This window comes from Jaculus jaculus, chromosome 8 (assembly GCF_020740685.1).
Source record: "Jaculus jaculus isolate mJacJac1 chromosome 8, mJacJac1.mat.Y.cur, whole genome shotgun sequence".
Lineage (NCBI taxonomy): Eukaryota > Metazoa > Chordata > Mammalia > Rodentia > Dipodidae > Jaculus > Jaculus jaculus.
The window spans coordinates 61791566-61913461 of record NC_059109.1 but is presented as its reverse complement, the minus strand read 5'-3'; the positions used below and the strand labels follow the sequence as shown (position 1 = coordinate 61913461).

At 42.1% G+C, this 121896-nt stretch overlaps 3 protein-coding genes and 1 pseudogene across 6 annotated transcripts in view; 3 read left to right on the top strand and 1 right to left on the bottom strand.

The window, feature by feature from the left end:
- Nucleotides 1-551: 551 nt before the first annotated feature.
- On the top strand, nt 552-27288 carry Arhgap11a (Rho GTPase activating protein 11A). The gene is made up of 12 exons (XM_004669722.2): nt 552-815; nt 5372-5442; nt 7748-7844; nt 9024-9277; nt 10308-10471; nt 10634-10780; nt 17671-17745; nt 18801-18968; nt 21664-21793; nt 22249-22357; nt 23427-23565; nt 24699-27288. Exons 1-12 carry the CDS (start codon nt 687-689, stop codon nt 26267-26269), a joined length of 3054 nt encoding a protein of 1017 aa, XP_004669779.2. The 5' UTR covers nt 552-686; the 3' UTR covers nt 26270-27288.
- Nucleotides 27289-30791: 3503 nt separating this feature from the next.
- On the top strand, nt 30792-98309 carry Scg5 (secretogranin V). Of its 4 annotated transcripts, none has more exons than XM_004669721.2 (6): nt 30792-30926; nt 32196-32428; nt 82427-82576; nt 84224-84333; nt 93919-93972; nt 97692-98309. In XM_004669721.2, the coding sequence occupies exons 2-6, from the start codon at nt 32203-32205 to the stop codon at nt 97785-97787; spliced, it is 636 nt and encodes a 211-aa protein (XP_004669778.1). In that variant the 5' UTR covers nt 30792-30926; nt 32196-32202; the 3' UTR covers nt 97788-98309. The 4 variants fall into 4 exon arrangements, with proteins under 4 accessions (XP_004669778.1, XP_045012162.1, XP_004669777.1 ...); XM_045156227.1 differs by having other exon boundaries at nt 84224-84351; XM_004669720.2 differs by having other exon boundaries at nt 84221-84333.
- Nucleotides 59308-59431, bottom strand: LOC123463232 (annotated as a pseudogene).
- Nucleotides 98310-118675: 20366 nt separating the features above from the next.
- The window catches only part of Grem1 (gremlin 1, DAN family BMP antagonist), a 13389-nt gene continuing 10168 nt past the window's right edge, over nt 118676-121896 (top strand). The window contains exon 1 of the mRNA XM_004669717.2: nt 118676-118825. The gene's annotated coding sequence lies outside the window, so the exon portion shown is untranslated. The remainder of the gene's footprint in view (nt 118826-121896) is intronic.

The following is a 121896-nucleotide window of genomic DNA, read 5'->3' as shown; positions in this document are numbered from 1 at the left end:
GGCCGCGGTCCGCACAGGCGGCTCCCGGGCAGCCCGCGGGGTCCTGATTTTGAAAACAGCGCTCGGCCAATCACGGGCGGCGGCGCTGCATTCGAGCCTCGCGGGGCCGCGGAGCTGTGGGCGGCCGCGGTCGGGCAGCGGGCCGGGCATGGGGCCTGCCGCTGGGCCGTAGCGGACGAGACGCGCCGGCGTGCGGGCCGGGCCCGCGGGCAGGCCGATGGCCTACGGGAGCAGCGTGTGACCCGGGGTGGCGGCGCGCGCCAGCCCGGGCGGGGACCGGGACTGGAAGCGGCCCGCGCTGCCGGCTGGCCCGGCGGCCTGCGGGGTCCGGAGGGAGGGGCGAGGGCAGGTCGTCGGACGTCCCCGAGTGGAGCGGGTCGTCGGGGGGCGGGCAGCCGGGGCAGGCGCGGATGCCGGAGGTCGCGAGAGTCGCGGAAGGGCGCAGGGCGGGCTGAGCGGGCGGCGGGGCTGGGTGGCCTGAAGGAAGGGCGGAAGTGAGGCGCGGGCGGAGGGAGGCTGGAGCGGCGCGGAGCGGGTCGAGGGAAAGCTGTGCGAGTGGCGGGTGGGCTCAACGAGGGCCGGCGGCTGGAAGGCGGAGCGGGGGAGCGCGAACTGAGAGGTTCTGGAACTTGCGGTGGAAGGTGAGGGCCCGGGGCCTGCCTGGGAGAGAGGGCGACGCCTCCGGGATGTGCGATCCGAGGCTGGTCCGACTGGCCCTGCTGCAGCAGCTGCGGGCTGCCTATGGCATCAAGGTCAAGGGTGGCCGTGGACCAGGCGATCGCAGGAGACCTGGTACGACAGCCACAGAAACAGGGGTAAGTTGTGCGAAAACAGACTTAAGAATGTCAAAGGGAGGCTGGAAGGGTGGCTTGGCGGTTGGTTAAGGCGCTTGACTGCGAAAGCCTAAGGACCCAGGTTCGACTCCCCAGTACCCACAAACCGGATGCAAAAGGTGGTGCTTGTGTCTGGAGTTCCTTCGCAGTGGCTAGAGGCCCTGGTGCGTCCATTCGTTTTCTCTCTCCCACCCTTTCGCCCTCTCCGTCTTTCTCAAATAAATTTTAAAATGTCAGAGGTAGTGATACGCCTAGGACCACCTGGTTCATTCTCTGGATCAAAGAGAGATGATAGGTATGCCTGATTCGATCCAATCCATGGGGATGTTAAAAGAGTAATCTTGGTTTTTTTTTGTCCCCTAAGAAATTTTTGGTTATTGTACATTGTAGGGGTTTCCAACCTTAACAGTATTGGAGTTTTGAATTATTGGGGGATAGTGGAGATGTCCTGTGAATTGGAGGATGTTTAACAGCGTCTCTGGCTTCTGCCCACTAGATGTCAGTAATATATCTCTCAATTGCAATTAAGTGTTAATTAATTAATATTCCTCAATGGCAATCACGTGTTTCCAGATATTGCCAGTTTATTAGTTTTTCAGTACCAGGCATATGAAACTATATTTACACCTGCCAATTTTATTGCATTTAAAAATGAGTAGTTTTTGGAGGCATAGAGGAGTCAGTGCATTTCTGAATGTATGGAGTGAGAAAGTGTGACCAATCATTAGAAATAGGCTTCATATACTTCTGTGTTTACTGATTTGAGAAAGCAAGCCTGTTGCTTGGCAGTATTTTCTTTTTTTTTCTTTTCACAATTTTTATTAGCATTTTCCATGATTGTAAAAAATATCCATGGTAATACCCTCCCTCCCCCCGCCTCACACTTTACCCTTTGAAATTCCATTCTCCATCATAAATATTTTACTTCTTAGGCCTCCAGCCCCCCACCCCTGTTTTTTTCCATCCTTGTTAGTCAAATACTGTACAATGAGCATCAGCACCTTCATTGAATAATCAGGAATTTCATTGTGAAAAATAGATTGATTATAAATCACCTTATTTTAAGTTTATGTACATAATTTACTGGGACTTTCTACTACTTGGAGACAAAAACTAACAAAATTAATTTTCATACTTTTTGTTGTTTGAGACAGAATCTCATGTAGTCCAGGATTATCTCACACTCACTCAGTGGAAACTTCCTTAAACTCTAGTTTTTTCAAGGTAGGGTTTCACTTTAGCCCAGGTTGACCTGGAACTCACTCTAATTCAAGCCTCTGCCTCGAGTGCTGGGATTAAAGGCGTTCACCACCACTACCACCCTACTTTCCTTAAGCTCTGGATCTCTTCTGCCTTTAACCTCCAAGGTGCTCGGATTACAGAGATGTGCTACCACTCCCTCCTAACATGTTTATTTATATTTAAACATTACAATAATTACTTCTGATTGTAAAACTGGCTTTCCAATATTTCATATATATCATTTTTTACTTTAACTCCTTACAACAACAGAAACACCTGATGCCTTTGGAGTGAGACAAACCTAAATTTTATCCCTGCTTTATAGTTAACTTATGTTTATTTCCACCAAGCTTCACCTTCCTACTGTCTAAGTGGTAATTATGGAATCTCTTTTTGAATTGTATAGGGGTCTGGGGGCAGGAATAACAGTAAAGACTGTAGGTAGGCCTAGCATAGTGCCTGTCACTTCACATCTGTTACACTGACGACAAGGTAATTGTTAGGACAGTTATCTGTAGCCTAGTCAATAGTCATGTTATAGAAATTCATGTGGATATGACGGTAAAATATTCAAATAAAGAAATACAAAGATCATTCTGTTACACACGGGTGACATAACAAGACAGGTAATTAATTTTTTTTTCTTTTTAGCGCTGATATTTGTTAGTTAATAGTCCTTCTTTAGCTTTAGAGAAAACTGGAAAATATTTTTTAAAACATACTGTGATATTCTAATACTTAATGATATGCTATTTTTTAAGATTAAATACAAGTTATTTGTGGAGCTAATTATTAAGTGATGCAAAGAGCCTGGCATGGTGGTGATTGCCTTTAATCCCAGCACTTGGGAGGCAGAGGTAGAAGAATCACTGTGAGTTCAAGGCCATCCTGAGACTACATAGTTCCAGGTCAGCCTGAACTAGAGTCAAACCCTACCTCAAAGAAAAAAAAAAGTGATGTAAGTTAACTATTCTAAGTGTATGTTATATGTTAGTCACAGACTAACATTGACTTTAGCATCTGATTTATTTTAGCATTTTTTGTACAATATCAAGAAAGTTCTAATTTATCCAAATAATCAGGCTGCCCATACTAACATTAAAATAAAGTGTTTTTTTTTTTTTTTTAAGGTAGGGGTCTGTACCAACTCTCCCAGCTAATAGCTGGATTTTTTTTTCTTCTAAATTATTTATTCATTTAATTTTTTAGAGAGAGTATTTAGGGCCTCAGTCACTGAAATTGAACTCCAGAGTTTGTGCCACCTAGTGGGCATGTGTGATCTTGCTCGTGCCTCTGACTAACCTGGGATCTGGAGAGTATAACCTGGGTCCTTAGGCTTTGCAGGCAAGCACCTTAACTGCCAAGCCATCTATCCAGTCCATGGATTTTTAAACTTAAGTGATCCTCAAGTTGCATAGAGTTTGTTACTAAAAAGAAAGCCATTTATTCAAGGTTTTTGTTTTGTTTTGTTTTTTGAGGTAGGATCTTGCTCTAGCCAAGATTGACCTGGAATTCACTATGTAGTCTCAGTCTGGCCTCAACTCTCAGTGCTCCTCCTACCTAGATTAAAGGCAAAGAGCATGCTTTGCATATGTGATTCTTTCTTAGACCCTGATGGATGCTTTATATGTTTTAGCTCATTTTTTTCTATGACCCTGTGTAAAATCAAGTGAGGATATGATTGGCAGAATTGTTTTGTTTTCTTTGGCTTGAGACTGGACTCTTCTGGAACTCAATGACTTGAGTATGATCCTCTTGCTTCCACCTCCCAGGGTGGGGATCATAAGCATGAGCCATCAGAGTCAGTAATGTAGTACATGAGACAGAATCTAGGGCTTCCTACCTGCTAGGCAAGCACTCTGCCAACTAAGCTATATCCCGAATCCCAGAAAATGTTAATTTGATGATTACTCAGTGAAAGAATAGAAAAACCAGGATTTGAAACTGTCTTGAATATTTGTCTAATAAATGCAGCCAAGTGCTTGAAGCCCAAGTAAAATCTCATTATTATGTTGAAATATTAACAGTATCTAATGATATTCTTAACTGTAAGTACTTCAAGAGCAGTTGTGGGAAGCAGATGCATCTAAGCTAAGCAAATATAAGATTCAAAATCCCCTATAATTTTGAATATGCATTCATTTAGGCTTAACTTTTTCAAATCAGTACAAAGCCACAGCCTTCTTAATAGGCATATTTTAAAGTGTCACATGCAGGTACAGAACTAGTGACAAAAGCATTCCCCTAGCATGCGAGTTACTCTTGAGGACCTGTGTGTACTCAGATCCAAATGTGCATTTTTTTTATAGTTGAGCTGAATTTTTAAAAATCTTTATTTGCAAGCAGAGAGGGAGAGAGAGAAAGAGGAGAGATACACACAGAGAATGGGCACTGCAAACAAAATGCAGACACATGCACCACTGTGCATCTGGCTTTAAGTGGGTACTGGGAAATTGAACCTGGGTCCCTTAGGCTTTGCAGGCAAGTGCCTTAAACTGCTGAGCTATCTCTCTGGCCCTACCGAATGTGCATTTTTAAAAGTAAGTTTAGAGTACTAAATAAAACTTTTAAGTACTCACAGAATCTTAGCCTTGTGTACATAGTTGAACAAAACTCGTAGAGATTAGAAAAATTACTAAATTGAAAAATAATACTTCTGATGTACAGTAAGATGTATTATTGACAGGAATTACTGTTTTGCTTATCAAGGGTCTTAGCCTTTGGTTGGTTAGTGTTTATAGGATAACCAATATCATCAATAAGGTCACTGGAGAAATCTATATTTGAGAGGAAATGTTAATACTTAGGCTAAATTCAGTTTAAGAATTTCATTTTTGAGTACTAATTGTATTGAGTTCAACACATCAGATTGGAGAGGGGATGAATTCACTAGATTGAGGTGGTGATGGAATCTTGGCTATTTTTGTACTCCTATAATCTACCATGTCCAAAATAGTGGTGACTTGTTAGTAGCACTTGAAATAATTGTAGGGTTTTTTTCTTGATTGATAGCTTAGGTTTTTTTTCTTTTTTTTGTTCTGAAGATTTTTATTTTTATTTATTTATTTATTTATTTATTTTTCTCAAGATAGGTAGCCCAGGCTGACCTGAAATTCACTGTGTAGTTTCAGGGTGGCCTGAATTCACAGTGATCTTCCCACTTCTGCCTCCTGAGTGCTGGGATTAAAGTTGTACACCAAGCATGACCATTCTGAAGATTTTTAATTAGTCTAATGCTTAAGAAAGTTTACTTTATGCCAAATATTTTGATGGAGTAACTGAGTTTGTCATTGTAGAGTAAAATATTTGGAGTACCTTTCCATGCATTACCACATTCTGTTGTACCAGAATATGGACACATTCCAAGGTAAGTAGAGCTTGAAAATAAGTAAATATTCAAACTGTCTTAGAAGTTTTAAAAATAGTTGAATTGTTGCATACCTTTGTGTCCAACCAAATAATGTCATTTCTCAGTATTAGTTAATATAAAAATTAGAACTTTTCATAACTTGCACTTTTAATGTCCAGCAATTGAGTGAATATTAGAAATCTAGTTGTTTTTGTTCTATTCACTTAGTTTTTAGCAATAAACTTTTAGGCTAAGTGATAGAAATTACTAGGTAAATTAATGTCATAAGGATTCGTTTTTGTTGGTGGCGGCGGTGGGGAGGGGTGTGGTAGTCCAGGGTGAACTGGAATTCACACTATAGTTCCAGGCTGGCCTGGAACTCACCGTGATCTTCCTACCTCTGCCTCCTACCAAGTCTGGCAAAAATAGTGTCAAAGAAACTTCTCAGTTCACTTGTTGTCTATGTTTTGTCTAGTTAATAAGTTAGTTTGGGTTTGGAGCCTCATTCAAGGGTTTGGTGAACACCCTGCCACAATGGTACAAGATTCCTCCATCCATCTTTAGGTGTAGATTCATAGTTTTTGTAAAGTTACCACTTACTGTTTCAGTTTTTACACAACCTATGAAAGTTTTGATTTTCCTGTAGTGAAAATCTATAATTTCCAGCAGTTTGAATTGTAGATTCTTAGGCCCAGGAATAATGACTGAAAACTTGCAATTTCTGAACCAATTTTTAAAATACGGGCTAAAGGCTGGAGAGATGACTTAGCAGTTAAGGTGCTTGCCTGTAGGCTAAGGACCCAGGTTTTGATTCCCCAGTGCCCACATAAACCAGATGAACAAGGTGGCACATGCATCTGGAGTTCGTTTGCAGTAGTTCGAGGACCTGCCGTACCCATTCTCTCTATCTGCCTCTTTCATTCTCTTTCAAGTAAATATTTAATAAATAAAAATAAAATATTAAAAAATAAAAAAACTAGCTAAAACCGGCTACTGGTTATCTTTTATATTCAGGGTTGGTAATGCAACTACTATGCATCAGTACAGCTATATCATTTGTTTGTAGCTGGCATGCATTCTAATTTGTTGTGATTATTGTTCATAATGAAAAATTGAGCACACATCCCTTAATATGAAAAGGATTCACAAGGACTGGGAAGTATCCTACTTTCCTGAGGAAGTGTTGGAGTGAGAAAAAGTACCTTGTTTGGGGACATATGTAATAGATGATAGGTATTTAAAAATGTGAGTGCTGTACAAGGTTGTCCTTAGAGACACAAGAGAGAAAGAAGGCTTTGGTCCATATGAAAGTGGCATATACCTGTAATCACAGACTTGGGAAGTAGGGATCTGAGGATTAAAAGGTCAGCTGGATGGTGGCACATGCCTTTAATCTCAGCACCTGGGAGGCAGAGGTAAGAGGATCACTGTGAGTTTGAGGCCACATGAGCCTACATAGTGAATTCCAGGTCAGCCTGAGCTAGAGGAGACCCTACCTCAAAAAACCAAATAGAGTTCGAGGTCATCATTGGGAACATAGCAAGTTTAAGGCTAGCCTGAACTTCATGAGAGGCTCAAAAAGCAACACAAAAAGGCTTTGGAGCCAAGCATTTTGGCACACATCTTTAATCCCAGAACTTTGGAGGCTGAGGTAGGAGGCTCACCGTGAGTTCAAGGCCAGCCTGAGAGTACATAGTGAATTCCAGGTCAACTAGAGTGAGACCCTACCTTGAAAAACTGAGGAAAAAAAAGGCCTTGGACCGAGCCCAACCTTGTAGACATTAGGCAGAAGAGCTAGAACCTGCTACTTTCCTGAAGATTGAGCAGTTTAGGGAAGTAGCAGGGGAAAAAAGCAGTATTATTTTTGAGCAGTAGTATTTTGACATTAGTATTTTTGAGCAGAGGAGTGGTCAGATGTCACATGCTGTTCGGTCAAGCAACAGGGAACAGTGAATGGATTTTGGTTAATAGAGGCCATTGGTAATCTGAGATGTTTCACTGAGTAGTGAGGATCAATATGTCCGATTGAAGTTGGAGTACATGATGATGTGGAGGTGATCAGTAAGACAAGCCTTGTGCTATCCAAGAAAGTAGAGAAAGAGTAGGATACAAAAGAATGTAAAATTGAGCAGGCTTATTGAAATTGGCATGAGTAAAAAGGTGGGCCTTAGAGAAAAGGGAAGAAAGGAGGACAACGAAGATGATCTCCCACAGGAGTTACGGTTTGTGGTGTTAGAGCTCCTGGAAGGAGCTCATACATGTGGAAGGGAATAGATTTGGTGAGGTGTGTATCTGGCCACTTGAAAAGGCATTTCTCTTGCAGCTTTCTTGTTGATGCTTGCACATCACTGGAAGAGCACATCCATACAGAAGGGCTTTTTAGGAAGTCGGGATCTGTTACTCGTCTAAGGGCACTAAAGGTAAGCATATTTAAATTATTATTATTTTTTATTTTTAGAAAACTTATTTAATTGAGGGAGAGAGAGAAAATGGGCACACCAGGACTTCCAGCCACTGCAAACAAACTCCAGATGCATGCGCCACCTTGTGCATCTGGCTTACATGAGTCCTGGGGCAAACCAAGGTCCTTTGGCTTTGCAGGCAAGCACCTTAATTGCTAAGCTATCTCTCCAGCCCTGTTTTTTGATTTTTTTTTTTTTCTTTTTCTGAGGTAGGGTCTCTAGCCTAGGCTGACCTGGAATTCACTATGGAGTTTCAGGGTGACCTTGAACTCAGCGATCCTCCTACCTCTGCCTCCTGAGTGCTGGGGTTAAGGGCGTGCACAACCATGCCCAGCTTGTTTTTTGATTTTGATCTGAGGTAGGGTCTTGTTCTAATCCAGGCTGACCTGTAATTCACTCTGTAGTCTCAGGGTGGCCTTGAACTCATGGCAGTCCTTCTCCCTCTGCTTCCCAAGTGCTGGGATTAAAGGCATGTGCTGCCATGCCTGGCTTTAAACTGATTTTTATTTGAACCATTTTTATTTATTTTTTAAAAATTTTGTAGTTTGTTACTTGTTTGCAAGTAGAGAGAGGGATTGAAAGAGGGAGAGAATGGGCCCACTAGGGCCTTTTGCCACTGCAACTGAATTAAGATACATGTGTTTCTGTGCGTCTGGCTTTATGTGGGTACTGGAGAATCGAACCCAGGCCATCAGGCTTTGCAAGCCAGTGCTTTTAACTGCTAAGTCATCTCTTTAGCCTTGAGAATGGGTGTGCCAGGGTCTCTAGGCACTGCAAATGAACTCGATGCATGCACTACCTAGTGTGTCTGGCTTATGTGGGTACTGGCGAATTGGGTCCTTAGGCATCACAGGTCAGCACCTTAACTGCTAAGCCATCTGTCCAATTCAAAAGTAAAGAATACTTTGAGCTTAGTGGTCTTCATTTCCAATAAAATACTAAATAAAGTGAAAACAAACTTTTTTTTGTATTAAAGGTGTGTGCCACCATGCTCAACTCATTTTTATTATTTTAAGTCTTCAGAAAAAAATATATTTGAACAAGAGTTAAGAGAAATTCTTCAGTTAAATATAGCAAACATTATCACATTAATAAGTGCTTAGTCTACAGTGCTCAAGAGTGTGGTGTTTCTTTCAGAATAAGCTGGACTGTGGTGAAGGCTGCCTGTCCTCTGAGCTTCCTTGTGATGTCGCGGGGCTTCTGAAGCAGTTCTTCAGGGAGCTTCCAGAGCCTGCTCTGCCAGCTGATTTGCATGAAGCACTTTTCAAAGCCCAGCAGTTAGGAACAGAGGAGAGGAATAAAGCTACGATGTTGCTCTCCTGTCTTATGGCAGATCATACAATTGATATATTAAGATACTTCTTTAACTTTCTCAGGAATGTATCTCTTAGGTAAGTAATAATTAAAAAGTCTCAAGAAATGAGAATTTAATTATTCAACTCCTAAAGACTTTATAGTTAACAAATTTCATAATAATTATTCCCATTTAAGAAACAGTATACCAAATGATTTAATATTTTCTTGCTATCTTAGAGTCTACATTTTGAATGGTTTATTGATGTTTACAGATTTGTTGTCCACACTGGAAAGTTTTTTTTTTTTTAATTTTTATTTATTTATTTGAGAGCAACAGACACAGAGAGAAAGACATATAGAGGGAGAGAGAATGGGCGCGCCAGGGCTTCCAGCCTCTGCAAACGAACTCCAGACGCATGCGCCCCCTTGTGCATCTGGCTAACGTGGGACCTGGGGAACCGAGCCTCGAACCGGGGTCCTTAGGCTTCACAGGCAAGCGCTTAACCGCTAAGCCATCTCTCCAGGCCGGAAAGTTTTTTTTTTTTAACTTTATTGACTGCTTCCTTACATATAGAGAATATATAATGATTACAATCCCTGCTACCCTCCCTTTTTCCCCATTGAGTGGGTTTTGATAACTTTTTAAATATATTTCTGCTTTGCTTCTTAAATGTGCCTCTCCTGATGTTAGATCCACTTGTTTTATACACATTTGCCACCTTCTGCTTCTGAGTGTTCCACGTGTGATTTTGCTTTGACAATGAAGTAAGCATGTTTATGTGGAAGAGCAATGTGTAAACTGATCAGTGTAGTTGTAATGACGTGTGTAAATACACAGAGGCCAAATATTTCTTATGGTTGTTCTTGTTCTGTATTTTAAAGATCAAAGTTGGGGCCTTCTGAATCATAGGCAAGCTCTACTACCAAACGATACCCCAGTGCTTTTTTTTTTTGTCTCCCTTCTCTATGTGTCTTTCTTTCACCAATTACGTACATGAATAGGTGGGGTAATTGTACTTTGACTTGTATGTGACCATTAAAGTAAAATGTCTTCAAAATGTGACTAGTATGTTGTATTTCTGTTCCTTATCTCCATGTAATAAAAATTAACCTTTGTCATTTAAGATCAAGTGAGAATAAGATGGACAGCAGTAATCTTGCAGTAATATTTGCACCAAATCTTCTTCAGACGAGTGAAGGGCATGGAAAGATGTCTGCTAACACAGAGAAGAGGCTGCGTTTACAGGCAGCAGTGGTACAGACTCTGATTGACTGTTCATCAGAAATTGGTAAGAGGTAGTTGTTTTATTAGCTCATGAATTGTTTAAGTGAGGGAGAGTCATTTCTTCCAAGTGAACTATGAAGACAGCATTTAGAGAGCTGATACTACTTACTGTGTGTGATGTTGTGGGGTGGGAGGTGGATAATATCTTATCCCATTTTTCATTTAGGGCGTGTGCCAGATTTTATCTTGGAAAAGATACCAGTTATGTTAGGAATTGATGGTCTCTGTGCCACTCCATCCTTGGAAGGCTTTGAAGAGGGTGAATATGAAACTCCTGGAGAATGCAAGAGAAAACGAAGGCAAAGTGTTGGAGGTAAGTGACAGTCTAATGTCAGGGAGGCTCCTTGGACCATACTAACCAGTGCCTCATCAGAGGAAGTCAAAGTGAACCTTCTCATCCATCTATCCATCCCATCCATCCATCCACCCACCCACCCACCCACCCACCCACCCACCCACCCATTCATTCATTCATTGTGGTTTTGGGAGTTAAACTAGGTCCTTGGAAGAAGTGAGAAAAACACTCTGCTTCTGAGCTATATCTCCAGCCCTCAACCTGTGACTTTTTGAAGAATGGGTATAATGAATGCAGAAAAATTGGGTGGAGGAATCAGAAAACTTAAAAAATATAGTAGATGAGAGAGATTCTGTGAAAAGGCTTGTGTGAGGAAGATACTAATCTATGTCTGTGTCTATAAATAGGTGTGATTTGAATAAATGGTTCATTGTATGGAATTAGAACTTGGTGCTAGGCTAAAGAATTAGCATAACATGATTGGCATTTCTGTCTGTCTGCCTGCCTGCCTGCCTGCCTGCCTGCCTGCCTGCCTGCCTGCCTGCCTGCCTGCCTTCCTTCCTTCCTTCCTTCCTTCCTTCCTTCCTTCCTTCCTTCCTTTCTTTCTTTCTAGAAAAAGAGAGAGAGAGAGAAGGAATGGGCATGCCAGGGTCTCCAGCCAGTGCAAACAAGCTCCAGATGCATGTGCCACTTTGTATATCTGGCTTACGTGGGTCCTGGGGAATTGAACCAAGATCCTTTGGCTTTGCAGGCAAGCACCTTAACAGTGACGCCATCTCTCCAGCCCCTGTGATTGGCATGTCTTATGAAATAGTCTGGCTTGGAGAATTGCTACTTGGAGGTGGGAAAGAATGGCGACAAGTGTGACAGTAACACACATGTGAGGTCTTCGTGGTGTGGATTAGAAGTATGAACTAAATAGGGAATTAATTTGGAGAAATTATGTCCTGATGAAGTTGATAAAATTTCTCATCTCTTGGTCAAGACAGAGGAAGTTGATTAATGGGATATTGGTGGGGCAGGGTGGACTAGAAAGGGAATATAATCAAATTATAGTATGTTCATGTACTAGAAATTCTCAAAGACAGAATTGGCATGAATGTCACTAGGCACTAAAAAAAGACAGGTCATTTTCCTGTTTTAGGAAATTTCTTCTCTTGAGTATCAGAACCAATTGACTGTCTTGTTCCTTTTAAAAAAAAATTTTTTTTTTAACTTTTCTCTTGGTTTTTTAAGGTAGGGTCTCACTCTAGCCCAGGCTTACCTGAAATTCACTATGCAGTCTCAGGGTAGCCTTGAGCGTATGGTAATCCACGTACCTCTTCCTCCCAAGTAAGTGCTGGGACTAAAGGTGTGTGCCAACATGCCCCACACTTATTCCCCCGCCTTTATTTTTTTTTTTTATTTATTTTTTTTAAGGTAGGGTCTCACTCTAGCCCAGGCTGACCTGGAATTCACTATGTAGTCTCAGGGTGGCCTCGAACTCATGGTGATCCTCTTTATCTCTGCCTCTTGAGTGCTGGGATTAAAGGGGTGCACCACCACACCTGGCTCCCTTTTTAAAGTAAGAATTTATTTGAGAGAGAGAGAAGGAAACAGAGAAAGGATGGATGTGGCAAAGCCTCTACCATTGCAAATGAATTCCAGACACATGTGCCGCCACCTTGTGCAGCTGGCTTATGTGGGTACTGGGGGATTGAACCCGGGTCCTTAGGCTTCACAAATACCTTAACCGCTAAGCCCTCTCTGCAGCCCTTAGTTTTGTTTTTGAAGCAAGGTCTTATTAGGCCAGGCTGACCTAGAATTCTGTAACTCAGGCTGGTTTTGAACTTATCTTCCTATATCAGCCTCCTGAGTGCTGGAATTAAAGGCAAGAGTACTATACTCTTAGTGGTGCTGTATTTGGACACATTAGGATAGCATTTGCCAAGTATCAGTAAATTTCAGCAAAATTTAATAAAACATAGCAATTGCATGGGCAATTTATTCTTACATTGTAGATAGTCTATTATGAGGGTGATAGAAGTACTACAAATATTCATATAGTTCAACTGTATTTGCTTAGAAGAATCTTGACTTTAAAAATGTGATACATATATCCATGTAATGAGTTTATACTAAAATGGGTTATATTAACTGTTTTTAAGAGATGTCTCACCTATCTATCATAACCTTTTTGTTCCTGCAGTGTATGGGAGTGCGTGTATGCATGCATGCACTCCTCTGTGCTGTCTGCCTTAGACAGTGGTGCAGTGCTGGGTGATAAATAAGATGGCTTCGCTAGTCCATGAGGCTGTTACATACCAAGATAGATTTTTCTTCTTTTAAAAGTTTTGTAATAATTTATTACTTATTTGCAAGGAGAGAGAAAGAGAATGCAAGGTTGCTGAACCTCTTGCCACTGCAGTCAAACTCCATGCACACCATTTTGTGCATCTGAAGTCACACAGGTATTAGAGAATTGAGCCTAGGCCCTCAGGCTTTGTAAGCAAGTGCCTATAAACAGTAAGCCATCTCTACACCCCATAATTCTATTTCTCTAAAGACTGTAGGTAATGGCATATATGCATGAGTGGTCTATAATGCAGTCAGTAAGGTTTCAAAATACAGGAGGAACGGTTGGTACAGCTCTACTCCTGGCTTTGCTGCGGGCTACGTTATTGTTTTTTTTTTTTTTTTTTCCCCTCAGCTTTGACTCTTTTCTACTCCTATTTCTTTTGTCTTTTTCCTCTCATCTTAACCTTTGTCTTGTTGCCACAAATGGTTTCCTTACTTACTAGCAAGAGCTTTTCCTGTTTTTGTTCTTTACTGATGGATTTGATATTCTCTAGTGCCTGTTTTGCTTGTGGGTCGAGATCTCTCAATTCTATATTGCACAATTTCTGAGCTTAAATTTCACTGAGTGTTTTGAGTGACATTTGATGACTATTTGGGTTAAAATCAAAACAAGGGCTGGAGAGATGGTTCAGTGATTAAGTCACTTGCCTGCAGAATCTAACCAAGCTGGATTCGATTTCCTGGTACCACATAAAGCCAGATGCACTAAGTGGTGCATGCATCTGGAGTTTATTTGCAGGGGCTACAGGCCCTGGTGTGCACATTCTCTCTCTCCCTCACTGTAAGTCCTTTCTCTTTCCCCCACACTTGCAAGTAAAGAACAAAAATAAAACAAACAAACCCTACCAGATTCCAACTTAAAAAAAAACCACACATAAAGAACTTGTATTTTATTTTTATTTATTTGTTTTTTATTTTTATTTATTTTTATTTTTTAATTTTTATTAGCATTTTCCAAGATTATAAAAAAATATCCCATGGAAATTCCCTCCACCTCCCACACTTTCCCCTTTGAAATTCCATTCTCCATCATATTACCTCCCCATCTCAATCATTGTACTTACATAGATACAATATCAACCTATTAAATACCCTCCTCCCTTCCTTTCTCTTCCCTTTATGTCTCCTTTTTAACTTACTGGCCTCTGCCACTATGTATTTTCATTCTCACACAGAAGCCCAATCATCTGTAGCTAGGATACACATATGAGAGAGAACATGTGGCGCTTGGCTTTCTGGGCCTGGGTTACCTCACTTAGTATGATCCTTTCCAGGTCCATCCATTTTTCTGCAAGTTTCATAACTTCATTTTTCTTTACTGCTGAGTAGAACTCCATTGTATAAATGTGCCACATCTTCATTATCCACTCATCAGTTGAGGGACATCTAGGCTGGTTCCATTTCCCAGCTATTATAAGTTGAGCAGCAATAAACATGGTTGAGCACGTACTTCTAAGGAAATGAGATGATTCCTTCGGATATATGCCTAGGAGTGCTATAACTGGGTCATGTGGTAGATCAATCTTTAGCTGTTTTAGGAACCTCCACACTGATTTCCTCAATGGCTGGACCAGATTGCATTCCCACTAGCAGTGTAGAAGGATTCCTCTTTTTCCACATCCCCACCAACATTTATGATCATTTGTTTTCATGATGGTGGCCAATCTGACAGGAGTGAGATGGAATCTCAATGTAGTTTTAATCTGCATTTCCCTGATGACTAGTGATGTAGAACATTTTTTTAGATGCTTACATGCCATTCGTATTTCTTCCTTTGAGAATGCTCTATTTAGCTCCATAGCCCATTTTTTGATTGGCTTGTTTGATTCCTTATTTAACTTTTTGAGTTCTTTGTATATCCTAGGTATTAATCCTCTATCAGATATATAGCTGGCGAAGATTTTTTCCCATTCTGTAGGCTGCCTCTTTGCTTTTTTCACTGTGTCCTTTGCAGTGCAAAATCTTTGTAATTTCATGAGGTCCCAGTGATTAATCTGTGGTTTTATTGCCTGAGCAGTTGGGGTTGTATTCAGAAAGTCTTTGCCAAGACCAATATGTTGTAGGGTTTCCCCAACTTTTTTCTCTAGCACTTTCAGAGTTTCAGGTCTGACGTTAAGGTCTTTAATCCATTTGGATTTAATTCTTGTGCAAGGAGAGAGAGAAGAATCTATTTTCATCCTTTTGCAGATATATATCCAGTTTTCCCAACACCATTTGCTGAAGAGGCTGTCTTTTCTCCAATGAGTATTTTGGGCATTTTTATCGAATATCAGGTGGCTATAGCTACATGGGCTTACATCTGTATTTTATTTTTATATTAGTTACTTTTCTCTTCACTTACCATAAGCCTGACAAATGCAGCTTAATGAAGGAAAAGGTTATTTTGATTGCGCAGGCCTTCATGGTGGGAAAGGCACAGATGTAGGAGTGTGAGGTCATTAGAGAATACAGTCCATCATGGCGGGAAGAGAGGCCGGAGTGTGAGGTGATTAGAGTACAGTTCATTATGGTTGGAAGAGAAGCCGGAGTGTGAGGTGATTGGAGACTGCAGTCCATCATGGTGGGAAGGTGCAAAATGAGGAGTTTCAGGTGGGTGGTCCCTATGCATCTACAGTCCTGAAACAGGTGAATGCTGGTGCTCATCAGATTTTTTTGTTTCTTTTTCTCCTTTATTTAGTCTGGGCAACAAGCAGAGTAGTTGTTCCTCTTCAGGTAAACCTGTCTGGAAATGTCCTTAGAGACATAACCAGAGGTTTGTCTCCAAGGAGATTCTAAAATCAATCAAGTTGACAGTGAAGGTTACTTAAAATTTTTGTTGAAAAATAGAAGATGCATTTCTGCATAAAATAATTCCTATTGAAGCTGGGCATGGTGGTGCAGGATTTTAATCCCAGTAGGTAGGATCATCATGAGTTCAAGGCCACCCTGAGGTTAGCTGGGATTAGAACAAGACCCTACCTTGAAAAACAAAACAAAATTATTCCCATTGACATCAATAATAGCTGAATAATCCTGCCAATATATGCATACTCAGAATTTCTGATTATTTTCTCAAGTTATTTCTTCCTCTAGCTCTTTTACCAGTTATATCATGTTTTAGATTGCTCTGACCACTTCTTGAAATGATTAATTATTTTTTTTCTGAGGTAAGGTCTTGCTGCAGCCCAGGCTGACCTGGAATTCACTATGTAGTTTCAGGGTGGCCTCGAACTCATAGCAATCCTACCTCTGCCTCCTGAGTGCTGGGATTAAAGGTGTGTGCCACCATGACTGGCCACTGATTAATTTTTTTTTTAATAGCATAGAAAGAATTGGATTTCATTATGGTGCTACTCAAGCAGAATTTGTTTTTGTTTCTTTTTCCACTTTTTCCTCTCCCTTTTCCCCCTGTGCCTTCACCTCCACAGTATCCTTCTTTCTACTTTAATGTCATATATGTCCTCTGGCTTTCCCTCCTTTTCTTAACACTGTTCCCTCTTCTGGTCTCATATCTAGTTATTTTATTTATTTATTTATTTATTTTTTTACTTTTTGTATTTTTTTTTTGATGAGAGAGAATTGGTGTACCAGTGCCCCCAGCAACTGCAATCAAACTCCAGATGTGTGTGCCATCTTGTGTACATGTGTGACCTTGTGCTTGTGTCACCTTATGTGTCTGGCTTATGTGGGGTCTGGAGAGTTGAACATGGGTCCTTAGACTTCATAGGCAGATGCCTTAACTGCTAAGCTATTTCTCCAGCCCTCCTTCTAGTTTTTAGCCTGTACCCATTGCACCTACTATTTACATACATGCAAACATTAAGGGTTAGTATTTGTACATGTGAGAGAACATGCTTTTTGAGGGGTGGGGGGTCCTTCAAGGTAGGGTCTCGCACTAGCCCAGGCTGACCTGAAATTGTTTATGTAGTCTCAGGCTAACCTCAAGCTCATAGCAATCTTCCTACCTTTGCCTCCCAAGTGCTGGGATTAAGTCATGCACCACCACAGCTGGCAGAACATGCAACTTTTTTGTGCCTAAGTTACCTCCATGGTGTATGTTTATCCATTTTTTCTGCAAATATTCTGTTCTATTCCTCCATGCTTGGTCTTCCCATACTTTGACCTCTTCTTAAATGAGCTATTCATTTCTTTTCTGGGCTGATAACTTGCAAATTAATTTCTCTGCTTCCCATCTTTACACAAGTTAATTCAGATCCATTAGAGTCTCATTAGCTGTGTAACTTTTCAGTCTTTTTATTTGTTTTTTACCCACTCTCACATCTCAGATCACCAAGTCTTATCATTCTGATCTCTTAAATATCTTTGCCATTTCCATTGCTTCTTAATGAAGACCTTCAACTCTTTTCAAAAGGAAGCAACTCCTCCTTTACATTGTTATTGTGCATTACACCTATTTGTATTGTATTTCATTCCATATTATGTCTCTTCCTTAGAAGTATGTAATGTAAGTTAGGCATGCAATAAGAGTTAGTGTTTATAAAGATATTAAATCAGTTTGAGTGATTGCTGACAGACAGGGAGATATTAAATTTTAAGTGCTTACATGATTATATGTGCTTTTTGCATTTCAGATTTTGTTAATGGAGCCCTAAATAAACTTAAATCTAACAGAACACCCTCTTTTACCCCTCAACAGGATAGAACAGGTAGGCATTTGTTATATTCATTTCAGTGAAAATTTCTGTAGTGCTGTACAAAGAATAACAATAATAACTACCTACATGATTTTAATTAATAATCAAATCCATGATTACAATTTGGATGCTTTTGATTTGGGGGTAATAGCTCGAATTCAATTTGTCTTTTTAATGGTTGCGGAGTGGTAATTTAGTTACATAACATTTGAAGTAATAGCTTGATAAGAACCTGAAAAGGCCTGTTGTGTTGTGACCAGTGTGGCTTTGACCTGCTGAGGCGCTCAGATTGGAAAGAAAGAAAGACACAAAGAATAAAGTTGGGATCGTGTAGTCTGCAGGTTCTGATAGAGCCACTGCAGCTGTTTGTATCAAACATTGGCTTCTCTGCTTTTAAGAGTTTTTTTTAACGTTTGAATATATAGTTTCCTATCCTTTGGCCTTGCCTCATATTTTACACTCAACTCTACTGCATTCTCATCCCCCTGCCAATTACCATACAATGTGATGTTCATGAACCTCCAGAGAGCATCCTCAAGACTGAACCTTGTTTTTTTGAGAACTAAGTCTTTTGAAGTTCCCCTTCAGACCTCTGGGTGCAGGGCCCCTTATTTGGGCCGCCACCCTGTTGGTGTCAACTGAACTTGTGGATGACCTGTGCTGAGACTTAATCAGAACCAAGAGACTCCAACCTGTGCCCACACAGGAGTGCCAAAATCAGCACTTCACAAGATTTTTATTAGAACAAATCAGTGTACAGGGTTCATGTAGAGTTTATACAGATAATGGCTTATATAGTAACAAAGTAGCACCTTCCTTAACTGAGAAGCATCAAACAGCTTGGCTAACTTGAAGCCATAGATGAATACCAGACTTCCCCCACAGCTGGAGAATAGACACCACAAGCACTCTTCCCAGCATTCCCCATTCAGGCACAGGTGCTTTTCTTCTCAAAACACAGTGTCAGCAGAATCAGAGTGTTATATAAGCACGGGACAAAAGAAAAAAAAGCTAAGACCACCTACACTATTGTGTGTTGTCATGTGTGGGATGTGTTGTGTTTTCAGCCCAGTCGCCCGTGTCACCAGTGATTCTTACACCAAGTGCTAAGCGTAAACTTCCAGGAGACTCTTCTCGTGGATTTTCCAGTAAGAAGAGGAAGTCCATGAGGCACAATTTGAATTTTGAGCTGTTGCCAAGTCATCTCTTCAGTAGCAGTTCTACACCAGTATCAGGTAGCATGTAGAATTTTGTAATTGGGTTGTGAGCATGAACCTCAGTGCCTGTTGTCAGCAGAGAGTGATTCAGAATCATAACACTCTAAAGAGCCCAAATTTTATGCTTTTCAATTCTCTGAATTTTTGTGAGGTCCCTTGTCTTTTAGAATAGATACTAATTTAATATCATTGAAGTATGCATGCGTATCTTTTGGCCATGTCTACTGAAAACAGATGAGTAACTCCGTGTTTGGGCTTCTATAGATAACACTGGTGTAGGTTTTATGTCTCAAACCTGTTTCCATTACTCCTGGAGCCATAGGAATGTCTCTCTTATCGTCTTTTTGAGCCGAGAAGGTCAGAGATTTGGTCATTCATTTAAGTCCAGTGTGAATGTATTACTATTAATTGCAATTTGGAGAGGGGGTGTATTTTTACAGTGTTGTGCACAAGTACCTTTTACAAAGGTTTTAAAACTTGATTTAGAGCTGGGCATGTTGATGCATGCCTTTAATCCCAGCTCTTGGGATGCAGAGGTAGGAGGATCACCATGAGTTCAAGGCCACCCTGAGACTACTATGTGAATTCCAGGTGAGCCTAGACTAGAGCGACACCCTACCTCAAAAACAAACAAAAACAAAACAAAACAAACTTGGTTTACACTGATATGTGAAAGGATCAGCATAACCCTTTCAAGTTCAGCCTTTTGCTTTAAATTGACATGTAATTGTGTGCATGTTCATGGATATGGTGTAATATTTCAATACATATGCAGTACATAGTGATTAGGTCATGGTTGGCATATCATTTCAGACATTTGTCATTTCTTTTTAAAATACTTTTATTTATCTGTAAGTAGAGAAAGCATAAATATGGGAACTCCAGGCCTCTTGCTGCTGCAAGAAAATCCAAGATGATTTACATTGTGCATCTGGCTTTATATGGTCCTGGGGAATAGAACCTGGGCTGGCAGGCTTTGTAAGCCAGCTCTTAATTATTGAGCCATCTCTTCAGCCTGACATTTATAATTTCTGTTCTTGGGAACATTCAAATTCTTTCTTAGCTACTGAATATCCATTGTTGTTGCTGTGGTCTTAAGTTTAATTTCATCTTCTACAGCACAGAATGCAACTTGGCTTGTATTAACTTGACGATTAGCCAAAAATGAAATGAAACTAACTAAGCCCAAGGTCCCCTCCCTCATGTTTCTCTCACATTCAATGAAAACACGAGGAATCAGTTTTTTACATTTCAATTTTTTATTTTTTCAGGCATTGTTAAAAGAATTATTTTGAACACAATGACCAAGCTATAAGCTCTCCTCCCAAAAGCCTTTTTTTTTTCTTCCCATTTTATTTGGCCTATTTTCGCAGTCAAATTTCAGTAAACACATACTGTCTGTAAGAAGGTAGGTTGAGTTCTGAACCCTCTTAGTAAATAAAAGCAACTTTAATAATCTACAATTCCTATACTACCTATTTATGATTCTGATATGCATAACATAGTCTGGCTGCTTCTTGTAGCCACCGGTACATTTATCTCTTTGGGGAGCTTTGTGAATTCTTTTCTATCTCTCTAAGTGTGGTGGGTGTTTGTGCATGCCACATGCATGCATGTTCACGTGCATGCAAATGTTAGTACTCATGAGCCTGCATGCAGAGGAAGGAGGAGGAAGTATCTGGTGTCCTGTCACTCTTCTGCCTTATTTCTTTGACACAGGGTCTCTTACTATAGTTTGCCACTTCTTGGCTAGATTAGCTGACTAGTTAGCCCAGCTATCCTCCTGTCAGGTGCGTGTAGCTACACCTGGCTTTTTACATGAGTGCTGGAGGTGTGAACTTATGTCCTCTTGCTTGCACAGTAAGCCCTCTTACTCACTGAACCATCTCCAAAACACCCATCGCTTCTTATTTTTGAGTTCTTTATCAGTACCTTCTGGATTGATAGTTCATGTTTGTTGAAGGTATACTAGGTGTGATTCAAATGTGTATGTAGCCTTTTTCATAACTTTCAGTTCATAGTTACTTTTTAAAATATTATTTTATTTTTCTTTATGTGAGAGTGAGAGAGAAACAGGGAGGGAGAGAAAATGGGTGCATTGGGCCTCCAACTGATGCAAACGGACTCCAGATGCATGCTGTCCCTTGTGCGTCTGGGTCCTTTGCCTTTCCATGCAAGTGCCTTAACCACTAAGCCATTTCTCCAGCTCCATAATCACTTTTGATATATAGCAGATCATGATACAAATGAGGTTGGATAACTAACCATGACTTCTGTTATTTTGATCTAAATCTATAGAGGCTGTTTTTATTTTATGTCACAAAATATTTAATACAGTTTTCATTAGCAGACAATGATATTTGTGTTAGTTACAAAATTGTTTCTCAATTATATATTCCTTTTAAAAATAATTAGCTTTTGATTTTTAATGCCTAAAAAAATTTAATTGAGAATTGTTCACATGGAACATGGCAAGCTAATGTAAAGTCAGTGCCTGATCTAACTTAACTGGAAACAGTAATTGGGAAGTTGATACTTTTCCTTGTAGTTCTCAGCTTTTCAGCACCTGACTTTTCTACCTAGAAACTGTGATTTTTAAAAAATTGTTGTGTGGGGTTAAATTAGGCTTTAAGTCTAATTAATGCTGTTAATATTTTATACTTTGAAAAGAAAGTAAGATATGTGTGTCATTTTGTGTGCTTATTCTTTATAGTTCATTTGGATACAAGCCTGGAAGGGTCATCTCAGAGTTCACTCTCTCCTATAGTCAGCAGTGGAAACCATTTGATCAGTACAGATAGGCTCAGACGAAGTAAAAGGATTGCAGGGAAAAAAATTTGCAGGTAATTTATCAGGAATTTTCTTTGCATTGGATAAATATTTGGTATATATTTGATATTATGTTTCAAATATAATTCTTCTTAAGATGCTTTGTCATTTTACCAAAATATTATATATAAAAATACCCTCAGTTCTTATCTTACTAATAAGGTTCCCTTTATATACCAGCTAGAAAGGGGGAAAAAGGCCTAATTGGAGGTTACTTTTCTTGCTTAAAATCCTGTTTTTTGTTGAAAGTTTAATGTTAATTTTTTTATTAGCTTTACAAACTAGTTTGTTCTAATGACTAAATGTCTTTTATAATTAATTTTTATATACAATGATTTTCTATGATACTTTAAGTAGCTTTTAAAAGTTCACTTATTAACAATATAACTTGTATATTTTATCAGAATTCATTTTTCAAGAATTTCTGATCTGCATGCTATACTGATATTTTTAAATTCTCCTCTTTCAGAGTTGAATCAGGAAAAGCAGGCTGTTTCTCTCCTAAAGTTGGTCGTAAAGAAAAGGTCCGAAGATCTCTTCGCTTAAAATTTAGTCTGGGAAAGAACAGCAGAGATGTAGTAAGTGTCTGTAGGGGTCTCACTTTAGCCCAGGCTGAACTGGCACTTACTCTATAGTCCTAAAATTTTCACTAGCAGACACAGATATTTGTGTTAGTTACAAAATTGTTTCTCCATTATATATGTCTTCTAAAATTAGCTTTTGTGTTTTTGGTTTTTTGAGGTAGGGTCTCCCTCTGGCCCAGGCTGACCTGAAATTTACTATGTAGTCTCAGGTTGGCCTTGAATTCATGGCAATCCATCTACCTCTGCCTCCTGAGTGCTGGGATTAAAGGCATGTGCCACCACGCCCAGCTAGCTTTTGATTTTTAATGCCTAGAAAAAAGTAGGTCCTGGGCTGGAGAGATGGTTCATTGGTTAAGGTGCTTGCTTGCAAAGTCTAACGACCTGGGTTCAGCTACCCAGTACCCACTTAAAGCCAGATGCAGAATGTGGCATATGAATCCGGAGTTCATTTGCAGCCGGGGGAGGCCCTGGTGCATCCATTCTCTCTGTCTCTCTGCTTTCAAATAAATTAAAATTAAAATTCCCTCCAATTTTATTTATTTGCAAGCAGAAAGAAGACAGACAGACAATGAGACAGAATGGGCACAGCAGGGCCTCTGGCCACTGCAAATGAACTCCAGATGCATGTTCTACTTGTTCATCTGGCCCACGTGGGTAACTGGGGAATTGAATCTAGGTTGTTAGGCTCTGAAGGCAAGCACCATGACTGCTGAGCCATCTCTTAAGCCACCCAATAAAAAAAATAAAAAAGCTTGATCTTGGGCTGGATAGATAGCTTAGTGGTTAAGGCCCTTTCCTGCAAAGCCAAACTACTCAGGTTTGATTCCCCAGGGCCCATGTTAGCCAGTTGCACAGAGGTACACATGTGTCCAATTCATTTGCAGTGGCTGAATGTCTTGGTGCACCCATTCTCTCTCTACCTGTCTTTCTCTCCCAAATAAATAAATAAATTAAATAAATATAAAAAATAAAATTACGAAAAACATTGATCTTAACATTTTGCATCAACTGTCTTTATTTTCTAGCGAAATTATTTTCAGTTTTATTTTATTTTTCTGCACAGAGTGGATGTTCAGGCATCAATAGAGGTGAAAACGTTGGTCGGCGACTAGCAAATCAGCAGAGTTTAAAACATGGAATGGAATCTGTAAAAACAGGCCTGCTATTTAGCCCTGACATTGATGAGAGATTGGCAAAGAAAGGTACATTTACACGATGCTGTCAGGATTTTACCCCTGAGCCATGCATCAGTTGTTATTTCAGTGATATGTTAATATGCTCCTATAAAAGTTGAAAGCTCATATTTGAAAAGTGAATTGTTTTGTTTTGTTTTTATTAGATATGGACATACTTAGTATGTCAACACATGTTGGTACCATCCTTTCCTGCCTTCCTGCCTCTTTTTTGAATAGGCCTTCCTTGTTGGGGATGCAGGTCAACCCCATGGGGATTGTGGGTCATGCATTATGGGGGCAGCAGGCAGTTATGGGGGAGAGGCAATGTCTGTGCAAAATGTCCCAACTTGTGGCTCTAACCATCTTTCTGCCCCCACTTTTGCAAGATTTCCAGAGCCATGCTGGGAGCATTTTAAGTCTACTTAAGTGATGGGCTCCTAGGAGCCTCTGGATCACTGATTTGGTAGGCGTTGAGTGTCTTCAGTTTCTATCTCCTTCACTCTTGTGCTGATAACAGATTCACTAAGAAAGCAGCACTCTTGCTCATTTCCCCACTTCCTCTGTGGTTTCAGCTGGGGCCAGGGTGGAGTGCACTGGGTCGTTTGTCTCCTCAGGCCCAGCTCCCGTCCCTGTCTGAGAAAGAGAAGAGTGAAGTCAGCACTGGTTAAATGGGATAACCATTATTAATTTAGAGAGAATTTAAAGGGTATAGACCCTCTTATAGCCCAAGATTAGTAGGAGCTTGACAATGGGAAGCAGAATCATTATCTGGATACGATTCTGACTTGTTTTCCAGTTCTAGATACGATTTCCTTTCCACTGAGCATATCAGTTAGTCAATCCCAGAGAAGTTGGTTATTCGTCATGGCTGTGTGCCACTATTGCACTTGTGTGAGCATCACATCAGGTTGTTTGCTTCTAAGTTGCTTGGACAGATGTTGCCCAAAAAGCGAACGTTTTTAAGTTGTCAGTATATGTTCTGTCCACAATTAGGGGGTACTTATAAATGAAAATGTCTGATTTTTATTTTTTTTTAATCAAAACAGATCTTTAATGTTAGGAAGCAAATGCTTAGTGCCTTTATTTGTCATTTGTTTGAATCATATTTCAAAATTGGGTCAGCTGAAAGTTATTAAAAGCACTGATTTACTTCATTTTAGCTTTCAAAAATATCAGTAAGTCTGAGGAAAACTTACTGACTCCAGATCGACTAGATGGAGCAAGTTACCGGATGTCTTGGACAGGACCGAGTAATTCAAGTTTTCGAGTAGATCCAAATGAAGCTTCTCCAATAATGGGAAATCTTGAGGTGGAAAACTTTTCTTTGGAGCCCAATATTACTGTTGAAAAGTCTCCAGCAATGTCCGGTGAACTCACCCCTTCCACTGCACATGGCCAGCCTGATAGTATTGCAATGGGAAGTTCCCTTAGTGGGGATGAAAGTAATTTGACTTCCGAGACCTTGGTCAAGATTCAGAAGGCATTTTCTGAGTCTGGAAGTAATCTTCATGCATTGATAAATCACAGGCAGTCGTCAGTAACTATTATGGAGGAAGAAAAAATGAGTGAAGCATGCTATATAAAAAATGACTCAGAGAAAAAGCTATTTAAAACTAACGATTTGACTGTGAGAGAATCAAAGGAACATTATGAAAATGATGGTAAAGATGACATTTATTTTTCAGAGGGAGACTTGTTACCACATCAAAGTCAAAACATTGGTAGAGAAGCACCTGTAAGATGTTACTCAAGTCAGGTAAAGGTGGAACCTGAAAAAGATGTTCATTTGGTTATACCAAAAGATGACCTCTGCCAGCAAGCAGTCCTCAGGACTAAACAAGCTAAGGGACAGCAGTCTCTAGAAGATGAAGCAAATACTCAGTCAAAAGAGAATGAGAGCATGATTGCAGAGGATGTGGTGAAAAGTGCAGGCCCTCAGGAGGCCAAGGCTGGGGCCTCTTCCTCACAGCAGAGTGCATGCACTGTAAGAATCACTTCAAAACCTAGGGCTGTGAGACTTGCTAAGCAGCAGTCCCTGGTGGACGAATGCAATAAAACCGTTCGTGAAAACTTACAAATGGCGGAACACAAAAAGGTTTCAGATCACATACAGTGGTTTAATAAGCTTTCTTTAAATGAACCAAATAGAACAAAAGTGAAGTCACCTCTTAAATTCCAGCGTACTCCTGTCCGTCAGTCTGTCAGAAGAATTAACTCTTTGTTGGATTACAACAGACCACCTGGAAGGCAGAAGTTGGACCTTAGTGATGCTTCTTTGGTTAAATCAGTGAGCTGCGATAGTTCTTTTCCCTCATGTGTAGAAAGCACATCAAAAGATTCCTCTGTGCCGTGCACTCAGCCAGGTCTTGAACAGTCTACATTGTGTAGTCAGTTGAATGACGCAATTTCAAAATCAAACATGGACCTAACTTCTAAATCTTTCTTGAAAATGAAGAGGCACCCAGATGCTGTGCAAGGCTTTCTCGGGTCCACTAGAATTTGTAAAGAGGATGGCAAATGTGATGGCCAGATTAAGGTTCCCTTGGATGATCTGACTAATCATGACATATTGAAATCTGTGGTCAATAATAATACAGGCATTCCTCCCAGGATAAAAAACAAGGTTCTTAGGAAACCATCAGATAAAGAAAGGGTTTGGTACAAAGGTTCTCCAAAAAATCCTATAGGAAAGACTAAACTGCTACCAACAAGTAAGCCTGTAGACTTGTAATTACCAAATGTAGCAGGGCTTGGTAGCACTTTAATCCCAGAACTTGGGAGGCTGAGGTTAACTAGGACATTTGTTTTTCAGAGGGAGACCGTAAATTCAAGGCCTGCCTGGGCTATACAGTTCTCGGTCAGCCTGGGCTAGAGTGAAACCCTGCCTCAAAACCCAAAAGGAAAAAATTCCAGTGTGATACTTATCATTAATGTAATTGAAATTAGCTGCAAGTGATGTGACTTGCAGGATAATGACATGTTAGTTGGTAGCTTAGCGTGATTGTTAAGCAGCAGATTTTCTCTGAAACAATTTTATGCAGGAGCAACTTGAATTTTCATATTTGCACATATGACTGCTTTTTGCTTAATTATAGTATTTAAACCTAACTTTACTGTGATCTCTTAAAGCAAAGGTTATACTTATCTCTTAAAAGAAATTATTGGCTGGATTTATAAAAAATGAATTTTTAAGATAGCATGATTTTTGTTGTTTTGTATGTGTGATAGGACGAGTTAGGTAGTTGTGCCTGTTATTCCTCCAGTCAGATGAGTTTTCTTTATAGAGCTCTCCAATGGAAGGGGCTAGCCCTGCAAATCTTATATTTATCACCTTTATGATAGTCCTAGGAATTAATTTGCCTTGATGGTATCCTAAATCTTCATTCCTATATGGGGCAGAGGAGTTTAGTTAGTATCTGTTACACTGTTTTCACTTGAATGAAGAGAAGAGCAATGGTTAATGACGAAGCTGTGCTTGTATATTGTGATATAGATGTAACTGATTAATTTTAAGACATACTGTTTTTAAAGGTAATCTTGTACAAATACATCTGAATCGATTTTCTCTTGCAAATGAAATTTTTAAGGAGGAATAATAAACTTGGAAAATTTGATCAAGGTGCTTGATTGTGGAGTTTGAACTGTGGGTGTACCTCTGTATTTTACTTGGATAAAGAATCAAGCAGTTTTATCTTGTGCTTAATTATTATTTATTTAGCATACACATTAAAGATAACTTTTGGAAAATTACTTGCCTGAGACTCTAATCCAATTCAAATTGTCCCTTGGAACTGGAATCAATTTCTCAAGCAAACTTGTCTCAGTTTATATTTAAAATTATTAAAATATGTTTAAAGAAGAATACTGTGGGTCTAAGAGGTGGTTCAGTTGGTCATTGCTTGCTTCATAAGCATGAGGACCTGAGTTCAATCCCTAGTTCCCAGGTGAATACTGAGTTTGGTAGTATGAGCCTGTAATCCCAGTGCTGGGGAGGGATAGACAGGAGGACCCCTGGGATGCATTGGTAGCTATTCTAAACTTGATTGGTGAGCTGCAGGTCAGGTCAGAGTGACCCAGTCTCACAGAATACCATTCCTGCGGATGATACCCAAGATTGTCGTCCTCTACAAGCACATATACTCTCTAAACACATGAGCATACACCCCTAAAAACAGAATATTATGAAATGTGGAATTTAGGGAGGGAAATAAACATAGAGAACTACTAAAGATGGGATGGAGGGATGGCATTTACCTGCAAAGCCGAAGGACCCAGGTTCAATTCCCCAGGACCCATATTAGCCAGATGCACAAAGGGGTGCAAGCATCTGGAGTTTGTTTGCAGTGGCTGGAGGCCCTGGTGTGCCCATTCTCTCCTTTCTCTGTCAAGTATATATATTTTTTAATTTTAAAAAAGAACTACTAAAGACAATATTACAGGTCAAATCTAGAACTTTGTATGCTTTCAATGACCATACTCAGGGCCTATGAGTGTGAAGAATTTGATTTGCCAAGTTCTACTCAAAAACAGTGCATTTGTTTTATTTTGAAGTTACTTCCTATTTTCTATGTTCATTATCTGGGACTCCTTCCCAGAACTAGTATTTGATTTATGTTAGTACTAAAAATGTGTAGTTAAAAGCACTTACCTGCTACCAAAACAAGTTTGTAATGTGGACTAGGTACGCATTAGGTATTTGGGTAGTGCAAACAGATGCCAAGATTGTCCTATCAGCTTCCCCACTCCCTAAGATCTAAGTGAGGCATGATGGTGTGTGAGTGATACCAGCACTCAGGAGATAGAGACGAGATTACAAGGGTTACATAGTGAGAACCTGCCCACCTCTCCCAAAAAATGTTCAACAAAATTCTAAACTTTGTTTCAGGTTAATGTATATGAAATGATTTCCCTTTAATTTTTTACTCAGGAAGCTAGAAGTGAATACACATTTTAATCAGAAGAGCTCATACACAGTTTTTATACCCACCCAGTGCTTGTTACAGGATTTAATGATAAGGGTGATAAGGATGATGAAAGAGGCAAGCTCAGCAGTCTATCAATTTGGATACATGTGCTTCACAGCCTTTTTTCCCCCATTGCCTGCTTTTCATTCTGTAATATGTGCATATATGAGTCCCTTGACATGCAGACCTAGCTACATTTTTATGAATAAATGTGCTTATAAAATTAAAAATATATATAAGCTTTGAACCTCCGCATTCAGAAACAAGATTTTGGCATTTCATGTTTTAGAGGCAAGAATGTTAAATTTCAAATGGAGATAATTGCAGGCTTCGTAGGATATATGGTCAAATGATATAAACACATTTGTATTTTACAAAGTGGATATGTCCTGTAACTTCAAGAATACTTGTATTTGAAGTGTGAAAACCTAATTTGTTTATTTTGGTTTTTGGAGGTAGGGTTTCACTGCAGCTCAGGCTGACCTGGAATTCACTGTGTAGTCTCAGGGTAGCCTGGAACTCATGGCAATCCCAAGTGCTGACCTGGAATTCACTGTGTAGTCTCAGGGTAGCCTGGAACTCATGGCCTCCCAAGTGCTGGGATTAAAGGCATGTGCCACCATGTCTGACTAAAACCTAGTTTTTTAAACTTTCTTTAGCAACTTCATAAATGTAAACAATATAATAAAATCCCCCCTCCACTGATTCCCTTCTTTCCAACTAGTCTTCTATTTTGATGCCTTCATTTCTTTCCTTTCTCTTTTGCAAGTCTGTTAGGTTGCCATTATGAGGTAATGAATATCAAGGCCACTTTGAATGGAAGACGGTATTATAAGCTCTTTCTCCCTTTGGCTCTCAAATTCTTTCCACCACTGCTTTCACAATGCTCCCTGAGCCTTGCAGGGTATGATAGAGATGTCTCAGTGCTGATCCACTCCCCTGTCATTTCTCAGCACTATGGTGAGTGAATCACCCCAGTGGTCACCACCTCTGAAAAGAAAAACTATCCAAAAGTGAGAGTAGCATTAATATAGACATAAATATAAGTATTTAGAGGGCAGTTTGGTGGGCATAATATATCCACTTAGGCAGACAACAGTAGTAGCTTCCTCCCAGGACTTAGGGCCTTCTAAGCCATTGGCTTTTCATTAGGTTTTCAGTACCAGGCAACAATCACCTCCCATGGAGCAGGCCTCAAGTACAGTCAGAGAAGTTGGTTTCCGCCCAACAGAATCTGGGTCCTTTGTCTTTGCAGGCAAGTACCTTAACCGTTAAGCCATTTTTTCCATTCCAGGACAAATCTTAAGGAAGTGGGGAGGGGATAACAGAATACATGTGACATGAAAGCACAAGTGGGGCTGGGGAGGAGAAGTGGACCAGCAGAAGGACAGGAGAAGGTCTTGGGGGAGGAAACGAGTAAGAACGAAGTATGTATGAAAATGTCATAATGAAACCCATTACTTTCTTTAAATTTTGTTTTATTTTTATTTATTTGGGAGCAACAGACAGAGAAAGAGGCAGATAGAGAGAGAGAATGGGTGCGCTAGGGACTCCAGCAACTGCAAACGAACTCCAGGCGCATGCGGCCCCTTGTGCATCTGGCTAACGTGCGTCCTGGGGAATCCAGGCTTGAACCGGAGTCCTTAGGCTTCACAGGCAAGCAACCCATTATTTTCTATGCTAATTTAAAATCTGTTCTCGGGCTGGAGAGATGGCTTAGCGGTTAAGCGCTTGCCTGTGAAGCCTAAGGACCCCGGTTCGAGGCTCGATTTCCCAGGACCCACATAAGACAGATGCACAAGGGGGCGCACGCATCTGGAGGTCGTTTGCAGTGGCTGGAAGCCTTGGCATGTCCATTCTCTCTCTCTCTCTCAAACAAATAAATAAAAATTAAAAACTGTTCTCGCCGGGCGTGGTGGCACACGCCTTTAGTCCCAGCACTGGGGAGGCAGAGTTAGGAGGATCACTGTGAGTTCGAGGCCACCCTGAGACTAGAGTGAATACCAGGTCAGCCTGGGCTACAGCGAGACCCTACCTCAAAAAACCATAAATAAATAAATAAATAAAAACTGTTCTCTACTAGAAGTTGGCAAAATTAAAGGTGTTATGAAGTGATGATCTGGCATATCTAGATACGTGCTTGAGCCTGAACAAAATGAACAAAGGAGGCTCATGGGGGTCGTTGTTGGAAGGGAAACCCCAGGAGGTTGAAGGGGCCAGAGGCTCCTTCCAGGCAGAGATGAGACCGCGGCTCAGCCCCGCGAGGCCGGTCCACCTGCCAGGGGCGGGGTCAGGGTGGAGCTGGATGCCTGGGCGGTGACGCAAGAGCCGCCAGTCCTCCTCCGGCGGCTCGGGCCCCACCGGCAGTGGCAGCGGCAGCCGCACCTACGCCCAGACCACGCTCGGCCTGCGTGCCAGGCCTGGGTAAGCACTTGGGAGTCCCGAGGTGGGGGCGGGTGCCCTTGAGGCTGGTGTCGGACAAAGGCTGGGTGGGGGTGGGGGCTACAGCGGTTCCAGGAGGCGATTGAGTAGCTATCAAATAACAGCGTGGCCTGGGCTGTGAAGAAGAAACATCCTGCTTTGGGAGAAGGATGCTGGGACTGCCTGCAACTGCATCCGTCCTTTTCAGCAAAATTACCCATTTCTGCCTTTAAAACAGCTGTCCTAGGCTCTTTGAAAATCAAGGTTTCTATTTTTATTTTTTCAATCTACGGTTGGCTAGGAAAAGTCTTTGTAGAAAAAGAAATTGGCTGGTATGAATATTTCAGTTTCAGGAAATAAATGCATTTTTCATCATCATATATATACTCCTCCAACCCCTGCCCCCCATAGAATGGCCAAAAGGAGGGTTTGCTTGGCTCTTGCCTGGAGCACCTGCGATTTCTTCGCTTTGCAGGCATATTCATGGACACCAGCATGTGAGGCAGGTCGACTTCCCACATGCGCCCTCCCACTCTTTCACTTGCTCCATCTTCCCTTTCCTCCCTGCAGCCCCCCAAACCTTCACCTCCAGAACCGGAAGGCATCATAATAGACACATAGGGGACCGAATCTGCCTGCATTGCATGTTTATCCTCACAGTAACCCTTTAAGACAGGTGATTTCTGCAGAAGAGGAAGCTGGGATGCTAGGCAGCAGCAGTGAGCCGGCAGCCTTCATGTGGGCCATGTGTCCCTTCCTGTAGCTCAGGATCTCAAATGCTTTTGTTGTTCACTAAGTTAAAATACTCTTAGCCACCACTTCTAAATGGTCTGTTCTTCCTCATCGTTCAAATATTCCTGACTCCCTTCTGTTAATCTTTTTTTTTTTTTCCTTAACACCAGGGGACATGCAAGATGTCACCCTCTGCTTCTCAAAACAGAATAAAAAATTGTTTTGAATACACAGGGGAAAAATGGTGGGGTTGCAAGGAGCCTAGATAAAATAGGTATGAGAACTGCCATTCCAGCCTATATTTCTCCAGTACGTAACTTGGAGGGAATGGCTAACTAACCCGAGCGTAAGTGGTAACCTGCCTAGCTTGGATGCTGGAAACCAAAGCAAGCCAGGAGGAATTTCTCATCGAGTCTCTTTTGGGATGTCCTTGGGCTTCAACCTGTCTTGGTTCATGATTGCATCATCACAGCTGTATTATCCACAGTTGCCTTTTGTGGCTGCGTGCTATAGATTTGGTCTTTTTTTTTTTTTCTGAAGGTTAAAAATGGTCTCCAGGATGGTCTCTATCTTGGTCTCTGGCCTACTGTTTTGGCTGCCATTTGGATGGACATCGGCCTTTGCTTATAGCCCACGGACGCCAGACCAGGTCTCAGAGACAGAGATTCAGAGACTGCTCCATGGCGTGATGGAGCAACTGGGCATTGCCAGACCCAGGGTGGAATATCCAGCTCACCAGGCCATGAATCTTGTGGGGCCGCAGAGCATCGAAGGTATTTGCTTTTCTGAAGCTGTGGAGTTTTCACTGGCATGTTACAGACATGAAGCCTGCTCTCTGTTTCTGCTTCTCATTCTGCACAGAGTACACATATGTAACACACCCATACAAGGACACCAGCACATCTCCTATCATGGAGTTTTCGAAGTATCTATGTTTTTGGTAATATGCTATAAAATTCTTATTAGAAAGCTGCATTTCACTTCCTTGTTTAATGGTTTATTTATAAGGAGAATCTTACCCAAGGAAGTGGATCCTAAAGAAAAATACGAAATTCTCTGAGTTTTATCAAAACACACACCAGGCAAATACTATTCCCGATAAACTGATGATGCGTAATTTTGCCTGTTTGTGACTTCCTAAAATTGTTATCTGCCCAGAGGTCTATGAATGCAGTGAATGTTGATGTGCAATTTTCATTTCTGTATTGTTGCTCATAGTTGCAAACCTTTGAGACTGCTGTATATGTAGGTCGACATTTGATTTGAGGAGTGGATTAACTCAGGTCATCTGAATGAACAAGCATGAAACGCTAGCAAAGGGCTTATATCAAAACAAATCAGACAAGACTACTTGTCGTCCCTGTTAGAGGGAGTCTAAATCTTTTTCCACACTATCCACCTGTCCCTTTAAGCACACCTGTTTATTTCATGCCCTTTTTCTGAGACAGTAAATATCTGCCCTTTTTCACACATGACATGCTTGGATAGTCACTCAGCTGTTTCCAGGGAGAAGGTTCTCCCTGGTGTCAAAAGCCTGTGTTTATTCAGAGCCACACTTTAGTCACTCAGTATCTCACTATTTATTACCCTCTATATGCCAGATGCTCTGCAGGATAATGGAGCAACTCTGCCCTGAAGGAGTCAGCCTAAGTGTGCGTGAGGGGAACAGACAAAGGTTATTGCAGTACATCCTGGCAGGTGCTTTGGTATATGCACAAAGACAATGCTGAAGCAAAATGGAGATGTTTCTGGAGCAGGTGGTTGCCTATAAGGAAATGCTTCCTTGAAGAAGTAATGCTTGGCCTGGGTTTTGAAGTTTGCATGGGAAATCCTCAAGGAACCACAGTGGAAAGCCATGGAGGCATGAAAGACCAATTCAAACTTAAAAACTGTTTCCACTATTACCCTTAAAGGTTTTGTGCTATCATGGCAAAGTCAAGTCTCCCCTATAAGTGCCTAAGGGATGACTTGTCTTGTGTTTCACTTTTCTATTAATATATGGCAAATCACCACAGCTTAACACAACACTTTGGCCTGAGGACCTGGGAGAGAAGCAATTTTTTTTGCAAGAACAAATTTTCAAGGGAAGATCAGAAGTTTGTTTTTGCTCATGTTAGTATCTTTAATATTTGTTTATTTGAAAGAGAGAAAGTGAGGAGGAGAGACAGAGACAGAGTGTGCACATAAGAGAGAATATGGATGGGTGTATCAGGGCTTCTTTCTGCACCAAATGAATTCCAGATACATGCTTCATTTTATGCATCTGGTTTTATGTGGGTACTGGGGAATCAAATGAGGCTGGCAGGCCTTGCAAGCAAGAGCCTTTAACCATTGAGCCATCTCTCCAGCCCCATTGAGGTGCCTTTTAGACTTTTCTTTTCAAGGCCAATAACCTCCACCCCAAATTTTCCTTGAGCTCTCCCTCCATCCTAAGAACCCCTGAGCAGCATTTACACTTGACTAATCCCTTCCTAGGAATCTGTTCTTTTTTAGTATTGGTGCCAACATGTGAATATATGCTAATATTGCATACTTTGAAATTTGCTTATTCCTTTTTCTGTTGGCACTCTTTGTCCAGAGCTTCATAAAATATTCAGAAAAAAAGTGCCTGTATTAAATGCATACAGGTATTATTTCCTTGTTATTTATTCCCTAAACAATAGAATTTACAATGTATTAGGTATTAGAAGTAATCTAGAGATGGTTTAAAATGCATGAGAGGATACATATATATGTTATATATATAATGACCTGTATATATTAGAGTATATAATCATAATTTAAATGAAAATAGTATGCAATTTTAATATTTATTTATTTGTTTGAGAGAGAGAGAGAAAGAGTTCACATAAGACAGAGAATATAAATGGGTACATATGAAGTACTTGAGTGTTGTCAGATTTTGAGATCCATCAGGGACCTGAACTAGTTGCTCTTGGATACCAGGGAACAGTTGCAACTACTTTTTTTAATTTTAAAAAATGCTTTATTATTTTTTTTAATTTTGAGAGAGAGAAAGAGAGAGAGAGAGAGAGAGAATGGGCACACAGTGGGCCTCTAGTCACCTCAAACAACCTCCAGATGCATGCACCACCTTGTGCATCTGGTTTACATGGGTGCAGGGGAATTGAACCTGGATCCTTACACTTCTCAGGCAAGTAAGTGCCTTAATCGTTAAGGCCCTGCAACTACTTCTTTTTTTAATTTTTAAAATTATTTATTTATTTATTTTCACAATTTTTATTAACATTTTCGTGATTATAAAAAATATCCCATGGTAACACCTTCTCTCCCCACCCTGCACTTTCCCCTTTGAAATTCCATTCTCCATCTTATTACCTCCCCATCTCAATCATTCTACTTACATATATACAATACCAACCTATTAAGTACCCTTATCCCTTCCTTTCTCTTCCCTTTATATCTCCTTTTTAACTTACTGGCCTCTGCTACTAAGTATTTTCATTCTCACGCAGAAGCTCAATCATCTGTAGCTAGGATCCACATATGAGAGAGAACATGTGGCGCTTGGCTTTCTGGGCCTGGGTTACCTCACTTAGTATAATCCTTTCCAGGTCCATCCATTTTTCTGCAAATTTCATAACTTCATTTTTCTTTACCGCTGAGTAGAACTCCATTGTATAAATGTGCCACATCTTCATTATCCACTCATCAGTTGAGGGACATCTAGGCTGGTTCCATTTCCCAGCTATTATAAGTTGAGCAGCAATAAACATGGTTCAGCGCACACTTCTAAGGAAATGAGATGATTCCTTCGGATATATGCCTAGGAGTGCTATAACTGGGTCATATGGTAGATCAATCTTTAGCTGTTTTAGAAACCTCCACACTGATTTCCACAATGGCTGGACCAGATTGAATTCCCACCAGCAGTGTAGAAGTGTTCCTCTTTTTCCACATCCTCGCCAACATTTATGATCATTTGTTTTCATGATGGTGGCCAATCTGACAGGAGTGAGATGGAATCTCAATGTAGTTTTAATCTGCATTTCCCTGATGACTAGTGACATAGAACATTTTTTAGATGCTTATATGCCATTCATATTTCTTCCTTTGAAAACTTTCTATTTAGCTCCATAGCCCATTTTTTGATTGGCTTGTTTGATTCCTTATTATTTAATTTTTTGAGTTCTTTGTATATCCTAGATATTAATCCTCTATCAGATGTATAGCTGGAAAAGACTTTTTCCCATTCTGTAGGTTGCCTCTTTGCTTTATTCACCATGTCCTTTGCAGTACAAAATCTTTGTAAAAACGTGAGGTCCCAGTGATTAATCTGTGGTTTTATTGCCTGAGCAATTGGGGTTGTATTCAGAAAGTCTTTGCCAAGACCAATATGTTGTAGGGTTTCCCCTACTTTTTCCTCTAGCAGTTTCAGAGTTTCAGGTCTGATGTTAAGGTCTTTAATCCATTTGGATTTAATTCTTGTGCAAGGAGAGAGAGAAGAATCTATTTTCATCCTTCTACAGATATATATCCAGTTTTCCCAACACCATTAGCTGAAGAGGCTGTCTTTTCTCCAATGAATATTTTTGGCATTTTCATTGAATATCAGGTGGCCATAGCTACCTGGACTTACATCTGGGTCCTGTATTCTGTTCCATTGATCTACATGTCTGTTTTTGTGCCAGTACCATGCTGTTTTTGTTACTATGGCTCTGTACTGTAAGTTAAAATCAGGTATGGTGATACCACCAGTCTTATTTTTGTTGTTCAGTATTATTTTAGATATTTGAGGTTTTTTGTGATTCCAAATGAATTTTTGGATTGTTTTTTCTATTTCCATGAAGAATGTCTTCGGAATTTTGATAGGGATTGCATTAAATGTGTGGATTGCTTTTGGTAAGATTGCTATTTTCACAATATTGAGTTTTCCAATCCAGGAACAAGGGATTTTTTTTTCCACTTTTTAGTATCTTCTGCAATTTATCACTTGAGAGTTTTAAAGTTCTGATTATAGAGATTCTTTACTTCCTTCGTTAGGTTTATTCCAAGGTACTTTATTTTTTGTGATGCAATAGTGAATGGAAGTGATTCTCTGATTTCATCCTCTGTGTGTTTATTGTTAGCATATATGAAGGCTACTGATTTCTGTGTATTTATTTTGTATCCTGCTACATGGCTGGAGGTTTTGATCAGCTCTAACAGTTTGCTAGTAGAGTCTTTAGGGTCCTTTATGTATAGAATCATGTCATCTGCAAATAATGATAACTTGACCTCTTCCTTTCCAATTTGTATACCTTTTATATGTGACTCTTGCCTTATTGCTATGGCTAAGACTTCCAGAACTATATTAAATAAAAGTGGGGACAGTGGAAACCCTTGTCTTATTCCTGATTTTAGTGGAAAAGCTTCCAGTTTTTCCCCATTTAGTAATATGTTGGCTGTAGGCTTGTCATAAATAGCTTTTATTATATTGAGATATGTTCCTTCTATTCCCAGTCTCTGTAGGACTTTTATCATGAAGGGATGTTGGATTTTGTCAAACACTTTCTCCGCATCTAATGAGATGATCATTTGATTTTTGTCCTTCAACCCATTTATATAATGTATTACATTTATAGATTTGCATATATTGAACCATCCCTGCATCTCTGGGATAAGCCTACTTGGTCAGGGTGAATGATCTTTCTGATATATTCTGGTATTCTGTTTGCCAATATTTTGTTGAGAATTTTTGCATCTATGTTCATGAGGGAGATTGGTCCGTAATTTTCTTTTTTTGTTCTATCTTTGCTTGGTTTTGGTATCATGGTGATCTGGCTTAATAGAAGGAGTTTGGTAGAATTCCTTCTTTTTCTATTTCCCGGAAAAGCTTAAGAAGCAATGGTGTTAGCTCTTCCTTGAATGTCTGGTAAAATTCAGCTTTCTTTTAGTTGGGAGATTATTGATAACTGTTTGAATCTCCATGCTTGTTATAGGTCTATTTAAGGATTAATCTCATGTTCCTTTAATTTAGGTAGGTCATATAAATCAAGGAAATCATTTCTTTCAGATTTTCATACTTTGTGGAGTCTATGCTTTTAGAGTATGTCCCTATGATATTTTGAATTTCTCTGGCATCTGTTGTGATGTTACCTTTTTCATCTCTAATTTTATTAATTTGTGTCTCTTCTGTCTTTCTTTTTTTTTTTAATTTTTAAAAATTTTTTATTTATTTATTTGAGAGCGACAGACACAGAGAGAAAGACAGATAGAGGGAGAGAGAGAGAATGGGCGCGCCAGGGCTTCCAGCCTCTGCAAACGAACTCCAGACGCGTGCCCCCCCTTGTGCCTCTGGCTAACGTGGGACCTGGGGAACTGAGCCTCGAACCTGGATCCTCAGGCTTCATAGGCAAGCGCTTAACCGCTAAGCCATCTCTCCAGCCCTCTTCTGTCTTTCTTTTGGTCAGAATTGCTAAGGGTTTATCAATCTTGTTTATCCTTTCAAAAACCAAAACTTTGTTTCATTATATTTTTGGATTTTTTTTGTTTCTATTTCATTAATTTCTGCCCTAATCTTTATTATATCTTCCTGTCTACTGATTTTTGGTTTGCCTTGTTTTTCTTTAAGGTGAAGCATTAGGTTGTTTACTTGTGACCTTTCTACTTTCTTAATATAGGCACTTAAAGCTATAAATTTACCTCTTAGGACTGCCTTCATTGTGTCCCAGAGATTTTGGTATGTTGTGTTCTCATTATTGTTTGACTCTATAAATTTTTTTATTTCCTTCTTGATTTCTTTTTTTTTTTTCTTTTGGTTTTGTCTTTTGGTTTTTCGAGGTAGGGTCTCACTGTAGCCTAGGCTGACCTGGAATTCACTATGGAGTCTCAGGGTGGCCTCGAACTCACAATCCTCCCACCTCTGCCTCCCGAGTGCTGGGATTAAAGGCATGCGCCACTACGCCTGGCTTCCTTCTTGATTTCTTCATTGACCCATTCATCATTTAGTAGTGTACTGTTTAGTTTCCATGATTTTGTGTATGCTCTGTAGCCTTTCTTGCTATTGATTTGTAGTTTAATTCCATTGTGGTCAGATAGAATGCAAGGAATTATTTCAATTTTCCTGAATTTGTTAAGATTTGCTTTGTGTCCTAATATATGCTCTATTTTAGAAAATGTTCCTTGTTCTGCTGAAAAGAATGTATATTCTGCAGCCTTTGGATGAAATGTCCTGTATATATCTGTTAGGTCCATTCTTTGTATGACCTCATTTAGTCCATATGCCTCTCTGTTTATTTTTTCCCGGGATGACCTGTCAATTGATGAGAGTGGGGTGTTAAAGTCACCCACCACCACTGTGTTTGGTGTTATCTATGACCTTTGTTCTAATAGTGTTTGATGAATTTGGGAGCCCCCATGTAAGGTGCATATATGTTTAGGATTGTAATGTCCTCCTTTTGGAGTGTGCCCATAATCAATATAAAGTGACCTTCCTTATCTTTCTTGACTAGTGTTGGACTGAAGTCTACCTTGTCAGATATTAGGATAGTAATCCCTGCTTGTTTTCTAGTCCCATTTGCTTGAAACACCGTTTTCCAACCTTTCACCCTAAGATAATGTCTATCCTTTGTAGAAAGGTAAGTTTCTTGGAGACAACGAATTGTAGGATCCTGCTTTTTAAGCCAGTCTGCAAACATATGTCTTTTCATTGGGGCATTGAGGCTGTAGATATTAAGATATATTATTGAAAGGTGTGTATTTATGTTTTCCTTTTTTTTTTTTTTTGTGGTTCTGGTTCTACCTTTGTTCTTTTGTGTTAACTAATATTTGAGTATTGCTTGTTTTTTTTCCAGGTTCCTTATATGTGTTCTTTTTCTTCTCTTCAGCATGGAGGATTCCTTCTTGTATTTTCTGTAGAGCTGGTTTTGTCTTCAAATACTCCTTTAATCGGCTTTTGTCATGGAATGTCCTTATTTCTCTGTCTATTTGAATGGATAGCTTTGCAGAATAAAGTAACCTTGGTTGACAGTTGTTATCTTTCAGAACTTGGAATACATTACTCCAAGCCCTTCTGGCTTTTAAAGTTTGTGTTGAATAATCTACTGTAATCATGATGGGCTTGCCTTTGTAGGTAACTTGATTTTTCTCTCTAACTGCTTTCAATATTTTTCTTTGGTTTGTGTGTTTGGTAGTTTGATTATAATATGGCGAGAAGAGGTTCTTTCTGGGTTTTGTCTGGCTGGGGTTCTAAAGGCTTCCTGTATCTGCATTGGCACCTCTTTCCCAATTTGGGGGAAATTTTCTTCTATGATTTTGTTGAAGACACCTACTATGCCTTTGGAGTGAAATTCTTATCCTTCTCCTATGCCCTGAATTCTTATATTTGATCTTTTCATAGTGTCCCGAATATCTTGAAATTCCCACTCATACTTTTCTATAAGTTTGTCTTTCTCTTTGTTGGACTGCATTAGATCTGCCACCTGGTCTTCTAGCTTAGATATTCTGTCCTCTCCTTCATCCATTCTACTGGTGTCATTTTCTACACAGTTTTTTATTTCATTAACTGTGTTCTTCATTGCTAGTAATTCTGACTGGTTTTTCTTTATTATTTCTATTTCCCTATTTATGTCTTGTATTGCCTTCTTTATTTCATTAAATTGGTGTCCTGTGTCTTCTTTGATTCCTTTGATTTCCTCTTTGAGTTCTTCTTTTACTCCTTTGATTTGTTCTTTGGCCTCTTTGAACATATTTACAATCATTCTTTTGAACTCTTTCTCAGGCATTTCCTCTAACTCGTTCTCACTGGAGGTCATTTCTAATGCATTAATACTTTTAGGTGGATTTATATAGTCTTGATTTTTAGTGTTTCTTGTGTTATAATGTATATATTTTTGCATCTTGGATTAAGTTAATGCTTGGATTTTCTAGCTAGCTGGGTATTCTTAGCTGTATCAATTGATCTGATATTACCTGTCTTCAGGATAGGAGCTTAAGGTGTTAGGTGTGGTTCTTAAGACTCTCAGAGTATCTACAAAGGTGTTCCTAGGGGTTGAGTTTGCCTGCTGTAGGAGTATTCAAGTAGGCTGAGTGGAATAAAATTTAGGTAGGTTCTAAAATTTAACTAAACACTGTTCACATTCAATCAAAAACAGCACCAATTGTTTATGTAAGAGTAGGTATTATAATAACCAGATCCTCTACCAATAAAGAGGTTAAGATTTCTGGTCTGTTGAGGGATCCAAGTCAGCTTGTGACCTAGTGAGACCCTTCCCTGGTACAATCCCAGTTACCTTTTTGGATGATTTTCGACTAAGTCAAGTTGCTGGCTGGGTCGTTGGGCTGCTGTCCTGATTTCTGGAGCTGGGCACTGGCCATTCTTGCGGGGTAAACCGAGCCTGGCAACTGTGGCCCTGCAGATCAGCACCCCCTCTGCTGGAACTGCTATTGCTGCCGCTGAAGGTGCTGCTGCTGGATCCATTGCCACTGCTGCTAAAGCTGCTGCTGTTGGATCCGCCGTTGCTGCTGCTGAGGCTGCTGGATCTGCCACTGCTGCTGCTGCTGTAGCTGCCACTGCTAGATCCCCCGCTGCTGCCTCTGAAGTTGCTACTGCTGGAACCGCCATTGCTGCAGCTAAAGCTGCTGCTGCTGGATCTGCTGCCCCTGGGGCCGCTGTTGCTGGTGCAGGAGCCGCTGCTGTTGCTGCAGGTCTCTGCTCCTGCTTGGATCCCGCTGTCGGCTCATGTTGGCGTGGCTGGGTCCCAGGACCACTGCTCTGTTCGCTGGAGCTGGGCACAGGCGGTGGGGGAGTGGAGGGATCCAATGCTGCTGTAGTTCTCTAGCTGTTCCATGTGTTTTTCTACCTTGTGATCTGCTCCTTTGTTGTTCACTGCTGCTCTCCCTTCACGTTTCTAGAGTTTGCGGAGAGCGCGGTGTGAGTGGAAGCTCCCCTCACCTGGCTGTTCCTGCGGCTCAAGCCGAGCCTGGCAGCTTTGTGGTGCGCTGCCGCCATGGTCAGCAGACTGGCCGGGGCTGCTTTTGCCGGCCTGTGCGGGCTCTGGATGCTTGGATCTCTTTTACTTCTCTGCTGCTGTTTCAATTTCCTATACACCTCGCTTTTTAGTAAAAGTGTGTATTTTTCTGAGTTTTTTTGATCTTTTCCCCCCTAGGCTGCTTTGGTGTGGTACCTACGTTGCCATCTTAACCAGAAGTCCTGCAAACTACTTCTTAATGTACAGGTTTTATTGCTTTTCTAATGTTGCCTTTTCATATTAAGTTCTCCTGGGCTTAGTCCTGGACCAATGACTTTTTTTTTGTTGTTGTTTTTTCAAGGTAGGGTCTCAGTCTAGTCTAGGCTGACCTGGAATTCACTATGTAGTCTCAGGGTGGTCTCAAACTCATGTGATACTCCTACCTCTGCCTCCCAAGTGTTGGGATTAAAGGTGTGTGTCACCATTCCCAGCCCAGCCACTTTCTTATTCTCATTTCTAGCTAGATGAGTCCATTTACTGTCTTGACTCTAATCACTGGTTACTGTTTGTATTTCTAGATGAAGCTTCTTTCTTATCTATCATAGACTTACCAACTTAACTGTGCCTTTATCCTGATTACTCTACCCTATGCCTCCCCCAACTTGTTTAAGGCATTCTTTTCTGTCTACATGAATATTTCTACTTCCTATTCATATCTGCAAGCTAGAGGCCTTGAGTAATCTGCTGTATCTCATGTACCATGCCCAAATTATAAGCAATTTATTCAATTTTTATCTCTAAAATATGTCAACTCATTTTTTTATTTTGGATTTTTTGAGGTAGGGTTTCACTCTAGCTCAGGCTGACCTGGAATTCACTATGTAGTCTCAGGGTGGTCTTGAACTCATGGCAGTCCTTCTACCTCTGCCTCCCAAGTGCTGGGATTAAAGGTGTGAGCCACCATGCCTGGTTTATGTCAACTTTTGTATTGTTTTACCATGAGACCAGGTCTCTCCCTCAACCTGGAGCTGTTTTGGTCATTGGTCAGCAAGCCCCAGAAATGCTCAGGTCTTTGTCCCCCACAGGTTAGGACTTCAGATGTGCATGATCATACTTAGCTTTATATGTATGCTTTGGGGAAAATTTGAGTGTTCCCAGGCAAGCCTTCATGCTTAAGCAGCAAACATTATTAGCCTCTGAGCCATCTCCCCAGCCCATATCCTTGGTTTTCTTCCTCTTAAAAAACTATTTTTTCCCTCTCAAAAAACTTTTGTTTTGATTCTTGAGGTAGGGTTTTAAATTAACCCAGCTGACCTGGAACTCACTGTGTAGTATCAGGGTAACCTTGAACTCAGGGAGATTCTCCTACCTCTGCCTTCCCAGTGCTGGGATTAAAGGCATACACCACCACACCCAGTTTAAAAAACTTTTTATTGACAGCTTCCATAAGTATAGACCATAAACCATGATAATTTTCACCCATTCCTCTATTCTCTCCCTCTTAAATCCACCCTCCTTTGAATCCCTTTTTCTTTCCAATTAGTCTCTGCTATTCTGATGTCATTATTTTTCCCCTGGTATTATGCAGGTCTTATATAGGTTGGCACTGTGGAATCATGAATATTTTAGCCATTTTGTGTCTGGAAGATAGTAGTAGAAGTCATCCGCCTATCCTGGCTCTTACATTCTTTTACTACCTCTTCCACAGTGGGCCCTGGGCCTTGGAGGTTGTGATAGAGATGAGATGTCGCACTTAGTGCAGATCACTCCTCTGTCACTTCTCAGCATTATGGTGGTCACTGCCATCTGAAAAGAGAAGCTTCTCTAAACAAAAGTGAGAGGACATGAACATATGGGCATAAATATAAAAATGGCTTAGAGGGCAGTTTGGTGGGCATAATATATGCATTTAGCCAGACCATAGCCATAGTCTCTTTTTCTTAACCCTCATCCTGTATCTGGGTCAAGTTCCCATTGTCTCTGGCATTGATTTCTGAAGCTAGCCTTTTACTCTCTTCCTGCGTCTGCTTTTGCAGAGTTGGTGGGTGTTTGAACATTTAAATTTGATCATTGTCATCCCATGATTTAAATGAAACCAGTGAGTTCCCATACCCTGAATAAAAATACCTGTTCCTGCCTTGCATGCCGTGATGCACACCTTCAGCAAGCCTTCCCCCATTTCTTTAGAACCTGCCTGCTCTGCCCCACCTCTCGCCATCCCTCCGTCACACCCACATCTTCCTCCCCAGGGCTGCCACATGGGCCTGTTCCTTCCACTGCATAGGCTGTATCTTGCTGTTCGCTTTCAAAGTCTCCCACTTAGAGAGGCCTGCCTACCTGCTCTACCTGTTTAGTGGTCCCCATTTTGTGCTACCTTGTCCTTTTCTTAAGTTCCATAATTATTTTGTCATTTACAACTAATGTTCATTCTGTTGCTTATTGTCTCCATCCCCTGGAGTGAAAGCTTTGTGATGTGTCTCAGAATTATTTCTTTTTGTCAAGATACATAGTAGATAATTCAGTAAATATTTGAGAGATGAATTATCAAATCAGGAAAATTAGTTTATATGGCCACCATATATATGTAAATATCATTTGATTTCTGGATCTGTCAGTTCAAGCTAAATATTCCATTAAATTTTTTTTTTTTTCAAAGTAGGGTCAGGCTGACCTGGAATTCACTTTATAGTCCCAGGCAGGCCTAAAATTCAGAGCATCCTCCTCTCTTTGCCTCCCTGAGTGCTGGGATTAAAGGCATGTGCCACCAAGCTCCGCTAAGAGCATCTTTTAAAATGTATAAATCTTGACCCAAGGCAAGACAAACACACAAAGTAAAAACTATTAAAACAATGATGTTGTGTAAAGAACAGAGCATGAGCTTTGATGACAAGGGCAGCTGACTGCACCATGGCCATACTGTTTCTTAGCTGAGATCTTAACTTCTGGAGGCTTGGTTCTCTCATGGATAAATTGACGCTTTCCTGTCCACTCTCACTCTCCCATGCCGTCAGTGGAGTTGTTAGTGACTGACCATGACGTGCCTCCTCCTTTCTGCACTAGGAAAAACATGTTTTAAATCTGAGGCAGGATCTCACTCTAACCCAGGCTGACCTGGAACTCACTCTGCTGTAGCCCTGATTGGCCTCCAACTCATGGTGATCCTTCTGCCTCCAGCCTCTCAAGTGCTAGATTATAGGTGGAGCCACCATACCTATACATTAAAATTTAATTTAAAAATTTTAAATTAAATTAAATTAAAAATTTTTAATTATCGGTTTGGAGAGTCACCAAAATTGCTTAAAAACAATTTAAATCTTTCTTAAAAATTACTTATGGGCTGGAGTGATGGCTCAGCAGTGAAAGGCACTTGCATGTAAAGTCTGACAGCCTGGGTTCAGTTCCTCTATACTCATGTAAAGCCAGATGCACAAACTGCCCCATGCATCTAGAGTTTGTTTGCAGTGGCAAGAGGCCCTGGCATGCCAATTTTCTCTATATCTGTCTGTCTATCTCTCTTTGTGTCTGTCTCTGTCTTTTCTCTCTCTGGCTCTTTCTCTCTGCTTGCAAATAAATAAATGTTTTTAAAATTATTTATTTGCCTGTGTGTGTGTGTGTGCACACACACACACATGCACAACAGAGCCTCTTGCCACTGCAAACAAACATCAGATGCATCCAGCTTACATGGGTGGCTTGGGAATTGAACTCATGTCGGCAGGCTTAGTAAGCAAGTGCCTTTCACTGCTGAGCCATCTTTCTAGTTTCCCCCGCCCCACAGATTTTAAATCTTTAATGGCTTGCCCTGATTTTGTTTTTCTATTGTTTGTTTTGAGATAGAGTCTCATGTGGCCCTGACTGACATCAAATTAGTTGTATAGCTGAGGATGACCTTGATCCCCCAGCTTCTTCCGGAGTGGAGGGTTTTGGAGTTTGTTCTTCACTGCTTGTTTGATTAGCAGCAAGGCTTAGCCTTACTGCACCTTCAATTTCAGCAGTGCCCATCCTCCACCCCCACCCCAGGCTCACAGTTGCTTACTGAGCCTTGTGACCTGACCATATAGCTACTATGGTTATTTTGTTCCTAGACACAAGGACAACTACCAGCTGCCCAAGGGATAGATTCAGAGAGACACTTCTAGATGATGGAGACATTGAGTGTTGCAGTCTCTTTCTCATTGCTGGCACAAAGCACCTGACCAAAAGCAGCTTATGAAAGGAAAGGATTTATTTTGTCTTACAGACTCAAAGGGACACTCCATGATGACAGGGAAAACGTGGCATGAGCAAAGGTTGGACATCACCTTCTGGCCAATACCAGGTGGACAACAGCAGCAGGAAAGTGTGCCAGACACTGACAAGGGGAAGCTGGCTAAAACGCCCATAACCCACCCCAGCAATTCACCACATCCAGGAGGCTCCAATTCCCAAACTGCCATCAGCTGGGACCTAGCATGCAGAACACATAAGTGTATGTGGGACACCAAAATCAGACCACCACAGGGAATAAAAACCATCTCTGGGGCTGGAGAGATGGCTTAGTGGTTAAGCGCTTGCCTGTGAAGCCTAAGGACCTTGGTTCAAGGCTCGATTCCTCAGGACCCACTTTAGCCAGATGCACAAGAGGGCGCACGCATCTGGAGTTCGTTTGCAGTGGCTGGAAGCCCTGGCGGGCCCATTCTCTCTCTCTCTCTCTCTGTTGCTCTCAAATAAATTAAAAAAAAACAAAACAAAACTATCTCTGCCAGCTAACACTGATACTGGATTTGGATAAACCAAGCTAAGACTGAATGTTAACAGATTCACATAAAAAAATTGGTCCACATACCAACTGTTCCTTTTTCCATATTTTAAGTCACCAGATACCTAACATTGTGATAACACAAATTATTAAACAATTAAGACAGAAATGTATATAAATATACATGGCTTCAAATAATTTTAAACTTACATTGCTAAACATAAAAATACCAAAATGTTTTTGGAGAACTAACTAAAAATTTTTTAAATAAATTTTTTTAAATAAAAAATAATTAAAAGTAAAAAAAAAATAAAAGTGAGAACGGCTTCACAGAGAATTGAGAAAAAAAAAATAAAGAGAAACAAGATTGTTTTATTACTGATACCAAGTAGAAAAATACTCCTTTGTAATGTAACTTATTTACAAGGCAGGTAGGGCTGGGCATGGGGGCGCACACCTTTAATCCCAGCATTTGGGAGGCAGTGGTAGGAGGATCACTACGAGTTTGAGGCCACCCTGAGACTACATAGTGCATTCCAGGTCAGCCTGGGCCTTAACTTGAAAACCAAAAAAAAAAAAAAAAAGCGTAGGGTCTGAGGAGCCTCTACTTGGTAGGTGGTTAAAAGAGTTGCAGTACTCCTATCCTGCCACACATAGGAAATAGTTGCCTCTATTCAAAAGCTACAGGGAGGAGTAGAATGGAAGCACAGTGGAAGAGTCTTTTTAAAATTCTCTACAGTTGGAAAGAACAGGAATAGTGCTGCTCAGAGCTAGATATCTTGTCTAAACTCTGTTACTAGGTTATCCTCATTCCAGAGGAATCGATGAGACCATGAGTTTGTGGCTCTCTGTTGGAGCCTTCCGCTTAGCTCATGTCCTCTGCGGTTACCCTGAGAAAACCTCAAGCTGAAATGACTTTCAGTTTTGTTGTGTGAATCAGTTCCATGAGTAATAATAATAAATTCAGAAAGCTAGATTTGGTGGTGCAGGGTAGGGAAGAGGAAAATAGTTCATTTCCTTTGTGTTGAAGGTGTTCGCAGGCATTTGGGAAGAGACGTGCTAAAGTTCCTTAGATGTGCATAGTGTGAGAGAGGTACCTGAGTGAAGAGAGCGCTTTCTGTACCCACCCTGTGTTAGTGATGGCCAATGCTATGGCATGGATGAGGTGGCCATGGTGAGTACCCCAGAAGACAGAGCCCCTAAGGTGAAGACCTGGGGGGCTGCATACTAAAAGGTCAAACAGACAAAACAGAATTTTCCAAAGGAACTGAGAGGGCTAGGGAGATGACTCAGTGGTTAAAGGTGCTTGCTTGCAAAGCCTGCTGGTCTGGGTTCAAGTCCCCAGCACCTTCATAAAGCTAGAAGCAACGTGGGAAAGCCAGAATCAAAGTGGCACATGCACCTTTGATCTCAGCTTGCCCACGACAGTGGGAAGATTGAATACAAATACCTCAAGTTTTTGTCTAATCCCTTCATCCTTTCCACTTTGCACTGGATTCACATGGGAGGTTTGGCAGGGGGAAAAATCTAAGCAGTGGGCACTGAGGACTTAATCTCCCTTTATTCCTTCCCACCGACCTTGTCCGGGTTTGCCAAGGCTCCTGGTTTTGGTGTGAGCTCACCCGAGTTCCTCATGTGCATCAGCTTCTGACATTTATCTCCCCAGGCATATTTGTCTGCAAGTCCAGAGTGTTTAAACTGGACCCTGTTTCATGTCACTTGAGACATGCCATCTATAGAAAGATGGACCCCACAAGTGATGTGCTGAGTCACTGGGAAGGTGCAGGCAGTGATTTTCCACAGATAACTGTCACATGGAGTAGGCATATGGAGGAGACCTAAGAGTGATGATGAAATTTTACATAAAATTGTATGGCTTGTAAGAATACTTTCATATAACCTGTCTTATTATTTGATATAACCTTTATATAAAGTTAGCCAGGCATGGTGGCACATGACTTTAATTGCAGCACTCGGGAGGCAGAGGTGGGAGATTCTCTGTGAGTGAATTCCAGGTCAGCCTGGGCTAGAGTGAGACACTGTCTCATGGGCTGGGGAGGGAGGGGGAAGAAAGCTTAAAGTTACCAGTTACCCACAATGGCTTGAATTTTACAAATTAGTAAGCAAGCCAGTGTTGTGAGGTTTGAGCATACCTCTCCATGCGGACTTGTGTAACTCTGTGATATGTAGCTTTGATACTGGAGCGATGCTGGGAGCCGTGGTAAAATGCATGTGGGTTTGGGTGGGTGGCACTTCAGGGATATGGAGCTACAGGAAGCTAATCTGACAAGCTGCCTCTCGAAACAAATTGGTGCAAATAAATACCTTGGGCACCACAGTTCTTTAAGACTTATTGCAGCAGGCTGGAAGGGTTTAGCAGGCCACAGTTTGGCCCAGAGATTAGAAATTGAGCATGCACTTTTAGCCATGCTGTGCCAGGTGATTCCCTTGGAAGGAGGAGCTTGTGGTACTGGGGCTGGAGGGTACAGCTGGCATGAAGTGCTCTGAGAAGTCCAAGGATTCTAGCTGTAGCTCAGACCAGCCATGAAGCTGGAAGCAAGTCTCTACTCCTACAAGGTTTCATTTCCCAGTCGAAAAATGAATCTAAGCTGCTCAGTCCATCTCACAGGGTTGATGAGGCAGCCAGATTAATTGATGTGTATTAAAGCATTTTGAAAAAAAGGAACTATTCTGCAAACACAGAGCATCTTATTTTGCAGTGCTAAGGATCAAACCCAGGCCCATATACTTGTTAGGCAAATGCCGTACCACTGAGTGACCCCCCCCAGCCTCCAAAACACCAGTCCCATGTTTGCTGTTTCTTTTGTTCTACCGTATTTATTTCCAGTTGTAAATGTCTTAAGCATTCAAAGATGGTTGTATCTCACTGTTCCCTGTGGCTTTATGCCTATCTTGGCTTAGGTGAACCACCCCAATAGTTGCATATCTAGCCTTGGATGACTCAGTACCCATGGCCGTAGAAACTTCTCTGCTTCCTGTAAACTTGGAATGTGTTAACCTTGAGAGTTAGGACCATGGGGTGATAGTGAGGATGAGAAATTTGTGAAGATGACTCTTCCTTACTCATATTTGTCTTCCCATTGCTTGCCCTTGTGACCTTATCAGTATTATGTTTTGCCACAAAATATGTTGTCAAAGTAGATTTAATGTCAAGAAGATTTATTTCATCCGATGCCAAGCCAAGAGTGAGACATGGCCGCTGGAGACAACAGTGGAAGAAAAGTGTGCAGATGGTAAGAGAGCTTGCCTATAGTGGATTGAAATCACACTGTCCACTTGCTAGTATCTCTGGCAGCTTACAGTGTTTGAGCCATGTGCCATCCAAGTACCTTCTCTTGCATCTACTTGCATCTCCACTTTTGTTCACTCCAGTGATTATCTGGTGCCCACTTGTGTCAGAAATTGTGGTCATTGGTCTAATTTGCCAACGTAGGATTTTTTAAAAACAAATGAGGGCTGGAGAGATGGCTTAGCGGTTAAGCACTTGCCAGTGAAGCCTAAGAACCCTGGTTCGAGGCTCAGTTCCCCAGGACCCATGTTAGCCAGATGCACAAGGGGGCGCACGCATCTGGAGTTTGTTTGCAGTGGCTGGAAGCCCTGGTTTACCCATTCTCTCTCTTTCTCACTCTCTCTGCCTCTTTCTCTCTGTCACCCTCAAATAAATAAATAAAACTGAACAACAACAAAAAAAACAAGTGAAAAATCAGACATCATTTTATTTTTAGCTGTTTGTGAAAATTACTCTGCTCAGAGGCATTGAATGGCCTTATAAGAAACTAGGACTGGGCAGGGTGGTAGGCTGCTTTCCTCCTTACTGCCTATTCCCAGTAGGCATTTCCCAGTGGTCTTCAACCAGAAGCATCTGAAGGTGTAAAAATGATGGAACATAAACCTGGGCGTGGTGGCGCACACCTTTAATCCTGGCACTCGGGAGGCAGAGGTAGGAGGATTGCTGTGAGTTTGAGGCCACCCTGAGACTACATAGTGAATTCCAGGTCCTGGGCTACAGTGAGACCCTACCTCGAAAAAACCAAAGCTTTAGTAGTGCCTCACTCTGAAGAGTAGGCTGGCTAAATGAGGAGCAGGACCCATCGCTATCTCCTGTTGTGAATCCAACCTGGGTTGTTAGGCTTCGCAGGTAAGCACCTTAACTGCTGAGTCGTTTCTCCAGTCCCCATGACACTTTAAAGGGGGTTTGGTATGCAGAGGGTGGCAGTTCAGCACATAGGAGGAGGAAGTTTCTCATCAGCTTTTGGCCTGAACAATACAGAGGAACACTGACCCAGAGGCTGAAATAACCATGTTGCAGGACCCTCCCTGCAGGGAGCTCCGCTGCTTCTTTCTCCAAGTCCAAGTTTTTCTTTGCATGAGGCAAAGAGTGTAGGTGAGTGGACAGCCAGTGTAGGCTGCTGGCCTGTCCCGCAGAGGCTCAAGGGACCTTCCTTATGCCATCCTTCTGGTAGGACAGCTCAGCAGGCCTGTGCCAACAAGCTCTGCACAGTTTGGATAAAATGTGCATGACTAATGTTTTCCTCCCAAGCAGCAGGAACGAATGGTCCTGCTGGGAAGAATTCCTTTGCTGTAGGCTACCAAAGATGTCTGTCTCCTGAACGGAACTAGTGAGTCTCTTTTGTCTCTTTCTTTTCATTCCCCCAGCAGATGAGGGGGGGGGGCATTGGTTGAGGCTGTCCAGACTGAATAGTTCTTGGTCACTGAAGTGTGTAAAAACATGGCAACGACGCAGGTGCTGTTGTCTGTAAGTGTTTCCGAAGGAAAAGGAAAAAAGAGCAGTTATTCTGACAGTACACTGATACTTTAAAGATTTTTCTTTCAATATGAGGTCAGTGAATAGTACTTTTGGCCTTCATCTCATATTTAACTAGGTCTTCATACAGCACACTGGAGCCTGTTAAGAGCCTCTGGCTTTTTTGTTTTTCTTTTTATAGACAAAGTTTTGGTGCCTAGGGGTCTGGGCCATGGACAACAAGACATGCCTGCAGGCAGGGAATGGCCAGCTTGCTCCTAGCTAGTCAGATTCCGTGACTACAGGAAATTATCCATACAGACATAGTTCCCTCCTGCAGCCTGTGCACCCCACCCAAGCCTTTTACCTCTGCCTCAGGGTGCCTGTGCTCAGGGCAGGCATGAGAGTGTGTGTGAGTGATTCTCAGCCTGTCTTCAGGCTAGACACAGGGGCTGAGAGGTGCCTGGCAGAGTCTGTCCTGCTCTTTCACATAGTAACTGTTTGAGGGAGAAGCAATAAGAATGAGGGTCTCTTAGTTTGCTCACAAAGGAACATTTTTCATGTCTAGAAACAGGTCTATAGAATTTGCTCACGAGAGGAGAAAATGCAAGTAACCTAAATGGCTGAATGAGCTCAGATGGCTTACATGTGGCTATGTGCATGAGAGGTCAGTGCAGGATACCAACCTTGATGTGGCACCTCTCAGACACTCTTCTGTATAGGCTTCTGACTTTTGGGTCAGGAGATCTGCTTTTTAATTGTATTACCCAGGTGCTTAGAATATATGTGCCCATGAGTTTATATGAGTCAATATTGTAGACTCAAGAATTCCTTGGCTGGAGAGATTGCTTAGTAGTTAAAGGTACTTGTTTGTAAAGACTGACAGCCTGGATTTGATTCCCCAGTACCCACATAACGCCACTACACAAAATGGTGCATGTAGCTGGAATTTGTTTGCAATGGCAAGAGGCCCTGATATGCTCATTCCCGCTTCTGTCTCCTTGCAAATAAATTAATAAACCCCTTCACACAATATCTAAGTTCTGAAAGCTGGGGGGGGGGCACACCAGATCTTACCTAGCTTCAAAATTATATTTGAGGCCAGACGTGGTGGCACATGCCTTTAATCCTAGCACTTAAGAGACAGAGGTGGGAGGATTGCTGGGAGTTTGAGGCTACCCTGAGACTACATAATGAATTCAAGGTCAGCCTGGACTCAAGCAAGACACTAGTTTGGACCACCCAAAAAATTATATTTGAAATGCCTACTTGAGATATAATACAAAGTTTAAAACACTATTAATAATACACAGCTAAAGGAAATGGAAAATTGACTAGTAGTGGTTCTAGGGAAAGAAAACTAATGCTTATTTTTTATCTACTATATGCTAAACACTTTCTATGTTAACTCTTTTGTCTTCAGAAATCTTGTGGATAGCCAGGTGTGGTGGTGCACACCTTTAATCCCAGCACTCGGGAGGCAGAGGTAGGAGGATCACCGTGAGTTCAAGGCCACCCTGAGATTACATAGTTAATCCAGGTCAGCCTGGGCCGGTGTGAAACTCTACCTCGAAAAACCAAAAAAAAAAAAAAAAAAAAAAAAAAAAAAAAGAAAAGAAATCTTGTGGATAAACCAGGTGTGGCGGTGCATGCCTTTAATCCCAGCACTCAGGAGGTAGAGGTAGGAGGATTGCCATGAGTTCAAGGACACCTTGAGACTACATAGTGTATTCTAGGTCAGCCTGTGCTAGAGTGAGACCCTACCTCGAAAAAGATTAAAAAAACACACACAAAAACCCAAGCAAGAAATCTTGTGCATGGAGGCGGGTGTAGTGGCACATGCCTTTAATCCCGGAACTCTGGAGGCAGAGGTAGCAGGATCACTGTAAATTCCAGACCAGCCTGGGACTACAGAGTCCAGGTCAGCCTAGGCTAAATACCCTACCTCAGAAAAATAAAAAAGAAAGAAAGTGAGAGAGGGGGAAAGAAAAAAAAAGTGAAAGAAAGGAAGGAAGGAAGAAAGAAATCTTGTGGCTTGGTTCTGTTTTACAAGAGGAAGTTGAAGTTCAGAGTGAGCAAGGTTGGACAGCTACAGAGTGGCATATACAGATTCAGGTCATATTTGACTCAGGTGCAGGATTCATTATTTTACCTTTGGCATTCCGACATCTGAGGGACAAAATTGCATTGATAGGGCTGCATCCCTGGCCTACTTCCACAAGAGGGCACTAGATCTCCCCTAGTTGAGAATCAGAACTGTCTCTAGATAATGTCAAATGTTCTTGCTGTCTCCTGCTGAGCAGCATTGTTTTGGAGGCTCTATCTTGCCTGCCTATCTATCTATCTATCTATCTATCTATCTATCTATCTATCTATCTATCTATCTATCATCTGTCTATCTGACATCTATCTATGTATCTATCTATCTGACATCTATCTATCATCTATGTATGTATGTATGTATGTATGTATGTATGTATGTATGTATGTATCTACCTACCTACCTACCTACCTACCTACCTACCTACCTATCTGCCTGTCTGCCTGCCTATCTATCTCTATGTATCTATCATCTATCTATTTTTGTTTTCACTACACACTTAAAGTGAGATTTGGGGAAAAACTTTAAGGACACAAAAATTATGGTTAAGGACTAGAGAGATTGCTTAGTGGTTAAGGCATTTGCCTGCAAAGCCAAAGAATCCCGGCTCAACTCTCTAGGACCCGTGTAAGCCAGATGCACAAGGGGACGCACACATCTGGAGTTTGTTTGCAGCAGTTAGAGGCCCTGGCATGCCCATTCTCTCTCTGTCTCTGTCTCTCTATCTCTCAAATAAATAGATAAATAAAATATATTTTTAAAAATACAGTTAAGCCTTTTTATTATTAAAGTAATAAAAGCCGTTGTGCATAATTTGAAAAAATAAAAACAATTGTATATAATATTACTACTTTAGATTTTCAATTTTTTTGTTTTTTGAGGTAGGGTTTCACTCTAGCCTAGGCTGGCCTGGAATTCACTATGTCGTCAGTCTCAGGGTGGCCTTAAACTCACAACAATCCTATCTCTGCCTCCCAAGTGCTGGGATTAAAGGCATGTGCCACTACGCCCAGCCTAGATTTTCAAAATTTGATCTTTTTTCTTTGTACACATATAGGTTTTTGTATAAAAACTTAGAAATCATGTTGCCAATATTTTAACTTGATTTTTGCTTACCATTATAGCCAGAGCCGTTTCTTTACTCCTAACAAATCAGTGTTGTTACGCACATGGGGTGACACAGGAGCGCAGGGTGGCACATGCACACGGGGTGACACAGGAGCACAGGGTGGCACACGCACACGGGGTGACACAGGAGCGCAGGGTGGCACACGCACACGGGGTGACACAGGAGCGCAGGGTGGCACACGCACACGGGGTGACACAGGAGCGCAGGGTGGCACACGCACACGGGGTGACACAGGAGCGCAGGGTGGCACACGCACACGGGGTGACACAGGAGCGCAGGGTGGCACACGCACCCGGGGTGACACAGGAGCGCAGGGTGGCACACGCACCCGGGGTGACACAGGAGCGCAGGGTGGCACACGCACCCGGGGTGACACAGGAGCGCAGGGTGGCACACGCACCCGGGGTGACACAGGAGCGCAGGGTGGCACACGCACCCGGGGTGACACAGGAGCGCAGGGTGGCACACGCACCCGGGGTGACACAGGAGCGCAGGGTGGCACACGCACACGGGGTGACACAGGAGCGCAGGGTGGCACACGCACACGGGGTGACACAGGAGCGCAGGGTGGCACACGCACACGGGGTGACACAGGAGCGCAGGGTGGCACACGCACACGGGGTGACACAGGAGCGCAGGGTGGCACACGCACACGGGGTGACACAGGAGCGCAGGGTGGCACACGCACACGGGGTGACACAGGAGCGCAGGGTGGCACACGCACACGGGGTGACACAGGAGCGCAGGGTGGCACACGCACACGGGGTGACACAGGAGCGCAGGGTGGCACACGCACACGGGGTGACACAGGAGCGCAGGGTGGCACACGCACACGGGGTGACACAGGAGCGCAGGGTGGCACACGCACACGGGGTGACACAGGAGCGCAGGGTGGCACACGCACACGGGGTGACACAGGAGCGCAGGGTGGCACACGCACACGGGGTGACACAGGAGCGCAGGGTGGCACACGCACACGGGGTGACACAGGAGCGCAGGGTGGCACACGCACACGGGGTGACACAGGAGCGCAGGGTGGCACACGCACACGGGGTGACACAGGAGCGCAGGGTGGCACACGCACACGGGGTGACACAGGAGCGCAGGGTGGCACACGCACACGGGGTGACACAGGAGCGCAGGGTGGCACACGCACACGGGGTGACACAGGAGCGCAGGGTGGCACACGCACACGGGGTGACACAGGAGCGCAGGGTGGCACACGCACACGGGGTGACACAGGAGCGCAGGGTGGCACACGCACACGGGGTGACACAGGAGCGCAGGGTGGCACACGCACACGGGGTGACACAGGAGCGCAGGGTGGCACACGCACACGGGGTGACACAGGAGCGCAGGGTGGCACACGCACACGGGGTGACACAGGAGCGCAGGGTGGCACACGCACACGGGGTGACACAGGAGCGCAGGGTGGCACACGCACACGGGGTGACACAGGAGCGCAGGGTGGCACATGCATCTGGAGTTCAGTTGCAGTGGCTAGATGCCCTGGTACCCTGGCACACCAATTCTCTCTCTCTCACATAAAAAAATCTTTAGATATGGGGCTGGAGAGATGGTTCAGCAGTTAAGGCATTTGCCTATGAAGCTAAGGACCCAGGTTCGATTCCCCAGGACCCATGTAAGCCAGATGCGCCAGGTGGCACATGCATCTGGAGTTCGTTTACAGGGCCTGAAGGCCCTGGTGCACCCATTCTCTCTCTCTCTCTTTCTCAAATTAAAAAAATATCTTTAGATAGGTAAAATGACATCTTATTGTTTAATTTGTATTTATGGCTTACCAACCACACTGAACACCTTTCTGTGCACTGGGAAGCAGTTTATTTTTCCTATTCTCTGAAATATTTTTTTTAATAAGATATGTTACTTCTTTATTAGATCTAATTGTACCTGACACTTTGAGATTTTTCTGCTATGAATTTTCACGTGCAGATTTGTAACCAAAGTTCTTTGACCTTTTTCTAGTATTAAGAGAGGGAAACTTAGGGTTAGATCTTGGAGAAGAAATGGAAGATAATGCTTGGTGATTACCAGCCAGACCTGGTGGCACACACCTTTAACTCAGGAGGCAAAGTCAGGAAGATTGCCATGAGTTAGCCTGGGTCTACTGAGTGAGATCCAGGTCAGCCTGTGTAGTTAGAGTTGAGGCCCTACCTTGGAAAAAAATAGAAACACTTTTGGGATGGAGAGATGGCTTGGTGGCTAAACGTGCTAAAGGTGCTTGCTTACAAAGCCCAAAAACCCAGGTTCAGTTCCCCAGTACCCACATAAAGCCAGATGCACAAAGTGGCATATGCATCTGAGGTTCTTTTTATTTATTTATTTGAGAGGGAAAGAAAGAGGCAGATAGATAGAGGATGGGTGCACTTGGGCCTCCAGCCACTGCAAACAAACTCCAGACACACCACCTTGTGCATCTGGCTTACATGGGTACTGGGGATTCAAACCTAGGACCTTAGGCTTTGCAGACAAGTTCCATAACCAAAAAACCATGACTCTAGCCCCCATCTAGAGTTCTTTTGCAGTGGCAAGAAGCCTGACATGCCTATTCTCTCTCTCTCACTGTCCTCAAAATAAATAAATAAACAAATAAATATGTAAAAAAAAACATTGAGTTGGCAAATACCTAAACTATCGATAATCAAGCTGTGGCATTGGAAGAACATTAAAGAATGGCTCCTGTTCACAGGCATCCACAAAGATGGAAATACAGAAGTGGAACCTGGTCCAGGATTTCCTGTGATGGTCAGCAGGTGGTGCTATCAGCCAGGAATGGAGAGATTTAATTAACAATTGGTCATGAGATACCTGAGGTGATAAGGAGCCTGAGTTCTCTTCACCCACAGAGAACACCACGGGTTGGAGTTTGTGGTTAGTTAATGATCATGTGTGGTGCACCTGTGTGTATGCTATGGGGGAGGAGAGATTGGGGCTTTTGTCTCAGCATGTGACAGCTATATAGAAATATAATTTACACACTATACAAGTTACCTGCTTAAAGTAAACAATTCCATGGTTTAAAGTAGTCACATCACAACAATTAATTTCAGAATATTTTATCACCTCAGAATGAAAACATACCCCCTTAGCTATCCCTTTCTCTCTGCCCTTTCCCCACTCCTCATTCTCTTTTCCCCAGACTCCGCAAACACTAATCTACCACTGTGTATCAAGATCTATTTGTCCTGAACTGGATCTATGAGTGGCTGCTTTCTCACTGTGCCACTGGCCTTAACCAACCCCATCACATCTTGCCTTTGTGGCAAGGAGGCATCAGGGGAGTCAGACAGACAGATAGACTAAGCAAGACTAAGACTAAGGCCGACTTAAAACAGGAGACCTTCCTACTTGGAGGAGCCTCATGAGTCACCTGGGAATGCTGTAATAAAAGACTTCTGTCCTTCAGTCCTCGCAGGAGCTCGGATTTGGTGGTTGTCTGTGATCCCAGTCCGTTGATCCCAGTGACTGCCGAGTTTCTAGCAGTGGGCAAGAGAAAGTCGGTTTTGAATAGAGACATGAGAGAAAAATGGCCTTTCCCTGCAATTGCTTGTACTTCAACTTCCCTGCCTCCTGTGCAGGCTGCGATGCTGGTTCCTGTCAAATGGTCATCTTTGACTCCGAGTGACAGCAGGGCCTGCATATCTACAGGCCATCAGAACCAATGGCATCAGCCTTATTTACTGCTCAGCTGGCATTGCAGTGTGGCATAGCAGAAAGACTACTTGATCGGAAATCTGACGCTCACCAGAATATTCCACTGACCAGTGCCTGTGGCTATTGCAAGAATCCAGTGACACATGACATGCTGCAACAGATTAGTCCATTAGGAAGGGACAAGATGGGACCCAGAGAGCATCCTGTTCAGCAGGCTCATTTCATAGTCAGTTGTGGTTGCAGAGTGCTTTGCTGAAGGTCATATGGCAGCTGTTCATAGAGATCCAGCCCTGTGTCTGAGCCACAGTCCTTTTCCTCTCCATTCCTCTTTTTCTTACTTCCCACATCCCTCTCTTGGGATTTGAAGAATCATACCCAATCACTTTTAATTTTCAGTAACTGAGGAAACCCTAGAAACTTAGCTAATGGGTGGATATTTGTTTTGAAGGAATAGGAGTTAAAATGACCACTGAGGAAGGCTTTCATGGAATGGCTTTTGAGAACAACTCAGCAGATTCAAATTTGGCAAAGCTTCAGCTTGTGCAAATTGGAAACCTGATTTAAGAAAACTACTCAAAACTTACAATTACAAAGTTAGGTCTAGGGTCTTTGACAGTCTATGCAAATAAGGGGCCCTTGTTGGCTTTACAGTCAATCCACCTGCATGAACAATCATGTGATCCCTAGTCACATGAGTTCTGACAGACTTTATGTGTACAAATAACACTTGTCCTGCTGAGAAGCAGTTCATAAACTCCATGCTTACAGAATGTAGGCCATTCTGACAACAGATATATCAGGAATACTGAAGGGAACCAAGAGGTCAAGAAGCCATTTCCCGACTCAGAAGATGAGGCACTGAGGCACAGATGTAGACGTCCTGACTGGGACTGAGCCAGGGATCATCAAGGGAGCCCAGCCTCTTTGTGTCCACTTTATTTTTATTTTATTTTTTTGTTCTTTAATAGTCACCCTTCTTCCCCTGTCTATCAAAAGGGGAGATGGATGCTGACATGAGTTAAGCCCTCCAGAGAGAGGATTTTGGATGGAAAAGATTTCAAGATTTACGTAACATCTTTGTAGTTATGGCCATCCCACCTAAAAGTCCCTTAAATCTAAATCTCTACCTTGAAATGAATCAAAGGTGTGTTCATACATCAGGGTTACTTTCCCTAAACCATGCCAATGCTGACACAATTGAATAATCTATGTCAGTGCCCAAGAAATTTATTTTATTTTGTTATGCATTTTATTAACTTTTTAAAGTTTCATTAAACTTAGAACAAGTTACAGTAAAATTTTAATTAGGTCTTATGAAAATGCTTCAACATTATGATATTGTAGCAGGGACCTTAATGACCTTAGTTGTTCTTAAGGCTCATAAAATATCACTATTGCCAGCTTTTTCTAAATTTCTGCAGAAACACATTCAGATAAGCAGATTAATTGGCTGGTTTGTTATTTTTATTCTGATAAAACAACTTTATCCATGTCTCTTTATTCAAATAATTATTTCAGCATTACCCTTTCCTCACATTTTTCAGCCTATTTCTGCCACTTTTTGAAAGTTATAACCTGAAGGCAGAGATAAATTTGAGCTCAAGAGAGGAGCCAGTTTAGTCAAGGGGGATTCTGGTATAGTTCCTCTATTATTGCTAGTTAGTTTTATTGACTTCCTGTGGAGAAGAGGCCAGTCAGTGCTGTGGAGGTGTAAGTCCCTTTAGGTAAAACCAGACATTGTCCTATAAACAAAATCACCCTTCCATTGCTGGGAGAAAGGGCAGAGCTCATTGTCACTGCAGCTTCACTGCCAGGTGGAAAGGAGCCTTATGAAACCTGGATGCACAGAGGGGCATTAAAACCATAGTGGGTTTACAACATCTTGAATGTGAGGCAGGGTTCCACATGGCTTGAGGAGTGGCTGGCTGTCTGATGTCATAACCAATCCCATCACTTGAGTGTTCCTCCCTGCTTTGAATCATACATTTCAAACATCCTCAAGAACTCTTCCCCCATAATTCCAGAACTCTTAACAAATGAATCCTAAGAACAATATAAACAAACACGCAGAAGAGAAGAAGGGTATTGAAAATGTGGTTTTAATTAAAATTTTTAGTTTCCCTTCTCAAAAGCTTGTATGTACCATTACATATGAAAAAATAAGTTACTTAGTAGAAAAGAAATAAAGGCCATTTCCATTTGAGATTGTGAATATTAAACAACTTGGCCTTGAGGAATTGCGTCAGGGCCCTTGTTATAAAGTGTTAGCCACGGCATACATAGGAATACATCATGTAATATGCACATGTTATCTGTTTATTATCCTGTGGAAAATCGACCCTGCTTGCTGTTGCGGAGTTTTCAGTAAGTAGATTACAAAGAATTCTGCAGAGGTGGAAATCCACAGAGGTAGAATTCTGCAGAGGTAGAAATCCACACAGATGGAAATCCGCAGTTAGGCTGGAACAGTAGGGAAGCTTGCCTTTCGCATTACCTTGTGACTACCCAGCCAGGCCCATTTACCTCCTTTCCCACCCAGCTGGAGCTACGGCTATTTCTCCATTCATTGACACTAGAAAACAGGGAAAGAAATGAACATTTACTAAGTGCTATGCTTGTACCAACTTACCTTTTCGATTAAATATTATCATCCTGTTTTACAGAGAAGAAAATCAATACTAAAAGAGGTAAAATTACTTGTTCATGATCACATACGCTTTTAAATTGCATGCATTACAAAATTACAAACACAGCTGACTTTTATTAAACATTTATTTTAGGCAGAATTCATGCAAAAAGCCTTAAAAAAGATTATTTTATCTTGATACTTAAGGTTGGTATAGTGGCATCATTTTATAGATGAGGTCATGCAGGCTGAGTGATGGAGCCAAGATTCAAACTCACGCAGAGATGGCAGCAGTCATGCTTCCAATGCCTGGCGCAACCCTCGCTGTACCTCCTATTCAGCCCACTGGCCATCAGACCACATGGCTCCCAAGCATGTGGAAAATGGCTGTTTGACTTGCTCTACGTCCTCAGTATGAACTACATGACACAATTTGAAGGCAATATGAAAAAAGAATGCAAGATATCTTATTGGTTGTTTTTTATATCAATTATATGATGCTAAAATGACAATTTGGATATTATGAGATAAAGTAAAATTATTTGGCTAATTTAAATTATTCAACTAATTTTTGCCTGTGCTTTTTTAACCCTCTGAAATGAAGCTACTAAACAATTTAAAATTATAGATGAGGGTTGGAGAGATGGCTTAATAGTTAAGGTGCTTGCCTGCAAAGACTAAGGACCAGGCTCCATTCCTCAGTGCCCACATAAGCCAGATGCACAAGGTGGTGCATGCATCTGGAGTTTGTTTGTAGTGGCTGAAGGCCCTGATTCACCTGTTCTCTCTCTATCTACTTCTCTCTTTCCCCTCTCTCTTAAATATAGATGTTTAAAATTACAGATGAGGCTTGCATTATATTTCTATCAGGCAGCGTTTCTATATGCAGTTCCAAAATATAAAATGATAGGTTGAAATTTTCTCAAGTTAGCACTGATTTCCATCAGTAGCCATCTTCCCAGCCCAAACCACATTTTCTTTATCCAGTTCCCTGTTGCTTGGCATCTATATTGGTTCCATAACTGAGCTATTGTGAAAAGTGCTGCAATAAACATTGATGTGCAAATATCCCTGTGACATATTGTCTTGGAGACTTTTGAGTAAATACTCAGTAGAGGTATAACTGGGTCATATGCTAGGTCTGGTTTTAATTTTTTTCTTATTTGTTTATTTGCAAACACAGAGAGAAATACAGAGAAGAAAGGCAGAGAATGGGCATGCTAGGGCCACTAGCCACTGCAAATGAACTCTAGAAGCATGTGCCACTTTGTGTATCTGGCTTACATGGGTACTGGGGAATTGAACCTGAGTCCTTAGGCTTTGCAGGCAAGTGCCTTAACCACTAAGCAATCTCTCCAGCCCCCTGGTTCTAATTTTTTGAGGAACTTCCATAGTGGCTGGACTATTTTACATTCCCACCAGAACTTTGTAAGGGTTCTCTTTTGCCCACATCCACATCAGCATTTATCATTACTTGTGGTCTTGATGACTGCTATTCTAACTGGGAGGATATGGAATCCCAGTGATGGTTTCGGTATGCATTTCTCTAGTGAGTAATAATGTTGAACATGTTTCCCGTACTTATTGGCCATTTGTACTTCATCCGTTTGGTTTTTTTGAGGTAGGGTCTCACTCTAGCACAGGCTGACCTGGAATTCACTTTGTATTCTCAGGGTGGCCTTGAAGTCACCATGATCCTCCTACCTCTGCCTCCTGAGTACTGGGATTAAAGGCGTGTGCCAACACTCCTGGCTCTAAAATTTTATTTTTATTTATTTAGTTATTTATTTGCAAGCAGAGAAAGAACAAGGCAGAGAGAATGAGCACACTAGGGCTCTAGCCTCTGCAAATGAACTCCAGGTGCATTTGCCACTTTGTTAATCTGGCATTATGCGGGTACTGGGGAATCAAGCGTGGGTCATTAAGGTTTGCAGGCAAGCGTCTTAACCTCTGAGCCATCTCTCCATCCCAAGGTATCATTTTTAAATGTGACTGTTATTTAGTGTTCTTCATCAGTATGTTTATTTTCAGTATATAGGAAAGTTACTGCTTTTTGCATGTTGATTTTGTATGCTGCCATTTTGCTGAAAGTATTTATCTGATGTCCTACTTACTTTGATTTCTGTCTACTTACCAGGATCATTACTGCCACTAGTCTTTCTCTATCTGAAATCTGATATAGCCTGCCTATCTCTTCAGCTGGTAAACCGGAGTGCTGGAATTTTGTTGTAATGTCACTGCTTTAAATTAAAATCATTGTCTCAGAAGTCCCCTAGGCTGCAGATATATTATACAGGAGTAGTGTACCATGTGTGAATTAGTGCTCATCATCATGGGATGAGAGGCATGAGAGCAGAGCAACTCGGGATAAAGGATGTCATCAGCAAGTGCAGTTTCAGAAAGGAAGGTACAGTCTGTGCCTTTAAATAATTTCCAGCATGTGAAACTTCATATTCTGACCACTTGCTAGTGTTTCTCAGATCCTTATCTAATCCCAACCACCTCTACAATTATGTCCCATTGTATTTTCAGCGATCATTCACCCCTCACACAGGTCCATTCTGACTCTTGGGTGGGTCATTTCAAACAGGAATGATAATAAAGTTTTTGGAACACCAAAAGTAGACTTTAACCCCTGTATAAAGATATGCTTGTATTTTATATAAATCAAGGAGCTGGGACATCATTTCACACAGCAAATAAAAGTTACATGAAGGAGCTGTTATGGTTAAGTTTTTTTTTTTTTTTTTTTTTTAGTTTTTCCAGGTAGGGTCTCACTCTAGCTCAGGCTGACCTGGAACTCACTCTGCATTCTCAGGGAGGCCTCGAACTCATGGCGATCCTCCTACCTCTGCCTCCCAAGTGCTGGGATTAAAGGCGTGCACCACCACGCCCGGCTTATGGTTAAATTTTGTTGTCAACTTCATGGGATTGGGAATCAAGAAAGAGATAAGCCTCCTGGGCCAGTCTGTTAAGATATTCCCAGAAAGGATTAACTGAGGAAGACATCTTTCACATAGAGTGGTTGGCCCTTCCAGTGGCAGACTGTGTGTATATAAGGAAGCTCCAAGAGAACACAGTGCCTCTTGCCTGACTGCCTGTGCTTTTCTCTGGTGTGTGCATCTATCTACCCTGTTGCCACTGTCCTTCATAGGCATTGGAACTCAGCTTCTTCAGCCTTCCAATGCCTACTGAAGACTAGTGGCTCTCCAGGAATCCTTGAGGCCTTCAATGCCAAATTGGGACTGATGAGGCATCCAGCCTCATGGACTGAGAGCTATCAGGTTCTTTAAATTTCTAGCATGAGACACCTATTGTTGGACTGCCCAGCCTGAATCCTATAAGATAATCTAGTAAATTTTCTTTATAATACATATTCATTCTGTTGGTCTGTTCCTCTAGTGAACCCTGACAGATTATGGTAACCAGAGTGATGCATGCAGAGTTGTTCTTTCTAAGGTGAGGGATAAGATCTTGCACCTGGCACCTCCTACCACTAAGAAAGAAACACAATGCCTACTGGGCATATCTGAATTTTGGAGGCAGCACATTCCTCATTCCTCACTTACATGTGTTACTCTGTCCCATTTATGGAAAGCTGCTAGTTTTTGGTGGGGCCCAGAATAGGAGGAGGCTCTCCAACAGGACCTGGCAACTGTGCAGGCTGCTCTGCCACTTGAGCCATAAGATCCAGTATGCTCAGTGGTACATGAAGTGTCAGTGGCTGATAAGAATGCTTTGGAGCCTTTGACAGGACTCCTTAGGTGAATCACAGAAGAGGCTCTTGGGATTTTGGAGCAAGGCCCTGCTGTCATCTGCAGACAACTATTTCCCTCTGAGAGACAGCTCTTGGACTTAGTGATAAATGACCATTTGACAGTGGGCCACCAAGTTACTGTGAGATCTGAGCTGCCTATCATGAGCTGGTTGTTATCCGACCCACCAAGCCATAAAGTGGAATGTGCATAGCAGCAACCCATCATCAAATGGAAGTGGTATATACATGATCAGGCCTGAGCAGGTCCTGAAAGCATGAGTAAGTTGCCCAAATGCCTATGGCTCCTACTCCTGTTACATTGCCTTCTGTCCTGAAGCACGCAGCTATGATGTCATAGGGTGTGCCCTGTGATTGACTGAGGAGTAGACTAGGGATTTATTTGCAGATGAATCTGTCCACTATGCAAGCACCACCTTGAAGAGCACAGACAGCATTACAGCTTTCTGGAGCAACCTTGAAGGACATTGGTGAAGGGTGAAGAGAAATCTTTTTTTTTTTTTCTTTTTAGTGTTGGGGATTGAACACAGACCTCATTATTGCTAGGCAAATGTTCTACCACTGAACCGTATTACCTTATGCCCAACCCCAATGAAGGGAAATCTTCACAATGGTCAGAACTTCGGGCAGTGTACATGGTTGTACATCTTGCTGAGAAGGAAAAATGGCCAGATGTGCAGACATATACTGATTCATGGGCTGTGGCCAATGGTTTGCCTAGATAGCCCAGGACTTGGATGGAGCACAACTGGAAAATTGGTGAGAAATACATTTTGGGAAGAAGATGTGGATCAGTTTCTCCAAATTGGCAATGGGCATAAAGATATTTTTGTCCCATGCAAATGTTCATCAAAAGGTGATCTCGGCAGTGGATGACTTTAATAATCAAGTAGATAAGATGACTCAATCTGTGGAGAGAAGTCAACCTCTTTCCTCAGCCATCCTTGTCATTGCCCAGTGGAACCATGAGCAAAATGGCCATGGTGTCAGGAATGTAGCTCATTCATGGGATCAACACCATGGGCTTCCACTAAGGTTGACCAGGCTACAGCTGCTGTGGAGGGTCAAGTCTGCCAGCAGCAGAGATCAACACTTAGCCCCAAATATGCAGCATTGCTTGAGGTGACCAGTCAGATTGGACCACTTTTATCATAGAAAAGGCATTGTTTTGTCTTTTTTGGAATAGATACTGGGTGTGAATTTGCTTTTATTGCTTTTGTTAAAGCTACCATCTGTGAACATACAGAATGCCTTATCCACTGTCATGGTATCCCACACAGCATTGCTTTTGACCAACAAACTCACTTCATAGTCAAGGAAGTGTGGCAGTGGGCTCATGCTCATGGAATTCACTGGTCTTGCCATGTCCTCCACCACCCTGAAGTAGCTGGCTTGATAGAACAGTGGAATGGCCTTTTAAAGAAACAGTTATAGCATCAACTGCTTAACCTGGAGGGCTGGGGATAAAGTCAGTGTCTAGTATATGATATTGTTTGTCCTATAGCCTGGATTCATAGGTCCATGAATCAAGGGGTAGAAGTGGGAATGGAACCACTTACCATCACCCCAAGGGACTCATTAACCAATTTTGTTAAAGGTAGGGTCTCACTCTAGCCAAGGCTGACCTGGAACTCATTCTGTAGTCCCTGGATGGCCTCTAGCATACAGTAATTACCTCTGTCTTTTAGTGTTGGGATTAAAGAAGGGCATGCCACCATGCCTGGATAGCCAAATTTTTGCTTCCTGTTCCAGCAACCTTATAGCTCGGCTGGGCTAAGTCTGGTTCCAGAGGGGGATTGCTTTTGCCAGGAGGCTCCAAAGACGTTCCATTGAACTGGAAGCTAAAGCTTTCTCCTGGCTACTTTGAGCTGCTGGTGCCCTTGAGTGAACAGGCTACAAAAGGAATTCCAGTGTTAGCAGGGTGATTGGTTCAGACTACTGGGGGAAATTGGGCTGCACCTGAACAGTGGAGGTAAGGAAGAGTATTCTGGAGTGCAGGAGATCCTTTAGGGTGCCTCTTAGCGTTACCATGCCCTGTGATCAAGGTCTATGGGAAACTGCCACACTCTAATGGCCTAGATCCTTCAGCAGTGAAGATGTGGGTCACTTCTCCAGGTAAAGAGTCAAGATATGCTTGCTAAGGGTGGAAGCAATCCAGAATGGGTAATAGAAAGTAGTTACAAATACCAGCGAAGGCCGCATGACCAGTTACAGAAACAAGGACTGTAATTGCCATGAATGTTTCTGTCCTATTTAAAAGGTTTTGTGCACATGTCCGTGAATATTACGATTACTTTGTTTTTCTTTCCTAGTCCTCTACTGTGTAATTAATATTGATTGAGATGTGTATTTGAGGGAAAGAATAGTGTACTTCTGGTTGAATGTAGAATAGTTATGTTAGGTGGAACTATGACCTTTAATTGTCTTCATTTAGAAATGAAGCATGACATTTAGAGATGCTGACGCATTGGAACATTGGAACCCAGTTTCACCAGCCTTTCAACATGGACTGAAGACCAGTGGTTCTCCGGGAATCCTCCAGGTCTTCAGTGCTGGATTGGGACTTCTGAGGCATCCAGCCTCATGGACTGAGCAGCTACCAAGTTTTCTGACTCTGTAGCCTGCAGACAGCTGTTGTTAGACTCCCCAACTTGTATTCTGTAAACTAACTTTAAAAATCCCCTGCATAATACATATTCAATCAGTTCTGTTCCTCTAGAGAACCCTGGCTAATATAGGAGCTAAAAGTACAAACTACCTACTTAAAGTGACCTACAAGATTCATACCTATCCTAAAAATGCTTCATTTCCAAATTCATTCATTCCTTTAACACTTTCTCTGCCTTTTTTCCATTTCTGTTTATTTTATTTATTATTGAGATGGAATATGACAGCTCAGACTGGCCTCTGTCCATGTAGCTGATGAGGACTTTGAATTTCTGGTCCTCCTATCTCTACTTCCTGAGTGCTGGGATTACAGGTGTGTACCACCATGCCTCAGTTCATGTGATGCTATCAGGGATCAGACTCAATCTTTGGGCATGTTTCATAGGTATTGATTGTACCCATTATTTTATTTTATTTATTTTGGGTTTTTTTGTGTGTACTGGGGAGACATAGGGCTTGTGTGACTGCAGGAAAATTAAATTCATCAAATAAAATTTGAACTTTTACAAATGAGTAAACAGCCAAAACAAACACACTTTAGAAAAAAAGGGACATATTTGCCTTTTGAAAAGCAAGTAATGCCTAAGCAAAATACCTTAAAAGTGAACTAAAAAGCTCTTCTAAAATAAACAACACTGCTTGTGATCCTAAATTGGGACCACATGTCGATGCGATGGCTACAAGTGCAGTACACCAGACTGTGCGATCCTGTTCGCGTGCCTGCAAGTACACGAGGGGAATGTTGCCTCTGGTCTCAGAGGAGCCCTGGGGTTCTCCCTGCCAGCCTGAGGGGAAAGGGCAGACGAAGAAAGAGAGGGGAATGAAAGCAAATACTTTTCAAGACAAAGTGTCTGACCAGTTTCATTTCTGTATCTGCCAATGGTCATGCCAGTGCGGACCTCTCCTGAAGGGACAGGTCAGTGATAAGGGTGGGGCCTCTGCCTGTGTGGGCTGCGGGCACAGTCCTTGTGAAGTACCAGGCTCAAACCAAGCTGAAGTCTCATGCTAATGGGGGACTCCCAGGTGCAGCTTTCATAAGGTCTTCATCAGAAGATGGCACTTTGCATCGATGTAGCTATGTAGAGATTAACCACAGTCCTTCCAGTAAGTAAGCCTTGACTATTCTCTGTAAGTAATCTCAGATAAACTCCTTACTTCACCAAGAAGGAGGTGCGGAGAATCATGCCAGCAAACTGCCTTGACTAGCCCCTGCTGTGAGGCAGATCAAGGAAGAAGGCACTTAAACATGGATTCAGCATGTTGTTCTTCTCAGTTAATTACCAAGTGCTGTGTACTTTGGGATCACATGTCAGGAGTGTAGAGAATGTAGCTATTGGGACATAAGACCTCCTCTCTGCTCTCCTCCTTTTCCTTTTCCTTCTTTTTGAAGTAGGGTCTCACTCTAGCCCAGGCTGACCTGGATTCACTATGTAGTCTCAGGCTGTCCTTGAACTCACAGCAATCCTCCTACCCTGGCCTCCCAAGTACTAGGATTAAAGGTGTATGCCACCACACCTGGCTAAGGCATCTCCTTTCTAAACAGCTGATGCTAATAGAGGGAAAAATCAAGCTGATAATACTGGTGTCTAAGAGTGACTGAAGGATGATGCTCATTTTGTCATACTAGGAAATCCATTCCCCCCCCCCCCCCATATACTCATGGTGTGTTCTGCCAAAGGGGCACTTAGATATGTGTTGAAGTGAACATGTTTTGTCTCCTATAACTATTCATCCTTGAGAGAGGGATTTTTCAGTCTTGGTGGAGATAGGGAGACCTGCCCTGGGGGAAACAAATTAAGGAATGAGCTTAGTTATTAATGTCATTAGTTTTATATTGATAAAGAGGTACTGATGTTATCCAAAAGCTCAACTGCTTTGAGCTGCCGTTGCTCAAGGTCCAAATGTAGATAGCGTGGCAAGAGGTACACAGGAACCCAAGCCCTGATGTCAGGAAGCTAGTAATGTTCTTTCATGTAACTCTGTTATCTATGGCTTCTCAGCTAATTAAAATAGTTGCTTTTCATGAATAAGTTTGGATTTTAGACCTCTCACTTCTAAGCAGCAATCAATGCAAGAAAAAGTACACAGAGGTGATTTAAGAATAGACATGAACTCAATTCTTATTTTCTCTTGGGTATCTTGGGTTTCGGGAAGCAGAAACTTGGCTATGTACACACATGGAACAATTTAAATGCCACCCTTATGTTAGCCATGTCTTCCTGGCTTTCCCCCCAGTAATAAGATGACTTTACTGGCTCCCTCAGCCCTCTGTCTCTTCCTCTGCCTTCTTCACTCCAGTGGGGATGATACTATGGAGGACACAGCCTGATGCCATGTTAAGGAGAAGCAAGCCAGGCACAGTGGCGCATGCCTTTAATCCCAGCATTCAGGAGGCAGAGGTAGGAGGATTACTGTGAGTTTGAAGCCACCTTGAGACTGCATAGTGAATTCCAGGTCAGCCTGGGCTACAGTGAGACCCTACCTCAAATCTCAAAAAATAAAAAAAGAAGCAGCCACAGCCTGCGCAGATACTCACCTCCAAGTCCTCTTGTCAAGCCAAGCATGGTGGCTCTCCCCTGTGATCCCAGCAGCCGGGAGGCTGAGGAAAGAGCATCACTGGGAGTCTGAGGCTAGCCTGGGCTATAGCGTGAGTTGCAGGTCAGTCTGGAGCTAGAGTGCGATCCTGTGGCAAAAACACACAAAAACCTTCTCATCATGAAGAAATGATTGCATTTTTTATAGAAATGTACTGACCCCAAGTCATGAGGAGAAAAACAACCAGCAAATTTACAGAACAAGTGAGACTTTGCTGAGTACAGCTCTGAAACACCCTTTTGTTCAAATGCCTCTGCTCTGAGGCCTCTGAAGGCGTCATTCGAAGCCTCCTCTGTTCTGCCCCAGTTTGCACTGCCCTTTCCTAACGACAAGCTGGGAGTCTCTCCTTCTCATCCTCAATTTCTTCATGTGTAGTCTGTCTTGCACCTTCAGAACACTCAGAGGTCTGAGGACAAAAGAAAATGAAGTCAGACCTTCTTTGGAATAGCCTATGTAGCTGCTTCAGTCTCTCACACATTAACAAAAGAAAGCTGGTTATGGCTTTACAAATGGTGTGTGGAGACTCTCTGGAGAAATGAAGGACAAGTTTGCAGTGTATTTTTAGCGTCTACTGCTTGTGGTAACATAAGTGAAAACTGCTGGATCCTTTCCCTCCCACTGAATGGCTGGTATTGAGGAGCGCGTGCCCACTCCCTGCCAGACTCTCCTCATGGAACTCCCTTTTTATGAGGTGGGTGACTGGCTCCTTGGCACCAGGCTGCCCCGCCACAATTCTCCTTTATTGCTCAGCACTGATGCCCAGCTGCATAACTACATAGAGAGCCCCGGCATGGGGCAAGGGCACTGATGGAACTCTGCTGGCTGCAACCTTGTCAGAGTGTTCCCAAATTGTGAGGCAAAGTCTGCAGGGTAGGGGCTCTGTCTGGATGTGCTCCTGGCACTCAGACATGAAGTAATCATGGGAGCAAAGACAATGGCTGGCTGCCCATCTCAGTCTTTCCTGGTGCCTTGCTCTGCAGTGGTAAGCTGAATCCCTGATCTCTGACACTTTTAGGTCCTCTGAGGGAGCTGGAATATTACCAGAAGCCCCAGTTATTCTGACAAGTCATTCGGCCAGCAGTTGCTCAGGAGCCGAAGCTAGTCTTTAAAAGATGGAAACATACTGGAGAGGGTATCGATGGGCTACATAGGCCCCATATTTGGACTGAAAAATAATACTGGAGCCCCAGATGCCAAAATAGCACCAACTTGTTGCAGGACTTTAGGCAAGTTACCATCTCTCAAAGTCACTTTCTTTTGAGGATGAGTCCTTGTCCACTAACTTGTCCACACTAGGATGCTGTTTTTAGTTTTATTTGCTCTCTCTGTCTCTCTGTGTGTGTATATGCATGCGTGTGCAAGTGCAGGTACCTATTAGGAGCATACTGTAAGCAGAGCAGAAGCAGCCAACCCCACAGTGGCGATATAAGCGGACATCATGTGACTAAGTCACGCTCGCATAAAAGCCAGAGGTTCCAGATACTGTCACTCGACACAATGAGTATCTTTTTTTTAAAAAATTTTTTAAAATTTATTTATTTATTTGAGAGCGATAGACAGAGAGAAAGACAGATAGAGGGAGAGAGAGAGAATGGGCGCACCAGGGCTTCCAGCCTCTGCAAACGAACTCCAGACGCGTGCGCCCCCTTGTGCATCTGGCTAACGTGGGACCTGGGGACCCAAGCCTTGAACCGGGGTCCTTAGGCTTCACAGGCAAGCGGTTAACCGCTAAGCCATCTCTCCAGCCCCACAATGAGTATCTTGATGGTCACAGTGTTGATTCCTGTGACAAGACTTCTGTGCAGCCTGTGAGAACCCTGGAGGTCATCACCATTTGTCCCAGAACTCTGCTTGCAGACCAAATTTCCTCGTGGGTGAGCTGCCTTGGGGGTTAGGACAAGAATAGGTAAATGAATGATTGGTTATGCAAATGTTAAGAGCGTGAATAAACTATTTCAGCATTATTACAGACTTGCTGCTGATTGCTCATGACAGTACTTCATATCCAGAGGCCAAAGAACATCAGGCATCCTTCTCCTCCACTCTTCCACCTTATTTCCATGAGACAAGATCTCTTACGGGCTGACTTACTAGACTGGCTAACCAGTAGGTCCCGGTGATTCCCAACTCCTTCCTCCAGCACTGGAATGATGGGCATGTCTGGCCACGCCCGGCTTTTTGCGTAGGTGTTGGGGATTGAATTCAGGTACTCATGCTTTGAGCAGCAAGTACTCTTTCTAGCTCCTATCTAGATGCCTTAAAAGCAAAACTACTTTTTATGAGGAGAGATTGAGAGTTTGTCAGGGCCTCTAGCTACTACAAATGAACTCCAGATGCATGTGCCACTTCGTGCACCCAGCTTTACATTGGTACTGGGGAGTCGGACTTGGGCCATTGAACCAGGGTTGGCAGGCTTTGCAAGCAAGGACTTTTAACCCTTGAGCCATCTTCTCAGCCTGGCCTAAGATGCCTTTTAAAATATTAAATAATTGGGCTGGAGAGATGGCTTAGTGGTTAAGCACTTGCCTGTGAAGCCTAAGGACCCTGGTTTGAGGCTTGATTCCCCAGGACCCACGTTAGCCAGATACACAAGGGGAGCATGCGTCTGGAGTTCGTTTGCAGTGGCTGGAGGCCCTGGCGCACCCATTCCCCCCCTCCCTTTTTCTCCATCTGTCACTCTCAAATAAATAAATAATAAACAAAAAATTAAAATATTAAATACTTTAGTTGGGCATAGTGGTGTATTTTTATTTTAACTTTTTTTTTTATTTTGAGAGAGAGAAAATTGGCATGCCAGGGCTTTAGCCACTGTATTCCAACTCCAGATGCTTGTGCCACCTAGTGGGAATGTGCAACCTTGCACTTACTTCACCTTTGTGTGTCTGGCTTATATGTGATCTGGAGAGTTGAACATGAGTCCTTAGGCTTCACAGCCAAGCACCTTAACCGCTAAGCCATCTCTCAGCCCTGGTTAATTAATTTTTAACATAAGTTTTAATATGTCTCATTCTCCTGAAGGCCCTCCTTGGTAGGGTTATTGGTGTTCCTGAAAATGGTCCCCACCAGTCCAGACAGGCTCATGTCATGGTGTGGTAACTTCAGACTCTTTGAAGGACATCATTTTTATCATGAGGACTTGCCTGCAGGGGATGTGTTTACTTCCAATTCTGCAGGATTCGTTTGCATGAGAAATGGTACTATGGTAGCTTCCTGGCGCTGGTGAGAGCATGGGGTTTGGGAGATGGCTCAGTGGTTAAAGGTGACTGCTTGAAAGTGGAGCATGTCTCTTTAGCCAGAGTTCAACTTTAAGTCAAAGGCCTTCCATTGCACCTGCAGCTCCATTATCTAATGCCTCTAATGGCTCTCAGCAGCCATACTTGAACTGAAAAATTACAGAAATCAGGATTGACATCATAGGGTGCTCACAGCACCTATGTCCATGGTAAAGAAAAGTAAGGGGGAGCTTGCAGAGCCTAGATCCACTTTCATTCTATTTATAATTGTGCTACACCTCATTACCAAGAGTTGGGTATTGCTAGGATTGCTAGCTTCTAAGGAGGGAGGAGACAGGAACTTTAAACATCAGCTGAGGCCATTTAATACACATATTATTTCATACTTTCAAATGCCCTGAGAGAACACTGTAATGGCACTATATAGTCTTTGAGATTAGCAGTGACAGTGCCACATTATCAAGAAGAGGCAAAGTCACGTTTCTAAGATACTCTTTTTTTTTTTTTTTTTTTAATTTGAGAGTGACAGACACAGACAGAAAGACAGGTAGAGGGAGAGAGAGAGAATGGGCGCGCCAGGGCTTCCAGCCTCTGCAAACGAACTCCAGACGCGTGCGCCCCCTTGTGCATCTGGCTAACGTGGGGCCTGGGGAATCGAGCCTCGAACTGGGGTCCTTAGGCTTCACAGGCAAGTGCTTAACCGCTAAGCCATCTCTCCAGCCCTAAGATAATCTTTAAAGTGTTACCTACAATTCTATGATGGTTTATAGTGATTGTCAACTTGACAGAATCTAGAGTCACTGGGAGGATTATGTAGTCTAAACTGCAAGCTTCAGGGTGTGCCTGTGAGGGATTATTTTGATTAACTTAGCTGAGGTGGGAAGATCCACTTTAACAGTGGATGGCACCATGTCATAGGTCAGGGGTCCCTGGAACTGGCTGAGCTCTTATCACTCTGCTTCCTTATGGTGGACTTAATGTGAAGCTCTGCTTCATGCTCCTTCATGGCCTTTCTTGCCACGATGGACTGTAACCTGGAGCTGTAAACTGAAACAAGCCCTTCCTTCCTTATACCGATTTTTGTCAGGCATTTTGTTCTAGGAACAAGAAGGTAACATACAAATTCCTAGTGACCAGGTTCCTTTAAGTGGTTATATTAGTGAATGTTGATCTTTCTAGAGAATATTCAGTCATCTGGATACTGCAGTAAAGAGTGAAACTTCTATTGGAAACCTCTGTTTGGATTTTGCTTTTATATGATATTTAGGAGAATCAAATGATATCAAGGTAATATGTGACTCTAAGAAACAGCTTAAAAGTTAACCAACATTCCAGAAAGCTCATGACCATTCAGGGTTAGGTAGAACTTGGGGGATAAATTAATATTTAGTTTTTACATTTCCATTTACTAGATACTGGCATCTAAGCAAAATCCCCTAAACAGGAGAAGGAATTAGACAATGACAGCAGTTTGTAATTAACCAGGAAAATTCTGTTTAGGGTCAGTGAATATGAGTGCTAGACTCTGACAGGCATGCTCAGAACTGTTGCTATGTTGAGAATGGACAAGTCTAGGTAGGGAGCTGAGATGGGTGAGACAGTGAAGGCAGGTTAGACTGCCCTATTGATCTGGCATTCTTTTTTTCTTTTTGGTTTTTCGAGGTAGGGTCTTACTCTGGTCCAGGCTGACCTGGAATTAACTCTGTAGTCTCAGGGTGGCCTTGAACTCATGGCGATCCTCCTACCTCTGCCTCCTGAGTGCTGGGATTAAAGGTGTGTGCCACCACGCCTGGCTGATCTGGCATTCTAAAAAGCATGGGTAGAGGAGGAGAATCCAGGCAAAATGAAGGGTGGGGGCAGGGTATATAAGAGAGAGCTGGAAAGATTGGCAGAATTTGATGGAATGTTCTAGCATAGGTCTTATTTTAAAAATACTTTAATTTAATTTATTTATTTGAGAAAGAGAGAGAAAGAGGCAGAGGGAGAGAATGGGTGTGCCAGGGCCTCCATCCACTACAAATGAACTCCAGATACATGCATAAGCTTGTGCATCTAGTTTACATGGGTCCAGGGGAATTGAACCTGGGTCCTTTGGCTTTGCAGGTAAGCACTGTTACCACTAAGCTATCTCTCCAGCCTTAGCATAAGCCTTATTAAAGAGGCTTATGGGTTCATCTACCCCCATTGCCTCCCAGCATCTCAACTAAGTACAATGCCATTACCATGATAATACAAAGAAAATCTATCAATGAATCTGTATCTAGAATTTGGAATAGTGGCAGGGTATCTATTTTACTATATAAAGTTTATATAAATGGGGCTGGAGAGATGGCTTAGTGGTTAAGGTGCTTGCCTGCAGAGCTTAACAACATGGGTTTGATTCCCTAGTACCCACAAAAAGCCGGATACACAAAGTGGCACATGCCTCTGGAGTTTGTTTTCAGTGGCTGGAGGCCCTGGCACACCCATTCTTTCTGTCTCTCTTCTCCCTCTGTTTGCAAATAAATACATAAATAATTTTAAAAGTAAAGTTTAAACCAGGCATGGTGGCACACATCTTTAATCCTAGCACTTGGGAGGCAGAGGTAGATGGATCTCTGTGAGTTTGAGGTCACCCTGAGACTACATAGTGAATTCCAGGTCAGTCTGGGCTAGAGTGAGTCCCTACCTTGAAAACTCAAAAAAATAATAATAATAATAGTAAAGTTTATATAAATGCCCCTAGGCTTAAAGCTCACTTGACAAGAATTCAGTTTCTTCCAGTGAAAGTTGTAGAGTGTCATGGGTGTGGTAGAAACAGATAAATAAGTCTCATTACATGACAGAATTAATTACCTGAAGTAATTTCAAGGCTATAAGTAAAAAAAAAAAAAAAAAAGTACCATCTTTACAATGATATTTTTTCTCAAACCATCAAATTTTGGAAGCCTTATGGACTTGTGACTTGTCTCTCTTGGGTGCATTGCTAGATATCTTATTTTTACTCATGTTGTGGCCGCCCTAATCCTGATCCTTGCCACTGCACTCCTAAGTCTCAGAGGCAGTCAGCAGGCCTTAACCTCTCTCCAGTTTATCCTTGCACAGTGCTCTGTTGTCTGCTACTATCTATTGTCTGTGAGTGGTGAATTATACTGATATATCTTACTACATTCCACTGGTTTATTGTGTTGACCCTGCATAACCAAGTAGACTAAGAGGCAACTGGGAAACAGGAACCATTGCTTTCACAAGCATGTTTGTTTGTGGTGTGCATGTCTGTATATGTGTGTGTTCTGATGTAGCTAGACAGGCTGGCTAGTAAGCCCGAGGGATTCGCCTTTGTCTGTCCTTCCAGCACTGGGATTATAGGCATGTGCCAACAGACCTGGCATTTTCATCATGAATCTCTTTTAAAATTTTTAATTGACAAGTTTTAGACATGTGCATGCCTTCCCCCCCACCCCCCAAGGTAGGGTCTCTCTGTAGTCCAGGCTGACCTGGAAATCACTCTGTAGTCTCAGGGTGGCCTTGAACTCCTGGTGATCAGCCTCCTAAGTGCTGGGGTTAAAGGCTTGATCATAAACCCCCACTACCTTCTTTTGTCCCTCCTACCACTGACCCCCCCCTTTTCTTTCCAACTGGGACCTCTTCAATTTTGATTTTTTTGGCCCTCCTGTGTCATACGTGAAGGAATGTTGATGGGACCAGTATTGTGTAGGTCTTGTGAAGGCAGCAATAGATGCTCCAGCTCAGTTCCAGCTTGATTTCTCAGTGTCCTGCAACCAAACCATGTCACATCTGGTATTTCACATGCGTTCTGGGGATGTGATCTCAGGTCTGCACACTTGTAGGGCAGTCCCTTTCCCTACTGAGCCGTCACTCCAACCTGCTTTCACTCATAGAATCATTGGTGTGTTGTTTCATGCCCTAGGTATGAGCCACACACATCTCCTTGACACTCTGTTGCTTCCCAATTATGTGATACATACTTTACAACTGGCATGGGTGTGTTTCAGGTGTTTGTTTTTATATCCCTATGACCATAAACTATATGAAAGTAGCATCCACTTTAACCAAGTTAACTGTTGACCCTCTAATACTTACTCTAGATCTTGATTATATAGAATGTGCTCAATAAATATTTTTAAATTGGTTCAATAACTAATAATGTTTAAAAGGTTTGTTTGGTGGTTAATGCAGTTAATATAAGGTAGTTAAGGAAATGAGATCAGTGGGCCAAATGACACCCATACCATCAAACATTTTGGCTGACTTCTCATTAGATATAATAGATTAACCTATTCTAACCATTCTAATGAACTAGATAACCCACATTTGTTTGGCTATGCCACTACATAATTTTCAAGTTATTTTCTGTTCATGTTTCTATAATGCACAGGGCCACTATCTATTCTATCCATAAATCTCTATTTTTCCTACCTCAGTGAGTATATCTGGGTTTGATGCCATTAAATGTGGTTAGAAAAGAGCTTGTGTTCCAATATATCTGCCTGGTTCTAAACATCTGTGGCTCCTAACAAATGCTGCATTCATTTTGATGGCACTGGTGTACAGAGGTAAACACGGCCCTGGCAGGCCTTCCATAAGGGAAACTGTGTTTGCTTCCTTCATTAATTACTGATGGAGCATTAAGACACCCATTCCCCCTGAGCCAAGTTGGATAATTCCTGGCACTTAATGCTAGGGTGCTTTCAAAAATTGAGACATGTCTTGACACACCAGAGAACATGCCCCACAACAAGTACAGTGGTGGCTGTGGGTGCCAAGATTTCACTGAGCTTCAAACATATCAGTACCCAATGGTCTGATATGTTACCTTAATCTTTGGAGTTTTTTAGAAAAAAAATTTAAATTAAAAAAAGTATTTGCAAGCAGAGAGAGATAGGCAAGAGACAGATGGAGAGAATGGGCATGTCAGGGTCTCTAGCCACTGCAAATGGACTCCAGATGCCTGTGCCACTTTGTGCATGTAGCCCTACCTGGGCACTGGGGAATCAAATTCGGGTCATTAGGCATTACACACAAGTGCCTTAACCACTGAACCAGCTCTCCAGCCTCAGTTTTGAATTTTAATGTGGAATAATAAACACATACCCCTCAAGTAACTCAGAAAACAATGACCATAGTAGTTGAATAAACCTTCAGAATGATACAGCAAAGATAAAAATAAAGGAATAAGAAAGCAATGGAATGAGTTTACTAACTAGTAGCAGAAATACAAATCAAAGCATGATTTATGAACTAAATTTTTTCTTTCTTTCTTTTTTTTTTTTTGTTTTTGAGATAGGGTCTCTCTCTAGCCCAGGCTGACCTGGAATTCACTCTGTAGTCTCAGGGTGGCTTCAAACTAATGGCTGTCCTCCTACTTCTGCCTCCCAAGTTCTGGGATTAAAGGCATGCACCACCACACCCACCTTTTATGAACTAATTTTTATTTGCCAGTCAATGACTAATAATTAAAATGAAGAATTTATACCCTTGGACATGCCAATTAGCATACTATCAAACTAGTAAAGTAAACATTATATGAAATAAAGGACTGACAGCTTATTATTAGTAATGGCAGATTTAGCATGTGGTTGTCATATTTAAGATAAAATATGATCAGGGATATAAAAGAATATAATTAATAATGCTAAATCATTGGTTTATTTAGATATTTATGGTATATAAAACACCCTACTTTAAATATCCACATTGAAAATATAAAAATGATAATGATAGTATTCTATAAAGGAAATGCCCTTTTTCCAAATATATAAATTTTGTATGCTTACCCACTTTCAGTGCAAAGCAATGAAATATAATATAAACATAAAGCAAACAGTCCAGCATCTTGGTTGTATCTGAACTCTAAAGCTGAAAGTCTTCAGGGTGGGGAGATTGCCCTTTTAGGTTCAACTTTTTTTATTCATTTAGTTGAAAGCATAGAGAGCAGGAGATAGAAAGACACAGAGAGAATGGCCACACCAGGGCCTTTAGCCACTGTAATAAGCTCCAGATACACGTGCCCCTTTTGTACATCTGACTTTACATGGGTACTGGGGAGTTGAACTCTGGTGGTTAGAGTTTGCAGGCAAGCTCCTTAAACACTGAACCATCTCTCTACCTCTTAGGTTCAACTTTAATCAAACATAGCAAACAAACAATGATGTATACATGCTTCAAAGAGACACTGCGATGGAGCCATGATCATATTGAGCATATTTCCATTCCCAAAACAACAGTGTGCCAATTCAAAGAGGAGATGGCTCAGACCAAAAGTCAAAAGTGGAACCTGTTATGCAGGGAAAAGCTCGCATCACTTGGCTGGACTTAGGTATGATGACCCATGGCAAAATCATGCCCTTTGTGGACGTGGAAGCATAACACTGTATTCATCATATTTGGCTCTAGATTCAAGCATTGACAAAGGTTGCCTTTTGCTTTTGCATGAGCTCCTTCATGGACAACTGTCTGCAGGATGTCTCTGCACTAAGGTAGCCATGAGTGAGGTCTCCCATGTTCTGATACAGTTGAAAAACAGGAAGTCCTCCAAAGAAGGGGCCTGTTCTCTGTTGTGAAAAAAAAGTTTTCTGAAGCTTATAAAGTGTTAGAGCTATAAGAAATGTCCAGAAATTGAAATACATTTGTGTTACAGTAAAGTGATGCCATGTAAGTTGTTATTATTCATGTTTGGAGCAGTGTATGTTTGGAGCACTTAGGAGTTTGTTGGAGGCATGAATCAAATGGAAATGGACAGAATTATTTGACAGATGCTCGTGGGCTAACAGGTTAACTATTTTAAACACAATAAGTAAATAGCATATGGATTAGAGCTTATTTAAAAATACAAACCAAAAGAAATATCCAAGTGTTGGTAGTACCTCTGAAATGGCAATAATTTTATAAGTCCACAACGACAAGAAGAAATTACAAAGGAGAATAAAAGCATATCGGACTTTGTAGTATCAAAAGCTTATGTTAACAAAATACAACCACATCCAGAATTCAAAGTCAGACAACATGTGAAAATGTTTGCGGAAAGTGTGACAACCAAAGGCCTGATATCTTTATTATGTGCAATGTTTGTACGAATTGATAAGAGAGACATTGTAATTCCAACAGCATAAGAAGATATTTATAAATAAGAAATTAAAACTAGCAACTGAGCATGTGGGAATGATTTAATTGATCTGGCACTTAGACACACATTTTTTCTCAATTCAAATAAGCAAGAAAATATAAAATCTTTTTATGAAACCCAATTCTAGTGAGGATGTTGTAAAAATAGTATTCTCATATTTTGATGCTATTTTGTAAATTAATACCTCCTTTTTGGAAAACATTGGCAGTATACTATCATGAGCCATAAAAATGTTTATAGCTCCTTAACTTAGTAATTTGACTTCTGGGAATTTATCCTGAGGAAAATTAATCTAAAAGATGGAAAAAGTTAAATGCTTAAAATAAATTAGGAAATATTATGTCTCCCAATAGGAGAATAGTAAATATGTCATGATACACTGTGTGCACAAGACAAACTACATAGTCTTTTATGAGTACAGGAATAGAGTAAAGCCATGAAGACTACAGATGATTGTGATTTAATATGAAATGAAAAGAAGATGTACCTACTGGTGTGGTAGTGGCATGACAATTGTGGGGGCAACTGTGTGCTGACTGGAAGGAATCCATGCTTAGTACTGCAAACCTAGTCAAGAGCTTATGACTGAAAAGGTCATTAAGCACTGGGGCAAACGGAGTTACTACTGTTGTTTGACTAAGTGGATATGATGTGCACATCAAATTGCCCCTGTTGCAGTCAGGTTCGCATTGCTGGTAGAAATCACCCAACCAAGAGCAGATTCTGAGAAAAAGAGGTTTATTTTGGTTTACAAGCTCAGTGGCAGGGGAAAATGGTGGCATGAGCAGAGGGTGGACATCACCCCCTGGCCAACACAAGATGGACAATAGCAACAGGAGAGTGTGCCCAACACTGGCATGGGGAAACTGGCTATAAAGCCCATAAGCCTGCCCCCAACAATACACTGCCCCCAGGAAGCATTAATTCCCAAATCTCCATCAGCTGGGAACCTAGCATTCAGAACACCTAAGTTTATGGGGGGCAACTGAATCAAACCGTCATACCCCCTAAAATTTATATTATGTTTATGCTACAGATTAGTGCTGTTCTCACCATTGGCCAGAGAAGCTTCTCTTTGTAAAAGGTGGTGGATACAAGGGAGACTCAAAACTCACCAAAGGGCTGAAAATAAGTGACTGTTGAGTGCTTAGTGCTAAATGAGATATCTCTAGCATGCCCTTCAAGGTTAGGGAACACTCTAGAAGAGGGTAGCAAGAATGATGTAGGAACCAGAGGGTGGAAAGGAGTACATTGGGACACTGTCCTCAAAACATAAAGCAACCATCATATTTATGACCTCATAGTGGCTGTCAGTTTTCATTACCTCCACAGATCTCCATAATATTGAGCCTGTCAACATTTTCTTTTTGGTTTTTAGTTTTTTGAGGTAGGGTTTTGCTTTAGCCCAGGCTGACCTGGAATTCACTATGTAGTCTCAGGGTGGCCTCAAACTCGTGGCAATCCTCCCACCTCTGCCTCCCAAGGGCTGGGATTAAAGAAGGGTGTGTGCTACCACATCCGGCAGAGTCTATCAACATTTTGATATGGGTGAGGAAGGAGGGCAAACAAAGAAGATATCAAAGTAAGAGAGGGGGCTGGAGAGATGGCTTAGCGGTTAAGTGCTTGCCTGTGAAGCCAAAGAACCCCGGTTCGAGTCTTGATTCCCCAGGACCCATGTTAGCCAGATGCACAAGGGGGCACATGCATCTGGAATTCGTTTGCAGTGGCTGGAAGCCCTGGCACATCCATTCTCTCTCTCTCTGCCTTTCTCTGTCTGTCGCTCTCTAATAAATAAATAAAAATAAACAACAACAAAAAAAATTAAAACAAAAGTAAGAAAGGGACTACTTAGAAAGAAGGGGTTCAGTGGAATGGGGTGAAGGATGAGGACAAAAGAAGGTAATGGGAGGGTATTATGATCAAATTACAATATGCATGTATAAAAATCCTCAAAAAGAATAAAGATTTGTGTAGAAAAAGATAAACAGAGCAGAACAATTGGGGCAAATATGACTTTTTTCTTCTTCTTCTTCTTCTTTTTTTTTTTTTGCATAATGTTCTTTCCACCTCATATACCTTGATGGCTATTGCCTCCCATTCTCCTCTCATACCTGCTCTAAGCTTTTGTTGAGCTTCAAGTCCTACTCATATGTGCCAAACATCCAAGAGACCTTCGTATTCACCAGCCAAGTGAAACTCCCTTCCCCACGCTCCTTCACGTTGTCTTGGCCTTTTGGTAACAGACATGCATGATCTACTTCACATGGAATTGATGGCTAGTAGTGTTCATTTCTGTGGCTGAATTTCTAAACCCCTGCAGGACAGGAGCTGTTTGAGTTTGATATGTTCTCTCCCCACAGCTTAGAGCACCTTGCTTTACCTGTATATTCTGCCTGAATAAATGTTAAAGTGAGTTTTGTCACACTGCAGGTGGAGCTCACGAGGGTCTTCAGCACCTGGGTCCCTTTGGCAACATACCGAACATTGTGGCAGAATTAACTGGCGACAACATTCCTAAGGACTTCAGTGAGGATCAGGGCTACCCAGACCCTCCAAACCCCTGTCCCATCGGGAAAACAGGTAACAGACATGCACTTGTGTTCCCATGGAAGGAAATTGGAAATTCTGACACTACCATGTGGGCTATTTCTGACAGAAGATATGTCTTTGTTCATTTAGAAGCCTCTGTCTTCCCTATGGTACAGACCTCCCATGCTGGGGTCCAACAACCAAAGAAAATTAGTTGTGACCAAGTCAACATAGGGCTGCTGCATGGGATGTCAGGAAAACCTGAATCGCTGTTGGGCATTAAGCACTTCAGCCACTTTTTACTTGTTGGCAGGGTTTTGGATTGGAAGGAAGAAGCTCAGCTCAGAGTTTGGAGAATAAGCATGTCTGTGGGTTTGGGAAGGTTGATTATTAGCTATAGTGGGATCCCTAGGCCAGTGACATCAGCATTGCCTGGGAACTTACTAAAAATGAAGATTCTCAGATCCTACCCTAGAATTATTGACTCCACAGATTGTGGGTGTGGGTCCCACCCATCTATATAGGAACCACCCTTGTACACATTAAAATTTGAAACCCACTGTTATTAGACAATGGAACGAGATCCAGTGTGAGCCAGTGGTACTGAGTTCTAGTGTGGACCACAGCATGTGTTGTAGACAGCTCCATGTTGCTGGGATGAACATCCAGCAGACACAGATAGGAGGACTGATGTGAATTCAAGGCCAGCCAGACTAAAGTGAAATCTTACTTCAAAAAGGGGAGAAGTGCAGAGGGGTACAAGGAATACAACTCAGTGCTAAAGCACTCTCCCAGGCTGACCTGGTACTCACTTTGTAACCCAGACTGACCTCAAAGTTATAGCAATCCCCCTACCTCAGTCTCCCAAGTGCTGGGATTATAGATGGGAGATTCCATGTCCAACTTGAAGTGGTTTTCTTAAAGAGCTCACCCAAGAGAAAACAGTCTTGTGTAGAAATATATTACTTAAGGAAATACTTGCAATTATTTCAAACAAAGCATTTTAGTAGCTCTTCACAATACAAGCTTATTTGTCACTCATGTGACATCCTATTGCAGGTGGGCAAAGGGAGGCAGGTGGCTCAGCCTCCCAAAACTGCCATCTTTACCCTTGGCATCCACAATTGCCTTGGCCAGCAACATACAGTACATATACCAATTGATAGGGTGTAGTAGGGGAAAGCAGAGCATCCTGAACTGTTTGTTTGTTTACTTTTGGTTTTTCAGGGTAGCTCTTACACTAGCCTGGGCTGACCTGGAATTCACTGTGTAGTCTCAGGGTGGCCTCAAACTCACAGTTATCCTCCCACCTCAGCCTTCAGCATGCTGGGATTAAAGGCCTGAGCCCTAAGCAGTTTTTATGAGACAAGCCTGGAAGTGGAATACATCACTGCTACCCACATTCTATTGGCCCCAGCTCAGGCTCATGACTCCACCTGATTGCTAAGCAAGGCCAGAAAATTAGCCTAGTTGTATGCCAAAGAAGAAAGGGAAGTGGGTTTGGAGAACAGCCAATAGTTCTCTGCTCCAGAAATGAGAGTTTGGGATGAGCAGTCCCATCCACCAGGGAGATTAGAATCTAGAGGGAAAGTGACTTGGAGTGTCTGATGTGAGGAGATGCTGATGCTTCTGATAAGTTAACTCCTGTTTGAATAACAAATGCTCAGGCCATTCCTCAAAAATCTTTGTTTGTAGCAGGTGATGGATGTCTAGAAAACACCCCTGACACAGCAGAGTTCAGTCGAGAATTCCAGTTGCACCAGCATCTTTTTGATCCAGAACATGACTACCCAGGTCTGGGAAAGTGGGTGAGTCCAGTGTCAATGGCAAGTCAAATTCTCACTCTGAACTTCTGAGGATACTGATGCCAGAGATGAACAGTACTTGAGGAGGGGGAGAAGGAAATTTGTTTAGAAGTTGGTTTTTCAGAAATCTCTGGTTGAGGGGGACTTTGTGCAATTATCATTCCAAACCACACCCATGTGTCACCTCTTCCAGAGAGACAGCAATGAATACCCATTACATTGCTACATCTTTCAAAGGCTTCTGTTTTATTCCACTGCACAGCCTGTGTTGTACCATCCTCAGATCTCACCAGTGTTTTATGCCTCTCAGTGGGACTCTATGAAAAGTAAAGGACTTTTTAAAATAAGGATACAAGCTGGGCTTGGTGGCTCATGCCTGTAATCCCAGCACTTGGGAGGCACAGGTAGGAGGATTGCTATGAGCTCAAGGCCAGCCTGAGACTACATAGTGAGTTCCAGGTCACCCTGGACTAGAGTGAAACCCTACCTTGAAAAAAAATTTTTTAAAAATATATTTTATTTATTTATTTGAGAGAGAGAAAGGGAAAGAGAGAGAGAGAATGAATGGGCATGCCAGGGCTTCCAGCCACTGCAAACAAACCCCATATGCATGCGCCCCCTTGTACATCTGGCTTACGTAGGTCCTGGAGAGTCAAACTGGGATCCTCTGGCTTTGCAGGCAAATGTCTTAACTACTAAGCCATCTCTCCAGCCTGAAAAACATTTTTTTAAATAGTAAAATAAGGATACTGAGGAAAATCCTGCAAATTTTATCTCTAGAGGAAGGGAGATAGTCTCTGTATATCTCTGAGAAACCAAAGAAATGAAGATATTCAAACTTAGAAACAGCCATATGTAATTCTTCCTTCTGGAAAGAGAAGAACTTTCCATATGTGAAGCTGTAAGCTTGCTGTCAGTCACATGCAGCTGTGTGTGCAGCCGACAGCAAAGGGAGTTGTATAAGCACTTGGAAAGAGAAATCATAACTGCTTGGCACCGGTGTGCTAAAAACAAGTTTTGTCAATTTGATCTGGTTGATTCTTTCATTTACCAGCATTTTTCTTTTACTTGCCAGTTTAATGAGGGAAAATGAACCTGGCTTGGTGTACTTGGACATGAGTAAGGTATCTGACAAGATCTTTTATGATCTCGCATTGAAAGTGCTGGGGAGGTTGATAGAGCCTCAGCAACAGAATCTCACCCAAAGGGAGCTTGTTAAAAAATCCATGTCAGTAGAGGGGTGGTGTTGCATATGGTATCCTGCATGGCTTAGCACTACCCCATGCCACATTTTTATCAATGTTTGTAATAAAAATATAGAGCACACACTTATCAGATTCTCAGTGGATGACACAGAGTTGGAAGGGCTAACACTGGATGACAGTTGGGATTCAAGATGATCCCAACAGGCTGAAGCAATGAGCCAAACATGATTAAAATGGAATTGGGGTATGTCTAGGTTCCTGTGGTTGCACCTGTGTAGTCAAGTGCTGAAGCCATGTGAGAACAACAGGGAAATACCTAGGAACATTAGTTCACACATGAAAGTAGGTGGTCAACGCATCTTTGTAATGAGCAAATGAATGTGTCCCAGTAGATACTCCAAACTGTCTAAGCCCTCTGACCTCCTCAGTCTGTTTTCAGCTTGTGACTAGGAAGATGGGTTTACTTCATACTTTACTGAGCATTTGAAACCTTAAAACTGAACTTTTCTCTCTCCACTTCATTGCTTTTGGGAAGAAAATCTCTCCTCATTCATAATCACTTCCAGTTTTTTCTAGTATCTTTCTTCCCCTTGCATAATGTGTTCCCACTACCCTTAGCACACTTCTCCCAAGTTAAAACACTCAAGTTAATTTTTGCATCTCTAATTTGCATCATTCTCTCTCTTTTCCGTTAGGGAGAATTGGTTTGTGGAACCATTTTCAAGCTGACTGGTACAGTTTAAATGTATTGAACTAAAGAGAAAAGTATTCTAAATAAGAGGTTGAGATTGTGAAAGCTTCCAATGGAATTTATTATAAAAGAATATGAACAGATTTTTTAAATGGAGAAGGTACTAAAGACAGGAAGAAAATACCAAAAGTAATTCTAATTATGGTGGCTATAAACATAATGAGAGAAGATAAGAATCAATGACATTTAGAAGGGGGAATACTAAATAGAATTTTTATATGGCATACATACAGCCTGAGGAAGACAGATGTGCCAAGCCTACATGAAATATGTGTTATAAACTTTTCTTCTGAGGGTATTTTTTAAATGAAGAAGAGAGGAACAGAGAGAGAAGGAAAGGCAAGAAAGGATCAGGGGAAAGGAGGGAAAGAGCAGTCCATAGACAAGCCCTGGGAAAGAACCTACATGGAATGGGTCAAACATTACTAAAGGTGAGGTTCAGCAAGGAACAAACAGAAGGTACCCAGCCTGCTTTGTTTCACATACTATGCTAGGTGGTCAGTGTATACTATTCAAGAAATGGTTCTGCTCTTCTTTACATTGAGTGTTATTGAGATTAACAACATGGCAATAAACTCAGGGCAGCTTTGCACTGTCCTGGCAGTCCAGTGAGGGCCAGGTGCCATGGCTGGGAAAGGTGCAAGCTAGACAGAGGAAGATGCAGGGTCAAGGGCCAGTAGCTCTGACTGGTCCTTAACCATTGAGTAGGTTGAAGCACTAAGAAAGGCAGCATGAATGTCGTGGGGAGAGGAGTCCAGCTAACTGGGAGGTTGGATGTGAGAAAAAGAAAGGAGACTAAGAAGAAACTGAGTGAGAAGAGTCCCACTGGGAAGGAGCAAGAGAGATGTGTACTTCTCTTTCCAACATTTCCTCCCCATTCTTAGAAAACTTCACAGGTTTCCCTCACCAAGTTCCTCTCATTCTCAGCACTTGTGCAAGGGGCTGTCCACTCTTGGCTCTTCCTCCTCTCAGTGCTGCTTTGTGTTTTTCTGTCACCCCATCCTTTTTCTACATCACAGCTACAGACCAGAATTTAGGACCGTAAGTAAAAGATAAAAGTGCTATCACTGATCAATGACCAGGAACAATGTTTACACACCTCTTATCAGCTGTAATTATGTGTTTGCTTAAACTTAAGTCCCCTTGTTTATTTTCTCATTACCACCTAGCAGCATTTGCTTGCTCTTCACATGTGAGTGTGAATTGAGTATCTCTTGCTTTTCTAAGCTGGATCCACAAACCCTCCTCAGTCTTTTTTTTTTTTTAAGGGATTGTTAAGTTTTTTTTTTTTCAAATTAGTTATGTACATACTGTGTAAATAGCCATGTTGTTACCATCTTTATCCTCTTCCCTGTTCTCCTGCCTCTGAAGAGCCTCTCCTCATTGGGGACTGTGGGTCGTGCATTGTGAGGGTGGCTATCAGTTATAGGGAAGAGGCAATGTCTCTGTGCATAATGTCCCAACTTGTGGCTCTAACAGTCTTTCTGCCCCTTCTTCCACGAATTTCTGTGAGCCATGTTGGGTTCATTTTAGGTCTGTTTCAGTGACGAGGTCTTGCGAGCCTCTGTATCTCTGGGTATCTGGGTATCTGGTTTGGTAGGAGTTGAGTGTTCTCTGTGTCCTTCACCCTTGTGCTGATACTAGGTTCACCAAGAAAGCAGCACTCTTGCTCATCTCCACAATTACTCCATGGTTTCAGCTGGAGCCCTGGTGATGTGCGATGGGCTGAATCACTCCTCCAGTTTTGTGTCCATCTGAAAAAGAGAAGCAGGTTCTCCAAAGGAGAGTGAAGTCAGGGGAACAAGTCAGAACCATATAGAAAAATCAGGTCCACTCTCCACTTTCAAGCTCCTACCAATCTTGGGCTATAATAGGGCCTACCTGTACATTCCCTCTAAAGTAGTAATGGTTATCCCATTTATCCAGTGTTGACTTCACTCTCCTTGGTGTTTTTATAGAATGATAGTCCCAAGCTTGGGTGCAGCTCCACAGTCTGTTAACCACAAAGCAGTCATCTTCCCCAGCCAAGCTGCACACAGACCCTGCTGCCTTCCCTGGTTTTGATATTTGCCGGAGCTGAGCTGTGTTGCTAACAATGATTCACGCATTACAAATACAGTGTCTATCATGTTTCCTGCATGGCTCTTTTCTTGTTAATGCATCAAGACACATTTAGTAAATGCATGTCGCATACTTTCAGGACCCTGTGTTAGTTAGGTAATAATATAATAAATAAATCATAATATTTATGAAACATGCTAAATGCCAGACACTGTGCTGATGTTACCTCTGCCATCTCACCCAATCTGCCCATCCTTATCATTCTCATTCTATTTTTTAAATATCTTATTTATGAGAGAGGGGAAGGGGGAGAATGAATGAGTGAATGAGAATGGGCTTTTTACCAAGGCCTTTGCCACTGCAAGTGAACTACAGACACATGTGCTACTTTGTGCATCTGGCTTTAAGTGGGTACTGGGGACTCAAACTCAGGCTTTCAGGCTTTGCAGGCAAGCGCCTTAACCACTGAGCAATCTCCCCAGCTCCCATTCTCATCTATGGGAAAGAAAATGTGAGGCTGGGGAGCTGGGCAGCCTGCTCTACATCCCAGAGCTGGTGACTGACAGAGCTGTGAATTAAGCTCATCACCTGACTCCAGGATTCTTTAAAAGTAGAGTAACTTCTACACTGTTTTATGTTTCAAATTAATGGCTAAATTGTCCAGACTTATAAAGTACTGGCTGCCTTTCTGGAGAGAGTATGGCCCAAAGCTGCTGCCAGCCTTCCCTTCACAGGCTTGCTGCTAAGTGTGATATGCCTGGAGAACACTGTCAAAAAGCTAATGTGGGCCAGACATAGTGACACACGTCTTTAATCCCAGCACTCTGGAGGCAGAGGCAGGAGTATCACTGTGAGTGTGAGGTCACCCTGAAACTACATAGTGAATTCCAGGTCAGCCTGGGCTAGATTGAGACCCTACCTAAAAAGTACAACAACAACAACAACAACAACAAAAAGAAACTGTCTCCTTCTCCAATGGTTCACACAGCTTTTTTTTTTTTTTTGAGGTAGCCTCTCACTCTATCTAGCTCAGGCTGACCTGGAATTCACTGTGTTGTCTCAGGGTGGCCTGGAACTCATGGCAATCCTCCTACCTCTGCCTCCTGAGTGCTGGGATTAAAGGTGTGTACCACTACGCCTGGCTGTCACACAGCTTTTCAGAAATACTTGAGCAGAGCCCAAACCCACGCCATAGGACATATGAGGGGCAGGGTCCTTTTGTTCATCTTGCATGAATGCCATGTTTGATGAGTTCCTTGACCCTCAGCTTGTTTGTTTCAGGCTTCCTGTGGTTTGACTGGAGTTATGCCTTTAAATTTTTTTCTTTTAGGGCTGGGTAGATTGCTTAGTGGTTAAAGGTGCTTGCTTGCAAAGCTTGGGTTCGATTCCCCAGTACCCAGATGAAGCCAGATGCAGAAAGTGCCACATGCATCTGGAGTTAGTTTCCAGTGGCAAGAGCCTCTGGAACACCCTTTCTCTCTTTCTCTCTCTCCCCTCCTTTTTCTGTTCAAAAATAAAGAACTTCTTTTCCTTGGCACATAATAATTGCACGTATTTGTGGTACACAGTGTGATATGTTGATACGTTTACTTTATATCAAGGAAGCACATAATACCAGCTGGTCCCATGATTAGTACCATTCTCTTGTTAATGTGGTGTACATGTTTCTCTAGTATAAATTTATAATTTCACACTTAAAATTAATAGTAATTTGTTAGAAGATACTTTGAGGCTATTAATATTCCATTCTCCATCAAACTTTTATCTAATAATTGTCACCTGTTGATTGTAACTATAGTAGTTGTAAAATGGTAGCTTTCTTACTCTCTTGTTCTTCCTGCATTTGCTAGTTCATATCCTCCTCCTAACATGTTTTCATTTGCTTCTTTACTGCTTATAAGTGTTTTTATTTATTTAGTATCTCCATGCACTCATGCACTCCTGCTCTTAGTTATTTTTGATGTTTGATTTAATCAGGAACTTCTTTAAGCTGGCTTTCCCCTCTTTCTGACATGACTCTATCATTCCTTTGGACACTTCTTTACTTTGTGGTCCAGTCAGATATTCTAATGCTATTCATCTTTGTACTTTCCATACCCTAGCTCTAGAATCAGGTCTCCAAGAATCTTCCCCATCCATTAGGAGTGGGGTGTGAAGCAGAAATCTCGATGGCGCATTGGAAAGCCTTTTATACCCTCCCTCAAGCCTGCTACACTCATGGAAAACAGCTCACTGTGCCCCACTCCTGAGCCCACCCCTGGAATCAATCATGAATGTGTGTCAGAGAAGATGGCTGATTGCTTCTCGTTCACTTTGTATACTTTTTTCACTCATACCACACTTGTCAACCCTGCCTTGAAATCAATAGTCACAGGGCTAATAGAAAAAGCCCAGTCACTGTCACACAGGGGAAGAGAAGCATGAACACGTTGGTCCTGACCTCAGTGCTTGGGGAAAGCAGGGAGCGTCTTAGAGAGGAAGGCTTGCTAGAACTTGGTGCATGTCTGTTTGCCCATCTCTTGTGGGTCCTTTTCCAGGACTCTTCAGTGATCTGCTTTTCCCCTTCTTTCCTCTGTTCCTTTCTTTTCTCCCTTCTTCTATCTCTTAACTTTCAAAACACTCAGAGGGAGAGTTTGCATCATCTGTTTCATAAAGACAAGATCTTTGAAAGGAGGTGGAAATGATGCTACCTTCACCCCATTGGTGGTGCTTGGAACGGCCCAGGGGCGTTGGGCAATTTGCTCCATGGCACCACCTCTCAGGCCTGTCTGCACTCTTTCTAGCTCAGACAAGTGAATAAGATGATGTATATGAACAGTCACCCTCCCCCTTCCTGCTTTCCCTCCATCATCCTCTGCTGGCTCTGGCATGAACATCTGGGACATTCTCTTTGCACACCAGTTGTTTACATTCAGAGACCAATATTGGGTCAATATATATTGTCATTCTTCACAGGAATGATCAGATGGCCTGCCTCTTCTCCCTTCTGATCCCTCCTTGATCCATCCCCCAAGTGAGCCAAAGATACGGACTGTGGCCAGTGCCAGCTCTTCTCCTTCTCTCCTGGCACAGCTTCCCTGCATAGTTGAGGTTGGACAAGGAATGCTCATTGTAAATTGCAGATGGGGTAGATGTTAATGAACAATGAAATGACAAAGCTCATTCCTGGCACTTGTCATTTTTACTATCAAATCTACCATTTAAAAATCTGCTGATAACCAGACAACTCAGAGAAGACAAAAATTGTATGAAGTGGTTCCTTACCAAATCTGTCATGTTCACTTTCTAGAAGTCACTATCAAAGTATTTCAACTACCTCAAGATGAATGGCCTCTTTTATACATTATTTTCCATTTTTAAACTTTTTTAATTGAGTTTGACTATTTATTACAAGACCCCTAAAGTTACAGCTTTCCTCTTCCTACCAACAAAAATAAGGGGAAAAGATGCAATTTCTCCATACTTTTCTACTAAGACATGAGTTATGATTTAAAATTTTTTTATTAGTTTTGTACTCAGTGAATACAGTCAATTTTTTTTCTTTTTTCTCCACTATTTAAAAAAAATTTTATTAGCATTTTCCATGATTATAAAAAAAAATCCCATGGTAATTCCCTCCCTCCCCCACAGTCAATTTTTATTGACAACCTCCATACATATAGACACCCCTACCACTTTCCTTTTCTCCCTTCTTTCCAAATCCTGCCTCCACTGCATTCCTTCTTTTTTTTCCAAGTAGTTTCTCTTCTATTTTGAAGTCATTGTTTTTTTCCTTTTATTATTCAGGTGTTTTTAAAAAATATTTTTTATTCGGCTGTAGAGATTATTGAGTGGTTAAGGCATTTGCCTGCAAAGTGATGACCCAGGATTGAGTTCCTGGTAACCACATAAATGCAGATGCACACAGTGGTACATATCTATGCTTGCAAATAAATAAATAAATATTATTTTTTATTTGTGTGTGTGTTTATGCATGTATAGGCCCAGCAGGTCTTTTGCCCCTGCAAACAAATGCCAGACGTATGGTGCGTGCCTTTAATCTTAGCACTCAGAAGGCAGAGGGCACCCTTCAGCTACATGGTGAATTCCAGGTCAGCCTAGGCTAGAGTGAGACCCTACCTCAATAAAGAAAAAAACTAAAGTGAGAGTGTCATTAATATGTGGGCATAGCTATAAGTATTTTGAAGGCAGCTTGGTGGACATAATGTGTTTTTTAGCCATACAACAGTAGTAGTTTTCCCTCTAGGGCTTATGACCTCCCCAGCCATAGGATTTTCATTAGGTTTTTAGTACCAGGAATGATTTCTTCCCTGTGGACTGGTCCTCATCTCTAATCAGAGAGCAGCTGGTTAACCCATGCAGACATGCCACCATTGCACCAGTTGGCACATTTAGCCTGGCTGGTGCAGCCATAAAACTTGCAGAGTCCATTGCTGAATAAGACTGTTGATGATGTTTCTCCCCCAGCAGGATGCATAGTTCTTTCCAGCACCCTGACACCTAGTCAATAGGGAGGAGGCTTCCAGCTCAGCTCCAGATTGATTTCTCAATGACCTGCCGCTCACGCATGTGGAGCCTCCAGTAATAGGGTCTTACCATCTAGCTCTGGTGGGCAACTGAAAGTCTTTGCAACAGCCTGTGATGTTTGGAGGGCATTAGGAACCTCCCTGATCAACATCTTGCTGAAAGATATCCCACCCCTGCACTGAAATTTTTTTATAACAATCTATGGTTTCTGCGACATTATTTTCCTTCTGATTAGAAAATCAAATAAATAAAACACCACCAGTTAGACACCCAAATCCCTTTCTCCTGTTCTGCCTTCAGGTTAAGTGTTCTGTCTTTTATAATCTCAACTGGAGGGAAATGTGTTGGGCATGTGTCTGATATTCTAGAGCTCATTTCAGTTCACTGTGTGTTTGAAATGCAGCAATATGTGGAAACACTTATACAAACCATGGTAACAGCCTCCCCTCCCCAACATAACTTTCCTTTCTGCCAAGAAGGTTTTTTTTTTTTTTTTTTTTGGCAGTTTTTAAAAGGTTCACTCTATTAAAAATGTTATAGACCAAATGGTTTTGTGATTGTCTTGACGGGGGCACTAACTTGAGCCACAGGAGGGATGGGATAGCTGCAGAACTCACTGTCTAATTTATTTACTCAGAGGATGGCCATTAATAGTCAGACACTGCTCTCAAGACCAATCATATGTGTAGTTCATAAAAAGGGAATTAGATACCGAGATAAAATTACTTATTTTAAACAAAGTCTGTTCAAAGTGAGAATTCCAGTGCCCTTGTGTTTTAGAATGCCATCTTTTCCTGTTTATGTGGTTGTGGATGACACTGTGCCTCCAGGCACTGCAGAGGACGTTATGAAAAGTGACACAGTCCCCAGCTTTTCTCTTGCGGTCTATCTTTTTGACACGACATTCCTTTCATCTAGCTTTGTTTCCAAAATATGTGTATGCAAAATATCCAAGGGGACACTCCAAGTATTGCTTTTAAAATAGACATTCGCCAAATTTGATCCATACTTCTGCACTCATGTTTGCTTTTCTTCCCACTCTAGAACAAGAATCTGCTTTATGAGAAGATGATGGGAGGACAGAGGCGCAAGCGGAGGGTAACAAGCACTGGCTGGGTTGTTGCATGCTTAACAGTTCTGAGTGGGGAAGAGCCTATGGGTTTTCTGACACAGTCCCCAAGGGCAGAAGAGGAGTCCTGAGTGATGAGGGTCATACCCAGCAAGCGCATTGTTGGTTTCTGGGGTGGCCATCCCATGCTTGGGGACGTGATTTTTCATTCAAATGCCTAGATTTGTGGTGATCCTAGTCAGAGACTATAAACAGTATCACTGTCATCCGGGAGGGAAATGCGGGGAGGGTGTAGGGTCTTTTCTTAGATGCTCTCTGGTCAGTGGAGAAACACTTCACAAGACAGATCAGGAAGTGCTGCGGTGCACTCTCCATGCCATCATTCAGAAAGGACGTGAGAGATGAGGAGATGAACAAGCTTCATTTTTCACTCACGTCTTTTTTTCTTGCCTAGGCCTAGCCAGATTGATGTAACATGCTGTGACCCATTTTGTTTGTTTGCATATTGCAGACTCCTTCAGGCTTAGTAGCTATCATCTAGGGCCCCCTAGGGTGGGCCTTGGCCTTTGTGCTCTGCACTTAGCTTCTACAGATATGGTGTTGCCTGATACTATGCTGAATGTCAAAGTTTGCATTGGGTTTCCAGTGTATTTATAAAAATTAGTCTTAATAGTGAACAGTATTTACCTTGCTACTCTATTGGTATCTTACTGGCCTGAACACTGGCCTCTCTTTCCTGACTGGGGAAAAGACCCTGCTGTTACATGGTACCTACTACATAGTAATTATTTTAGTCATACTTGCAAACAAAACCATATACCTAAGGTACTGATTGTTTATTCAGAATAGAAGCACCTGGGGATCTTAATGTGGCCCTTCTGGATAGCTTTACCAAATTCAGTCAGAGGGTGCTTAAGAAGTATAGGTTTTCTGGCCTCAGTATTCATTTAAATTCCTCTACAACAGATAGTTCCAAGGTCCTATGCTACTTAACAAAACACAGAAGACCCACAGAAAATTTCCTATTCAAGGCACAGTGTTGTTACATCTGGAAGCAGATCTTCTTTGAGAAGTCTAACCAGGTCATTGGGGGTTTCCTCTTGTGATTACAGCTTCCAATGGCAGATGGTGACAGGAAGCATGTAATGTGGTTTTTTTTTTTTTTTTTTTTTTTTTTTTTTTTTTTTTTTTTGGTTTTTCGAGGTAGGGTCTCACTCTATCTAGCCCAGGCTGACCTGGAATTCACTATGGAGTCTCAGGTGGCCTCAAACTCATGGTGATCCTCCTACCTCTGCCTCCTGAGTGCTGGGATTAAAGGCGTGCACCACCACGCCCAGCTTCATGTAATGTTTTTGAGAGAACATCAAGAATTTTTTTTCCCGGGAGCTCAAAATACACATAATTTATCAGGAAGATGGGTTGAGTATCTCCCCACAACACAACAAAGACATTTCCAAACAAGACCAATGATTGACTCCAAGTAAATGACTTAGCTTCAATTGGCTCTGCTTTCTAGTGCACCATGCCTTCTGTCCTGACTTGCAGGGAATAGCTCGGGCTCACTTTAGGTCACACATGTTGTGAAGGAGATTTACTTTAGCCTCAGCTTCCTCCATGTAGGGAAGGCTTAGAATGTAAGCAAATGGGTATCAAGTTCTTTCTGTTCTTGGGCATCTCTAAAGTCATTGTCATGTCTTTATCCCTATACCTTACTGTGCTGATGGGGAAGCAGAAGTTCCCCTCCATCACTAGCCTCAGGTGGTGATCTTGAATGAAGAAGGCCTGAACCAGTCTCCCCAGAGCATGAATTGATGTAAAGAAGTGATGGTTCACTGACTTGAAAAATCAAAGCTTTCTTCAAGGAAGCCTTGTTTCCAGAGGACAGCAAGGAAAGACCCATCCTCAGTAGTCCTTTCAGTTGTCAGATTTTGACTTCTGGGTAACCTGCCCAGTCTCTCAGCCAGGTGGTAAATATATAAGTGCCCTGAGTTCTTCAGGACATAAACTAAACCATGCATTGGATTCAATAGAATGTTAATCCAAAAACTTTAAGAGATGGATGGCATCTGTTGCTCCCTCCACACTGTTCTCTGTACTTCCAAACTTTGATGTGTTCTAGATCTGAACAGCGGGCCTTGCACAATGAAAGGTCATTACCAAGAGGGCTTCTTCTTGAGGTCAAAATTTCACTATGTGCAATATGTTAGGCGTGAATATTTTTATGTGACATATCACTTCATATATGAGGATATCAGTCATTGAGTAACTGATACATTTTTCCAAAGTGGGTTGAATCCTTCATGATTCATGTTTTCATCCACCAGAATATGGATGAACATTTACAAGGGATAAACTCATTTCTACTCATCCTCTTTTAAAAAATATTTTATTTATTTACTTGAGGAGGGGCATGCCAGGGCAAACAACCTCCAGACACATGCACCATCTTGTGCATCTGGCTTATGTGGGTACTGGAGAATCAAACCTGGATCCTTAGGCTTTGTAGGCAAGTGCCCTGACTGCTAAGTCCAGTATTCATCCTCTCTTTGAGCATATCTGCTCACTTTCCAAGAAAGCCAGGGCAGGCCATGGCCCACATGAGAATGGCCTCCAGATTGCTCATGGGAGTTTAGCTCCTCATTTATCATTGCAGCCTATTTCTTATATATATATTTTTTTTTTTGTTCATTTTTTATTTATTTATTTGAGAGCGACAGACATAGAGAGAAAGACAGATAGAGGGAGAGAGAGAGAATGGGCATGCCAGGGCTTCCAGCCTCTGCAAACGAACTCCAGACGCGTGCGCCCCCTTGTGCATCTGGCTAACGTGGGACCTGGGGAACCGAGCCTCGAACCGGGGTCCTTAGGCTTCACAGGCAAGCGTTTAACCGCTAAGCCATCTCTCCAGCCCTATTTCTTATATTTTTGTTCAATTACTGGAGAGCAACCTCAGTAAACAAATACCTCCAAAACTTTGGAAATGTCTTTTTCCTCTTGCTAAAGATTATGTTGTAAAGCTCTGGTTACTAGTTAAAATCCAAACCTCAAAAAAATGATACATATTAGAGCAGGAATGGGAAAAAAAACATAACTTATTAAAAATATCAGCAGATTTAAGAGATTTCAGAATACAAAGTCTTGAATCAAAAACAAAGGAGTCTTCCAGAAAACATTTTTTTTTCTTCAGCTTTTAAGTTTGTCTGAGGGCAGGTAGTGGTGATTATTGGAGTCATTAATGAACTCTGTTTAATAGAACACTGGTATGGAAGAGTCACAGCTGCAGGCTGATCTGTGGCTAATCTTCAAATGCTAATTTATACTAGATCCTACCATATTATCTACTTTAGAACAGTCTTGTAAAATACTTTAGTACATTTCAGATTCTCTCTCTCTCCTAAGTAGGACCATAAAATAATCATCTCTTGCATGTGGGACACAGTAGCTTAGTAACAAGAGCTTTTGAGCTGGCTCAGTCCAAAGCTTCAAGTGAAAGATAATACTTTTTAAGAAAATCACATTGCATTTGACCAAGAACTCTGTGTGGAAGGCACAATTAGTGACATCTGTTAATGAGACTGTGTACTATAGGCCACTGGGCATTAACTAATGTGCAGTATTCGTGTTTGACTGGTGGTAGGACCACTGTCTTTGTTGCAAGCCCAATAGATAGGATACAATTCTTATTCACTTGTGTGAGATGTCTTATCTGAGGCTGACATGTAATATCAAACTATTTTTTTTTTCCCAGAGTGTCAATCCGTATCTACAAGGAAAGAGGCTGGACAATGTTGTTGCAAAGAAGTCTGTCCCTCATTTTTCAGAGGAGGATAAGGACCCAGAGTAACGAGAAAGCTCTGGGCAGAACCCACAATGCTTATGTGCATGTGCTATCGGCATTCCTGTGAACAGCAGCATGTTTCTTATATAGATAATTATGAATGAGAAGCAGCTGTGCTTGTGCTGTCCTCCACACTGACGGCTGTGCTTTCTGCTAAATTAGAATAAAAACTCTTTTTGTTTTGGGTTTTTTGATGTGGATCTGCAAGAAGCATTAAAATTAAAATGTATATGTCAAGTATAATAAAAAACAAGAATATGAAATACTCAGATTTCTTACAGTTTGGGGCTGTGCTGTTTTAGCCAACTCTGTAAAAACCTGGCATTTGATTTTGATTATGCAGTGCATCCAGCCCTTGGGCCTTGTTATACACCAATAAAGAAGTTTGTACTCAAGGGGAAGGACTGACACATCTCACTTGGTTGCACTTAATAAATGTGTATGCAACATTAGCTTGTGAAGGTATTTTAAGGCATTGTAAAATATAATTTCTTTGTTTAATAAAACAGCCTGATATGTATAACCTCATCTGATTTTAGTAATAATGTTATGAATTAAACTGGACAGGTGTGAGCACCACTTTACAGATAGAGCTGAGAATATACAACACACCATGGAGAATAATCAGCAAAACCCAGAATGGAAAGATTTTTATAGAACATGTAACCTAGCTTTTTCAGCAAAGAAATTGTGTGTGTGTGTGTGTGTGTGTGTGTGTGTGTGTGTGAGAGAGAGAGAGAGAGAGAGAGAGAGAGAGAGAGAGACAGAGACAGAGACAGAAAGACAGAGAGACAGAGGGAGAGAGAGAGAAATGTTAAAGGACTTATGAGACATATGAACCAAATAAAGTGTGTTTGTGTGTGTGTGTCTTATCTGCATCCCCACTCAAATAAGAATTGGGCAAGTTAGAGTAGTGACTGAAGATTTGGTACAACAGAGTTGTTCCATGGCATTATGAGTATTTTTTAAGAGCCACTATAAATTAGATATAAATATCAATATATTTGTGAACATTGTTTAGCTTTGCTTTCAAGTTGTCCATTGACAGTGATTTTTAGAGCGAAAGGGGAAGATATTGAAGATGGAGCTTAATCAGGAATGGCCATTAGTTGATAGTTGATCAGTTGGATTATGGGCACATGGGGAGTCATTGTTCTACTTGTGTATATTTACAGTTTTCATCACTAGAGCCACAGGCAGGGTTAAAATGTGAGAGAAGTCAGGCATGGTGGTACAAACCTTCAATCCCAGCACTTGGGAGGCAGAGGTAGGATGATCATCGTGAATTTGAGGCCATCTTGAAACTATATAGTGAATTCTAGATCAGCCTGGCCTAGAGCAAGACCCTACCTTGGAAAACCAAAAATTAAAATGTGAGAGAATATTACTGGTCATTGATCTGGAAATTGCAGTGTAGAGTGAGGTAGAAATCTTTATTGGTAAGGATGAGGAAAATTTGAGGAAGCCAAAAGGAGAGTGAATGAGGACCATTTTCCTTGTATGTGCCACATGGTTCCATGAGGGAGATCTGGTTGGAAGGATGAACTGTACAGGGAGGGGCCAGAGCAGCTGAGAGGATAAAGGAATTTCAAAGAAAATGAACTGGGAGGTGATTTCCATTTGACTGACTTGGAAAGGGAATGTCTTTCCAGTTGGAGGCTGGATTGCATCTACAGCAGATCCTGATATTCTTGGGGCGCTAGGAAGGATCATGACCACCTATTTTGGCATATTTGCATGTAAAACATGAGTCAAAGATCTTTGCAATTGGGAAGGTGGTTGTAGCCACCTTGGGGACATGCGGAGAACAAAAACAAGCATGTAAGGCAATGGTGCCAGCAGCATCAGCTGTTATCTCCGACGGAACTCCCACTGTGGGTAGCGGGCTGCTTTCCCTGCTCCAGGAAGCTGTTATATGACATGAAGGTTCACAAATTCCTGTCCCCAGAGGGACCATTCTGGAAGAGAATCTTTTCTGCTCCTGTTGCTGGCTAATCATTGTAGCCATGATCAGGCTGGCTAGTGGGCCAGTAAGGATGTGCAGCAGAGGAAGGAAGACAGTTGAGCATGTAAGTTTAAAATGGTTGAGAAACACCAGTCTGGGGTTTCTTCATGAAATCACTTAGAGAATATTGAATGAGGTATGTGTGTATGTGCGTGGGGCACTTGTATGAGATATGAAGAATGTGGCAGTGAAACTCCATACCTGCATTTGTGGGGTGAAATTACACATCATTTAGAATGCCAAATAAAGAGGATATGGACTGGGTTACTAAGCTGGGGTAAGACTGGGCAAAGTGTTGTAGTAAATCCCATCCCAAACCTACTACTTTGTATCTAAAAGTAAGGGGAAAGCATGGCAATCTCATTATTATTATTAAAAAAAACAGCAAAATAGATAATGTCCGTTCTTAAATGCCTAGGAACAGTATCTGGCCTTCTTAGTCAAACCTCACCTGGAACTCTTTCTGATTCTGGTGCAGGAGTCAGTGACAGCAAAGACCTGCTAGCTAGGCTACTGCAACTCCCGCCACTGTGAAGTCCACAGTAGCATTTCATGCACTAAGGGTTTGGAATACAGCCACAGCTCTTTATGTTTTCAGTGGTTTGTGAAGCACATGCTTGGCTTACTGATAGGCATTCTACAGTGTCCTTTCACTCATTTTCGAGCCCCTCTAAACATCTGTGTAAAACCTCCAGGTGATTCCTCAGCCTGACATGGGGAAGGTAGGATCACTCGAGTTTGAGCAGCCATCAGGGGCACTTCCAGCTCCCGCACAGCCTTGCTGTTGGAGGTCAGCCTTGCATAGTCACTTACACAATGCAATGCACAGCTGCTGGTATGGTGCTTCCTGATTCATCAAGCTCAAACACTCTTAGCTCATACTCACAGTTGTTTTCCATAGTATAGTCCAGTCCTGAGAGCCCGTGGACCTTCTTTGACACATGCCACCCCACCACTCTCTCCAAGGAGTAATGAATATATAGCCTTTGAAAAGGCACTCAAGAGCAGACTCTGTATATTATGCAATATGCTTCATACTCTTCCCCATACAACATTCTTAGCCATACCACATTTAAATTATTAAGAAGAATCAATGGGGGCTGGAGAGATGGCTTAGCAGTTAAGATGCTTGCCTTTAAGCCTAAGGACCCAGGTTCAATTTCTCAGAGCCCATGTAATCCAGATGCACATGGTGATACATATGTCTGGAGTTCATTTGTGGTGGCTAGAGGCCCTGATGCACCTATTCTAACTCCCTTCCTTCCTTCCTTCCTTCTTCCCTCCCTTCCTTTTCCTCTTTCCTCTCTCTCTCAAATAATTTTTTAAAATATTTTTTATTTTGATTTATTAGAGGGGGGGAGAATGAGCACTCCAGGGCCTCTAGCAACTGCTCATGAAATCTAGATGCATATGTCACTTTGTGCATCTGGCTTATGTGAGTCCTGGGGAATCAAATCTGGGTCCTTTGGCTTTGCAGGCAAGTGCCTTAACCACTAAGTAATCCCTTCATGGCTAAAATATTTTTAAAAACAGAAAAAAATTTTTAAAAAAAGAGTCAGGGCTCTTCATCCAGGCATTTTTGTCTCTGCTCTACAAGATTACAAACTTGAAAAAGCAGAGGAGTCTGGCATTGGAAGCAGCCTTTCACTGGGCATCCAGTTTAGTGCCATACAGAGGACAAGTGAGTTTTTTCTCTCTAACTCACTCACAAGTGCTTCATGCATCAGGACTCTGCTGGGCTGGGGGAGTAGTCAAAATGATTTAGGAGTCCTTGAGCTCACAGTATGGAGGCTGGTTAGGATGGAAGTTATGGAAAAAGTTGTGATGTGTAAGAAAGACTCGGAGGAGGAACTGCTTATCTGGGCATCATGGCTCACACCTATAATCCCAGCAATTAGGAGGATGAGGCAGGAGGATTTCTGAGTTCTGGGCCAGCCTGGGCTATAGTGTGAGACCTTGTCTCACAAATCTAAAAAGAAGGAAGAAGAGGAGGAAGAGAAGGAAAGGAGGAGAAAGCCCTGCACAGAAAAGGCACATCAGAAAAGAAATCCAGGTCATACATAAGCTGAGTTTCTGCAGTGTTTTTGATAAGTGTGCATATGCTCAAGGTTAGTCCTTATGTGCAATGCTATTTATAAATGGGGCTACCTTTAGGAGGTGAGACCATGTGAAAGGTCTTCAGGCTATTGTACTTGTGCCCTCAAAGGGGATTGTAGAACCCCACCCCACTCTCTTTCTCTTTCTCTCTTTTGCTTCCTGGTCATGAGTTGACTAATTTTGCTCTGCCACATACTCCCATCAAGATTAAAACAATAGGCCCATCCTATCATAGAATAAAACCTCCAAGTCAGTGTAAGCCCAAAGGAATTTCTTCTCTTTGTAAGATGACTAGCTCAAGTACCTGTTATAATGATGGAAATGAACAATACAATTCTGACAGTTTTTCAAACCCAGGAGGGACATACAAGGCAGAATATTTTAGGCATAGGAATTTATGTGTAAAATTGTGAGAGAAAATAGTGCACTTAGAGTCCTGCCTGATTATAGTTTAATGGGAGAATGGGAGAGATGAAAGATGAGCCTGGTGATTGGTGCAGAGACTAATTATGGTCATAGGCTCATGAGAATGACAGTGTGAATTTTATCCTGGAAGAGGTAGGGAGTTACAAGAAGATCTCAAAGGAGTCAAGGAAATTTTCAAGTTCATATTTCAGAAAGATCACTCGTAAAAGTGTAGGTACATGTACATGAAGACAAATATTGTTCATGTTCATAATCTAGAGAAGACAGAATATAAATAGAAAGGTTCTAGAAATACTGGAGTTTGGGATGCATGGAAATTCAAGGCCTTGGAGCACTGGGAGCTATTTTTTTTTTTTTTTTCGAGGTAGGGTCTTACTCTAGCCCAGGCTGACCTGGAATTCACTATGTAGTCTCAGGGTGACCTTGAACTCACTGTGATCCTCCTACCTCTGCCTCCCGAGTGCTGGGATTAAAGGCGTGTGCCACCACACCCAGCTTTGGGAGCTATTTTTAAAGCTGGATGGACACAATGTTGAGAGTGTACTCCATCTCATTATTTCAGAACATTAAAGATTAATTCTAGAAGGACATAGATTCCAAAGACTGGAAAGATAGTCCTTCCAGAAAATTCCATCTAGAAATTTTCCCTAAATCAAGAAGCCTTTCTCCTTTTGCTCTCTTGTACGTTCCTGTGGAACTCCATATATACTTCCACACAATCCCTGTAAGAAAGCATGATAGTAAATGTTACTGTATGTACAGAACCAATCCTATACACATGATTTGTTTAATCCTTTCAGTGAAGGTTGTAAGGCTTAGATATGACTCTGTAGAAGGTTCATAGCCTGAGCTTGAATTTTGGTCTCAATATTCTCCCCTGTACCTCACTGCTATGCAGTTCTCATATAATGTGCTGCATCATTCAAAGGTTAAAAGTTGCCTGAGGCATGGATATTCCTCAAGCTTCCTTTTAACTTGCAATCTTCCAGAGGACATTCTCAAGCCAATACCTGTCAGCTAAAAGAATGTATATTTTTGAATGATTTGAAGAAATCATAAAAGGTGCATCATCTTAGATTATGTGTGAAGGGGGAAGGAAGAGAAGGATACCAGAAACACTGAAGTTTAGGACACATGTGCTGGGGGCTATTTGTAAAGCTGGATGAACTCAATGCTGAGTGTGTATCCCATCTCATTACTCAGAATATTTAATTCCAGGAGGATATAGATTCACAAAATTGGGCTTTGGTGGAGTTTACAGACTGATTTTAAGGCTTATGTATAATCCTCAGGTTTTCTGAGAGTTGGTCAGGAGAAATACACCCTTTCTTGAGCCACTGCTTGATGCCAGCTATTCAGGAAAGGCCCAAGTGCAGAGATCCATTGCCATACCTCAGTTTGCTATACTTCAAGGATGGCTGTATGTGAATGTCCAGGGGGGGATGATCCTGCTCTCCAGGCAGCCACAGCCAGTCCTCCGTGACCATGTGAGTACCCAGTAGTCATTTGAGCAGTACACAGGGGAGCAGGACACCAACTCTCAAAAGGAGCTTCTGGGATATTGTTCACCAGGTCTATACAACAAGGAGTATACACACACACTCACGCACACACATATATAGTTACAAGGAGAGAGAAAGTATGTGGGCACATTAGGATCCTAGGGCCTCCAGCCACTGCATTTGAACTCCACATGCATGTACCACTTTACATGGATACTAGGGAATCCAACACAGGCTGTCAGGACTTACAAGCAAGCACTTATCTCTCCAGTCCAGTCTTTTTTTTTTTTTAAATGTCTATTTATTTATTTGATTGCTTGTTTATTTATTTATTTGTTTGTTTGTTTTTTGAGGTAAGGTCTCATTTTTTCCCAGGCTGACTTGGAATTTACTATGTACTCTTAGGCTGGCCTGGAACTCACTGAGATCCTCCTACCTCTGTCTCCTGAGTGATGGGATAATGGTGCCACCATACCCAGCTATGTATTTATTTGAGAGAGAGAAGGATTGGGGGAGGGAGAGAATGTGTGGGCCAGGGCCTCCTGCCACTGCAAAAGAACTCCAGACAAGTGTGCCACTTTGTGCATCTGGCCTTACATAGCCACCAGGGACTGGAACCAGGGCTATTAGATTTTGCAAGCAAGCAACTTTAACTGCTAAGCCATCTCTCCAGCCCCAGAACTATATATTGAAAAGTGACATCCTGTGGAAATCCCCTGAGGGTTGGCTCTAGGAGCTCTAGGATTCAAGGCTGCTTGCTCTTCAAAGCCCTGACCTTCATTTCTCTAAAGAAAAAAAGGATCTAACAAGACCTTTAGTTGTCATGGTGCTCTCCCATAACAGGTTGATGACTTAACTGTAGAAAGATCAGAAATATGTGGATCATTTTTCCTTCTCAAATGCTCATGGATTTAGCAATTAAAAGGAATTATAGGGAAAATAAGCAGATGTGGTGGCCCAAAAAGCCCTGTGAGGGGGCTGGAGAAATAGCTTAGTGGTTAAGGCATTTGTGTGTAAAGCCCAAGGACCCACGTTTGATTCCCCAGGATGAATATAACTCAGATGCACAAGGTGACACATGAGTCTGGAGTCCATTTGCAATGGCTAGAGGCCCTGGAATGCCCATTTTCTCTCTCTTTCTCTCTCTCTCTCACCTGCCTTTCTCTCACACCTGCCTCTCTAAAATAAATAAATAAAATTTTTAAAAAAAGTTAAAATCTGTGTGAGAAGATAATGGACACAAAAGTATCTTAACTCGTTAGTGAAAGAAAACATGGTTACTATTGGGCACAGTGGTATACATGGAGAGAGTTTTTTGGCTTCTAAAGTTCAATAGCAAAGAAAGAGTGTTTACAAAGATACTAAGAGAATTTAGGTTTGGAAAAAGTTAAGTTAGATGTTGTAAAAAAATCATTTGGACAACAGTTGTCACAGAATAGACTGAGAGTTCATGCAAACAGTCTGAACATCCTATTGTTTGATGTATTTCATGTGGCATTTGAACTTGTTGCTAGACCATTCTTTCCAACAGAAACAAAAATTATGTACTCAAGAAACAAAAATATTTATAATAGCTCTTGGCAGTGGCAAATGAAGACTCAAAGAGTGAGAAATATCTTCACCAAGCCCATTTGGCAACTGTAGAAGTTTCCCTACAAGCAGGGCTTCATATGACTTTTTCATCTTTTGCTATCACTTTCCGTGGTAGGACTCAGCACCAAAACCATTTGTGTATTCATTTAGCTGTAATTTTCAAGGATATATTCTAGGTGCCAAATACTGATCTATGCTCTGGGATTGGAAGATTTTATCTAAAATGTGTACAGGACATGGTATCTTCTTTAATAGTTTATAACATGGACAACAAAAGTGACTTGATCTATTTGTCCAGCATTGTATGTCATCTAACCTATATCATCACAGTTGAGTGTTATTGTTAGATTCAAAATTTCATAATTCAGTTTACATTTGAGCCTGGGTTTTATGAGTTACAACTTGTACAGCAACATGGAATCTTATTTTGTTCTTTTATCTGACAAATAAATGGGAAAGGCTTTATCTACAGAATGATGTGAAGGTAAGTTCCCTTAATACATTACCTGCATTATTAAACTTTAACTTAGATGTTAAATTCAGAAATAGTAAGATTTCAGTACAAAAAACAAATTCTTTTTACTCTGGATATTCCTGGATGAAAGTATTTTTCTTCAGAGACTTGAGTCCTTAAAAAATTATATAGAGCCGGACGTGGTGGCGCACGCCTTTAATCCCAGCACTGGGGAGGCAGAGGTAGGAGGATTGCTGAGAGTTTGAGGCCACCCTGAGAATACATAGTGAATTCCAGGTCAGCCTGAGCTAGAGTGAGACCCTACCTTGGAAAAACAAACAAACAAAAAAAAAATTATATAGAGGGCTGGAGAGATGACTTAGCAATTAAGGCACTTGCCTGTGAAACTTAAGGACCCAGGTTTGAATCCCCAGAACCCACATAAGCCATGGTGGGGAATGTGTCTGGAGTTTGTTTTCAGTGGCTAGAGGCCCTGGCATGCCCATTCTCTCTCTCTCTCTAATAAATAAATAAATAAAAATAAAATATTAAAAAATAAAATTTACAAAAAAATTATTTAGACAAGCATGAGGCAGGGCTTTGTGGCTGAGCTAAAGTTCAACATTTCTGGGATCTGATGGTATGAGGTGGTGGCTGATGTTATTTCCAGACCATGTTGCCATCATCTTGACCGAGGAATGCTGAACTGCCTCCAGTTACAAGTTCTCGTAAGAATAGGTTTTTATCTCTCACCTTCATGGTCTTAAAGGCATGCATCTTATTTGGTGCTCTGGTTTACTTCCAGAATACTCAGTACCAAATATCATCTATATTGTCCAAATGGGGGTAGCCAGTGCATGGAGACTTGTATGCTCCGTGAAGAGCCAAAGTATCACTAAATTGTACTAATCTGTTCAGCCATTAACCCATATTATAACAGCACTAAAGAAGAAAGGTGTGGTTATAGGAATCTGAAGACTACTTTTTCTCTAGTGTACTTGTCTGATAAAGTAAGAAGGCACGTTCTAAAGAAAATAAGCAATTGCAGCACTGATATAAATCAAACTGAAGCTGTATCATTAGTTTTGACATAGTAATCATTTCTCCTGCCTCAGATGTACAATGGTATAAGTGAAACATGTAAAGTTGGAGGCTTATCTTTTCATTTTTTCACTATGCTTTTTAAAAATTTTGGTTTATTTTTATTTTTATTTATTTATTTGTTTATTGGTTTTTCAAGGTAGGGTCTCACTATAGCTCAGGCTGACCTGGAATTCACTCTGCATTCTCAGGTAGCCTCGAACTAAGGGTGATCCTCCTACCTCTGCCTCCTGAGTGCTGGGATTAAAGGCGTGCACCACCATGCCTGGCTTAGGTTGATTTTTATATTGGACTGTTTAACATTCAATCTTTAGGAACATTTAATCTTGAATGATACCATCTTTGACTGTTTGACAGAAGAATAATCCATCATATTGAGATGGCACCAGTTATCCAAGAAGGTCAGGTTACTGTGCAATTAATCAACTATACCCAAAGAGAGAGAAAGAATTATGTTTATTGTAAAACAGATGAATTTAGGAAGTGACAGGGACTGATGGAAGAAGCAGACAGAACATGGAGACATGGCCCAATACTCTATTCTTCCCACCACCAATAATCCATGAAAAATTTTCCAAATCACTTTTTACATATGCTGTCACTGTTGAGTCATCAAAGATGTCTTCAATAGAGTCCCAACTCAAACCACATTGCAGCATTTTTGTTAAATAAAAAAGAGGATTGAAAATGTGAATAGAGTATTTCTTCTATTCTTGAAAATTGACATATTTGATAGACCACACTGTCAGCAGTTAATACAGTGTTAATATAATAATAGAGATCAACTAGGCACACAGCCAGAACTGCAGCATTCCATATGAAGTAGGAGCTGATGATCTTGTGTGCTGTGTGCCTCCTGCCCTCACATCCTAAGAAAAATGAGTATTTTGAACACATACTGTGAACACAAATCAGTGTAAACAGAGTTTTCAAGAGGCCAAAGTGTTTTCCTCCTGATTCAATATGGATGCCTGCAAGAATGTTTCCTTTTAAGTTAAAACAATTTTAACTTTATTCCCACTGAAACAATATACATATTTTTATCACCCTTATTTTAATAAATATCTTTCTTTTTGTAATTTCATTTTACTTTGTCCCAACATTTCTGTGTTTCTTGTAAGAAAAGAAACAGAGTTCATTTAAAACACTCTTGTTTATGATGGATGAAACCACAAGCTTTTTGTGATGTTAACCCACTCAGAGAAAGATAATTTGAACTTCAGAGTACTTTGTGTTTAGAGAGAGGGCTCACCAAGGAGAATGGGCTCATTTCAATTCAATGTATTACAGGAAGGAAAAGATCAAGGAAGAGCTGGTCTTAAAAATGTCAAAATATGAGAATTTGATGGGAAGAAAGAAGGAAAACAGAGCAGTTGGAAATGCAAAGATAAAAGAGCTATATCCAGACATGTCTATGTAATTTCCCAGAAATGGAAATTGTACTGGCAATTTGGAAAGAGATATCGAAAAACAATATGCATTCATGTTGAGTGTTTTTTTGCAACAATGAACTTGGAAGGCTTTTAGAGCACATGGCATAATGGTCCCATGATTCATGTACATATGGCATTATCCTTGCTGAATGATGAAGGAAGAAAGCAAGTTTCATAAGGAATCAGGCAGAGAAGAGGAGCTGAATAGCTTTCTTCTGAAAAAAAAAAAAAAATCCCTGGTAGGCTTTTAGGTCACTAGCAGGGTATTAACTAATCAACCTAAAAAGTCACATTGGGATGGATCACATCTGTGAGCTCTTTTCATATCCCAAAGATTCCGTTACATGGGCCTGTCTCCCCTTTCCTGTTTCCTTGAAAGCCCAAGAGTTGACTTGTCTAAAGTTGTTCAGGTAGCTGGTGGTGGAGCTTAGGTGCAAGCAGAATTCAAAATTCTTTCCTCTATGCCAATGATTCCCAAACCTGTCTGTTTTTATCAAGATCATCTGGACAGCTTTGTAAAACTCCAGTCTTTGGAAGCAAGTGCCTCTAAGTGCTGAGTCATCCCCCAGTGACTCTAATACAGTCAGTTTGGGGAAACATTGTCCACAATTGTGACCAGATATAGAATGAGATGTAAAGACAAGAGCCCAGGAGAGAATATAGGCACTCCACTGTTTTATGCTCAGACTGTTAAAGTACATGGTTAGAGCTAGTCTCACAAAATTCAACCAAATCTGGAAAAGCATAAACTTTCATGAAATTGGACAGTTACCCCCAGTTAACTTCTCTTATTTCAGCCCACTAACTGCCTTGTCTTCTCAACTAGTCCTGTTTTCAGTTATTTATTTATTTATTTACTTTTGGTGACCCACTGAGTTAAATGAGGGTCACTTGCATGAGCATGGATACGAGGTTATTTATTGGGGTAGGGGCACCTTACCAGTGACAACACCACTGAAGAACATGACTTCTCCCTCCTCAAGCAGCCATCCTTGCCAGCAGCTCCTCTGGGAAGAGCGGGAGTACATAAGGCCCTCAGCAACCCGGGAGGGAATGTTGTTGATAGGGTCAGTCTTGCACAGGAAACTAATGCTGCTCAGGAGTTCATTCACGGGTGTAGCTGAAAGGAGGAAACCCCTCTATAGCCTGGAAAAGCCTCAGTGCAAACTGCCTCTGGGTGCCCTCTTGACAGCCACGTAGCTTTCCTTCAAGTACTGCTGCTCACTCCACGTGGCTATTTTTTTTCTTTTAAATATTTATTTATATATCAGAGAGGAGTGGGGAATGGGCTCACCAGGGCCTCCTGTTACTGCAAATGAACTCGAGGTGCCACTTTGTGCATCAGACTTTTTGTCGGCATTGGGGAATCAAACTTTGGCCTTCAGGCTTTGCAAACAAGTGTCTTTAACCACAGAGCCATTTCTCCCAACTCTGCCATCTTTTTTTTTTTTTTAAATTTTTTATTTATTTATTTGAGGGCGACAGACACAGAGAGAAAGACAGATAGAGGGAGAGAGAGAGAATGGGCGCGCCAGGGCTTCCAGCCTCTGCAAACGAACTCCAGACGCGTGCGCCCCCTTGTGCATCTGGCTAACGTGGGACCTAGGGAACCGAGCCTCGAACCGGGGTCCTTAGGCTTCACAGGCAAGCGCTTAACCATCTCTCCAGCCCCATCTTTTTGTTTTCAAAGCTAGCTTCTCAATGCTGTGCGGTCACCCTGGCAATACTGCCATCTTTGGATAGTTCTTGCTTCCCCTTCCCAGCCTGGGAAGCTCTCCTGATTGGTTTTCATATTTTCTACTCATTTGCATGCACCCAACTAATCAGGGCCCATACGGGTCTACATAAACCTCTGCACACAGCCTCCCCATCTCAGTCTTGCCAGTCTTCCATCTTGGGGGCTGCTGCTGGACCGAGGCCCTTGGAGCACAGGGCTTCCCCCTGGAGCTATTTGCACCTCCTTCAGTGTGTTCCTGCCTCTAAGACAACCAGAGCTGCTCTCTATAGACATGACCTCCAAACATCCTCTCAGCACATAGACTGGCACTCTAAGTGCCAAGACATATTCCTGCCTCATAGAGAGTTGGGCAGCCTCAGGCTCCTCCTTTGATGGGACTCCTCGTGGTTGAAATGTTCCAAGGCCTGCCTATAGCTCAGGGCTGCATCACTTTCGGGTGATATTCTGTTCTCACTGCCGCACACTAGGAGTTCAGTGTGAAGAGCTACCTTTGCACTCTCTTAGTGAGCAGTCCATTGTCACTTTGAGTTCAGACTTCATTTTCACGTAGTGTTATGCACCTACTTGTATACAGTCCTGAGATGCCATCCTTCACTGACTGTCCACATCATTCTTTGGGTGGAAAGACAAGAACCTGGAAGAATTAGCTAAATCATACTGGCCATTTCATTTCCAGAAGACAATAAAACACATTACTCCTCCCCATCTACCCCCTCTTCTGTAACTGGGTCTTGGAGGGTTGATGCAGATGTCACATTTGGAGCTGAGTACACAACGGTCACTTATTCTCAGTATTTTCATCAGCTATGCATCTCCACATTGATCTCTACCCACTATAAAAACAAGACTTCCCTCAAATTTGTTCAAAGATCCCAGACCTCTCTAGTCAGTCCACCTTCTCCTTCATAATTCTTCCAAAACTCTGTGGTTTGCAAGGATGATGTCATGAGGGAGAGAAAGCAACTCTGCACTTCTGATTTCTTCCTGTCTTCCACGTACATGCTCAAATCCAGAGAAGTGGCAAAAGAGAAACTGCTGTTGTCCCTACACAGTTCACAGGGGTGTGAGGCAAACAGGTAAAAAAAAAAATGAGACAAATTAGCAAACTTGCTAATTTGAAACTTTGGTAAGATCTCTGAAGAATGTTATTCAAAAGAAGGATGTGGTCTAGTGCTTGATTCGAGTAGGGGCAGTATGTCAGCATGGTGAAAGTGGAAAGGACAGTAAAAAAGGTCACTGCAACCATCCAGGTGAGTGTGACCATGCACACTCACAGGTGAGTGTGACCATGCACAGGGGTAGTTTGGGGTGAAATACCCGAACCACTACTGGCAGCCAACTTTGGGGTGAACAGTGCCACAGTTCTGTCAGTGATGGGATAACATAGAAGACAGAAGCCAAATGATGAGACTCGGAACACTGCTGTCCTGACTCAGCTCAGCTAGCTCTAGACAGGGACCTGAAGGGTCTTGGGGCTGTTTGTCTCTATTGTTGGATTTGCAGATCAAAACTGAGATGATCAGATAAACACAGATACTGATGATTGCTACTGTCTCCTTCTAATCTCGAATTCATTGCTACATTCTGCAACTTAATGTTGGTTTTAAACATTTTTATCAAAAGGAAAGCGCTTGCTTTGAAATTTATCCTCCTACTGGCAAGATTTCTCAATCTCTCCCTCTATATTTCCCCTTTCAGTTCTCTCCTTTCACTTTCTCTTTCCCCTTTTTTTTTCTTCCTTCCCAAGAAAATTAAAAGCCTATCTAGAAGCTCAGGCTAGTATCTTGAGATCTTGGCTAGGCAGATATTTTTCAGAGTGATGGTACACAGCTTCATATGTTTCTCAAAGAAAAATACAACCTCTTCTGTCCACCTACATCCATTGCTAGCTCTGGCTAGCAATGTAGTTGCTGCATAAAATAACTGTGATAAATGATAAATAAATTTATCATAGCTTTGTTTTGTTTTGTTTTTTCAAGGTAGGGTCTCACTCTAGCCCAGGTTGACCTGGAATTCACTCTGTAGCTTCAGGATGGCCTCAAACTCACAGTTATCCTCTTACCTCTACCTCCTCAGTGCTGGGATGTGTGCCACCATGTCCGGCTATAGCAAAGTTTTCTTCTATGACTATACTATATGCCTTTGTGACAAAGCATCACACAGCACAAGCTAAGAGCTGATGCTGGCCCTGGTGACTTCCCTGTCACATCAACATGGGGTTGATGCAGGCATGTGGGTGTGTATGCCTGAGGGAATCTGAGATCCTCTTGCTGCTTTGGCTGAGGTGGTGACCAGTCACCAGAAACCCTGCTGCACCTGGCAGACATATGGGAGACAATCTGAAGTCAGTGTCTGGGGACAGTCAGCCACGCTGCCCAGTTCAAAGCATGTCTGCATTATTTTGTCTCTGCTGTCACAAAGACAAGTATCGCAGGGTGCAGAAACAAACATTACCTTGTCTCCTTGGAAATACTGCCCTCCTACTGGCTCTCTTTCAACACCAGGGAAAAACAGGCCCAAGGCTCGTCATGAGGGTTCTCTTGCATCTTGGATGAGACTTTGAGGTATTTCTCTGACAACTGGTTTCTTCTTTCTCTGAGCCTCTCCCCAAAGACATTATGTTTTTCTGGAGAGTGTGTCCCAAGTGCTTTATGTCTATGAACCTCTTTGCAAACATTAATAGACAAATGATTGGTTTATAGAAAGCACACATGTATTGCTCTGACATAAGCAGCGAGCAGCCCACAGTTTACATATTTTGCCTTCTTTTAAAAAGGAAAGAGAGTTCATATTCCAGATGATCCAACCTTTTAATCTAAGAAGCAAAAGAACGAAGAAGGAACCAAAATCTAAAAGATTTAAGATTTGACCCTTTGTGAACCAAGTGCAAGGCAACATTTAAGTTTACATTATCTGTAGAAGGGAGAGCAGATCATGAATTGACTCGCCCATCTTTAATTCCATGCAGCTCCCTTGAACAAATGCCCAATCACTGAACTCATTTATAGTCAACTCCCAACTAAGAAAATAGACTTATGTAATCACTAACAATAGTCATAATGGCACCAAGGAAGGCTTGGTTTTCTATAGGAAGTTTCAGGAAAGCAGAGCATATCTGAGTTTTCAATGGCTATGTACTTGTAATTCATCATAAGTAAAATCATGTGGTATCCAAGCTCATACTTCTCATTTATATATTCTTACTTTGCACAATCAAATGTTTTGGCAACATCAGCTACTGAATTACTTAAGTCACTTGGCATTTACAGGTTCTTTTACAAAACTTTTGCTAGTGTATGTTAATTATATAAAATAGTGCTTTCATTGTGATATTTTGTGTTGTTTTGTAACAAGATCTCACTATATGATGCATGCTTCAATTCATGTATGCGCAAACTCGTGGAACTCCCAGTCTCCCAAGTACTAGTGCTAGGATTCTTGGCAAAGCCACCATGCCTGGCTTCACTGAGACATCTTCATACATGGATATAATAATATGTTTCGATCATATCTACCAGGGTGAATTATTTTGGAGAGAAGCCATATTATTTAAATGCCAGTTCAAACACCGTATGTGATATAGACTCAATTCAAAGCATCTAGTATAGAAGTTCAGAGTAGAGAGCATAGCCAGCTTTGGGTTCTTTTTGTTATTGTCCATTTGTTTGTTTTTGTTTTTTCAAGGTAGACTCTCACTCTATTGAAGGTTGTCCTAGAACTCACTCTCCAGGTTGGCCTCAAGTTCACAGCCAATCCTTCTACTTCAGCCTGTGACTAAAGGTGTGCACACCACAGCCAGCAGAGCTGGGGGTGAGTTCTTTCCTGCTTCATATATGTGTGTGCCGTTGACATACACACCCTCGCTGGACATCAGTTTTCTAATCTTCTAAAAAGGAGCAAATATAGTAGCAACTCAATATGATTGTTGTAAGAATTAAATTAAATAATGTATATAAAGCTCAATGTTTGGTATATACTAAGTGATTGGTAAAAACCAACCTCAATAGTACATATAACATCATATATATATAAAACATGTATATATTTACACACACATATTTACACATATATACTCAGTCCTACAATAGAAGATATGATTGATAAAAAGTATATTATTCATTTACATTACCAGAAATGAAATAATCTAACATCAATTGGATCATCACCCAAAAGTTAAATTGTCAACATTTTGTCATATTCAAGATTAAGAAACACAGTTGAAATTTCTTTTTCATTTCACCCTTAATCCATCTCTTTTCATCCCATTCTGGTGAACTCCATCAAAGGTCTATATTTCAACCCAGTATTTATACATTTATGTGAACACACATTTTCATAAATAATTGATACTACTGTTCCAGATGTTTATTATGAAATACATACCAGTGTCATCTGCTTGTATCATCTGTAATTTATAAACATTACTATTTTGAGCTCTATGTTGAAATTTAAAAACATAAAACATCCCTTTTAATAGCTTTTTGAGGTAGGATCTCACTCTAGCCCAGGCTGTCCTGGAACTCTCTCTGTAGATCTAGGCTGGCCTCAAATTCACAGTGATTGTCTTTCCTCTGCCTCCCAAGTTCTGGGATTAAAGGCATGCACCACCATGCCCTACTTAATAGCATTTTTACCAAATGAATACAATAATTAAAAAAATTAGTTACTTACAAGGAGAGAGAGAAAGAGAGAGAGAGATAGAGAGAGAGAGAGAGGGAGGGAGAAAAGGAGAGAGAGAGGGAGAGAGGATGGTAAGTCAGGGCCTCCAGCCACTATAAATACACTCTAGATGCATGCACACCACTTTGTGCATCTGTCTTTACGTGGGTACTGGGGAATCGAACCCGGGTTGTTAGGCTTTGCAGGCAAGCATCTTAATTGCTGAGCCTTTTCTCCAGCCCAAGTACCATAATTTTTATCTTGCCTTCTGTTTCTATGGGATGATATTGAGATAGTTACAGATATAATCACAGTAGAAGTGCTCACATAAGGTTGCTCCCTACATGTGTTCATTTGAGGTGTTCATGCAAATTGGGGTGGTTGGCTGATGACTAGTACCTGTTTAAAATGCTCACAGCGTTTTTTACTCTCACTAATAACTCATTTAATCCATGCTGCTTCATACATTTGTCAATGCTAGGTATTGTCAGACTTCTAAATCTTTATTCATTTTTAATCTTAATTTCATTGTGTATTTCCCCAATTATTGGTATAGTCTAACAGAGCATATTTTTCATGTTTATTTGCTCTTCATGCATTTCTTCTTTTCTGTGAATTATTTAGTCATGTGCTTTCTTTGGACTACTTATGAATTTTTCTTACAGCTTATAAACAGAATATGTGTATATTAATATGAGAGATCTGACTTATTTGACTGCTACAAATACTTTTCCTTTAAGCTTAGCACTTTTTTCTTTAGAAAGGATAGAGTAGCTTAACTCCAAATGTCAAGAGAGCTTCAAATTTTTTCAATCCAGTAAAGATGACATTTATATACTCTGCCATCATATGAGCAGCTATCAATAGTTTCTGAAGATCTAACCAAGAATTCTTCCCCAAATCTGGTGAGTTCTCTCTCTCTCTCTCTCAGTACCTTTGGGGTAGACATTCTACTTTACAGCTGTCCTACAAATGGGTGGGTAAAAGTAGTGGAAAAACTTTTCCACACTAGTGACTGATCAGGATCTGCTCCTATCACACTACTTCAAGGATTGGAAGGGATTTCATTAAGTGAAATTTATCATTTAGTTATTTTCACTTAGGCACCTTTCATTTAAATATTTTTATTTATTTGCAAGCAGAAAAAAGGAGGGAGAAAGGGAGAGAAAATGAACATAGCATGCCTTCAGCAACTGCAAACAAACTCTGGATGCATGTGCCACTGTGCATCTGGTGTTATGTAGGTATTGGGGAATCGAACACAGGCCATTAGCCTTTGCAGGCAAGAGCCTTAACCACTGAGAAATCTCTCCAGCCCCAGATGCCTTACATTTAAAAATTTAACTTTGAACTAGGTGTAAAGGCTCATGCCTGTAATCACTGCACTTGGGAAACTGAGGTAGAAAGAGAATTGCTGAAGGTTCCAGCCTCACCCTGGAATAGTGAGACCCTCCCTCAACCTTCCCTCAACCCTCCCCTCAAAAAAAAAAAAAAAAAAACATCCATGGGCTGGAGGGATAGCTTAGCGGTTAAGGCACTTTCCTGCAAAGCCAAAGGACCCAGGCTCGATTCCCCAGGACCCATGTTAGCCAGATGCACAAGGTGGCACATGAGTCTGGAGTTCATTTGCAGTGGCTGGAGGCCCTGCCGTGCCCATTCTCTCTCTCTAATAAATAAATTTAAAAAACAGAAGTTTAATTTTGGTGATATTGAATAAATCTGCTTCAGTCCCCTCACTTAAAGCAGATGTCAATGATGTAATTAGGCTTAAAAGATTCCCATAATTCTTTAGCCTTTTGCTTTCACTCAGATTGGAACATAGTTTGCAATAGCTGGGCCCAAAAAGTTGTTTATCAATATAAGTATTTATACACATATAGACTGGAAGCTGGGGAGGTGAGGGCCTCTGTTACCGTATTTACTGTGGTTATATTCTCAGCACTGGGCTCATTGGATCGTTCTAGTTTGTGGAAATATGCCTTTCTCAGCCAAAATGAACTTACTGAATTCCATTTCCGTGTAGGACATTATATATTGTGTATTTCATGTAACCAAAGTGATGGAAAATAGAGAAAGGCCTTGCCCTCAAGAAGTTTTTATTTGAGGGTAAGAAAATACCTCAGTGGCTGAAAGTGATGGATGACAGTGAGGAAAAATAACGCAGTGACTAGGAGGGCTGTGTGTGTGTGTGTGGGGACAGCAGAAGCATGGGCTGAAAGCTCTGTGACACTGTCTTAGAGTGGTTATCATTTACCAAATTGACATAGATAAAAAAAAATAAAACAATTATTTCAGGAGGTAAATTGATCTCTTTGTATTTAGACTTGGGGCAGTTTGTATGAATTTGCAAAAAATGTGATTAGCCATTTGATTTATGAAATCAGCTCCCCATCTCGAGGGGAACAGCAGGCTTCAAGCATCTTGTTGTGGGCTTTGGCTGAATTCTTTGCTGCTTGTCTTGTGTATTTCTGACCTGTAGCGCTCTAGAAACTCCCTTGATGATCTTGAAGCCTATTGGAGATTCCTGTCCTGTAGACAACCATGATTTGAGATGATGTAACAAGTCTGTAAAGTGCAGTTCGTGGCTGGTGTATGGAAACTTCCCTTGGCCCCAACATCCAGAGTACTGAACTGCTCTCATATCAACACAATGTAGATCCCCACCTTGCTTCATTTATTTTTCAAAACTCCCTTTGAAGTCCCTAATGGCATCTATGGGCATTCAGTATGTTTCTTGCTTCCTCCTCCATTTACATTGCTTCCTGGTTTGGTTTTATTTTCCTAAACAAGCGACCAAATCACAGGTGTCTCATAAGTATATTTCGATAGGTTTTCCTTTCTGGCTATTTTTGCTTTAGACACATTCATATTTCCTTCTGTGACGAATCTTTTGCAAAATCTCCATTTGGCCTGACTTGGGCTCTTTCAGACCTGCTGATGTTTGCATGTACTGCATCTTCGACACACAAAACGTACGGATCTTTGCCAAGAGAACAGATGAATGTGTTTCAAGCTTCAGTGTTCCCCTTCTCCCACCCGAGATAAATGCAGAATGTGCCATTGGGTTTTCACCTAGTTTTTTTTTTTTCGGGGGGGGGGGCTTAAATTGCTGGGAAGTTATTTCCTCGTCTAGCGTTTTCTTATATCTCCAATACGCCTCGGAAAAGCCCTCTTCTAGCGATTCTTCTCTCCCTTCTTAAAGTCATTTATTTACAAATGGAAAGTTGGCCTGCTGAGGGTCCTTTTGTCAGGTTCTAGGTTCTAGCTCTAGAAATCTTACACTTTTGGTTGCATCCCGCGACCCGACACTCACAGCCGTGGGCATCTGAGAGAGGAGGAGAGGGTGTTCGCTTGGCTACAGGCTGCGGGCAGGGGTGTGGCGGGACGCCGAGTCCGCGCGCGCCAGCTCGGAGGTCTAGGGCGCAGCGTCCCGCAGCCCCGTCCCCCTGATGGTCGCGATCCGTCGGGGTCCCGGCTCTGCGCAGCGCCGCCCTGACACCCGGACTTGCGGCCGCGGGCAGAGGAGCGAGCGGAGCGGACTGGAAGGGCAGCGGAGGCCGGGGGCTGGAAACGAGCGAGGGGCCGGGAGATTTCCTCCCGCTCCCCTCTCCAACGGGAGCGGAAAATGTGATTTGCTGTGCATTCCAAGCGCGGTTCCCTGGGGTGACCTCTCCTACCCCGCCGGCGGGGGGAGCAGACAAAGAGACGAGGCGGGCGGAGAGGGGACCCCGCGGGGAGGCAGGCGGGTGCGGGGGGCGGAGGCAGCCCTGGGAAGGAAGGGGGTGGACGGCGGGTCCCGCGGTGGCGGCGGCGCCTGGCCAATGGAGAGGCGCGGCTCTGGGCGACGCGCGGGGCCGGCGGCATTTAAACGGGAGACCCTGAGGATGCCCGGCACTCGGTGCGCCCTTTGAGGACCCGGCAACCCGGCGCCCGGCCGCAGCATCTTCCTCGGTCCCGCTGACTCCGCGCCGAGCCCGAGCGGCTCAGGCCGCGGCAGCGCCTCGCGTCAGCAGCGCCAGACCCGCCGCGCGGACAGGTGAGCGCCGGGGCACTAGCCACTCTGCCAGCGTGTGCGTGTGCATGCGTGCGGGAGTATGTGCGCGAGTTACATGCGTGCGGGTGTCTGTGTGTGCGCATGCATGAGTGCGGGGGTGCATTGGCCAGGGGCTAGCCCAGAATCCTAAAGTCCTCATCTCGCGCACTTCCTCTGCGCCTTAGCCCTTGGTGAGGTTCTCTGGGGTGAACCCTGAACGGTCATGGCCTTGTCCTTCCTGCGGAGGTGCCACATTCGGCGACCTCGCTGTGCTGGGTGTGCAGCGAGGGGAAGACGGTATCACGAGAGGGCATCCAGTTTCTGCTACCTGGTAACCTATTCCTGGTACTCGAACCCCAGTATCCGTCACACTCGCCGCCCTGTTAGGGCCGCGTCGCGTGGGTCCCGCCACAGGAGCAGCTAGAAGGGGAACACGAGGGCCGCGCTGCCCGAGAGCGACCTCGTGGGCTGCGCGGCGGGCGGGGACCCGGGTGGGCGTCCGCGAGGCTAGTCTGAGTCAGGTAGAGGATTCCGCTGCAGGCAGGAGGACGTGGAGGTGAGGCGGAGCCCCTGGTCCCGTTGTGCCAGCAGGAAGGACTCCACTAGGCACCACCACCGCGCGCCTGGAGGATGCAGGAGCCTGCGTCTGGGCGCGAGGCCACCCGGGACGCGCGATATTCGACGAACCCGCACTGGTCACGCCGCCGACCGTCCGACGCACTGCCGCATGCTGGCTGCGCTCGGCCGGCGCGCGGTTTTCTGTTCTGAGCCTCGGGCTTCTACGCGCTCGGCCGCGGAGCTGCAGACGTGCCGGCGCCGAGCAGCTGCCACCGGCCCGTTCCCACTTCCGTGGGTGCCCGGCAATCAGTACCCTAGAGGCTCCAGCTGCGCTTCGCTGCGCCTGGCTGCACCCAAGACGTGCGTCTGGCCGCTCAAGGCGGGTCCACTGCGGCTCATTCCCCACTACAGTTCCCAGAGGAAGGTTGGGGGCAGTGCACGGGCTGTCACTTCACTAGTAGTTACTTGTATAATTCAAGTTTAGGGAGAATGGACTCACTGGTACTCTTGGCATTGCCTCGGGTCTCAGTTCCCACTGGGAGTGCTCCAGTCTGGCGTTTTCCTGGGCCCTGCGCTGGCAAGGACGCGAAGTGGCAAGCTTCTGCTATCAACACCTTCCCACGCGCCCAGGACGGCTCCCCGGGTCTAACTCAGCGCCGCCTTCGCCTCCCCAGCCGACTCCAAATCCCGACTCTTTGATGCAAAATATAGCCTCAAAGTGAGGGGTTAAAAATTTCCTCTTTACTGGTCGGAGTGCAGAGAGACGACCGACCATCAGTAGGTAATTGGATCTCCTGATGGAAAGGGCAAATCCAAGCGCTGTGCGCGTCTGTTTATGTTCCCTTGAGATGGTGCCAGGATATGAACTGATTAAAATAGTCTATTGTGTTCAGTGGCTCACCAGGGTTTTAAGCTGTCCTACGGTCCCTACAGCAGCGGTTTCCTTCTGGTTACGTTAACAAGTTAAATAAATAGCATAGAAGAGGTTACGATAACCCCATTCCAGGGTGAGGAGTCTTCTTTCGTCCCCAGGGTCGCCCTTCCTCCCCCCTCTTTTTTTCTTTTCGCGAAGAGGCAAGGAGGCACCAAGATCTAGACATTTCAAAGCAAAGGCAGAAAGATCTTAACAAAACTAGATTCTGTTTTACCTCCCCCGAGCAAGCTGACAAATGTAGGTGCTGTGGTTCCGATGATTGGCTCAATTGCCCTGCTGAAATGGTTGGTATTTACTAATTATTCAAAGTTCTTTAGAACTGCGCTGGCTGTGTGTGTTTCATCCCTGGGTCACTGACGGAATTAGTATTCCACAAACTTTGTAATTGTTCAGGTTTTCTGTTTTCTTTTCAAAGTTCATCGGGAATGAAATATTTGTTCACCCCGAATCTGTAGAAAATCCAGGTTGGCTAATGTAGTCTTCATGTGAATATCTATACAGGGAAGAACAGAAATATATTATGTCCCCATATCTCTGAATTAGTACCTCCCACCCTTCTCAACTGAGGCAGCTGATGACTATGTCTTTATAGTCCAGCATTAAAAGTAATAAGATAAAAAGAAATTTCATGGTCTAGACATTTCTCCAAGAAGTGCTTGTTGACTGCAAAGCTACTGAGTATGTTCAAGAATGGAAGGTAAAAGACACAAGAAAACCTCACCCATTTCTGTAGCGAGAAGAGGGAGGCAGGTGAGAGACGTGCCTGCGTATGTAACCGGAAAGCACTGACCGGGCAAGTGCTACCAGCCCGTGTCTTACATCTGCAAAGAATTTTCTTTAGTTTTAACATATGTTCTTAGAAATGCAAAGTACACCAGGAATTCCTAGGACAAGGAAATCTTCCTTCACATGCGAACCTGAAGATACAAATAAATAATTGAAGTACTCAATTTTTATTGCTGGCATTTCTTGTTAAGTGCTATGCTAGGTGTCCTTGGGACAGTGGCTAAGGACACATTTGGGGGTTAAACCCAATTGGGCTCAAATTCTGGCTCTCCATTTTTTTTTTTTAAGACTCTGACTTTTGTTAGATTCCTGATTGGTAAAGGAAGACACATTATCTACTCCATATTTTCTTGTGAAAAATAAATGACAAAATTTGGACAGCATTTAGCATAATATATGGCATAGCAAAGGCTTAAAAATATTAAAAGGTAACTTTTATTATTAGTGGTGGTGTTAGAAGTAGGAATTTAATATAGCACCAGGATATAGTAGTAGGGTGGTTCTGAATTTAGTCTTGAATCCCACTTCTACTTACACAACACATCTTTCTCTACAGCATACTAATGGTCACTTGGCTCTTACTCAGTATACTGCTTGGTGACCATCTAACATTTGCACTTCCTAGCTCGTTTCCTGTTGACCTCAAAAATTGCATTTGATCATTAACTTCACTTAAAAACAAAACTCTCTCAATGATCAGAGAGCCATTAAGATATTTAACCACCAGGTGGTTTCCTCCTTACTCTGTGTAATGCTGTCCAGCAGCAGACTTTAGCCTTAGTAGCTTTAAGTATGG

What these genes read in the sequence shown, in the direction of transcription:
- Arhgap11a (XM_004669722.2), top strand. Translation starts at nt 687, where the DNA reads ATGTGCGATCCGAGGCTGGTCCGACTGGCCCTGCTGCAGCAGCTGCGG. An exon ending in CGACAGCCACAGAAACAGGG is followed by an intron (nt 816 to 5,371) that starts GTAAGTTGTGCG and finishes TTGTCATTGTAG; the next exon opens with AGTAAAATATTTGGAGTACC. An exon ending in ACGAAGGCAAAGTGTTGGAG is followed by an intron (nt 10,781 to 17,670) that starts GTAAGTGACAGT and finishes TTTGCATTTCAG; the next exon opens with ATTTTGTTAATGGAGCCCTA.
- Scg5 (XM_045156225.1), top strand. Translation starts at nt 32,203, where the DNA reads ATGGTCTCCAGGATGGTCTCTATCTTGGTCTCTGGCCTACTGTTTTGG. An exon ending in GGGGCCGCAGAGCATCGAAG is followed by an intron (nt 32,429 to 82,426) that starts GTATTTGCTTTT and finishes GTCACACTGCAG; the next exon opens with GTGGAGCTCACGAGGGTCTT. An exon ending in GACAGAGGCGCAAGCGGAGG is followed by an intron (nt 93,973 to 97,691) that starts GTAACAAGCACT and finishes TTTTTTTCCCAG; the next exon opens with AGTGTCAATCCGTATCTACA.